The 144,179-nt window shown below is 32.8% G+C and overlaps 1 pseudogene; it reads right to left on the bottom strand.

The window, feature by feature from the left end:
* Positions 1 to 57,668: 57,668 nt before the first annotated feature.
* Positions 57,669 to 124,673, bottom strand: LOC143074117 (polypeptide N-acetylgalactosaminyltransferase 1-like; annotated as a pseudogene).
* Positions 124,674 to 144,179: the final 19,506 nt, after the last annotated feature.

Genomic DNA, 144,179 nt, shown 5'->3' with positions numbered 1-144,179 from the left:
ATTATTGTTATTTAATATCGTGACATAAGAAAGGTTGTATTTTCAATAATCATTATTTTGATTTTACATACAGACAATTATTGAAAATCAATTCACCACAACATATTCATTAAAACAAAGCAAAAGAGTAGCGGAAGGTACCAGAGGGATAATCAAACACAAGGTGAAAGGGAAATGACAGTACCAAGGCAAAAGTCCTAAAATTACCAACATCAAATTGTTTACCACATACAACATAGAAGCTAAAGACCGAGTGATTAACATGGAAATACCTCGTTCAGTAACACAATACAGCGTGACGAACTATAAATAGGATTGATCAGACTTTTTGTATGTTATTGTGGTTTGAAAGGAAAACGAAAGAAGATTTGTTTTCGGAAAACACAACTTAAATATCCCTCAACAGACTAATAACATGGCAGGTAAATAAATTATTCTGAAGGTTTATACATGTATCTTTAACATCATTACAAGGAGCTTGAGAAAGGTTTAAACTTATGATAGCATTATCACATATAAAAAAGAGATATGCAAACAAAACATGCAAAATATGAAACAAAATGAGAATGCCATAGAACAAAATGAAAGATAATCATTACAAAAAGACAGACTGTCTACAAACCGCAAAATAGAAAAAAACAAAACAAATGAGTAAGCCGCAGGGATATATGAGTACACTGCACATGATCATAAAAAGATTGCTTAAGTTGTCATTATCTGTAGACTTGGTTAAGTGGCATCTTCTTTGAATAATAAAACAAAAAGTACTACACAATACAAATATAAGGAAACAAAGGTATATATGCACAGACACTGGAATACGATTTAAATCTTCATGTTAATGAAAAATCACATGGGTAGAGAGGATCAAGTCGTCAATAAAGAAATATACCGAGCGTGTAACAATTAATCTTTCTCTCTTTGTTTTTGGTTGGTTCATTTCAAGGCAGTTATTTGTTATCAAACGTACCAGGCGAATTATATAATACACCAGATGTGAGGTTCGTTTTCAGTAACCAAGATAATTTCCTTTTTCAAATCCGTGATTGCTTAGGCTTATTGTCGATTGTGCTATTATTTTCATGAATATTTTTTTCTCTCTTTCCTTTACGTGGCAAGATAATCCGTAACGCGAGGGGACATCCATCGAAATTACGTAAAAAAAATCCCACAAAACGGTCCCCCCCTTTGCATGTATCTAGTATCTAGCCTAGCTTTCTACTTTGTATTTTGTAATATGTTATTTGCAGTTTTATTTGGTTTTCTTCGTCTTTTGCAATTACAATGTGACTTTTTTTCGACTTATTTTGAAGGTTGAAAGTTTGAATGTTCATTTGAATGATTGTCTCTTTTAATTACACCAAACAACTGATCTTTGTTCTTTTTCAATGACAAATAATCACCGATGAATACTATCATGCTCCGCTGTATATACTTACTTTTGTATACGGATTATATATCTTCCAATGGATACGATGTTCCCCAGATTGCATTTCCTATCATGATTTCTTTGATAGAGAGTTGCTGCTCACCAGAAAGCTATTAAACAAAACGTTCTAAATGATGAAGTTGAAATCATTCCTTCTTATAAAGTTATGGACGCCATCACGAGATAGTTAACCGTTATGAAATATCCGTTTCACAGATGATGTTTGATATATGTCGTAACTACAATCTGTTGCCGTTCTTGAATGTGACCCACTGAATTAGACTGGCATCAAGCTTTCTTTTATAGAGTTTTGGTAAAAAATAAAATCCCTGAATCGAAGAAAGGATAGTAATCAAATGCATTATAATTTTTGTTTAAATCATGTAATTTTTTTGTATGTTTTTCAAAGTTAATAAAGATAGTTATTGTCTTATTTTGTAAAATAACGAAATAGAGAATGCCTCTTATTTATTCAATTAATCAGCACTGTTATACACATGACTAAAATCAGCTAAATTCTCCGTCTATCACTATTATATTGACAACGATGTGTGAACACAACAAATAAACATAATTGGTGAGAATCTCAAAAATGGGTACAGCAGACGACACTTTGTTAACCCTAAATCACCATGAAAGAAGGACAAATGCTAAGAAAGAAAAACGAAAAGGCATATAGACAAAGCATATTTGAGAAAAAAAATAAGAGACAAAATACAAAACAATTGCCATAGCATATAATAATACAAAGATGGGATGTCGTTGTCATGTCAAATAGATAATATCAAAACTTACCTAAACAATAAAAGTGTTACTTTAAAGACACATTAAAGTTAACTTCTTTTAAATGATAAACAACGTCAGTTCCTAGACAAGAAATATCAAGACCGTATTTTTGAAGTAAATACCGAAAAATTATAAACCTGGTCTTTTTATTATCCGTTAATTTTTGTTTTGGAGAAAGGTCGAAACGTGCATTGACCTAACCCTGGTTTATTTCCTTTCTGCTCAGACTCTGATGACGTTTTACAAAGTTTATAGAATCAATGTGCAATCTTTCAAGCCCATGTCCTATCTCATACAATTGTATTTATATGATTATTTGTTTTCCCTTTTTGTTTTCATATTTACCTTTTTACTTTCGATTTTCTATATTTCAGACAGTGAAAATCCAAACACTTCAATAGCACTTTATCATTATCTGTGTCAAGATATAGTAGGAACAGAAGATCATGTTAAACAACTCCGTACCATGAACGCTGTCAGGGACAATTTACACGGTGACAAGGATGTAACAATTATAACAAGTGGTAGCTTTGGGGAAGGACTTGAGATGCGAGGCAGTGACTTAGATATGATGGTGGTACACAAGGAGATCGACGTTTGTGAAGAATTAAAATCACGTTATCATCCCAAAAAAACACATTTGTTAATGGAAAGAGACGATGTGAAACCTTGTTATACTCTGTTGAGACTAGTATATAGTCTGGAAGGCATAAGAGACTGTGGTGAGCATTATGGTAAACAATATCTTTCAAGTGCATTGTTTAAACAATTTTTAGTTAATGAGGAACTTGACATAATTCATGGTCCGTGTTTTTCAGACAAAGAAGGAAAAGTTGACATTGCAGCTTGTTTACATTGTAAAACGTGGATATCACCTGCAATTCAGTGGGTATCAAGATCAAGTAACTCATGGCCGAGTCATAAAGTCAAACAAAGTATTATAGATCACGGAGTACTTTTAGTACCAATTGGAGCTAAGGGATCACTAAAAGAAAATCTAGAATGGCGAGTATCTTTTTCAGTCGGAGAAAAACTTCTAATTAATACATTTACACACACTCAATTACTTTGCTATGCTCTCTTGAAAATAATTCTAAAAGATGTAATATCTATTCATTCCGAATGTAAAGATTTACTCTGTTCTTATTTCCTTAAAACTATTATGTTTTGGATATCTGAAGAACTGCCACAATCCATATGGAAACCTGGTAATCTTATACCCTGTTTTATGCGATGTTTCAGAAGGCTGGTTTATTGTGTTGAACATTCAGTTTGTCTGCATTACTTCATTCCAGAGAACAACATGTTTGAGAACAAAATAGAGGGTCGCAGTCGTGAAATACTTTTAGAAAAACTATCTACGTTGTATAGCAATGGATGGCAATGCGCCTTATTTTCAGATCAAATGTTTAAATTTCATGTATCAATGTGGAATTGTCAACTCGAACCTCATATATTATACGTAGATGATGTTAACAAAATACTAAACTCAACGGTTACGAATTGGAACAAAACACGCTTAAAAACTCAATCTGTGCAAAAGACGGTCGAGAATGGAATATATCAGACCTTGCGCTGTCAGCAACCTTCAATAAAAGATGTATATAAATACTTTATTTCAATGTGTTCTAGTGGTCTTGCACAGTGTATATCACTGGACAGTATACTCAGTAACAATAAAAACCTATACAAACAGTACAAATCCTGTCTTAGTACTCTGCTACAGAATGTGTATCATGACGCTGTGTCTGGATGGTTATTGCTAGCATCACTTTTCTATAAGACAAAACAATATAGTAAAGCTTTATACGTTATCAGGTATTCCATATCGAAATGTACTCCAGAGAAATTGTGCCACTACTCGACTATGTCAGATGACCAATTGTTAAAATTTAATTCCTGGCAGAAGACGAGTTTTGTTAATCTGGAAAAATTAATGCTTGTAGATGATATACTTTTTGAAAGTGATTCTTTGTTAGCACCAGATGAACTTCAAATGGTAGATTCAATTTCGGATATTACATCGACGTTTCCATCTACAGCGTATGCATATTTCCTTGAATTTCTTTGTCATTATCATCTAAAATATGTTAGACAATGTCAAGATTCCCTTCAAAGTTTAAAACTTGTTATAGAAGAAAATTATCTAATAACTTCGCTAAAAGCAGAATCTTACATTTTGTTGGGAATTGCTTTACAGTTATTAGGTCATGATGAATCCGCATAATAAACATTCTTACAAACAGTTGATAATCACAATAATTATGATAATCTACAGTAAACATATTTTTGTTAAAAAGTTAATTGTGCACTCAGATGAACTGCCGATTACTAATGTTTCATCATTTTGTTTTCTACGAGAGAAGTTCAAATTTTAGAAATGGATTCAATATTTATTGACGACATGGACTGCACACGTTTCAATTGAATAAGAAAGCAATATCAAATATTTTGTGTGTGTGTGTGTGTGTGTTACTGGCATCAGTTTAATTCACTCTATATTGACTGCACGAGTTTCAATTGAATAGGAAAACCATATAAAATTTTGTTTTTGTATGTGCAACTGGCATTAGTTTAATTCACTCTATCTATTGTCAATGTTCTGTCTTTTCCTGACGTAATATATAGATATAAAAAAGAATAGAAACCTGGAATGTATCAAAGAGACCCGACAAAAAAGTAAACAGCCAAGGTCTTCAATGGTTTTTATAACAGATAGTAAATTCCGCTTCCGTAGGACTTTGACTGGCCCCTACACACTTATATTCGCTAGTCAAGTTAAAACAGACTTAAGCCTAACCTACGAAACATATAAATGAACCAAAATTTGAACACAAAATGCGGTTGTGTTAAACATGTTTTGTGAGCTCTCAGCGTCCCTACTCCTCTAATGTTATTGCGTTACATTTATGATCCAACATTTTGTTAATACCAGTATTTGTCTCTATCCGTATATGACGTCTTTCCATTAATCAATAGGATGTGTAGTGATTGAAATTTTAGTCTTTGAACTATATTTGTATTATGTATTTGTGGAGCAAATAAAAATAAAAAGATGTGGTACGATTGCCAATGAGACCATAATAAATTCAATTACACAGTTGTAAACAAGTATACCTATTGGTGACCTTCTGCTGTTGACTGTCCTATGGTCGGGATGTTGTCTCTTTGACACATTCCCCATTTCATTTCTCAATATTATAGACATCTATACAGCCTTAAACAAACAAAAAACTAGTACCGTATGTATAGGCAGCATTAAGCTCAATGTCAGTAATAACGAGTATTATCATATGTATACTGCAATTCTTAAGTTATTTGTTAGTTGTTTGTTCTGTGTTTCGTGTGAATCTGATGAGTTAAGCCTTATTCGTAGTTTTTTCTTATATTTTTGCTTCTACACTACTGTCCATAGAAGTACAAGGATTGGGTGACCACACAAATTTGTAATCGTACCTGTATGTGACTGTCCCAAGTCAGAGACATTGTTATTCAGTGGTTGTCCTTTTTTTGTTTATCATCTGTGTTGTTTTAACATAGAATTGACCGTTAATCGTCTGTTTTGAATTGTTTTACATTTTTAATTTCGGGGACTTTACAACTTTCTATGCGATATCTTTATTCTCTTAAAAGGTCCGATCACCTCATTCTAACTTCTACATCATGTGGTCACTGGTTAAAAGATGTCACTGGCATTCATACATAAATATTATTTTTCTGTGTATCAATATATGTCGTATACTGGAATAAGGTATACATGAAAGGGTTGATTACAGCTACAAAATAAAGAAATATGTTAATTACATGATATTAGGTATATCATTTATATGTTGGCAGATATATATACATGAATTTGCTAAATAGTTGAATTTGTTCAATAAAAGAATGATGTCATACCTAAATTGCAGTCGGAGATTTTGTTGTCTTTGCAAATTCACAATGGAATCATATATTTCAAGAATCCTGGTCTTTTTGTGTGAATGCAGACCAGTTTTGTGTTTCATATTGTTTCGATACTGAGGTCTAATCACTAGAAGCCCGATTTCAGTCTGAAACGGCCATTTTGGTCTGATCACATCTTGATTGACTGGATTTACCACTAGAGAAATTCGTCCAGATATTTCAGATCGTTTAGTCGCCGTTCAGATCGATAGCCTCATCAGGTAAATCAGTTCGTTAAGGCGTATCAAGACGGAAAAGACTGAATCATCTAGCGGGTTGTTTAGACCCGTTAAGACCGTGTCAGACCAAAACAGACCATGGATACAAAGTTACGTCAAGATGTTGTCAGACCGTGTCCAGTCGTGTTCAGATTTTAATCATTTGGACACAAAACGAGTGAAACTTTCCCATTGTTTATCAGGGGTTGCTCCCCTTTTAAAAATAAAATAAAAGTTAGAAAGAAGACGGTTTATGTTAACTGAAAGTCTACCACGTCCCTTTAATCATGTTAATTAAATAAAAAAAAATATTCAATTTGAATTCTTACTACATCCTATTTAACATGTTTTGTATATATTTTAAAAAATAGCTCAAAGTCATACTGCTGAACAAACCGCCGCGAAATGACTAAAAAAAATTCAACAGATTGCCGAAATAACATTTATTTATTGAATGTAAGCACCTGAACCTTTATATTAAAGGTTTACAAGTGATTACAATACATGTTTTTGCAATTACAGACTGTCGTGGGTGGTGAAAAATTTGTCATGTTGACGCAATAGATCATTTTCACACCCGTATTAAATAATTACGGATGTCGGCCGTGAACACACAGGCACTTGTCTCAGAAAATAAATTTCCTATATACCTTATCATAATAAGGTATATAGGAATTTTTTTTTTCTGAGACAAGTGCCAAAAAATTTCCTATATACCTTATTATAATAAGGTATATAGGATTTTTTTTTCTGAGACAAGTGCCTGTGCGTGAACACTTGAAAACGCGTGATCTTAATAATTATGTTTAATTAAATTTAAGATGTAACATTTTTTAATATTGTAAATGAATGCATTCATTTAACTTTTAATGTTGGCTATATAAATTGCATTTGAGTGAGGCAGGGGAAAATATATATATATAACTAGAATCTATGTCTTTTCTCGTTTTCCGTTTACTGTCACATGTGCCATTGTCCGTTCATTTTTGCCAGACTCGTGCGTTTGACTTTCCATCTGATTCTTTATTTTTCACTTAGTCTATAATTCGAGAGCCTTTTATAAAAAAAATATTACACACCAGAAGACTTTGTTAAAAGATAAAGTTTGAATGTTATAGCAGAAAAAGGCCAGTGTACCTGAAGTACATTTGAAGACCAGGTTATATATATTACATGAATACAGCATAATAAAGCTGGTTTAATTTGAATTACTATCCATTAGGGACATTTTCTGACGATAATTAATCAAATCTGACAAGTTTGACTAAAAACGGAAAATAAGCCCGTAAACGATTTAACGTTACCGTACCCTCTTTACTTGTCACATGTCGGCATCTTCAAATGGCAAATTTATTTTACACAAATTCGTTGACATGCCATGATGGTAGATGGACACTACAGCACAATATAAGCTGAGCTGGAAATTACAATTGGTGAGTAGAAATAAATAATATTTTAAAACATGCCTATCAGACATGAGAATAATCATTGATCCGGCCAAGAGTTTGAAGGAAAGATGTTTACATTTGTTACATTTGTGCATACAGGTATGAATTGACTTTCTAATACACCACATTCTTGTACAGTAACTTGTTCAAAGGCAAAGTAAGAATTTGGGCTTGTAAAAAAAATTATTCCTGTGATTGGACCCCCCCCCCTTTTTGGAAGATCAATGCATGATTTGAAAAAGGTACATATAAACTATGGTTTAAATCCTCCCTTTTAAAAAGGGCTGGATACACACCTGTTTATTGCCTAAACCATTGTGTGTATTCACAATGGTTTGGTTGGGGGGAGGGGGGCCTATTACCAGATCTAACCCCCTGATGGAGTAACCCTAGTCCAAATAATTATGACGTCTGGCAAGGCTATTTTATTTTTTTTCTGAGACGCCTTCCTAGGACGTTGTAGGAAGGCGTCCCAGAAAAAAATTTAAATAGCCTTGCCAAACGTCATAATTATTTGGACTAGAGTAACCCTACATATTCATATTTATTGTATGTTTAATAATGTATTGATAACTGTCACGTCCTAAAATTTGCATGAAATATCTGTCACTGGATTTTTTATAACTCATAACCAACCAATCTTCACATGTATGTTACAATGATGATGCACCTATTTATATAGCCACTGGTGGGTGATGTACAATAATTATAATTTATCACATATTTGTTATGAATACCTTCAAGGCTTGGGTTTGCATATGCAATAACCTCTAAATTGCCGGGGGCAAAAAAAAAGAGTATATTGATATTGTGCCCTGATTCCAAATGATGTGACAGCATTGCGTCCTTAAAGACAATTTTTTACACTTTTGTGATAAGAAATTTAAGATAATTTTCCAGGCATGTTTCATTAAATTGCAGGCGCGGATCCAGAGGGGGGTTCCAGGGGTTGGAACCCTTTCTCTTTTTGAGGATCAATGCATTTGAATTGGGACATGTAATTGGAACCCCCCTTTGTCCTGGTTTTCAAAATGGCTGGACTCTCCCCTGAATTGTTATCAATGATTTGTTTTGCTCTAAATTTTGTAGAACTTAAATATAACATGTTATAATCTATGCATACCATTGCTTTGTCATGTATGTAGTAATATTCTACAAATTCTATTTTGAAATAAAAAAGTATTATTAAAAGAATTTGTTGAATTATTATTACTACAAATATCACAAATCAAATACATGTAGTTACTGTAAATTCAGAAATTATTGCTTGCAAATTATTGCGAATTTTTCATTTTAGACTTAAATGCGATTTTAATTTTTACGATTTTGTGAAAAATCCTGTTTAATTCATATAAAATATCATAAAATGTGCATTTAAGTTATTGCGTTTACAACTCAGTCGCATTTTTCGCAATAATAAAAACCTCACATTAATTTCTGAATTGACAGTAGTATATAAAATAGTATTAATGCTATTGACTTATTTAATTTTATACATGTTATAGAAGTCGCATGTAATACAAGTTATAAATACTTAATTCTTAATGTAAATTTTTTTTGTAGATAAGATATCACATTGGTTTGAGCATGATTCCCAGCAAGATTATGAAGGGGCATATATATCATATATACATAGGAAATATATAGTGTCACTAAATTACTCTCATACGGTACCTCACCTCTGTAGCTGTAAATTGCGAAACGGTGGATTCATTCATAATTTTGAGTTACTTATTGCAATTGGAAATAATGTTGATAAAGCTAACAGCATTATGCCATGATGTTGATGGGATGTTCTGATTGGACAAAAAGGAAATTGTGAATTGAACAAATAGCAAACTTGAAATTCATAGGAAAAAAAGTAGGAAATTGGAATAATGAAAATTCATAGTTTCAGTGATTATCTTACAATCATCATGATCATTGTCAATACTACAAGTGCATCATCATGATCATATATATCTGAATTCACCTTGGATAATTATACATTTAAAATAAGAATTTGGATATAATAAGAATTTCTGTGCTGGCGTTGCTACTGTTGGCTTCATGTACCACCAGCTGGGAGTGTTAAACCTTTTTGACCTTTCGTGAGGGTCTGTCACGGTCCGTCACAATTGGTTAGTGTCATATATGCATGATTATGGAAGTTTCACCAACCTAGACAAGCTTTACAGCCCTGGCACGGTTGTTGGTTGCACTTAGAGTCAAATGACAGCTTGCTGTATACATTTGTAGTTCAAATAGTCTGAATGAATCTACATGTATGGTGACAATCTTCTAAATTACTGTTCATTCTGAAACTGGCATTTTATACTAGTACATGTAGTAGTCGAACATATTAAACAATACATGTACTTCAAAGTATCAATTTATTTTGTCTCGCCTTACATGAAAGTCATGAAAGTTGGTTGTATATATGCAAGAAATATGTATTACAGTCTTGGGGTGATGATGTAAGCTATTTTTAATAGAGCTTTAAATTTATAAAAGCTAAAAGAGCTGGTTCAGGGAATGAGTGTAAAATATACTGTTACATTTTATTACATGTAATTGGATACATTTTATTGTATATGAGTACCTTGCAAGGTCTACTTGTCTATCAGGTTAGGTTGACCTGACGTTAATTTTATTTCATGGATAATCTAAGTGATTTAGGTTATTTCAGTTTAATACAATGTTAACATGGTTAGGTTTGTTTCTCAGATACTTCGTAATGAAATTAGAGACTGGAAATGGGGAATGTGCCAATAAGACAACAACCTTACTACAGAGCAGACAACAGCAGAAGGTCATCAATGTTTGAATTGTTTCTCAGAAGCTGTAAGCTACATTGAACATGTTGGAAACAAACATAACTTTTGTTTTGCCTAAGGAGATATGGTATCAGGGGTGAATCCAGCCATTTAAAAAAGGGGGGGTTCCCAACCCAAGACAAAAGGGGGGGTTCCAACTATATGTCCCCATTCCATGATCGTCCAAAAAAGGGGGGTTCCAACCCCCTGAACCCTCCCCCTGGATCCACCACTGGGTATGAATTTTGATGAGACGACTTGCATTACTTAAACTATAAACCATGTAGACCAAGTGATTTTCTTTTTAGTCACTATATAATAGGTCACTGCACACCCTTCAGCAAAGACCAAAAACTTAAACTTCATGATGAGCACCCTATAAATGGCTCTGCTTGGAAAGAGCTAGGCTTCTAACAGAGTTAATGTAAAAAATTCAGACGAGAACCCAACAGTGATGACAACTTGATTTATACTAGTATACATGAGCTACAAACAAACAAATATGTGTTAAACAGCAATCAACTAAAACACTACAGACAAAAAATTAAGGGAAGACTATTTAAATATAAAAAAAGAAGATGTGGTATGATTGCCAATGAGACAACTCTCCACAAAAGACCAAAATGACACAAACATTAACAATTATAGGTCACCGTACAGCTTTCAACAATGAGCAAAGCCCATACCGCCTAGTCAGCTATAAAAGGCCCTGATAACTATAAGAAAAAGTAAAACGATTCAAACGAGAAAACTGACGGCCTTATTTATGAAAATAAATGAACAAAAACAAATATGTAACCAAGGATTTGTATAGTGTCTCACTATACAAATCCTTGATGTAACACAAAAACAAACGACAACCACTTAATAACAGGCTCCTGACTTGGGTTTATTTACTTTAATGTAAAGTAAATAAAATTAACTAATGTCTTGTACAAGTATTACCCTGACGTTCCGTGAAAATTGTTTTCAAAAATCTAATTTGTCCATAATTCTTTTATGTAATAAACTTATTTAAATAAATTCAGACCTTCACCTGTCTGATCACCAGCATGGCTAAAGGTATTACTCCCAGATGTATTGGCAGGTGACACCTCCAGGTATTCAAGCGATTTCCTGTCGGACTTGCAAGTTCATGCATCATTTCACTTCTGTCAGTGTACACGACCGAAAACTTGAATCTTTCCATTTTAAACTTTCAGGTGCATAGGTAATCATTTGATAATATACATCTCTGTCCTGCGTGTCCGATAGTGATACACTAGTCATTACTGTTTATAAATAACATTTCTGGTGTAAAGAATATTATTCATAAAAATTTAAATAATTCCAAAAAAGAGATTTGATAAAATAAAAATTTGCTTACACATTTTTTCCAATGGTAAATTTGGGGAAATGTAAGTACTCGTTGTCAAAAGTAAAGGCCAGTTTGAAACATACAAGAAAAATTGATTTAACAAAAATATATATATACGCACTTAACGACCATTCTTTTATACGCCTTGATAGAAAGTTACGGAACTCTACATAGTTGCAATTTAAAATTATATACATTTTTACATTGAACACAAGAAAGAAATAAAATTGAGAATGGAAATGGGGAATGTATCGAAGAGGAAGCGGAAGGTCACCAACAGGTCTTCAATGCAATGTAACGAGAAATTCCCGCTCCTGGAGGTGTCCTTTAGCTGGCCCCTAAACAAATATATACAAGTTCAGTGATAATGAACACCATACTAATTTCCAAATTGTACACAAGAAACTAAAATTTAATAATACAAGACTAACAAAGACCAGAGGCTTCGGACTTGGGACAGGCGCAAAAAATGCGGCGGGGTTAAACATGTTTATGAGATCTCAACCCTCCCCCTATACCTCTAGCCAATGTAGTAAAGTAAACGCATAACAATACGTACATTTAAAATTCATTCAATTCAAGAAAAGTCCGAGTCTGATGTCAGAAGATGTAACCAAAGAAAATAAGCAAAATGACAATTAAACATAAATAAACATGCAATTTGCCCCCTCCCTTTTTGGGAAAAAAATTGGTTGCTTATATAGGGAATCACTGAACCGTGACTGGAGCGGTCCCTCTCTTAGGTCAGTCAGTGGGCCATCACTTACGAAAATTCCTGGGTCCGCCACTGAGCATGTTATCATGGGATGTCGATGGACTATTGTATACCAAAAGAAGAAGAAGAGAACCAATTTGAATTAAAAACAGGTCGATATTTAACCTGCTCTGGTTCGTCGAAGTAATGGACAAAGTAAAATCACAGATTTCTATTTAAATAAAATTGTTCTCGAACAAAGGAAGGAATTCGTCATCACAATTGTTGGGTATAATGTATTATAATGTGAACATCGTTCTGAAGTACTGTATGCCAAATTTTCTGTTCCAACATGCACGTTATATATATGCTACTGGACGTCCCAAGAGAATTTTCTGTTCCGACATGCATGTTACCAAGAGATGTGAATATTTTCTTGGAAAAGTATTCAGTAACAAAGTTTCAAATTAATATCGGGATTTATTTTCTTTCTTGATATATTCAGTAACAGCAAAAAGAATAACTTGACTGCTTGTCCGCTAAATTGGGCTGTTCTTGCCAGATAAAAGACTTATAGTTATATAACTCGAAAAACTTTTAATTTGTATTTTTTTTTTTTATTTATTTTCATCACTAGATAGCTGAAATTTATTGGGAAACTTGCATTTCGGACATATTCTTTGCTTCTTAGCTCGAATTAAAGAGTGTTATAAACTTTTTCAAATGTTGAATACGCAACCAACAAATGGAAGTTTTTAACGATCTTGACTGGCTATACAGCCCTTGCACGGTCGGCCCTGGCTTGCGCCTTTTTTGGCATTAAATAATTTAATATGTTTACCATGTGGTAATTTAAATAATTTAGAACGATGAGAAAGTTTAATAAAAACAAAAATTTAAAAAGCAAAAATTTGGATAAATAAATGAATAAAAAAAGTAAAAAATTTAAGATTAAGTAAATAATAAAATAATAAAAGAATATAATACGCAACCAAATCTCCAAGTATTATTTATGTTTCTGGTAAAGGCGTTTGATTGGGTATTAGTTTGAGGTAGGCGTGTTTTCGGAAACATTCCTCCAATCAGACCTATTTGACATACATGTGTGCGCTGATGCGTGTACACTGGCTATTGTAACGGCACGTGTGACTGTCTCATATCGAAATCTGTCGAGCGTGACCAATGTTTATTGTAGAATTTTTTGTCATGTGGTCAAATTATTTGACATACAAGTTTTAAATTTGCATTTTGAAAGATTATTTTCGGAAGTTGTCCCGTATATACTATTCTAAAGTGTTAGAGAAAAAAAAACAAGACTTTAAAGGAAAGATACATATCAACGGAGAATATAACCTGAGAAAACTATACTAGTCTACTAGCATAATAGTCAAAGATATAAAACATGTATTATATGGCTCTGATATTAAATTTAACGTGTTCTGGAAAATTTTGACAAAATATAATTGCACGAATTTTTAATCGATCGCTGACCTTAAATTCTAGAAGTGACTTGTGACTGTTATAAACATGCAGAGACAATTCTATGCATTATGGTTTAAGTTTACAATGAACACACTATAGTTATACCAGAGACATGTCTCTGGTTATACATTTTCCTTTTAAATATCAAATAGACAATCACCTTTCGGATAGACTTGCTTTTTCTTTCTTTTCGTAAAAATTATCATTCGTCCATTTAGAGACATAAATTACAAGTTATATATGTCTCTGGTTTATTATATTAGATTACTTCAAAAATGCTTCAAAATACCAGGGACGTATATAGAGGGATAGGTAACTTCTAAACAATCCTTGTTGCGATAAAAAATATGTAGAGAATCATTGTAGAAACCACACTGTACACCTTAAAACTTTAAAAGTTGTTGATGGATTTTAATGAAATAAAGATTTTCTTAAACTTAAATGATTCCTACATAGATAGAGTTAATTTGGTTGATAATGTTCATGTCCTTCATGTAATTTGAATTATTTAAGAAAGTAGGGTAATTATTTTTGGGGCATTATTCTACATTTTGGGTGAAAAACACAATAAAACGTAGTTCAACTGTTCAGCTAAAAACTTAAAAAGTTCTTGATTGATCTATTTTAAGTCCTTGAAAATACTATGAGCCTGTATTGGGGTCCCAACCGATCACACACAAAAAAGGGGCGAGTTCCAACTATATGTCCCCGTTCAAATGCATTGATCGTCTTATAAGTTTATGACTCAACGGTTTCCTCCAACAATATGGTTTGATAAATTTCTTTCGAAGTTCATTACTTTTCACATACTAAAATAAAATGATATTCATCTTCAATTACTTGTTTATCACACATAATACAAAATCTCGGATATGTCTCAATATTATAAAATCGACAAGTTTCTATATTCAAACAGTGAGTAGATATATGCGGTATTTACAAATGAATGGTTTTATAAATATAATTTACAGCATGATCTTAATAAAATTGTTGGGGTCAAATACATCTATGCAACATACATTTAGGCGAGTCTTCAAAAAATAGTACATTTCACTATTAAAGCTACCGTTTAATCTATCTTTGAATTCAAATTAAAACAAATTCACTTTTTTTACACCCTGATGTAACCGTATTTTTAAAGTGTTGTCATCCGTATCAATAAATTGTTTAATAAAATTGAAGTGCATGAGTATTATTAACGTCTAGGATAAGTGTGAGATTTCTCTGTTGATGGGAATAAACAAAATTTAGCTGAATTTGTATTATTTAAATTAATGAAAAGGCAAGCTAGTGTGTGTTTGAAATGATATTGTTGAAATGGATTTATAGCATGAAAAATGTGTGTAACTGATTTTACGTTGACTTGGACTGCGAATTTGAAAATAATATATTTGTGAAATCACATTCTACAAGATGACATATTTTGTAAGTACGTTTAATATACTCTATAACCTTTCATTCTAATTATAGTATCTTTGAAATGCATTTTATAGCGGACTATGCGGTATGGGCTTTGCTCATTGTTGACGGCCGTACGGTGACATATAGTTGTTAATGTCTGTGTAATTTTGGTTTCTTTTGGACAGTTGTCTCATTCGCAATCATACCACATCTTCTCTTTTATATTTATATAGCTATTACTTGCAACTGCCACATGTACATGTTCTAGACTCGTGTCGCTGAAAGAGGTCTCCTTTCAAGTTTGAAAATAGGTGGAAAAAAGCCACACTCACTTATAAGATATATACATGCTCTCAGTCTGACTGTTGCATTTTGAACAAACGAGTGAAAGTCCAGCGCCATGTAGAACAAAATAGTTTCAACATTCATTTATCATTATCATGATCTTGACCTGCATGGATATATGCATTTAACTTGCAACTGTACGGTTAAACAAACCGGTTATTGATGGCTGCACAAAAATCTTTAACCTCAGACAAAACATGAAATTAACTGTTCAGGAAAAACGAAGTTCATCTAGTAGTAAAATACGGAAAAATGAAAATAAATATATGCAAAATTTTCCCCTGGATACTGTGTTTTGGACATAAAGAAGCCAATGTCCCAATTTCCCGAAATTCCATTATGTTTGACAACGATTTTGATGTAAAACAAAACTTTAACCACAGACTGAACCTAAATGCTGAATTAGTCGGCGTGAATGCTGACGACGGAACCTTTATTTTTTACCAATTAATTAAATGAAATTGCGCCATATTTACCTGTAAATATTTTTTTACCTATAGCAAAAGAAAAGCAAATGGTATGTTGTCAGAGCTACCTTAAAAAAATAATAAATCCAGAGCTCTTCAAAATTGAAGAAGAAAACTAAGAAAAGAAAGATTTAAAATATGTGCGTCAGTAAATGTATATAGAGAGAAGAAAACTTCACCGGCTCAACTTAAATTCCAGCCGAATTTCACTGAATAGTGGATGCTATTGGTGTTGTTACAAACAAAGATGATGACTTTGTATTGTGTAACGATCCAGAAAGCGGGATCATTTTATTAGGATGCAAAGCTAATTTAAAATTTAAAATTTCTGTGTACAATTTCAGAGGAAGTTTTTGCTGGTATCTATAAAATTTGTCCAAAATATTTCAAACAACTTTATACTATACATGCATGGCTTCAAGATAGGACATTATATATGTGTCTATTCTCAACTACAAATACCAGCCTTTAGTTCAATGATGTACAGAGACATTTTAAGGTGTAACTGTGTATATTTATACAAGTGAACGTTTTAATTCAGCATACTTTTTGTTATTAAAATTTAGTTTAAACAATATTTTATTCAAATAAATTGAATTGGATTGGGCAACAGGCATAGCCTATGTAAGCCCTCTCCACAAAACAAGGTACACTAGTCTATATTACATTCAAACAAAGCAACACATGCACAAACATAAAGACAAAACAGAATAAATTTTTCAAAAATACCTCTTAGCTGACTGGAATGATGTTTCAAATAGTTAGCTCAGATCAAAAGTATGACTATTTTCAAAATGCTTCAAATGTAAACTCAGAAAAATTAATAAAAAATATACTATGAAAAAAAAAGATTAAGTTCTATAAACTCCAACATTGATTTAGAGGTCTCATATTAAACTAAATGGTCTCCAGTCAGCTATCTAAAATAATAAATTTAATAACTCATTTTTAAAACAACATGTTTGATATCATGTACTTATTTTTACTAAATTTTTGCACCTGAAGAAAAACGACAGCGAGTAGTAACCATATTGATACATTAAAGAATTATAATAATATAAAAAGAATTTAGAATGTTAATAATAAAAGAAAGAAAAAAAAAAACAGATTTAAGAAATTAAAGATATACAAATTGAATATATGAATGATATAGAAATAAAGGTGCATTTAGTAGCTTTTTAGCTTTAATAATATTAATTTCAATGTACTGTCATCATTTCATTATAACTTTTGTTTCAATATTAATTATTTTTCTGCTGATTCAGGTCTAAGAGCTTAATATAATACAAAATACAGACATACAAAGTAAAAGTTAATTTGGTTTTGGACTATAAAATACATTTCATTATACAAATCTCTCTGAATTTTTTATATATTCATGAACAACCTTAACTATCTGCACATTGTCTTCAATACTCAAAGATTGATCACCAAATAGTATCAAGTTTAAATCAATATCAACTCCATAAGCAGACAGTTTATCAAGGAGTGTGATCCTATTAATAGTGTATGATGGACAATCAAAAAAATAATGTTGGTTGTCTTCACATTTATATAAACATTTAGAACAGGAAGGTTCTTCTGTCAAAAAATTATGAAACAAGTGAGAATTTAAATAACTTGCATCGTTTCGTAATTGACAATGAATAATATTAAATTTTCTTATACCTGAACAAAAATATTTAGGAGGAATTGTTATTAAAATGACTTTAACTCCGCCAGTCGGTAAACTGCCGATCCCGAGCCCGGATAAAGAAGGAGGGAAGTCAATCATTTAGTTATTTTATATAAATAAAAAAAAATTGGCGCAATTAGATGATTGTTTTATTAGCGCAAATGATACCTATAGTTTTGAAAATTAAGTGATTAAGTGGCGGCAAAGAAGTATTGGCGCAATTAAGTTGTGGCGCAAATGAGTTACTTTTTGGCACAAATAGATATCGCCCGAAATAATAGCTTAAACCCTTTCAAACTATTCTATTAATCTCTCCATGCCATAATAGGTTATGATTAGCCCTCGGGGAAAAACAGTCAAATGAATGGATAATTATTACAAGTACGTGTATTCCCGACAAACAATGACAATTACCAAATTCGTTCATTACGTGTAAATGAATGCATTTTGTAAAAACATTAAATCTGTATTTATATAACTGTACAAATCACCCATGCAGAAACATATATACACATGGAAAAAAGTATTGCAACACCTTAATTTTTTAAAACATGAAAAATTAGTCTCTTATTTTGGATGGAATATGATAAAATATTTGTAAAATAATATTGAAACGTAGTTAATGATAACATTGGCTTTAAATCGAACAAAAAATGTATGAAAAAAAAGGTTTTTTCGAACTAAAATTTTTATAACAAAATGAAGTGTTTTTTGTACAAAAAAATGCATTTTACAAGTTTTACTGTAGACGAACTTTACAATGTCAGACATTTCAAAATTAATCTTTAAAAGATTGTTCACATCATGGTTGGTCGTTATACGCCAACGAATTAGTACTTTGAGCGCAGCTTCCATTCAATACGACGAAAGCAAGCGATCCATGGTAAAAAAGACATTTAAAGGGCACATATTTATCTTTCGTCTGACAGCACGTATCAGCGGGTTATCGTGAATTATATAAACATATAAAAAAAAAAATAACATTATTTTTTTAAGACAAAACAGAGAAAAGAACTGATAAGTGCGGGTATTCCATGCGCCTTGCCTCCTTTATGTTTCGATATTTTAGAAATTTTAAAATTATTCTTCTATCTATTATAACACGTGAAAACTACACCGGTGGGTTCCATATATGTCTTCAACTTACAGCTGGTCCTGAAAATGCATGAAATATTTGCCACTGGACTTTTAACAACCAACAATCAATCACACTACAACTTAAAGTATATATAGTAGTGAAATACAAAATGAATATTATAATGATACAATTAGCAAAATAAATAGAATACAAATACACACTACTTTATTTAACTGACATAATTTAAAGGAATACTCTGTAAACTATATAAGTAGAGAAGCGAAAAGTTTCTTTTGAATACTTAACAAACTTCCGAACAGTTCATGTTTTTTTGCTCAATTTAAAATCTTGAAAACATAAGCATGTATATTAAAAGCTGACGATCAGACATCACTAATACGTGTATACACAAATTCATTAATTCTTTATTAACGTTTAGCCCTACGGCACCTTTCTATTAAGAATGATGATGAGAGTAATTGTAATATATAATAGGCATGTACTTTCTTACGTTACGGATCATTGATTTTGTTACCTGTTGACCCGGTTGATTACTAGCACGTGCCATCGAACTCAACCATTTTAACTAAAATAGATTTTGTTTAAGTTAACGCCATATGTATACTAAGTACAGTATACCTATCATATGGATTAGAAAATGCATATTATACGGTGATACTTTAACACTGTCCCGACAGAGACTGAATGAATGCAGTATGATGATCAGGTTTCGGGATCCGAGAAGTCTTTTTTCGAATTTCCGGATGTCGGGAATATTTTTTTCCAACTTAAATAGAGTAAATCTCACTAAATTAATACACATGCAAACAAAAAGCAACAGCTTCAACGGTTAACTAGGACATATATCAACAGAAAACGAATTAAAGCAAATGTCATACATAAAACCAAAATATGCATGTGTTAATTTGCCTCCGGTGCATTTCTGTGGATCCTTAACTTTTTTAGGTTACGTTTAGGATTTTCCGTTACTAATCTTCAAATACGAAAAACATTTTCACCGGTGTTCACAACATTTTAAGGTTTATGGCACACATTCTGGTGTGTATACAATTAACATACGTCCTTGCATTTAATTACCAATATACATTTATATAAACTAACATTTATTAAAAAAATAAACAACATATAAAGACGAATAATTTATTAGTTCCTCAACAAAACAAGAAAAGAAATAAAGAATCAACAGAAGATTTAATTTTTCTTTGTAATTAATCAAAATAATACTTCAAACAAATCCTAATATAAAAAAAACCATATATACAAATTAATCTAAAATGCATTATCGAGTAGAAGGGGCGCAACTCGTGTTATCAAACCGGTATACTAAACGGATCTAAACAGGGCCTGAACATGTTGAACGTAATTTTGTATCAATGGTCTGTTTTGGTCTGACACGGTCTTAACGGGTCTAAACAACCCGCTAGACGATTCAGTCTTTTCCGTCTTGATACGCCTTAACGAACTGATTTACCTGATGAGGCTATCGATCTGAACGGCGACTAAACGATCTGAAATATCTGGACGAATTTCTCTAGCGGTAAATCCAGTCAATCAAGATGTGATCAGACCAAAATGGCCGTTTCAGACTGAAATCGGGCTTCTAGTGTATGGAGTGAGTCGTGGATGATATTACGGCACTCATTCCAATTAATAATTGACGGGGGACGATATTTAGGTCATTTACTGAGGCATGATTTTAACTCTTGGTCTTGAACGATGTTAAGATCTCCTGTTATAACATGGGAAATGGGTCCATAGATATATTCGGAATTACTGCAATTACATGAAGTAGGTGTAATTTCAGTGATATTAACATCTTTACACAATTGACTATAATTAAACACAAATTTCCGGGTACATTTCTTGTAAATATAACAAATAAGAAAGTATATAAAGCACGAAGCTGTTGTAAAAACACCAGACTATCAATTGTTGAGATATGACACACGTAAACAATTCGTCTTAAGTGTCAAGGTGCAAATCTTCAGACAGTCTTTATCGATTTTATCGGTCTTTAAAATATATTGTTTTTATTATTGTTTAAAGATTCTCAATTTCTCAATTTCAAACGGTAATTTTATTATAGTCGGTACAAACATTTTGTTAATCAACATTTAATAGTATTGCTTTTCAACTATGAACATGTATGGTCCTACATTCTGTCAATACCTTTATTATTTTCAAGTTTGTTTCTGACTGTTAATGAAGTTGATTCCGTTAATCCGTAGGATATGTACTGATTGATATTTTTGTCTTTGATATATGCATTTTATTTAAGTTGTGTAAATAAAAAGATATGGAGATGTGGTATAATTGTTAACAAGGCCAATATCCAATAAAGTTAAAATGAAGAGGATGTAAAAAAACTCATCATAGATTCCAGGAATAAATTTTGTATTTACGCCAGACGAGTGTTCGTCTACAAAAGACTCATCAGTGAATATCGAATCCAAAAAAATGTAAAAAAGACTAAATAAAGTACGAGGTTGGCGATCGTCTACCAACTGGAGAGACGTGTTTTTTTTCCGTTCACAAGACATGTAGTAGTCACTTTTAATTGCAACATATTTATAACGTCCTGAAGTGAAGTTATATTATTGTTACTTTCTAAAGACATAAAGATAGTGAACTGAATAATTGAATAATTATGTCAACTGCCTTAAATGATCTCCATTGAGTTGCCATAGATGTCATTATACCTCCATCGGATATGAATTAAAAAAAAAGCAAAATTGTGGGTGTCTTGAAACAAGAAAAAACTGCTCACCCGTCTGGATTACCTGAGTTCACCCACAGTTTTAACGGTTTCTGTTATTCGTTGATGTGTGTACATTTTAGTCTTTTGTTTTATATGTTGGTTTTCTGTGTCTCTGCCGTTGTTGATGTTATTTGTTTGTTCTTTAGCGAATTGTTTATGATAAAGATGATGTATGGAGTGCCAATGAGACAACTATACATCAAAGGCACAATGTATATAAATAACAGTTATAGGTGAAAGTAAGGCCTTCAATACGGAGCCTTCGCCCACACCAAACAGCCAACTCTAAAAGACCCCAAAATTTATAATGAAAACAAGAAAACAAGAAAACCAAAGGTCTAATCTATATACACAACGAGAACCACATAAGAACCACACTAAGAAATGACAATTCTGAACAAAATGATCTCGACATAACATGTTAAGACAGACATTGGAGCTTGGCAAACCAAACGCCGGAAAAATACAACACAATGGCTGCTTCTTACAACGAAAATGCCATGATTTTTTTTTTTTATTTGTTACAAAAATCGACATTATTTTCTGAATAACTTTGATAAGAAATCTGTGTCGAAACATTTAAAAAAAATCGCGATTCGTCGTTGACTAAAAGGGTCTGGTGATCGCTGTATCCATTCCTTTTTTTAAGTTAACAACAACAATAACCAGGGCGGGAAATAGTCACTTTCAATTTTCCAGATGCTGGAACTAGGAATAATTAATAAAAAAAATATTCTCGTTTAAAAAAAAATGTGCGGGTTAATCCTTCGAACAAACAATTAAATTCGCTTGACCTTAGTTGTGTTGATGTAAAAAGGAGGAGATGGGGTTTGATTTCCAACGAGACTACTATCCACGAAAGTTCAAATAAAGTAGATATAGGTAATTATTATCAATTGTACAGCCTTCAACAATGAGAAATCCCATACGGAATATATGTCATTATGCTTTGAACTAAACTTCAGTAATAAAGAGTACTCTCATATATGTCCTTTTGTGAATTATTTCTGTGTTTTGTTTCGATCTAATCCGTAAAGCCTTTTTCAAGGTTTATCCTTATATTGTGCTGTTAAAAGACTCTCCTATGTTATGTAAGAGTTGGGCGCCCGCATACATGCTAAATCTCACCACCCTATTTGTGGAACTGTCCCAAGTCATGAGCCCTGTTATTCTGATATTGTCCTTTATTCTGTGTATCATCAATCAGACTGTTACTTATATGGTTTCAATTGTTTTACATTTCTCATTTTGGGGCACTTATTGTTTAATATGCAATACTTGGTGTTCTCAAGGCCTTGTGGTAACCTAAAGGTAATACCTTCTAAGTGGTATCTGGTGGTAAAATGTCTCACAAACAATCCCTTTCCAAAGTCACTTTTTTCAATCAAGATATATCGGTTGCTGAAAAAAGGTGATACAGGATGGAGGTGTATGTTACTACAAATTGAAGTATCAGGGAATTATATAATATTAAGCAATTTATATGTTTATCAATATCAATATATATATAGATTTAAATATATTTCTGATTAAATTCAAGTTCCTTTTTATTTCTCTTTACTTTCAAGGTTCTTTCGTATGCTACAATTAAAACATTCGAACTTTGTTCCAAACTGTTCCGGGTTTTGGAAGGAAAGAACGAACAAATACGAACGCATTTTGGGCCTTAATAAATGTCTTTCTTTCTTAAATGAATGTAATTCAGAACAATAAAACATATCAATGAAAGACCCGAATAACAAATGATTACCTTGATGAGATTTCACCTTTTCAATTGAATGATAATGATCTGTTCTAATCGTTATTCCATAACCTCTTAATTGGTCCTTATTCGTTGGTGCACGACCATGATTAATGATGTAAACGAAACACTCAGAATACTGTATTTACACAGATAATGTACGCATATGCCTACTCAGTTCTCAATACTTGTCGTGACGAAAAATACTTCCACATGCTCCAAAACATCATCAAAAGCAATATTGAGCAACAAAATATACAAACACACTAACGCTTTTAAATATTTTTTTTTTATTCGAGCGTCACTGGTGAAACTTTTGTGATCTAATAAATTGATCAAAAATACAAAAAATGAATTTAATATTTGCGCCAGATGCGCATTTTGTCTACCACGTGCATGTGGCGCAAATTCAAAATTTCGATTCTGGCATCTACGATGAGTTTATTATTTTTTAACAAAGAAAATACATTAACGTCCAAAAATTTTGAAAATTCAGACAAAGTACTTTTCAATGCATTAACCTATGCATTAATCCAGTTTGAAGACGCTGTATTGTGTAACACTATAAAACATTGAGATATATGATTGTCAATAAAACAATTATTCACCAAAGTTCAAACTATTTAAACAAGTTGAATGAACTGCAATCTTAAGCCGCCAGCAATGAGAAAACCCCATGCTGTTCAGTCTGCTACGTCGGAAAATATTCGAGTAGTTTTTTGTATATTATTTGTTCGTCACATCTTTCGAATTACATAGAGTCGAGCATTCGTATATTTGGAACCACTAAATGTGTCTGCCCGCCAATCGCCAATTAAGATTGTTCACATCATGCATTTTCACTGAATGAATGGCAATAATTTATTTTGAATTATTTTGAATTTATTGAACCATAAAATTAATTATTGACTCTTCACATTTGACATAATCCCCTCTCAGATTATTCAATGTTAAGAGTCAAAAATTAATTTTATGGTTCAATAAATTCAAAATAGATAATAGCCATTCATAAAATGCAGATAACAATTATATTTTACATAAATTAACAACAATGCATAGTTAGGAGCAAACCAAACTAGTTAAATTAACGGTTTTTAATTACATCTCACAGTAAAAGTCTCGTAACTATTTGATGACAACATTGACAAAGAAGTTTCCTCGTTCAATTTTAAAATGCATATGCATTTGTTAAAGCAAATTTAAGTTATCTAATGAGGTGTTGACAGTCGAACAAACGTACGGACAGCAACCGGACTAACACAACCATTATGCGCATATCTTTATGACGGAGATATTTTATGTGGTAATTAACCGATGTTAAGGATAACCATAGGATGCTTCTAACCTGTTTATTTGTATTTTAGGAACATGTTGTGTTTATACTGAGGTCTGATGTTAACATGAATAAACTATCATTATTTTTATGTGTATAATAATACAAAAATATATATTTTTTCAAGGACGGGATCATCTCGTTAAGTACTAGTAAGACTAGTAACAAGATACAGAGTGACGAACTATAAATGGCTTTGGATCAGACTTTTTGACCTACAATTTACTACCTGGTATTGCGTGTATGTTTTTGTGGTTTTAAAGGAAAACGAAAGAAGATTTGTTTTCGGAAAACACATTACCCTTATATATCCCTCAGCAGACTAAAATCATGGCAGGTAAATAATAACTCTGAAGGCTTATATCTTTTACATCCTCATAAGTGGATTGAGAAAGGTTTTAATTTGTGATAGCATTATCACATATTATACGAAAGAGACAAAACATGCAACATATGAAACGAAATAAGAATACCATGGAGGAAAAGGAGATTACATACAAACAGGCTGTTTACAAACCGCAACATAGAATTTAAACAAAAACCAGAGGAGTAAGCCGCAACGGAAATATGAGTACACTGCACATTAAACTTAAGTTTGCTTAATTCATCATTATCTGTAAACATTGTAAAGTGGCAACTTCTTTGAATAATAAAACAAAAAGTCCAACACAATACAAAATGAAGGGAAATAAAGTAAAATATGTACAGACAGTGGAATACGATTTAAATTGTCATGTTTATGAAAAATCACATGGGTAGAGAGTTTCAAGTAGTCAATAAAGGAATATACCGAGTGTATCAAATTTTTGTCTTATTTTTTGTTTCATTTCAAAGCAGTAAATAGTTATCAAATTTACCAGGCTTATAATTTAATACGTCAGATGCGCGGTTCGTTTTCAGTAACTAACATAATTTCCTTTTTTAATCTATAATATTGCTAAGGCTTACTTTCTATGCTTTTCAAAGTAACTGTTAATAAAGATATTTATTGTCATATTTTGTAAAAAACGAAATAGATACTGCCTCTTATTTATTCAATTAATCGGCACTGTCATACACATTACTAAACTCAGCTGAATTCTCCGTCTATCACTATTATATTGACAACGATGTGTGAACACAACAAATAAACATAATTGGGGAGAATGTCAAAAATGGGTACAGCAGTCAACACTTTGTTAACCCTAAATCCCCATGAAACAAGGACAAATGCTAAGAAAGAAAAACGAAAAGGCATATAGACAAATCATATTTAAGAAAAAAATAAGAGACAAAATACAAAACAGTTGCCATAGCATACAATAATACAAAGATGGGATGTCGTTGTCATGTCAAATAGATAATATCAAAACTTACCTAAACAATAAAAGTGTTACTTTAAAGACACATTAAAGATAACTTTTTTTAAATGATAAACAACGTCAGTTCCTAGACAAAAAATATCAAGACCGTATTTTTGAAGTAAATACTGAAAAATTATAAACCTGGTCTTTTTGTTATCCGTTAATTTTTGTTTTGGAGAAATGTCGAGACGTTCATTGACATAATCCTGGTTTATTTCCTTTCTGCTCAGACTCTGATGACGTTTTACAAAGTTTATAGAATCAATGTGCAATCTTTCAAGCCCATGTCTTATAATCATACAATTGTATTTATATGATTATTTGGTTTCCCTTTTTTGTTTTTATATTTCCCTTTTTACTTTCGATTTTTCTGTATTTCAGACAGTAAAAATCCAAACACATCAATAGCACTGTACCATTATCTGTGTCAAAATATAGTAGGAACCGAAAATCATGTTAAACAACTCAGGACAATGAACGCTGTCAGGGACAATTTACACAGTGACAAGGATGTAGCAATTATAACAAGTGGGAGCTTTGGGGAAGGACTTTAGATGCGAGGCAGTGACTTAGATGAAATGTTGGTACACAAGGGGGTAGACGTTTGTGAAGAATTAAAATCCAGTTATCACCCGAAAAAAACACATTTGTAAATAGAAAGAGACGATGTAAAACCTTGTTATACTCTGTTGAGACCAGTATATGATAGAATTCCTGAAGTTGTGATAGCCTGTGATGAACATAATGGTAAACCATATCTTTCAAGTGCATTGTTTAAACAAAGTTTATTACCTGATAAACTTGAAATAATTCATGGTCCGTGTTTTTCAGATAAGGAAGGAGAACTTGACATTGCAATGTGTTTACATTGTAAAACGTGGATATCACCTGCAATTCAGTGGGTATCAAGATCAAGTAACTCATGGCCGAGTCATGAAGTCAAACAAAGTATTATAGATCATGGAGTACTTTTTGTACCAATTGGAGCTAAGGGATCACAAAAAGAAAATCTAGAATGGCGAGTTTCTTTTTCAGTCGGAGAAAAATTTCTAATTAATACATTTGCACACACTCAATTACTGTGCTATGCTCTCTTAAAAATTATTTTGAAAGATGTAATAGCTATAAATTCCGAATGTAAAGATTTACTCTGTTCTTATTTCCTAAAAACTATTATGTTTTGGATATCTGAAGAACTTCCACAATCTATATGGAAACCTGGCAATCTTATACCTTGTTTTATGAGATGTTTCAGACGGCTGGTTTATTGTGTTGAACACTCAGTTTGTTTGCATTACTTCATTCCAGAGAATAACCTGTTTGAGAACAAAATAGAGGGTCGCGGTCGTGAAATACTTTTAGACAAACTATCTACGCTGTATAGCTATGGATGGCAATGCACCTTATTTTTAGATCAACTATCTGACTTTCATGTATCAATGTGGAATGTTCAACTCGAACCTTATATATTATACGTAGATGAAGTTAACAAAATACTGAACTCAAACTTACGAATGTGCACAATACACGCTTTAAAACTAAATCTGTACAAAAGACGTTCGAGAATGGAATATGTCAGACCTTGCGCTGTCAGCAACCTTCAATAAAAGATGTATATAAATACTTTATTTCAATGTGTTCTTGTGGACTTGCACAACGTATATCACTGGACAGTACACTCAATGATAATAAGAACCTTTACAAACAGTACAAATCCTGTCTTAGTACCCTGCTACAGAATGTGTATCATGACGCTGTGTCTGGATGGTTACTGCTAGCATCGCTTTTCTATAAAACAAAACAATATAGTAAAGCTTTATACGTTATCAGGTATTCCACATCGAAATGTACTCCAGAAAAATTGTGCCGCTATTCGACTATATCAGATGACCAATTGTTCATGTTGTTAAACTTTAATTCCTGCCAGAAGACGAGTTTTGTTAATCTGGAAAAAATAATGCTTGTAGATGATATATGTTTCAAAAGTGATTCTTGGCTAGTACCAGATGAACTTCAATCAAATTTGAAAACTTTAGATTTGTTTCTAGCCAAAGCATATGCTTGTTTCCTTGAATTTCTTTGTCAGTATGATCTTAATAATGCCAGACAATGCCAGAATGCCATTCAATAGTTAAAACTAGTTATAGAAAAAAAGTATTTAATAACTAGGATTAAAGCGAAGAAATACTACACTTTGTTGAAAATTGCTTTAAAGTTATTAGGTCATAATGAATCCGCATAATTATCATTCTTACAACCAGTTGAAAATCGCAATAATCATGATAATCTACAGTGAAGATATTTTTGTTAAAGAGTAAATTGTGCACTTTGATGAATTGCTGATTACTGATATTTCATCATTTTGTTTTCTACGAGACAAGTTCAAATTTTAAAAATGGATTCAATACTTATTGTAAAACTAATATGCATATTATGTATGACGACATGGATTGTCCGAGTTTCAATTGAATAGGAAAGCCATATCAAATCGTGTTGTGTGTGTGTTACTGGCATTAGTTTAATGCACTCTATATGGACTGCACGAGTTTCAATTGAATAGGAAAGCCATATCAATTTTTTTTTTGTGTGTGTGTTACTGTCGTTAGTTTAATTCACTCTATATGGACTGCACGAGTTTCAATTGAATATGCGTTTCACAGATGATGTTGGATATATGTCGTAACTACAATACGTTGCCGTTTCTCGGATGTAATAATATGAGTTACACGATGGATGCCACATGTGGAGCAGTATCTGCTTAACATTCTGGAGACCCTGGATTTACCCAAAGTTTCTGGTGGGGTTAGTGTTGTTTAGATTCTTCTATGCTGAGATTTGTTTACTATTAATTGTCTGGTTGTTTAGACAGAGCGTGGTCAGTTTATTTTCGATTTATGAGTTTGAATGTCCCTCTGGTGTCAAGCTTTCTTTTATTGATTTGATTTGAGTTTTGGTAAAAAAAAAAGATGGCCAGAATTGAAGAAAAAAAGTAATCAAATGCATTATAATTTTTATTTTTGACTGATTGGATCATGTAATTTTTTTATTATGTTTTACAAAATTAAATAAAATTATTTATTGTCTTATTTTGTAAAATAACGAAATAGATACTGCCTCTTATCTATGCAATTAATCAGCAATGTTACACACATGAGTTAAATCAGCTGAATTCTCCGTCTATCACAATAATATTGACAACGATGTGTGAACAACACAAATAGACATAATTGGTAAGAATGTCAAAAATGGGTACATCAGTCAACATTGTGTTGTACTCTTAGTCACCATAAAAACCAAAACATATGGCAATAAAGAAAAATGAAAAGGCATATAGACAAAGCATATATGTAACAACAAGAGTCAAAATATAAAACATTTACCATAGCACATCAATACAAAGACGGGATGTCGTTTCCAAGTCGAATGGATTGTATCAAAACTTGCACAAACAGTAAAAGTATTACTTTTTACAGACACATCAGATATAACTTTTAATTAAATGATACACAAAGTCAGTTCGTAGATAAAATACACTCAAATATTTTGAAGTACAAACTAAAAATTATAAACAATGTGCTATCGTTCAAACTAATGTCCTATAATCATACAAAGTAAAATCACAAAAATATTGAACTTAGAGAAAAATCAATTCGGTAAATCCATAATCACATGTCAAAATCAAATAACAAAACACATCAAAACCGAATGGACAAGGACTGTCATATTCCTGACTTGGTACAGGCAATGTATTTATATAATTATTTGTTTTCTTTTTTGTTTTCATATTTACCTTTTTACCTTCGATTATCAATATTTGCAGACAGTAAAAACCCTAACCTATCAATTGCACTGTATCGTTATCTGTGTCAAAATATCGTAGGAACAGAAGATCATGTTAAACACATCAGGACAATGAACGCTGCCAGGGATAATTTACAAAGTAACAAGTTTAGAACACTTATAACAAGTGGTAGCTTTGGTGAAGGACTTGAGATGCTAGGCAGTGACTTCGATACAATGATGGTACAAAAGGTGTTTGATGTTTGTGAAGAATTAGAATCCCGTTATCACCCCCCAAAAATACATTTGTTAATAGAAAGAGACGATGTGAAACCTTGTTATACTCTGTTGAGGCTAGTATATAGTAGAAGTTCGGAAGTTATGCGAGCCTGTGCTGAACATAATGGTAAACAATATGTTTCCAGTGCATTGTATAAACAACGTTTATTAGATGATGAAACTGATATAATTCACGGTCCGTGTTTATCAGACGAAGATGGAGATATAGACTTTGCTCATTGTTTACATTGTAAAACGTGGATATCTCCTGCAGAACAGTGGATAACAAGATCAAGTTACTCTTGGCCGAGTGATGGTGTCAAACAAAGTATTATAAAACATGGAGTTCTGTTTGTACCAATCGGAGTTAAGGGATCACCAACAGAGGATGTAGAATGGCGAGTATCGTTTTCAGTTGGGGAAAAATTTCTAATTAATACATTTACACACACTCAATTACTGTGCTATGTTCTCTTGAAAATAATTTTAAAAGATGTGATAGCTCTTTATTCTGAATATACAGATTTACTCTGTTCTTATTTCCTGAAAACAATTATGTTTTGGATATCTGAAGAACTTCCACTTTCCATATGGAAACCTAATAATCTTATACCTTGTTTCATGAGATGTTATGAACGGCTAATTTATTGTGTTGAACACTCAGTTTGTTTACATTACTTAATTCCGGAGAATAACATGTTTGAGAACAGAATAGACGGTCGCAGTCGTGAAATACTTTTAGACAAACTATATACGTTGTATAGCTATGGATGGCAATGTGCCTTATTTTCGGATCAATTATCTAACTTTCATGTAGAAATGTGGAATTTCAAACCCGAACCTTATATATTATACTTAAATGATGTTAAAAAAATACTAAACTCAACGTTAATGGTTATTGAAAATGTAAACTTTAAAACTTTATCTGTGGAAAAGGTGTTTGAGAATTGAAGATATCAGATCATGTGGTGTCAGCAACCTGCAATAACAGCCGCAAATAAATACTGTATGTCAATGTTTTCTAGTGGCCTTGCACAGTAGAGTCAGTAATAATACAATCAGTATAAATCCTGTCTTACTACCTTGCTACAGAATGTGTATCATGACGCTGTATCTGGATGGCTGATGTTAGCATCGTTTTTCTATAAGACAAAACAACACAGTAAAGCACTATACATCATCAGGTATTCTATATCGAAATGTACTCCTGAAATAATGTGCCGCCATATGACTGTTTCGGATTACAAATGGTTATATCTGAATTCGTTCCCCAGGAAGAATTTTGTTAACCTGGCAAAAATCATACTTGTAGATGATATATGTTTAAATAGTAATTCTTTGTTAGCACCAGATGAACTTCAAATATATTTGGTAGATTCAATTACGGATATTACATCGACGTTTCCATCTACCGCGTATGCTTATTTCCTTGAATTTCTTTGCCATTATCATCTCAATTATGATAGACAATGTCAAGATTCCCTTCAACGTTTAAAACTTGTTATAGAAGAAAATTATCTAATAACTTCGCTAAACATGCTAGAAGCAAAATCTTTTTTGTTCGAAATTGCTTTACAGTTATTAGGTCACGATGAATCCGCACGACAAGCAACCCTATGATATGATAATTGGTCAGTTTAAATGATTGCCAAACAAACGATTCCAATCTCCAGTAAAAAGACTATTGCAAAGGAAATAAGTGTGAAATATGTGAATTCATAGGAACTACTAAAATTGGGTTGTTTAATTTTTTTATACTACGAATTATGAACAACAAATGAGAGTTTTTAACGACCTTGACTGGCTATACAGCCCTTGCACGGTCGAATTATTAAAATGGGGTGCAAATATTTATAAAGTAAGACCATGAAGACTACGTGTGACCCAACGACTGCATGTAATAAACTTTGAATAGAGGTTTTCAAATTTGCTACATGTCAAATTCTGTTGGTACGTAACTGTTTTGGAGGTTTCATAATATTATCAATTTCAGCATGATAAAATCTAAGAAACCAAAGTGTGCATCGCAAAATATAGTTTTTCTTTTATTTAATAAAGATTTCACCGTTTCTTGAACACTGTTTGTTATTTTATGCATGTTATATAAATATTTAGTTGGTGCACCAGTGGCGGATCCAGAACTTTTTATAAGGAGGTGCCCGCTGACTGACCAAGAGGGGGGAGGGGGGTGGTCCAGTCACGCTTCATTGATTCCCTATATAAGCAACCAAAGGAGAAGGTCCAGTAAGACCCCTTTTTGGCCCCAAAATATAATAGTTTTAAAAAATTGTAAACCTTTAGTTATTTTTTGGAAAGTAGAATGCTTCTGCTACATAAATATGGGCAGTTTTTGACAACACAATGCACATATATATCGGGTTTTATCATCATTAAATCATGCTAAATTACTGAAATCTTCACAATTTTAGCATTTCATAATTTGACAAAAAACATCTGAAAAGTGACATTTTTGGGAATATTTGACAGATTTATCATATTTAAGCTTGTATAGCGTTTTAAATTATTAAATTAGTTAAAATATTTCACATTAACGAATTGAATCAACTGAAATAGACACTTAAGTGTTTGGAAAGTGTTCAAAATCTTTCGTTTGATGAAACTGAAATTTGAGGACAAAATCGGCCCTATAGGACCTACTCCTTTTTTCCCTTTTTACCCCCTGGATCCGCCTATGCATGTTAAGCCCCTCCGCATTTTAGCTGTCCCAGGTCAGGAGCCTATGGCCTTTAAAAGTCTTGTATAATTTTTGATTTTAGTTTCTGGTGTATAATTATGAGTTTAGTATGACGTCCATTATCACTGAACTAGTGGTATATTTGTATAGGGGCCAGCTGAAGGACTCCTTCGGGCGAGAGTTTCTGCATTGAAGACCAATTGGTGGCCTTCGACTGTTGTCTGCTCCATGGTCGGGTTGTTCTCTCTGACACATTTCCCATTTTATTGGTTGTTATCAGGGGAGAATGTCACAAATATAAAATCTACATCGTTTCGGAGTCATCGATAACGATACCACATCTCCTTATTTCTGGTACATATATGTCATATTAAAGCCCCTGCAACTGAAAGTTTGGGGCATGATATTTTTATCCCTGTCCGTCCCATTATGGATGTACAGTTATTCTTGATAACTACTCCTTGTTTGTATGCTAGGAAGTTTTCACTTTGTTGACTGTTATTACATATATAAGGGATGTGGTCAGGGTTTTAATTTTTATTGATATTTGCTCTTTTGGTAAATAATTGAACTTTTTGGAGTATGAGAGGTGCATTTGTTTCTGGATAACTCAATAGACATATGTGCTCCGATGGTAAAATCCACATCTGCATTTGAATCGTTTGTGTCTCCAAGACACAAAAATACAGTAGAAAGTCTTTCATTGACTTTGTTATAATACATTTACTTCAGAGTGCATCACTTTGTCTAGTTTTATTGATTTCCATCCTTCATGTTTAGATGTCTTACATATAAAAAAGAAGATGTGGTATGATTGCCAATGAGACAACTGTCACAAAAGACCAAAATGACACATACATTAACAACTATAGGTCACCGTACGGCCTTCAACAACGAGCAAAGTTTATACTGCATAATCAGCTGTAAAAGGCCCTGATATTACAATGTAAAACAATTACTTGTTTGACCACTGAATCAAGTTATGTGAACATATTCAGTCTGTTTTTGTAGCCTTGTGTTGCTCATTGTTTAGATACTGCATTGTTGTCTGAAATAGTTTTAAACTGTTTTTGATGCCCATGTTCTTACCTTTCTTGGCTTGAAAAACATAACCCTTCTGGTCTGTAAGTTCCAGAGTACCTAATATCAGTGAGTTTGGATGCAATCAAGATTACTCAACAATTATGTTCAAGTTATATGATTTTTCTGCTGGAATACATATTTTCTTGTTTTTAGACATTTTTCATTTCAAAATTAAGTGGGCTGTCCCATTTCTGCACTCATTCCCGTCACACAACAACTATTTTTTTGCTATTGATTTCATTGATTTGTGTAATGTGTAATATGAATCCCTCCCTTTTAAGAGTCCATTATATTTATGTTTCTTGCATACTATTTGTGTGTGTTCAAATGTCTTACATATTAAAATGAACTTATTCTTGGAAACTTAAAAGGAGATAATCAGTACAGTTATATTTTTGAATAAATTAAGAATGTGTCTATGGGACACAGATGATGCCCCCGCTTACATTTTATGTTCAGTCTTGTCGTTTATTGATGATCAGGTTCCTAAGTGTTTTTTGTTTCAAGTTTTTTATATAGATTAGACTGTTTGTTTTCCACGTAAGAATGGTTTTACACTGGTAATTTCTGGGGTCCTTTATAGCTTGCTATTCGGTATGAGTCAAGGCTCCGCGTTGGATAGGGAACTTTTACCTATAATGTTTTACTTTTGTAAATTGTTACTTGGACGGAGAGTTGTCTCAGTGGCACTCATACCACATCTTCTCATTTCTAAGGAAGATGTGAACAACAGAACATATACTCTTACAATAGTGGGAATGAAAACGGCTTATGCTTTTTTTTTCAAGCACAACACAGCATTTCAGTACGTTTTGAATTCTGGTTCCTGAGGTAATTTTCAAACATGTCAAATATACACAAGGATCATTTAGAGGAGAAGGTTCAGTACGAGTCCTTTTTGGCCCCAAAATATAGCAGTTTTAGAAAATTGTGAAAATGTAATCTTTTAGCTATATTTTGAAAAGTATAAATAAATATGAGCTGTTTTTTGACAATCATCCTAATAATGCCAGACAATGCCAAGATGCCGTTCAATGTTTAAATCTAGTTGAAGAAGAACATTTTTTAATACCTAGGTTTAAAGCGAAGCAATCCTACACTTTGTTGGAAATTGCATTACAGTTATTAGGTCATTATGAATCCGCATAATAAGCATTCTTGCAATCAGTTGATAACCACAATAATCATGACAATCTACAGAAAAGATATGTTTTTTAAGATTAAATTGTGCACTTAGATGAACTGCCGATTACTGATGTGTCACCATTTTGTTTTCTACGAGACAAGTTAAAATTTTAGAAATGAATTCAATATTTATTGTAAAACTAATCTGCATATTTTATATGTCGACATGGACTGCACACGTTTCAATTGAATAGGAAGGCCATATCAAATCTTTATTTGTCTGTGTTTTACTGGCATAAGTTTAATTCACTCTATATATGACTGAACGAGTTTCAATTTAATAGGAAAGCCATATCAAATCTTTTTTTGTCTCTGTGATACTGGCATTAGTTTAATTCACATTATGTATTGTCAATGTTTTGTCTTTTCCTGACGTAATATATAGATATAAATAAGAATGGAAACCAGGAATGTATCAAAGAGACCCGACCACAGAGTAAACAACAGCCAAGGTCTTTAATGGGTGTTCATTACAGATAGTAAATTCCGCATCCATAGGCGGACTTTAACTGGCCCCTACACACTTATGTTTGCTAGTCAAGCAAAAATGGACATAAGGCTATAACATATACATGAACCAAAATTTGAACACAAAATACGGTTGTGTTATACATTTGTGAGCTCTCAAACTCCCTACTCCACTAATGTTATTGCTTTACATTTATGATCCAACATTTTGTCGATACCTGTTTTTGTGTCTGCCTGTTTATGACTTCTTTTCATTAATCAATAGGATCTGTAGAGATTGATATTTAAGTATATTTGTGTATTTTAGATATATATTTGTGTAATGTATTTGTTGTGAAAATAAAAATAAGGAGATGTGGTACGATTGCCAATGAGACAATAATAAATTCAATTACAGGGGTTGTTAGCAAGTACAGACATCTAAACAGCCTTCAACAATATAACAAAGTATTACCGTATAGGCAGCCTTAAGCTAATTGTCCGTAACAACGAGTATTTTCATATGTATACTGTAAGTCTTACGTTATTTGTTAGTTGTTTGTTCTGTGTTTTGTGTGGATTTGATGAGTCAAGCCTTATTCGTAGTTTTTTTCTGCTACACTACTGTCCAAGGAAGTACAAGGGTTGGGTGCTCACACAAATTTTTAATCATACCTGTATATGACTATCCCAAGTCAGAGACCTTGTTATTCAGTGGTTGTCCTTTTTTGGTTTATCATCTGTGTTGTTTTAACATAAATTTGAGCGTTAATCATCTGTTTTGGTTTGTTCACATTTCTAATTTCGGGGACTTTACAGCTTTCTATGCGATATGTTCATTTTCTTAAACAGTCCAACCATTACCTTCTACATCATGTGATCTCTGGTTGAAAGATGTCACTGGCAATCATAGATAAATAGTATTTTTCTGTGTATCAATATATGTCGTAAACTTGAAAAAGGTATGCATCAAATGAGGGTTGGTTACAGCTACAAAATAAAGAAATATGGTAATTACGTGATATTAGATATATCATTTATATGTTTGCCGATATATATATATACATGAATTTGCTAAATAGTTAAATTTGTTTAATAAAAGAATAATGTCATACTTAGATTGCAGTCGGAGTTTGTATTGTCTTTGCAAACTCACAATGGTATCATATATTGCATGGATCCTGGTCTTTTTGTGTGAATGCAGACCAGTTTTGTTTTTAACAAAAAAGTGCCTACGATCAAATATGTTTTTTTTCTAAGGTCTAACTAATATATAAATGTTATCACATTGCAAATGTTCAATCAAAGTACTTTTAATGCATAAAAACAAACTATTTAATAAGTTCATGATAATGTATTAAGTCAAGCTATCAAAATAAAGAGATGTGTGCATGCCAATAGACAACTATTTGACTATGCGGTATGCGTGGTATGGGCTTTGCTCATTGTTGAATGCCTAACGGTGACCTATAGTGTTTAATGTCTGTGGCATTTGGTCTCTTGTGAGGAGGTGTCTAATTAGCAATCGTACCACATCTTGTTTTTGTTTATAGCTAGGAGCAAACCAATCTAGTTATACTTACTTTTGTGTTAACATCTCAAAGTAAAAATCTCGTAAATGTATGATGACAACATCAATTATTTTCCAAATTGAAAAGGAGTTTTCTGTATTCAATCTTAAAATGCATAAGCATTGATAAAAGCAAATTCAAGTAATCAAAGTGTTGATAGAACTGACAACAGCTGGACTATATATACCCTTATACGTATATCTTTATGACGGAGATATTTTATGCGGTAATTAACCGATGTCATGGATAACCATAGGGGGATTCTTGGCTTTTGATTTTTATTTTAGGAACATGTTGTGTGGTTTTGAGGACTAATGGTAACATAACTAAATTCTCATTATTTTTTTGCTTATAATAATTAAAAATACAGTTTATATAATTTAAGGACGGGATCATCTCGTTCAGTAACAAAATACTGCGTGACGAACTATAAATAGGATTGATCAGACTTTTAAATCTAAAATTACTACCTGATATTGCGTGTATGTTATTGGGGGTTTAAAGGAAAACGAAAGACGATTTGTTTTCGGAAAACCCATTACACAACTTATATATCCCTCAACAGACTAATAAAATGGCAGGTAAATAAATAATTCTGAAGTTTTGTATCTTTTACATCCTTACAAGTAACTTGAGAAAGGTTTTAATTATGATAGCATTATCACATATACGAAAGAGATATGCAAACAAAACATGCAAAATATGAAATGAAATGAGAATACCATATAACAAAATGAAAAATAATCATTACAAAAAGACAGACTGCCTACAAACTGCAACATAGAAATAAAAAAATTAGTGAGACGCACGGACATATGAGTACACTGCACATAAACTTAAAAAGTTTGCTTAATTTATCATTATCTGTATCATTATCTGTATGCATGGTAAAGTGGCCTCTACTTTGCATAATAAAACAAAAAGTACAACACATTACAAAATGTACAGGAATAAAGTTACCTATGTACAGACAGTGGACTACGATTTAAACTGGCATGTTAATGAAAAATCACATGGCGAAGGGCATAGAGGGTCAAATAGTTAACTTAGGAATATACCGAGCATGTAACAATCAATCTTTCTCTCATTTTTGTTTCATTTCAAGGCAGTTAATAGTTATCAAATGAACCAGGCTTATAATTTAATACGCCAGATGCGCAGTTCGTTTTCAGTAGCCTAGATTTTTTCTTTTTTTAAATCCATGATAAGGCTTTTTTTCTATTTCGATAGGTTCAATTATTTTCATGAATATTTTTTCTCTCTTTCCTTTACGTGGCAAATTAGTTCGTAACGCGAGGGGACAGAAATTTGAACATCCATCGAAATACCGTAAAAAAAATCCAACAAAACGGTTTTCCCCCCTTTGCATGTATCTAGTTTCTAGCCTAGCTTTCTATTTTATGTTTTGTAATTTTTTGTTTGCAACCTTATTTGGTTTTCTTCGTCTTTTGTAATTACAGTGTGAATTTAGTTCGACTTATTTTGAATGTTGAAAGTTAGAATGTTCATTTGTATGATTGTCCCTTTTGATTACACCAAACAATTGATCTTTGTTCTTTCAAAAGCCGATGACTACTATCACGCTCCGCTGTATACCTACTCCTACATACGTAGTATATATTTTCCAATAGATACGATATTCCCGGGCTTGCATTTCCTATCATGATTTCCTTGATAGAGAATTGCTCACAAGAAAGCTATTAGAAAAAAGTTCTAAATGATAAAGTTGAAATTATTTCTTCTTATTTTTTTTTATGGACGCCTTCACGCGATGGTTAATCGTTATGGAATATCCGTTTCACAGATGTTGTTGGATGTGTTTCCTATGTCGTAACTGTACTCCTTTTCCTTTTCTCGAATGTGACTTCCTGAGTTAGACTGATTACCGTGTTTTTAGTAATATGAGAAACACGAAGGTTACCACATGTGAAGCAGAATCTGTTTACCCTCCGAAGCACCCCATGTTTACGGTGGGGTTTGTGTTGATTATATTTTAGTTTTCTATGTTGAGTTTTATTAACTATTATTTGTCTGGGTTTTTTTAAACATAGCGTAGTTAGTTTATTTTCGATTAATGAGTTTGAATGTCCCTCTGGTATCAAGCTTTCTTTTATTGATTGAGTTCTGGTTAAAAAAGTTGGCCTGAATTGATGAATGGATAGTTATCAAATGCAATATAATTTGTGTTTTCGATCAATTTTTTTCCCCCCCAAAATTTAATAAAAATATTTATTGTCTTATTTTGCAAAAAGAAAAACGAACTAGATACTGCCTTTTAACTATTCATTTAATATGCACTTTATTACACATGACTAAAATCAGCTGCATTCTCCGTCTATCATCGTAATATTGACAACGATGTGTGATCAAAACAAAGAGACCTAATTGGTATGAATGTTAAAAAGGGGTTCAGCTGTCAACACTCAATGTGCAATCTTTCAAACTCATGTCCTATAATAATATAAATTTATTCATATGATTAATATCATTGTTTTGTTTTTCATATTTATCTTTTTACATTCCATATTCTATATTTCAGACAGTATAAATACAAACACATCAATAGCACTTTATCGTTATCTGTGCCAAAATATAGTAGGAACAAAAGATCATGTTAAATACATCCGATCTGTGAACGCTGTCAGGGACAATTTACTATGTGACCAGGATGAATCATTTATAACAAGTGGTAGCTTTGGGGAAGGGCTTGAGATGCGAGGCAGTGACTTAGATGTAATGGTGGTACAAAAGTGGTTTGACGTATGTGAAGAATTAAAATCCCTTCATCATGACCCCACCAAAATACATTTGTTAATGGAAAGAGACGATGTGAAACCTTGTTATACTCTGTTGAGACTAGTATATAGTAGAAGTTCGAAAGATATGAGAGACTGTGATGAACATAATGGTAAACAATATCTGTCAAGTGCATTATATTTACAAAGTTTGGTTAATGATAAACATGAAATTCATGGTCCGTGTCTTTCAAACAAAGAAGGAGAAATGGACTTTGCAGCTTGTTTACATTGTAAAACGTGGATAGCACCTGCAATTCAGTGGGTATCAAGATCAAGTAACTCATGGCCGAGTCATGAAGTCAAACAAAGTATTATAGATCACGGAGTACTTTTTGTACCGATCGGAGCTAAGGGATCACAAAAAGAAAATCTGGAATGGCGAGTATCTTTTTCAGTCGGGGAAAAATTTCTTATTAATACATTTACACACACTCAATTACTACGCTATGCCCTCTTAAAAATTATATTAAAAGATGTAATAGCTACGTATTCGGAATGTAAAGATTTACTCTGTTCTTATTTTCTGAAAACTATTATGTTTTGGATATCTGAAGAACTGCCACACTCCATATGGAAACCTTGTAAACTTATACCTTGTTTTATGAGATGTTATGAACGGCTTATTTATTGTGTTGAACATTCAGTTTGTTTGCATTACTTCATTCCGGAGAATAACCTGTTTGAGAACAAAATAGAGGGTCGCAGTCGCGAAATACTTTTAGATAAACTATATACGTTGTATAGCTATGGATGGCGTTGCGTCTTATTTTCAGATCAACTATCTAACTTTCATGTATTGATGTTGAATCCCCACATCCAACCACATACATTATGTTTTAGTGATACTGAAAAAATGTTAAGGTCAACTACAACATCTATGAAACATTGTTCTTGCCTCAAAACTAGTTCTATAAACAATGAATCGAAAGTCAAGAATGGAATATTACAGATGGCGTTACGTGAGCAATCGTCATTCAAAGATGTATATAAATATTACATGTCAGTATATTCTAGCGGACATGGGCAACACCTATCACCGGACAGTGCAATGCGTAATAATAAATACAAATACAAACAGTACAAATCCTGTCTTAGTACCTTGCTACAGAGTGTGTATCATGACGCTGTTTCTGGATGGCTGATGGTAGCATCGCTTTTCTTTAAGACAAAACAATACAGGAAAGCTTTATACATTACCGAGTACTCTATATCGAAATGTACTCCGGAAAAAGTGTGCTACTGTTCGACTTTATCGGATTACCAATGGTCAACTCTGAATTCATTCCAGAAAAAGAGTTTTTGTCAACTGGAGAAAATAATGTTTGTTGATAATATACATTTCACGAGAAGTTCTTTGTTAATACCAGACGAACTTCAGATGAGCGATTTAATTCCAGATGTTATGCGTATTTTTCCATCTACTGCTTATGCTTATTTCATTAAATTTTTGTGTCATTATCATCTTAGTAATGTCAGACAATGTCAGGATTCCCTGCAGAGTTTACAATTAGTAATAGAAGAAAATTATTTCATTTCTAACCCTTTGTTTAAAGCTAACTCCTACACTTTGTTAGGAAATGCTTTACAGTTTTTTGGTCGAAAAGAATCCGCAAGACGAGCATTCGTACACTCTAAAGAATTATTATTACCTCAGGAGTACACAGATGCAGTATTTGTTGATAGGCGCATGTAAAAGAATTTAGTGTGACATATGTGCAGCTAAATGAACTGCCAGGATTGTGTTGTTGGAATGCTATGTTTTTGCTTACGAGTCAAAGTTCAATTAAAGTATTAGTGCGATATGTAATAATAAAATATGACATTCAGTTATTTCATTTTAACTAAATATATAACTAAAAAAAAATTTCTGTTGCCGGCATTAGTTGGATTAAGGTCAGTTAGTCAATTTCACAAACTGTTAATTTTAAGCGAACGAATATAAGTTTATTGCATAAAGCTTTCAAAATGTTAGGCCGTCACATAATGCAGCATTTACAGTTATTGATCTTCAACTTTGTACTTGTTTGGCTTTCTTACTATTTTAATCTGAGCGTCACTGGTGAGTCTTGTGTATATTAAATTATAACCCTGGTACCTTTGATATCTATAAGCATGTCGAAATTTACTATTGTATTGTTTATTTGTGCATTTTTCTATTCTGAAAATTCTTGCATTTATTTGTACTGTAGTCCTGGCATGTAATGATGTCATTTAAGTGTTATATTTGACATTGCCATCAAAGCGCGATGTTTGAGTAGCAACAAAACCAGGTTCAACCCACCATTTTATCTCAAAGTTACATGTACCAAGTAAGAAAAATGGCAGTTGGTATCTTATATTTCGTTTATATGTGTGTTGCATAGTCTTTTTTTGTTGCATTTCAGTTTTCTGTTGTTTCGTTGTTGTCCTTTATGGTTGAGTTTATTCGGTTTAGTTTGTATTCCAGAATTGTTCTCTCTTAATCTACAGATGACTTTCGAATAACAGTATAATACTGTTGCCCTTATTGGCTTTTGTAAAGTAAAGCACGAAGCACAAATACCAGACTTTTAATGGTTGAGATATGACACACTTAAACAATTAGTTCAAAGTATCAAGGTGCAAATCTTCAGGTAGGTAAAGGCGGGATAGTTTCTCATGCAAAAATAAACGAGTTGTTACACATATGAGATTATAGGAATTATTTGACAATGGTATAGTCTTATAAATCATCATCATCATCGTCCATATGATAAATGTGTATAACTAGAAATTTTAATATACATGTAAGACCTGTATCTACAAAATGAAGAAACCCCGAGTTATATATTCGACAAGCATTCTCACGATATCTTGAAAAGTACAATTCCGGGTGATGTGTTAATAAAATTAACGATATCAATTTTCTTGCACTAGATGTGCATTTCGACAATACATATCTCTTCAGTGATGCTCGTGGCCAAAATATTTGAAATCCAAAGCTTATATAAAAGATGAAGAGCTATAATCCAAAAGGTCTAAAAAGTATAGCCAAATCCGTGAAAGGAATCAGAGCTTTGCATGAGGGAGATACATTCCTTAATTTATAATAATTTCCAATATTTTGTAACAGCAAATCTGTTAAATGTGACATCAATGCATTCACTATTCAAACACAACGCAAATCATGATGTTTGTGCATTTAGTTGATAAAGAAATAAGAAAAGACTTTCACGGGGTCCGGTGATTTTATCGGTCTATTCATTATATTTTTTCTTATTATTGTTTAAAGATTCTCAATTTCTCAATTTCAAACGGCAATATATATTCGGTACAAACATTTTGTTAATAAAAAAATAAAGTATTGCTTTTCCGCTATGAACATATATGGTCCTACATTCTGTCAATACCTTTCTATTTCGCAAGTCCCTGACTGTGAATGACGTCTTTTCTGTTAGTCCGTAGGATATACATGTACTGAATGATATTTTGGTCTTAGATCTATGACTTCGGTATTAGTTGTTTAAATAAAAAGATATTGAGATGTGGTATTATTGTTAACAAGGCCAATTTCAGCTAAAGTTCAAATGAAGAGGATGTAAATAAACTCATCATAGATTCCAAGATTAAATTTTGCATTTACGCAAAACGCGCGTTTTGTCTACCGAAAACTCATCAGTGACGCTCGAACCCCAAACAGTTAAAAAGATCAAACAAAGTACGAGGTTAAAGAGCATTAAGAACCAACATTTCTAAAAGTAAGCCAAATATAGGTAAGGTAATATATTCATGAGGTAGAAAGTTGTATTTGTTGGGGGGGGGGGGGGGGGGTTGCTTATATATTCTTTTAGTTTTCTATGTTGTGTAATGTGTACCATTATTTGTCTGTTTGTCTTTTTCGTTTTTAGCCTTGGCATTGTCAGTTTGCTTTCAATTAATGAGTTTGACTGTCGCTCTGGCATCTTGCGTCCCTGTTTTAGATCTATACAGGACGTCTTGAATTACAAAATGTATTTTTTTCAGTGTTTTGTTTCGATATGATCAGTTCAAACTTTTTCATGTTTGTTCTTAAGTAATGCTGTTACACTACTGTTCCATGTTTAATCTCACCACCCTCTTTATGTGACTGTCCCAAATCAGCAACCTTGATATTCGAAATCATCTGTGAAAAGGACATTACATAAAGTGTGAATGGGAGGGGGTAAAAACCTAAATTATAGTTAAATTTGCCAAATTTTAATGCAAAGCTCAAAATGTAAAGGCGGGCGGTTTTTTTTTGTCGACACAATGACATAGATTCTGACAACATTGATCAAAACAAGATGGTCTGAATAACATTAACGGTACCAATTTTCCCGCACCGGATGCGCATTTCGACAATTCCTGTTTTGTCAGTGATGCTCGTGGCCAAATATTTGAAACCCAAAGCTTATTTAAAGGTTTAAAGGATGATGAGCTATAATCCAAAAGGTCCAAAAAGTATAGCCAAATCCGTAAAAGGAATCAGAGAATTGCATGAGGGAGATGCATTCCTTAATTTATAACAATTTCTAAAATTTTGTTACAACAAATTTTAATGACACAAACAAAAACATATTTTCATGCCAGTAATGAAGTACTGGCTACTGTGCTGGTGATACCATCGGGGACTTACAGTCCACCAGCAGAGGCATCGACACAGTGGTAGTAATAACATAAACCGTACCTATTTTCCTGCACTAGATGCGCATTTCGACAATACATATCTCTTCAGTAATGCTCGACTTGATGTACCACTTGTACTTAATCATTTCTTGAATCTATCAACTGCTGAAGTGTAGTTTTTTCCTTGTTCACATAGACTTGTAGTGCCCACTTTTAATTGCAACATATTCATGACGTTGTGTAGTGAAGTTGTATTATTATTACTTTCTGAGGACATAAAATGTTGAACTGAATAATTGATTAATTATTTCAACTGCATTAAATGGGTTGTCATAGATGTCATTATACCTCCATGGGACATGAATTAAACATATTCAACTTTAAAAAAAAAAAAGGGCGGGCGGATTCTTAGCTGTGTTACTAGTATTATAAATAAATAAGAAGATGGGATTTGATTTCCAACGAGACTGAGTTCCACGAAAATTCAAATGAAGTGGACGTATGTAATTATCATCAATTATACAGCCTTTAACGATGAGAAAATCCCATACGGAATAGTCAGCATTATGCTTTGAACAAAAATTCGGTAATAGTGAGTACTCTCATTAATGTCCTTCTGTGTTTTGTTTCGATCTGATTCGTTAAGCCTTTTTCATGGCTTATCCGTATGTTGTGCTGTTACACTACTGTCAAATGTTATGTAAGGGTTGGGCGGTCACATAAATGTTAAATTTCACCACCCTATTTGTTTGACTGTCCTAAATCAGGAATCTTGTTATTTTGAGATTGTCTTTTTTCTGTTTATCATCTCTGTTTTTTTTAATAAATCAAGCTGTTAGTTATCTGGTTTGAATTATTTTATATTTCTCATTTCGGGGTCCTTCATAGCTTAATATGCAGTATTGGTGTTGCTCTAGGCCTAACGGTAACCTGCAGCTACAAACTTCTAAGTAGTCTCTAATGGTAAGTTGTTTCACAAACAATCATACCAAAGCTTCTTTTTTAAATTAAGATATATCGATTACTGGGAAAAGGTGATAAGTGATGGAGGTGTTTGTAACTGCAAATTAAAAAATCAGGGAATTATATGATATTGAATGTACAATTCATATGTTTATCAATATCTCTATATATAACTTTAAATGTGTGTGTATGTCACATATTTGAATCAATAAAAAACAAAAATGTCATATTAAGATTTAAGTATTTGTTTTCCTTTCTTTGCAATTTACAGTTGATATACTGCCACCTGGGATGGTGTTCTTTTTGCGTTAATGCAGACCAGTTTTGCTTTTGAATAAAATTACCTGCAAATAAAATCTATTTACACATACGTTCCAAGAATATCAGTGTTGTTTATAAAAATCAAACTTATTTCTCGTAAAAATTCAAGTTCTATATCCCTTTACTTTCAAGGTTTTTTCGTATGGCACAGTTGAAACATCCGAACTTTGTTCCAAAAGTGCAGTCAAGGTTTTTATTTAGTGACTATACAAAATTGTAATGGATCAAAATGCTCAATATCATATTTTATTTTGCTATTAAATTTTTTTCTTTCTCAAGCGTCACTGGTGAATCTTTTGTAGACTAATAAAATCATCATATATACCAGGATTAAAATTGTATATTTACGCCAGATGCGCGTTTCGTCTACAACGCACGACTGGCGCAAATACAAAATTTTTATCCTGGCTTCTACGATGAGTATATTCATATACAAGTGCAGATACGTTCAAAAATTTGAAAAGTTCAGACAAAGTACTTTTCGATGCATAAGCCCAAGCATTAATCAAGTTTGATGATGCTGTATTGTGTAACACTTTAAAATATGGAGATATATGATTGCAATAAAACAAATATTCACCAAAGTTCAAACTATTTAAACAAGTTTAAGGAAAGCAGTTAACTGCAAACTAAAGGCCGTCAGCAATGGAAAAAAAAAACATATCGTAGTCTGCTACTTTATAAAAAAAAACTCGAGTAGTTCATTTGTACATGTTGTAAATTGTATTGTTTGTCACATCTTTCGAATAACATAGTGACCAGCATACGTATATTTTGAATAATTTTAAACATGTCTGGATGCCAATTAAGATTGTTCACATCATGCACTTTCACTGAATTAATCCCACATATGTTTACGTCTGTTTGCATTTTGGATCGATTTAACATGTCTACACCCATGTTAACGTGTTGGCACCATCCAACAAGTCCACACCCGTGTTGTATCGATATAACAGACGAATAGCCATGTCAATAACAGATCAGAAACAAATGGAAATCAAAACGAACATCCTTTTATTAATCTGAACAACAATGCATAGATAAGTAAGGCATACATAAGGCCTTACATAAATAATATCATCTTTGTTGGTTTTTTTAAAATAAATCCGACAATTAGTTTTCTCGTTTAAATTGATTCATCATTTTGGGGCATTTTATATCTGTCTATTCTTATGGGCTTTGCTCATTGTTGAATGCCTAACGGTGACCTGCAGTTGTTAATTTCTGTGTCATTTGGTCTCTTGTGGAGAGATGTCTAACTAGCAATCGTACCACATCTTCTTTTTTTATACCTAGGAGCAAACCAATCTAGTTATACGTCTCAAAGTAAAAATCTCGTAACTGTTCAATTATTTTCAATATTGAAAATGTGTTTTCTGAATTCTATCTTTAAATGCATAAGCATTGATAAAAGCAAATTCAAGTAATTCTACAAAGTGTTGACAGACAAAGCAACGAACTGAAAACAGCTGGACTATATATACTCTTATACGTATATTTTTATGACGAAGACATTGTATGTGGTAATTAACCGATATTATGGGTAACCATAGGATGCTTCTTGCCTTTGATTTGTTTTTTAGCAACATGTTGTCTCGATACTGTGGTCTAATGGTAACATAACTTAATTTTCATTATTTGTTTGTGAATAATAGTAAAAAAAAGTTTATATTATATTTCAAGGACGAGATCACCTCGTTCAGTAACAAAATACAGCGTGACGAACTATAAATAGGATTGATCAGACTTTTTAACCTTCAATTTACTACCTGGTTTGCATGTATACTATATATTGTAGTTTTTAAAGGAAAACGAAAGAAGATTTGTTTTCGGAAAACATAGTACACATCTAATATATCCTAACAGACTAAAAACATGGCAGGTAAATAATAACTCTGAACTTCCAATATGATGTAATGGTATAGAAAAACCTTGCAGCTGAGTAACTAGTGACAAAAACATGCTACATTTAAGAAAAATGACTGTAAAGATTTTACCTATATCGGCCGTCGCCATATTGGGATAATCTTAATTGCAGTTACGATTATCTCTTCAATACCAGTGAAGTTAGTTGGTTGAGAACGTTTTTATTTTATATAGCATTATCACACATTCGAAAAGGATATGTGAATGGAACATGCAACATTACATAAAACGAAACTACAATGTAGAATACCATGAACGAAAAAGAACGAATTACAAAAAGACAGATGGTCTACAATCCGCAACATAGAAAAATAAATAAAGTCAATTTAGTGAGGTACATGGAAATGTGAATACACTGCACATAACAATTAAAATTAAAAAGTTTGCTTAATTTATCATTATCTGTAGACATGGTGTGTGTTTTGTAATTTGTTATTTACAATTTTATTTGGCTTTTTTCGTCTTTCGTAATTACAGTGTGCAGTTATTTCGACTTATTTTGAATGTTGAAAGTTTGAATGTTCATTTGAATGATTGTCTCTTTTAATTACACCAAACAACTGATTTTTTTTTTTTCAATGACAAATAATCACCTGTGACTACTATCACGCATCGCTGTATATACTTACTCCTGCATATGGATTATATATATATCTTCCAATGGATACGAATATTCCCGGGATTGCATTTCCTATCATGATATCCTTGATAGAGAGTTGCTGCTCACCAGAAAGCTATAAAAAAAAAGTTCTAAATGATGAAGTTGAAATTCTCCCTTCTCATTTTTTTATGGACGCGATCCATCACGAGTTAGTTAATAGTTATGAAATATATCCGTTTCACAGATGTTGTTTGATGTGTTTCTTATGTCGTAACTATAATCCGTTTCCTTTTCTCGAATGTGACCCACTGAATTAGACTGATTACCGTGTTTTAGTAATATGAGTAACACGACGGTAGCCACACGTGAAGCAGAATCTGCTTACCCTTCCGAAGCACCGGAATTTACCACATGTTTTAGGTGGGGGTTTGTGTTGCTTATATTTTAGTTTTCTATGAGAGTTTTATTAACCATTATTTGTCAGTTTTTTAAGACATAGCGTTGTCAGTTTATTTTCGATCTATAAGTTTGGATGTCCCTCTGGTATCAAGCTTTCTTTTATTGATTGAGTTCTGGTTAAAAAATATTTGGCCTGAATTGAAGAATGGATAGTTATCAAATGCAATATAATTTTTTTTGTTTTCGATTGATTAAAACATGTACTTTTTTTTTTAAATTTCAAAATGAAATAAAAATATTTATTTTATATGCACTTCATTACATATGACTAAAACCATCTGAATTCTCCATCTATTATCGTTATATTGACAACGATGTATGATCAAAACAAAGAAACTTAATTGGTATGATTGTCAAAAAGGGGTTCAGCAGTCAACACGCAATGTGCAATCTTTCAAACTCATGTCCTATAATCATATAATGTATTCATATAATTATAAGTATTTTTTTGTTTTTCATATTTACCTTTTACAATCCATTTTCTGTATTTCAGACAGTAAAAATCCAAGTACATCAATAGCACTGTATCGGTATCTTTGTCAGAATATAGTAGGAACAGAAGATTATGTTAAACAAATCAGATTGACGAACGCTGTCAGGGACAATTTACAAAGTAACAAGTATTTAACATTTATAACAAGTGGTAGCTTTGGGGAAGGACTTGAGATGCGAGGCAGTGACTTAGATGAAATGATGGTACACAAGTGGGTTGACGTTTGTGAAGAATTAAAATCCAGTTATCACCCCAAAAAAACACATTTGTTAATGGAAAGAGACGATGTGAAACCTTGTTATACTCTGTTGAGACTAGTATATAGTAGAAGTTCGGAAGTTATGAGAAACTGTGGTGAGCATTATGGTAAACAATATCTTTCAAGTGCATTGTTTAAACAAAGTTTAGTTCATGATGATCCACTTGACATAATTCATGGTCCGTGTTTTTCAGACAAAGAAGGAAAATTTGACATTGCAGCTTGTTTACATTGTAAAACGTGGATATCACCTGCAATTCAGTGGGTATCAAGATCAAGTAACTCATGGCCGAGTCATAAAGTCAAACAAAGTATTATAGATCACGGAGTACTTTTAGTACCAATTGGAGCTAAGGGATCACTAAAAGAAAATCTAGAATGGCGAGTATCTTTTTCAGTCGGAGAAAAACTTCTAATTAATACATTTACACACACTCAATTACTTTGCTATGCTCTCTTGAAAATAATTCTAAAAGATGTAATAGCTATTCATTCCGAATGTAAAGATTTACTCTGTTCTTATTTCCTTAAAACTATTATGTTGTGGATATCTGAAGAACTGACACAATCCATATGGAAACCTTGTAATCTTATACCTTGTTTTATGCGATGTTTCAGAAGACTGCTTTATTGTGTTGAACACTCAGTTTGTTTGCATTACTTCATTCCTGAGAATAACCTGTTTGAGAACAAAATAGAGGGTCGCAGTCGTGAAATACTTTTAGAAAAACTATCTACGTTGTATAGCTATGGATGGCAATGCGCCTTATTTTCAGATCAAATGTTTAAATTTCATGTAACATTGTGGAATTGCCAACTCGAACCTCATATATTTTACGTAGATGATGTTAACAAAATACTAAACTCAGAGGTTACAAATTGGAACAAAACACGCTTAAAAACTCAATCTGTGCAAAAGACGGTCGAGAATGGAATATATCAGACCTTGCGCTGTCAGCAACCTTCAATAAAAGATGTATATAAATACTTTATGTCAATGTGTGCTAGTGAATTTGCACAGCGTATATCACTGGACAGTACACTCAGTAATAATAGATACCGATACAAACAGTACAAATCCTGTCTTAGTACCCTGCTGCAGAATGTGTATCATGACGCTGTGTCTGGATGGTTACTACTAGCATCACTTTTCTATAAGACAAAACAATATAGTAAAGCTTTATACGTTATCAGGTATTCCATATCGAAATGTACTCCTGAAAAATTGTGCCAGTATTCTACTATATCAGATGACCAATTGTTCATGTTGTTAAACCTTAATTCCTGCCAAAAGACGAGTTGTGGTAATCTGGAAAAATTTATGTTTGTAGATGATATACATTTCACAAGTGATTCTTTATTAGCACCAGATGAACTTCAATCATATTTAAAAAGTTTACATTTGTTACCAGCTACCGCATATGCTTATTTCCTTGAATTTCTTTGTCAGTATCATCTTAATAACGCCAGAAAATGTCAGGATGCCGTTCAAGGTTTAAAACTAGTTGTAGAAGAAAAATATTTAATAACTATATATAACACCGAATCATACGCTTTGTTGGAAATTGCTTTACAGTTATTTGGAAACAATGAATCCGCATAACAAACATTCTAACAACTACACTAATTATAAAAATCTACTATGGAACGCCACAGCTGTCTTATGTGGAACTCTGATATAACTTTATGTTGTTTTATCATTTCTTAATAATAGTTTGTCTTTATTTGATATGGTTTGATATTACCCAATGATGTTTTAATATAACTCAATATGGAATAGTCATTACTAAACGATATTTCGATATTACACGATATGGTTTCGTATTGACTTGAAATAGTTTTGTCATTACTCAATATGGTTTTGTCATTACTCAATAAGGTTTTGTCATTACTCAATATGGTTTTGTCATTACTCGATGTTGTTTCACCATTATGTATTATGTGTATGTGACTTAACGTTATGTAGTTGTTTCATTACATGATGTGATTTTGTAAATTCGTAATGATGATATGCCTTTTCTTTATATAGAGAATAATACATGGCAAAATCCGTATCATATGTCGTATCATCCCGAGACATCAATATCAGCCCAAGGGCCTTTAGGCCCGAGGGATGATATTGGTCGAGGGTGATACGGCATGTGATACGGATTTTGCCTTGTATTATACGCTTTATCATATATTTCAACAGAAGAGTATTATATTATATGAACTGTTTTCTGATCCATAACACTAGGTTACCTTCAGTTCTACTTTTATCTTGTTTCAAAGGCCTTTAAAGAACTGATCAATTACTTATCCGAAGCACCTTACAATTTGCGTGCTGTTGTTTTAAAAAATATATTTTGTTTATTATTGTATTTATTTTTGTGTTTTGTACTTTTATAGTTGCATTTAGTGTGCCAAAAATATGAAACCTTGACGTTCGTGACGTCACATACAATATAGAAAAATTGACGTTGGTGACGTCACATACCAAACAATGACGTCATTAAAAAAAATGACCTATTTTAAGGAAAATTTTTCTTGAGCAAAAAAAATAAAACTGACTTTATGTATAAAAAACCCCCAAAAAACTGATTTTATGTATAAAAAAAAAAAAAAAAAAGTAGGGGTGTGATAAAGGGTAGGGGTGCGATAAAGGGTATGCGATAAAGGGTAGGGGTGTGATGAAGGGTATGCTATAAAGGGTGCGCATCAAAGTTGCGCGATATGGATTAAACAGCAGGCTATTTATCACATATGCAAAACTACTGTATTTACTTCTTAACATATGACAAATGGTTTTAAAATTACGTAATCATGTTTCAAAATTTGACCATTTTTCATTACTTGATGTATTTGTTTCATAATTTGATGTGGTCTTTTCATTCTTTGATGTGGTCCTGTCATTCTTGGATTTGGTAATACCATAACTTGATGAGGTTAAACCACGTGACCTATTCGGAAAACATTGTTCTATTTTTAGATAGATTTCCATGTTATATGTGCCTCAAATGCAATTGGCCATCCATGATCTAGTCAATTTTTAAATTAAAGTTCGGGTTACTGTTTAAGTTAAACTGGGAGTAAGTTTTCGAATGAAAGTCATACTTATAATCAAAGTTCGAGTTAGAATGGATTTTTGAGTTGGACTTCGAGTTTGAGTCACATTTAAAGGCAAAGTTCTAGTAACAACTTTGTATTTGAGTCACTTCTTAGGGTAAAGTTTGAGAAAGACTCGAATATAAGTCGTATTTAGATTTATTAAGACTTCAAGTTGAAATTCGAGTTATTTTATATGTCTTTTTGAATTTGTAATTAAGTTTTTCTTTAGCGGTACAAGGGCTTTTGCTCGGGCTTCAGAAAAGAGGGATCCGGGATATGCGTACTAAATAACCAATGTCGCAGAATACAAAACGGAACATAGGAGTTGAAATATAGTAAGATGTGGTGGGATTGCCAATGAGAAAAATATCCACCAGAGTTTAAATGCAGTGTATGTAAGAAATCATATAAAGGCAACCGTACAGCCTTCAACACTACAGGAACAAGGAACAGAGCTTGATTAACAGATAATGTTTCCCGTTGTTTTTTTAAATAGTAATTAGGTCCGAAATATTGTACTGTCGGTACGAAACTTTCTCTGATTGCGATATTTATAGGACTGGTTTGATATTTGATCACAATAATTTATCTGAAAATTTTATATTTTTATATTTGTTATATGAATTCAATAGTGCAGGCACTATAAATCCAAACATATTAATAACATTGTATGGTTATCTATGTCAAAATATAGTAGGAACAGAACATTACGTAAAACAAATCTGATATATGAACCCTGTCAGGTACAATATAGCAAGTAACAGTGATGAAACAATTATAACAAGGGGTAGCGTTGAGGAAGTACTTGAGATGCGAGGCAGGGACTTAGATATAATGATTGCATATACACATTTAGAGGTTTTTAAAGATTTGAACACCCATTTAAGGTGGTATGGGTGTCTTCCTCCATCTTGGATTGTAAAAAAAACAGAGAATCAAAGGTCCAGATTTTCCATCAAGTTAGCAAAATTTGATGCAGGAATGCAGATGTTTAATTTAAATGTTCATTTATAAGAACCAATTTATAAGAATATAACTTATAAATATTATTTTTTTTTGCAAATGTTAATCATTTTTGGGTGTTTTAAAAAAAAATAAAAAAAATGCATTTTAAGGGGAGGTAACTCTAAAACGGTGCATTTTCTGAAGGATTCTACATGGAATTTTCCTATTTTATATTTTAGCCGGAAAAAACGTACGGTGACACTATCTTTTCTTTTGATATTCTCAAAGCAGTGTCTGAAAACTATCTTTTCCTGAAGTATTTAACAATTCTATCATTTTGTTAAGCTTCTAATCACAAAATAGTGTTTTTTTCCTGCATAATCCATACAAAATGTGTCATTTTGTCTCGTCGTGTAGCTTTGGAAAATGCGCGGTGACCTATCATTTTTATTATATTTTTCAACATATATCAACTACGTTTTGGCAAAGTTTGAACAAATTCTATTAATTTTATTTTAGACTCCCATACCACCTTAAATCCCAAAATGGTAATGGAAATTGACTATGTAAAACCTTGTTATATAGATATAGGAAGATGTGGTGTGAGTGCCAATGAGACAACTCTCCATACAAATAACAATTTAAAAAGTAAACCATTATAGGTTAAAGTACGGCCTTCAACACGGAGCCTTAGCTCACACCGAACAACAAGCTACAAAGGGCCCCAAAATTACTAGTGTAAAACCATTCAAACGGGAAAACCAACGGTCTAATCTATATAAACAAAACGAGAAACGAGAAACACGTATATATTACATAAACAAACGACAACTACTGTACATCAGATTCCTGACTTAGGACAGGTGCAAACATTTGCAGCGGGATTAAACGTTTTAATGGATCCAAACCTTCTCCCTTTTTCTGAAACAATAGCATAACATCACAACAAAGAAAAACATACGATAAAATATCAATTGGCAGACTTAACTCAATCAAAAAACGTATGATTAAACAATGAACGAATAAATTTGATCTGCGATATCTGAATACAAATGCACAGTTAATTAAATATTAGAGACAAACATTCATGACCAAAAAGCTAACAAACAAATTCAAAAACAGGACATGACTGAGAAATATTTAACCAATCAATGTTCACTTTAGAAAAAAACCGGTTTTTTTATAATCTTGAAGTTTATACAAATGTTGTAAGAATAAGTGAAGATATTACAAATAATCAAAGCTGGTGTACAGACAAGATCCGTATAAATAAAAAATGACAAAAAAGCATTATAAACAGTATCAACAGGTCGAATTAACAAGAAAATACGATTTGAGAGTACTCGCAGTTACTGACAGCTAGTTAAAAGCCAAAACCAATTAATAATAAAAAATCATGCATCAGAGACTAAAATCGACTAAAACACATCACAGGGATTTAGTATTTTAACGTCATTAATAGTCAAAGAAGACATGACTTGTGCAATGCCAAAAATAAATGTATCGACAGGTAGTAGTACTCTGGTTAGACTTGAATATAGCAGCATTCCGGAAGATTTTAACTACTGTGAAGAGCAGAGTGTTAAACAATATTTGTTAAGTGCATTGCAGAAACAATTGGTTTTGAATGATGACATTAAGACTATTCATGGTCCGTGTATATCAGACAAAGATGGACAATTTGACTATTTGCTATTTGTAAAACGTGCATTTCAGTGGATAACAAGATCAAGTAACTCGTGGCCGAGTCATGATGTCAAACAAAGTATTCTAAATCATGGAGTACCTTTTGTACCGATCGGAGTAGTTAAAGGATCACAAAACGAAGATATGGAACGGCGAGTATCTTTTTCAGTTGGGGAAAAACTTCTGATTAATACCTTTACACACACTCGATTAGTTTGCTATGTTCTATTTAAAATTATTTTGAAAGATGTAATATCTCCTTATTCCGAATGTAAAGATTTACTCTGTTCATATTTCCCCAAAAGAGTAAGTTTGCAGATATTTGAAGAACTGCCACAATTCATATGGAAACCTGATAATATTATACCTTGTTTCATGAGATGTAATAAACGGCTTATGTATTGTGTTCAGCACTCAGTTTGTTCGCATTACTTCATTCCAGAGAATAACATGTGTGAGAACAAAATAGAGGGTCGTGCACGTAAAATACCTTTGAAAAAACTAAATACACTTTTCTACCTCAGGTATAGATTACCTTAGCTGTCTTTGGCAAAACTTTTAGGAATTGGTTCTCAATGCTCTTCAACTTCGTTCTTTATTTTGCCTTTTTAACTTTTTTGGATCCGAGCGTCACTGATGAGTCTTTTGTACACAAAACGCGCGTCTGGCGTATATACTAAATTTAGTCCTGGTATATATGATGAGTTTATTTGTATAGCTATGGATGTTTTCTGTTTTCAGATCAAATATCTAACGTTTGTGTATCAATGTGGAATTTCTACATCGAACCACATACTGTATATGCAGATGACGTTAAGAAAATACTAAACTCAAGTTTTTTTTTTTTTTTTTTCAAATAATAACTTTACATCTCGTTCTATAGACATGGAATCGATGCTCAACAATTGATTATTACAGACCGTGTTGTGTCAGCAATCTTCAATAAAAGACATTTTCGCAACTTATATCACTGGAAAGTACAAAGAATAATAATAGATACCGATACAAACAGTACAAATCCTGTCTTAGTACCTTGCGACAGAATGTGTATCTTGACGCTGTAACGAGATGGCTGATGGTAGCATCGCTTTTCTATCAGACAGAACAATACAGTGAAGTTTTATACATCGTAAGGTATTCTATATCGAAATGTACTCCAGAAAAGATTGTGCCACTTCATGACTATGTTGGATTACCATTTCAGAAGAAGAATTTTGTTCATTTTGAAAAAATAATGCTAGCAGATATGATATACATTTCATGAGAAATTCTTGTTTAACACCCAGTTAACTTCAAATGGTAGATTATATTTCGAATTAATCACTTTGGTTTCCATCTACTGCGTATGCTGATGTCCTCGATTTACTTTATCACTATCATCTCAATAATGTCAGACAATGTCAGGATTCCCTTTAAGGTTCACAACTGGTTAAAGAAGAAAATTATTTAACTTATTGGTTAAAAGAAAAACCACACACTTTGTTGGGAGAAGCTTAACAGTTATTAGGTGTCAACGAATCCGCACTACAAGCATCCTTACATCTGTTGAAGTATTCCTATTCCAAGCATTGAGATCACTTACAATGCAAATTTCTATAATACTTACGATTCCGCGGGGGATTATTCCTGTAAACAAAATTAACCATCTCTGACTTTCGAACTCGTTCGAGACATTGTTAAAATAAACCTTTGATATGAATTACAAAGCCATCATTCGAGCGAGAAATGGACGATTACAAAGTAAATTTCCATGTGATTGATATTATTAAGCGGTATATATCATTTAAAAATAATTCATCGGCATTGATTTGCAAGCTTGCCTAACACATTGTTAAACATTTGACAAGAATTGCACTTACGAGAGCGCTTACAAGATCGGAAAGACGCGCGCCCGTTATTTATATGTCCACATAGCGTTACACGGGGACAATAAATACAAGGTTCAGTTTCATCATAGAATACAAAAGATCACAGTTGCTAGATAAATTCTGATACTTGATACATACAAACTTGAAGTGATGTTTGATTGTCATGAATTATGAATGAACAACTATCTTGATTTTTTTTTATAAAATGTTAATGTTACATAAATAATATATGCATAGATCAAAAACAGACAAAAACAAGTAAGACAAATAACTGTTAAAAGTAGACAACACTGTTAATTGGAGACTATCAATAATTATAATGGTTAAACTGCCAATTTTGTGTGACCACCTGGTTGTTACATGCTCGCATTATTGGACCTTGACCATCATGATCTAGACACAATCCACTTTTGATATGTTTGAGATATCCACTCTGAAAAAAAAAGTAGGATGTATAGCTTTATAATGTGTACTCTAAAAATATTCAAATTTAAAAAGAATGACAGTTCGACATAATGAGTATTTTGATTGTTTATTTTTTTTTTAAATTCGATGCCAGCGAACAATTCGTCCTAATGATACCCCTCTTTCCCGCTGTACTAAAATATTCAGTAAACACGAAGCAAATACGCGATGGATGTAAAAACGCCATGCACAATCCCAGTCAGACAAAATATCACAATCGGGAACAGGATACTATCGCCAAACCCCAGAAAAGGACTACAGTTCTATCTAAAGGGCCTAGACCGTAATAACATGTCGCTTGTGCACGAGTCCATACACCGAAACATCGTATCGGTCACGTGATGGTGTCAAATCAGTATAACCACTCCTTTCTTCAAAGATAGGCATACAAATTGAGATACAAATATAAGGACAGGTTGAGCTCTACGTCATGTACATAACACATCACATTCTTTGTATGTCTGTCCTAAGCCAGAAACATGTAGTCCAGGGGTTGTCGCTTGTTGCCGTTTGTCATAATTTTTCCGTTTTATTCGTTAAGCTTAAATAATGCTTATAGTTGTATATGATACATAACCGTATTAACAATCGTATAAACCCGGTAATTCTAAAGAGTGTATGGTGACCTTTTCCGAGTACATCTACGTCATTCGGTCTCTACTGGATAGTTGTCTAATCAGCAATCATACTTTTATATTTAACATTTGCTCATAAACACACAAGTTTGGCATTTTCGTCTTATACAACAAAGAAACTAGTTAATTCATGTTTATACTATACAATTTAAGGCCTTGTAATCATCGTCATTTCGGGAAATGTATAAATAGGACGTTTCTAAATTACGTATTTAGTTAGTCCTGTTAATTACAAACAAGGTAAAGCAAGTGATGCATACCATGTAGGTAATTTTTTATCTATTTTTTGCACCTCATTTTTCTCTATTCCTTACATTTTTGTCCATTATTCTCTATTCGGTAAACCCCATCCACACCCTCATGCATCAAATATAATGCCAGAATGACAAAGTAGAGCAAAAGGCATGAACAAGTTCAATGTAATGATCAAACTATATATTTCTTTGTCATTTTGGTCTCCTGTGGAGAGTTGTCTCATCGGCAATCATACCACATCTTCTCATTTTTAGATATAACCTTCAGCCTGATAGGTGTCTCGAGCTCTGGAAACCAGGCAAATCATGATTATACATATAGCACAGTCTTTTATCATTAAAACACAAACCTTTTTATGGTCCCATTTATCACGAGGACCTATGATACAGCCTTCTAATACCGGTCTAGTACCTTCATGCATTTCTTTCACAACCACACACTGTAAAGTTGTTCGAAGTAGCTTCTCTTTGGTCCATGAAAAACCCTTAATTTAAAGAGGAGGACGTGTTAAATATAACTCAATGAAACAGTAACCTAACGGCAAAAAAAAAATAACTCAGGAGGTCAATGTATGGGTTTAAACAATAGGAAAGGGTCTTATATGTCAAGTGTTAACAATTTTCTCACTTGACATATAAGTAAAAAATATGTATATCCCGTAGCCATATGTGACACATAATATATAGATATTCCATAAATGTCAATCAAACGGACGGCGTCCGTGATTAACCACAATCAACTCAAATGGTATTTCACGACACGTATAAGAATTTGAGAATAAATAGTCATTCAATAAATATGTAATTATCAATGACGGATAAAACTGAGAATATTTTTATATGCCGATTTTGTTTTTCTGGAGGGAGTGTTCAAAATTAAATTGAACTTTTTCTCTGCAAGCACGCACAACTAATGGCAAGGAACATTCATTAAAGAAAGTTATCTAACTTCACTTTTCTGTTAAAACATCTCATATATAACATGGTGGGATGCACACTGTTGAGACATTTGTAGTACAAATGTATTTTCAAATTCTTATAAGCATTATTTGTATCGTATCCCAGTCTATGTTCGATGGTCTGATGGAGGTCAGCCTATGTTCGATGGTCTGAATGGCATTGTTTGCATTGTATCCCAGCCCATGTTCGATAGTCTGAATGGCATTATTTGCATCGTATCCCAGCCTATGTTCGATGGTCTGAATGGCATTATTTGCATCGTATCCCAGCCTATGTTCGATGGTCTGAATGGCACTGTTTGTATCGTATCCCAGCCTATGTTCGATGGTCTGAATGGCATTGTTTGCATCGTATCCCAGCCTATGTTCGATAGTCTGAATGGCATTATTTGCATCGTATCCCAGCCTATGTTCGATGGTCTGAATGGAGGTCCTTCATTTCTGTATTCTTGGACTATAAGGGAGCTACCATTTGATTTTAAGGGGGGGCTAGGATGAAAAACTTTGTCCTGCATTTTTTTTAGCTGTAATCTCTGTCCTGTCGTTTTATTTTTCACTCTGTTCGGTCCTGCCTTCTTTTTTTTTTAGTTTATCCTGAATTTTTTTTACCTAAATTGTCGTCATGACTCATCTTGACTTTTTTTTTGCTAAAAACTCCTCACCCCCCCCCCCCCTCACCCCTAAAAATCAAATGGTAGCTCCCTAAGTCATTTTCTCTTTTCTTTATATTTGTTGCCAATCATTCTCTATTCTTTTTATTTTAGCATCCAATTATTCTCTATATTCTTAATGTTATTGTCCTATTTTCCTCTATTCGTTATAGTTCATGTCTGTAATTCTCTATTCTATAAAACCCATTCAGAACTTCATATAAGTTGTTTTTTTTTTTTTATCTGGTATTGTCAAATCAAAACGTTAAGAAAACATTACATTGGAACCAAATTATTGATAACCTGCATTTACTGCATATAATAGTTTGTTCTGATAAAACACGATTCAGGAATATCTTTGCAAGTTAAAGGATGAATTAGGAAAATATCAACATGATTACCTGAGTTTCCAGTTTGTAATGACATATTTCCAGATAAAGTGCTTCTGGTGCTGGATATAGATAACTATGATTGTCTAAACATTGATTGTTTTGTATATTCCGTGCCTACAAAAGAAGTAAGTGACACTAACTAATTATAGTTATATATCTATTTAAACAAAAACATTAATATGGGCGTCAAGTTGGTTACCTATTCCCTATTCCCTATTCGTTACCTATTCCCTATTCCCTATTCGTTACCTATTCGTTACCTATTCCCTATTCCCTATTCGTTGCCTATTCGTTACCTATTCCCTATTCCCTATTCGTTGCCTATTCGTTACCTATTCCCTATTCCCTATTCGTTGCCTATTCGTTACCTATTCCCTATTCCCTATTCGTTGCCTATTCGTTACCTATTCCCTATTCCCTATTCGTTGCCTATTCGTTACCTATTCCCTATTCCCTATTCGTTACCTATTCGTTACCTATTCGTTACTTATTTGATTTTTAATATCCTTCCCCTTTTTATTATGGCATGGAATCGTTTAATATGGCTGCCGTTACCATGGGAACGGCACAATTTTGAAAAAAATCAATTTTTGGTTTTTGGTGAACTGTTTGGATATGCTTCAACTCAGAATCATCATATTTTAAAACAATGTAGGTGCCCACTATATACAGGTGTTGGATGATTTTGGCGATCATTGGAACTATTATGTTGCTATGGAAACTACACCAAAATTTTCAAAATTCTCCAAATGCTCAAAACTTCATAAAACTTCACAGTAATGATGAGCAACATTGGTAGATGTGACATTTCGAGTTGGAATTTCCATAAAAGGTCTTGTTACTATGGAAACAATGCAAAAAGGTCCTAAATTTAAGAAATAAGAATTTTCAGCAAACTGGATGAAACTTTACAGGAATGGTAACTGGCATAAGTAAAGTTGGATTTTGCAGTTGGAATTGTCAAAATGGCCGCCGTAACCATGGAAACAGGAAAAATATCAAAAATTTAAAAATTTTCATTTGTGCCCGTGTCTCTGGTGGTAAAAATGTGTTCTTAGAGATGACAATACCCTAGTAGCCCGCATGTACCCGTTCCAGCGCTCGGTTAATACCCTGTTACCTATTCGTTACCTATTCGTTACTTATTCACTTAAATAAAACGTTTGTTGTACGTTGCACCTTTTAGAATGGAATTTTCAAATGTGTCCGTGTCTCAGGTGATAAAAATGTGTTCTTAGAGATGAAAATACCCTATTAGCACGCATGTACCCGTTCCAGCGCTCGGTTAATACCCTGTTACCTATTCGTTACCTTTTCGTTACCTATTCACTTATGATACGTTTGTTGTACGTTGCACCTTTTAGAAAAGGATTTTCTATTAAATTCATATCTCTAGTGGTAATAATGTGTTCTTATAGATGAAATACCCCTATTACCGCGTATGTACCCGTTCCAGCGCTCGGTAAATACCCTTTTACCTATTCGTTACCTATTCGTTACCTATTCACTTATAGTACGTTTGTTGTACGTTGCACCTTTTAGAAAAGAATTTTCAATTGTGTCCGTGTCTCTGGTGGTAAAAATGTGTTCTTAGAAATGAAAATACCCTATTAGCACGCATGTACCCGTCCCAGCGCTCGGTTAATACCCTGTTACCTATTCGTTACCTATTCGTTACCTATTCGTTACCTATTCACTTATGATACGTTTGTTGTATGTTGCACCTTTGAGAAAAGGATTTTCTATTAAATTCACATCTCTAGTGGTAATAATGTGTTCTTATAGATGAAATACCCCTATTACCGCGTATATACCCATTCCAGCGATCAGTAAATACCCTGTTACCTATTCGTTACCTATTCGTTACCTATTCACTTATAGTACGTTTGTTGTACGTAGGATTTTCAATTAAATTCAAATCTCTAGTGGTAATAATGTGTTCTTAGAGATGTACCCGTTCTAGCGCACGGTAAATAACCTGTTACATATTCGTTACCTTTTCACTTATAATACGTTTGTTATACGTTGCACCTTTAAGAAAAGAATTTCTAGCGCTCGGATAATACCCTGTTACTTATTCGTTCCTTATTCGCTTTTAATGCGCAGGGGTATACGCTGCACCTTAAGATAAATCGTTTTTTAATTGTGTTCATGTCGATAGTGGTAACAATGTGTTCTTAGAGATGAAACAACCCTATTAGCGCGCATGTAACCGTTCCAGCGCTCGGTTAATACCCTGTTACCTATTCGTTACCTATTCACTTATAATCTGTTTGTTGTACGTTGCACCTTTTAGAAAAGGATTTTTAATTGTCTCCATGTCTTTTGTGATAACAATGTGTTCTTAGAGATGACATTACCCTATTACCGCGCATGTACCCGTTTCAGCGCTCGGTTAATACCCTGTTACCTATTCGCTTATAGAACGTTTGTTGTACGTTGCACCTTTTAGAAAAGGATTTTCAATTAAATTCATATCTTTGGTGGTAATAATGTGTTCTTATAGATGAAATACACCTATTAGCGCGTATGTATCCGTTCCAGCGCTCAGGTAATACCCGGTTACTTATTCGTTCCTTATTTGCTTTTTATGCACGAGGTATACGTTGCACCTTGAAATAAATCGTTTTCTAATTGTGTTCATGTCTCTGGTGGTAACAATGTGTTCTTAGAGATGAAATGACCCTATTAGAGCGCATGAACCCGTTCCAGCGCTCTTTTAATACCCTGTTACCTATTCACTTACAACACGTTTGTTGTACGTTGCACATTTTAGAAAAGGATTTTTAATTGTGTTCATGTCTCTGGTGGTAACAATCTGTTCTTAGAGATGAAATGACCCTATTAGCGCGCATGTACCTGTTCGAGCGCTCGGTTAATATCCTGTGACCTTTTCGTTACCTTTTCGTTCCATATTCACTTATAATACGTTTGTTGTACATTGCACCTTTTAAAAAATGATTTTCAATTGTGTCCACGTCTCTGGTGGTAACAATGTGTTCTTAGAGATGAAATAACCCATTAGCGCACATGTACCTGTTCTAGCGCTCGGTTAATTCTCTACTACCTATTCGTTACCTATTCACTTATAGTACGTTTGTTGTACGTTGCGCCTTTTAGAAAAGGATTTTCAATTAAATTCATATCGCTGGTGGTAATAATGTGTTCTTATAGATTAAATACCCTTATTAGAGTGCATGTACCCATTCCAGCGCTCAATTAATACCCTGTTACCTATTTGTTACCTATTCGTTACCTATTAACGTATAATACGTTTGTTGTATATTGCAACTTTTAGAAAAGGATTTTCAATTGTGTCCACGTCTCTGGTGGTAACAATGTGTTTTTAGAGATGAAATGATCCTATTGGCGAGCATGTACCCGTTCTAGCGCTCGGTCGAAACCCTGTTACCTATTCGTTACCTATTCGCTTATAATACATTTTTTTATACGTTGCACCTGTTAGAAAATGATTTTCAATTGTGTTCATGTCTCTGGTGGTAACAATGTGTTCTTAGAGATGAAATAACCCTATTAGCGCGCATGTACTCGTTCCAGCGCTCGGTTAATACCCTGTTACCTATTCGTTACCTATTCGTTACTTATTCACTTATATACATGAGCTCTAATAGGGTAATTTTATCTCTAAGAACACATTGTTACCACCAGAGACATGAACACAATTAAAAAACGATTTATTTCAAGGTTCAACGTATACCTCGTGCATTAAAAGCAAATAAGGAACGAATAAGTAACAGGGTATTATCAGAGCGCTGGAACGAGAACATATGCTCTAATAGGGGTATTTCATCTCTAAGAACACATTGTTACTACCAGAGACATGGGCACAATTGAAAATCCTTTTTTAAAAGGTGCAACGTACAACACACGTATTAAAAGCGAATAAGTAACGAATAGGTAACGAATAGGTAACAGGGTATTTACTGAGCGCTTGAACGGGTACATGCACGCTAATAGGGTAATTTCATCTCTAAGAACACATTGTTACCACAAGAGACATGTAGATAATTAAAAATCCTTTTCTAAAAGGTGCAACGTACAACAAACGTATTATAAGTGAATAGGTAACGAATAGGTAGTGAATAGGTAACGAATAGGTAACAGGGTATTAACCGAGCGCTGGAACGGGTTCATGCGCTCTTATAGGGTCATTTCATCTCTAAGAGCTCATTGTTACCACCAGAGACACGAACACAATTAAAAAACGATTCATTTCAAGGTTCAACGTATACCTCGTGCATTAAAATCAAATAAGGAACGAATAAGTAACAGGGTATTATCCAAGCGCTGGAAGGGGAACATGCCCGCTAATAGGGTAATTACATCTCTTAGAACACATTGCTAACACCAGAGATATGAACTAAATTAGAAATTATTTTCTAAAAGATGCAACGTACAACAAACGTATTAAAAGCGAATAAGTATCGAATAGGTAACAGGGTATTAACCGAGCGCTTGAACGGGTACATACGCGCTAATAGGGTCATTCAATCTTAAAGAACACATTGTTACCACCAGAGACCCGGACACAATTGAAAATCCTTTTCTAAAAGGTGCATTGTACAACAAACGTATTATAAGTGAATAGGTAACGAATAGGTAACGAATAGGTAACAGGGTATTTACTGAACGCTGGAACGGTTACATGCGCGCTTATAGGATAATTTCATCTCTAAGAACACATTGTTACCACAAGAGACATGGAGACAATTAAAAATCCTTTTCTTAAAGGTGCAATGACAGCAAACGTATTATAAGTGAATAGGTAACGAATAGGTAACGAATAGGTAACAAGGTATTAACCGAGCTCTGGAACGGGTTCATGCGCTCTTATAGGGTCATTTCATCTCTAAGAACACATTGTTACCATTAGGGAGACATGAACACAATTATAAAAAGATGTATTTGAAGGTGCACCGTATACCCCGCGCATTAAAAGCGAATAAGTAACGAATAGGTATCAGGTTATTTACCAAGCGCTGGAACGGGTACATGCGCTCTAATAGGGTAATTTCATCTCTAAGAACACATTGTTACCACCAGAGACATGGGCACAATTGAAAATCCTTTTTTAAAAGGTGCAACGTACAACAAACGTATTAAAAGCGAATAAGTAACGAATAGGTAACAGGGTATTAACCGAGCGCTTGAACGGGTACGTGCACGCTAATAGGGTCATGTCATCTCTAAGAACACATTGTTACCACCAGAGACATGGGCACAATTGAAAATCCTTTTTTAAAAGGTGCAACGTACAACAAACGTATTAAAAGCGAATAAGTAACGAATAGGTAACGAATAGGTAACAGGGTATTAACCGAGCGCTTGAACGGGTACATGCGCGCTAATAGGGTCATGTCATCTCTAAGAACACATTGTTACCACCAGAGACACTGACACAATTGAAAATCCTTTTCTAAAAGGTGCAACGTACAACAAACGTATTATAAGTGAATAGGTAACGAATAGGTTAACAGGGTATTTACTGAGCGCTGGAACGGGTACATGCGCGCTAATAGTGTAATTTCATCTCTAAGAACATATTGTTACCACAAGAGACTTGGAGACAATAAAAAATCCTTTTCTTAAAGGTGCAACGTACAACAAACGTATTATAAGTGAATAGGTAACGATTAGGTAACGAATATGTAACATGGTATTAACCGAGCGCTGGAACGGGTCCATGCGCTCTAATAGGGTCATCTCATCTCTAAGAACACATTGTTACCACCAGAGATATGAACACAATTAAAAAACGATTCATTTCAAGGTTCAACGTATACCTCGTGCATTAAAATCAAATAAGGAACGAATAAGTAACAGGCCAGGGTATTATCCAAGCGCTGGAAGGGGAACATGCGCGCTAATAGGGTAATTTCATCTCCTCGAACACATTGCTAACACCAGAGATATGAACTAAATTAGAAATTATTTTCTAAAAGATGCAACGTACAACAAACGTATTAAAAGCGAATAAGTAACGAATAGGTAACAGGGTATTAACCGAGCGCTTGAACGGGTACATACGCGCTAATAGGGTCATTCAATCTTTAAGAACACATTGTTACCACCAGAGACCCGGACACAATTGAAAATCCTTTTCTAAAAGGTGCATTGTACAACAAACGTATTATAAGTGAATAGGTAACGAATAGGTAACGAATAGGTAACGAATAGGTAACAGGGTATTTACTGAACGCTGGAACGGTTACATGCGCGCTTATAGGGTAATTTCATCTCTAAGAACACATTGTTACCACAAGAGACATGGAGACAATTAAAAATCCTTTTCTTAAAGGTGCAATGACAGCAAACGTATTATAAGTGAATAGGTAACGAATAGGTAACAAGGTATTAACCGAGCTCTGGAACGGGTTCATGCGCTCTTATAGGGTCATTTCATCTCTAAGAACACATTGTTACCATTAGGGAGACATGAACACAATTATAAAAAGATGTATTTGAAGGTGCACCGTATACGCCGCGCATTAAAAGCGAATAAGTAACGAATAGGTATCAGGTTATTTACCAAGCGCTGGAACGGGTACATGCGCTCTAATAGGGTAATTTCATCTCTAAGAACACATTGTTACCACCAGAGACATGGGCACAATTGAAAATCCTTTTTTAAAAGGTGCAACGTACAACAAATGTATTAAAAGCGAATAAGTAACGAATAGGTAACAGGGTATTAACCGAGCGCTTGAACGGGTACGTGCACGCTAATAGGGTCATGTCATCTCTAAGAACACATTGTTACCACCAGAGACATGGGCACAATTGAAAATCCTTTTTTAAAAGGTGCAACGTACAACAAACGTATTAAAAGCGAATAAGTAACGAATAGGTAACGAATAGGTAACAGGGTATTAACCGAGCGCTTGAACGGGTACATGCGCGCTAATAGGGTCATGTCATCTCTAAGAACACATTGTTACCACCAGAGACACTGACACAATTGAAAATCCTTTTCTAAAAGGTGCAACGTACAACAAACGTATTATAAGTGAATAGGTAACGATTAGGTAACGAATAGGTAACATGGTATTAACCGAGCGCTGGAACGGGTCCATGCGCTCTAATAGGGTCATCTCATCTCTAAGAACACATTGTTACCACCAGAGATATGAACACAATTAAAAAACGATTTATTTCAAGGTGCAACGTATACCTCGTGCATTAAAAGCAAATAAGGAACGAATAAGTAACAGGGTATTATCCGAGCGCTGGAACGAGTACATATGTGCTTATAGAGGTATTTCATCTATAAGAACACATTATTACCACCAGAGATATGAACTTAATTGAAAATTCTTTTCTAAAAGGTGCAACGTACAGCAAACTTTTTAAAAGCGAATAAGTAACGAATAGTTAACAGGGTATTTTCCGTGCGCTGGAACGGATACAAATGCACTTATAGAGTTATATCACCTCTGAGAGCCCAAATCTTCCACCAGAGACAACAAAACAATTGAAAATGATGTTTTAAAAGGTGCAACGTAAGATACTCGTATTATAAGCGAATTATTAGTGAGTGATCGAACGAATTAAACAAGGTAATAGCATGCTCCGAAACGATGTACACCCTGCTTACATGTTTAACTCCACCACATTATGTTAGTATGTGCCTGTCCCTAGACAGGAGCCTGAAATTAAGTAGTTATTGTTTGTTTTTGTGTAACATATTTCCGTTTATTTTTTTGTATATGAAATACGGCGGTCAATTTTGTTGTTTGAATTGCATGAGGTTGTCATGCCTGGGCCTCTTATAGGTGACTACACGGTTTGGGCTATGCTTATTGTTGAAGGTCGTACAGGAAACTATAGTTGATAATTTATGTGTCATTTTGGTCTAATGTGGAGTGTTGTCTCATTGGCAATCATACCACATCTTCTTTTTTTATGCAAGCGCTTACACGGTGATTTCATCCCGTCGAACCAAGGTCCATCTTCAAACATACGGACATAAAGCAGTTAAAAGGTAGAACGTATAATAAACAAGTAAGGAACAAATGCGTATCGAACATGAAGTAAAAGGATCGGTTGAGCACAAACACATATAAATAGGTCATAAAAAGATCATTTTACCTCAACAAATTTAGAACTATTACCATATGTAAGAGTATTAACAACTAGATTTGTAATTGCTAGCAATAACGGATGGCACCCTTCCCCCTTTTACCAGGTGAGCGGCAGCCATTTTGACAATTCCAAAGTCAAAGAGAGCATTTACAGATGTCTAGTAAAATTTTTGCAAAGTTTCATTAAGTTTGAACATTTTGAAATGTTTGATATTTTTGCTGTTTCCATGGTTACGGCGGCCATTTTGAAAATTATAACTTCAAAATCCAACTCTGCCTATGCCAGTTACCATTCCTGTAAAGTTTCATCCAGTTTACTCAAAATTCTTATTTTTAAAATTTAGGACCTTTTTGCATTGTTTCCATGGTAACAAGACCTATTTTGGAAATTCCAACTCCAAATGCCACATCTACCATTGTTGCTCATCATTACTGTGAAGTTTCATGAAGTTTTGAGCATTTTGAGAATTTAGAAAATTTTGGTGTAGTTTCCATGGCAACATAGTAGTTCCAATGATCGCCAAAGTCATCCAACACCTGTATATAGTGGGCACCTACATTGTTTTAAAATATAATGATTCTGAGTTGAAGCATATCCAAACAGTTCACCAAAAACCAAAAACAGATTTTTTTTACAATTGTGCCGTTTCCATGGCAGCCATATTAAACTTTTCCATGCCATAATTAAAAAGGGGGAAGGATATGAAAAATCAAATAAGTAACGAATAGGTAACGAATAGGGAATAGGGAATAGGTAACGAATAGGGAATAGGGAATAGGTAACGAATAGGGAATAGGGAATAGGTAACGAATAGGCAACGAATAGGGAATAGGGAATAGGTAACGAATAGGCAACGAATAGGGAATAGGGAATAGGTAACGAATAGGTACCGAATAGGGAATAGGGAATAGGTAACGAATAGGGAATAGGGAATAGGTAACCAACTTGACGCCCATAACATTAATAACATAGTACACTACGCCATACAAATGTTTTGGTTTTTTTTTAATTTCAATTTGAAAATATGAATCAGATCATATTATAACTAATGTAATGTTTTTGACTTTTTTGTTTTACAAAATTTAATTTATTTTCTAAGAAGAACGAAAATATTTAAGGTAGATGGGGTGTCTAAATTATAGTCCATACATTTTTTTTAATAATTTGCCAAAATGTAGTTTTTATAATGTTTTTTTAAAAATAATGATAAAAAGAATGGGTTATCGTGCTTATTTTCACGCTACACGGTGTTCAAAATTGACAGATATTTTGGCCACGAGCATCACTGAAGAGACATGTATTGTCGAAATGCGCATCTGGTGCAAGAAAATTGGTACCGTTAACTTTATTCGACCATAAGTGCCTTTTTGGTGATAGAGGCAACATATATAACACAAGTCCAAATTTTTTTATGAGCGATGAAGGGCTGACAAAACAAAAAAGGACCAAAAGTAAACTACAACCCGGTCATGGAATCTAATCTATTCATAAGGGAGAAACATTCCTTGAATATCGCCCTGAACATTCATGAAATATTTGCCACTGAACGTTAAAACCCAACAATCAATCAATTAATTTATAATGATTTCGGAATTTTATAATATTCGGCAAATTTGAATAGAACAATACAGGTATTTTCATGCTTGGTTAGACAAGTGCACTACATTTTGTTTGTTTGGTTTTTTTTGGGGGGGAGGGGTTGCGTTCATCAATCTTTTCTGTGTAATGGTTTGCTGTTTTCGTTTGTCTTTTAATTTTTGTGTCATTGTGTCATTGCAAAAGATTCGTATTTCTTTCTGAAGTGTTCTGATTGTTTAAAAAATTGTCTGCCATCTGGCCAATACTTACTGATCCCCAAGCAAAAACATTATCATCAAAGATGAATAATTCCGGCCAGATAGTTGTCAAAAACCAAGTAAAATTTTTACACTGTAATTTCTCCTTCAGCTTGAATCGTTCTGATAAATCCCCAGCGTCAATAGTCTAGCGATAAATAAAGAAATACTTAAGGTCAAGATACTGTAAACGGGCTGTGAATGCACAGATTTTGGCTCGTTTACAGAAATTCATGTATCAACATATTTTTTGTAAGAAAAATCCATATATGGACTTGAAATTGGAGATTTGATGATTTTCGACAAATTTAAGAACGTTTTACGCCGATTTTATGTGCTTTCTATACAAATGTTCACCAATTTTGAAAGAATTCAATTAGTTATATTTCAGAGAATAAAAACAATAATTGCATATTGTTTTCGATTTTCAGTTACAGTTCAACGAGCCGACTTTGTATGCAAAGTTTTACCAAAATGTGCGGCAAAGCTCATTTACTATTCCTTGACCTTAAAGAATACAAAAAAATCAATAAAAATGGAAGAAAGAAGTTTCATAATAAACGCAACATTTCGTGTTTCACCGAGCAATGTTAAGTAAGGACTGATTTTACCTTAACAGAATGCAGTATGTCTAATTTCAACATTAGCCTCTTTTTTGTGTTGTAAAACACAATGTAATATCTTTGTATGTAGATAAGAGTAAATAAAATAATTCTAATGTGAATCGTTGATGTTTAGATCGTACATTGATTTTGTAAAAATTTTGTGGATCTGTAATTTTACCGTCAACTTAATATACGAATTATAGAAATATGTGTGCACGATAAGTTAACTATATAGCTGCAATAGTTTAAACTATATCATACCGCCATTTCTGGGTAACTATCATAAACAAATCGTCTGTGTTTTGGTTCCATCCACACTTCTACTGCCCGTTTATAATTGTAAACCTCGACATACCTTCTACCACCGGGAAAACTGTATGGCTGTGAACGTGGTATGTGTCCTATATGAGAGCAGGGAATGTGAATAAGACGCCCACCACACATCCAGACCTTAGTTAAAAACCAGAATGAAATTTAAAAAAAAGGTAAAGACAATAATTAAATTTAACAGATGTAAAAAAAAATATTGCTACAGTAATTGTATTTAAATATTGATCAGAATAAAAAGAAATGTATCTAATGCGTAAATGAGACGGCAATTCATCAACATGATACAACAAAAAATGCACGGGGGAATGGAACGCCACAGCAGCCTTATGATAAGAATAACCATGTCATTAAGGTTAGAGATATATCATGAAGAAAATGTTCTATACTATAAATACATTTGACTAAAATACTATGTCAATTCGCTATATCACTAAGATACATTTATATACTATAAAGACATTTGACTATAATACTCTGTCAATTCGTTATATCACTAAGATACATTTACATACTATAAAGACATTTGACTATAATACTATTATAGGGTTGTAAAAGCGTTGACCATGCGTACATTTTTAGAATTGTACTTCGGTCAACGCTTTTACACCCCAATAAATTTACAAAAGGAAGCATTCAATTCTTTAATAGGCGAGGATAATTGACGAACTTTTCCGGTGAAGGACATAACTCGAAAGTGGTCTATGATATCGGCATGAATTGTCATAATCATGGAAGTTATTGATATATGTGTGTCATAAAGATGATATGGTATACATTTTCATTATTCAAAATATATGAAAAGTGTGAGGTATTGGATATTTCAGCTTCTCGTCCATACCACAAAAGGAGTTAGTTCCCCCTTTCCCGCGGTGAGCATATAACGATGTATGTCGTCCAAAACTACTTTTAATAAATATGGTCTAGATGTCACTCAGACAGCATAACAACTAATTTCTGTTCAATTGTTAAAGTCATGTTGTCTTGTAAAGATTAAATAGTTCATGTATATATATACAATTTACATTAATAAGTACATACCCTCCAAGACATTTCCAGATTTTCACCACCCCATATATACATGTCTTCATCGTAAGTACCTATCTCACCAAAAAAGTTACTGTCCACGGCATACGCAGCACCAACCATTACCGTACCACTGAAATATCAAAATCAGAAAACAATTGTAAATAAAGGATAATGGTTTTACTCCTGGTGTTTTAATAATGCGATAAACTAAGAATTGGAATTTAGGGGGAGGGGCGCAGGGACAGGAAGATTTATGACTCGTATGAACTGAAAATAAACAATTTTGTTCAAGACAATATGAAAAAGAATATGCTGCCTACAGCAACGCCGAAATTAATTGTGTACAGAATTGGGATAATGAAATAAGCCGTGCGAAATTATTAAGCCGGCCTGGAAAAAGAAAAAGAAAAAAATGAATGATCTGTCTGTTATCAAAAATCATACAGTCGTCCCTTAACTTCATACCAAAGAATGTACTTTTGATGTATTTATATGGAATAACAACACTGGCACGATACCGCTGCAGGTTGGTTTGGCAATCATTTTGAGGGTCAATTTTGTCATATAGCTTTTCAACTGTTTCGGTTCTTATACATCCTTGGCTTTCTTATATTCAACTTCGAGCGTTCATGATTAAGAGAAAATTCAGAAAAGCCCTATGAACGCATGAAATTTATAAAGTGTTATTTTCAATATTATTTTCAATTTCAGATATAGTTCTAGTTTTATTCTAATAATACTTGTTATGTTTCTTATTATTGAATATTAACATACGGTCTTGCGTCTTCCTCTGTAGCTCCAATCTGATCTTTTCTGAAGAAAGTTTCAAAAAACCCAAGTTTCCATTCAAACCCATAGCGAGGCAAATGACTCTCGTAGAAATAATATTCAAAGTTTTCTGTATTTACATAGTCAAGTACTGCCATAGCTATTGTTTTTCTGTCCCTTTTAACCTCTGTAAGCAAGGGTTGTAACCTGAAAGTCAATCAATACACTTTTAAGGTGGTACCTTACACTACAGGGAGATAACTCTGTAAAATCAGCTAAATGATTTAATTACGTTATGTTGTTAAGGGTTATTATTCTTCTCAATGATAAAAAATAGTGTATGTCAAATTGCTATATAACCAGTGTACTTTTTTCGGACAAAACGATTGGTTCATTTTTTTTTATATTCTAATATTTTTGTTATAGGGTCAAAGTAAATACTTTGGCAAAATTTTATGAAAATTAAACGAGCCAAATTATTTTTAGGGAAAGTGTTGGGTACCACCTTAAGCACAAAATAAGCATTCTTCCTAACTGAAAATAAAACATTGACTACATTTATAAGCATTCAGATTTATTAGATTATACATGTAGTCGTGGTGGATAACGTGTCATTATTTTATAATCATATTTCACTACCAGTAAATGTAACAATACGTCCTTGGGTAGTTGAAGAGCCTCTGAACTATAGTTCCCATGTACGTTGATATTGACTAAGTGTTTTATTATTATTGAGGTATAGCAAGTAGAGGTGTACTTTAGACTAAAAAAAGGACAAGGGTTAAAAAAATAATCAATTTTGTTCTATGTGTGTAATCACAAATTACCAATCATTCCAGTTTCGTACTGTATATATTGTTTTTTACAATAATGTTACTCATTCTTAAATCCTAGAAATATCTAAAACGAAAGATCTATGTCATATTTATAAACTAAGCAAACATTTCATTTAATACAAATACATGACCAATACACTAAGGAAGCAACACTTTCACTGACATTTCTTCTCTTGTAAAATTACTGATTGGAGATTTGCAGCTATGAAATTAAACTCTTAAACCGTACCCCCATTTCAAAGCATTAACCTAAACAGTACTTCAAACCATCTAATCTCACAGCGATAACTTAAACGATACTACACACCAGCAAATATCATAGCGTTAACTTAAACGGTACTGCACACCACACAAGCTTACAGCGTTAACTTTAACGGTACTTCACATCACATACTCTCACACATCCTAACTTAAAGGGTACTACCCTAAATAAGACCAAAATCAATTTCATTGCCAGTTTTACGTTGTTGCCTGACGAAGAATGCTTTACTTCTGGGATTATAAGGCAGGTGAATAACAGTAAAAAGGAACGCTTCTTTTGCTTTGAAGGTAGTTTAGGGTCAGGCGATTTTAAAAGTTTCCAAACCGATGTTTGTATAAGTACGTCAAACCATGAGCCGACTTAGTTTATTACCACCATGTTTAATATTAGATTTCATGTAAATGTCTAGCGACTGACATGACTATCATTTTATCAATTATGGATTTTTGACGAGGTCTATACGTTATATATGGACCTGTTCATATTATAATGACTGAGGTCCATATATACAGTCTTGACTGAGTGAAAGACCTTAATTTATATATTACATATGTAAATAGTGTAAGTTTAATATAATATATTGACTAGATGTTACTATTTTTGGAAATAATATTGACTTCATGATACTATTTTAAGTAACACGGAGTCAATATCATTTCTAAAAATAGTAACGTCGAGTCAATATGTCAAAATAGTGAAAGAATACAAAATATATATTGGAAAAAACGTTACCAAATAACCCAGTGAGAAACAAGAAAAATAAAATCATATGTGATACCAGTCTATATTGACTTCCATGTGACTGTCATTCACCGTTATAGTAAAGCTAGTAATATACCAGTCAATATTAAATATGGTGTAGCATTCTCCTGTTTTCATTGGATATAACGATCACGCGTTTCAAAGGTTATTTTATGTATCCGAAGCCTTGTCTCTATTTTTAAGTATATTGACGCTATGTTTCTAGTTATAGGTATATTGACGGTCAATATAAAACATCTTGCTAAATTTAGAGTTATGACGGCATGACGTCTCACATAACAACCATGGAGGAAGCACCGCAGCACACGAAAAGAAAATGTGTTTATCAGAATGAAATATCAAGAATTTTATGTCTAATGCAGTCGCTAAGGATACAAGAAAGCTAACGCAACAAGCTATGAAGTTATTCAAAGAATATTGATATTTTCAATAACATGTTATAATTCTTGCAAAATACAATTCAAAAGTACACAGAAAGAACATTGAACGCCATTTTCCAAATACATTATTTACATATGTAATATATAAATTAAGGACTTTCACTCAGTAAATACGTTATATATGGACCTGTTAGATTATATTGACACTCGGACTTCGTCCTCGGTCAATATAATCTGAGCAGGTCCATATATAACGCAATGACCTGTCAAAGTCCATAATCGATAAGTATTTCATATCGGTTAATAATTAGCTTCTTTTATTGGATAAAAAGGGGCCATATGCCATTCTTTATTCTTTAGTATTGAATTCCATCGGTCATTAACAGAACAAAACGGACCAGAAAACCGGTCGTTAACGGACTTGTACATGTTAATGACCGGTAGGGCGTGGTTTCTCTGTTAATGACCGGTTGGGCGTGGTTTCTCTGTTTAGAGAGATGTCCCTTAAATAAAAAAATTCCCTGTTTTCAGTTTTATATTTAAGTTGTTGAATTGTTTACCATATGTTTTCGTAAATTATAAAATTAAAGAAAACAATTATATATTGTATTCATATACTGAAAAATTGCACATAAATGAATGGCAGTGACTTATAGCTACATGTATTACTACGACTGGTATTCACTCTTCACTATAGAAAACGTTCAATAACTCGAGTTTGCTTTAAACATTTTTAATTGGTGAGAAGTTGTACAAAACATGGTTCCTCAATGTAATAAACTGTAGAACAGTCCATATATCACGATAATGACCAGTTTTTCAATAACTATTATGTAAATATTGACTTCCATGTGACTGTCTTTCACCGTTATAGTAAAGCTAGTAATATACCAGTCAATATTGACTTCCATGTGACTGTCTTTCACCTTTATAGTAAAGATAGTAATATTGTGACGAAAATTATTCAGTTACCTTAATTGTGTTTAGGGGTTCTTAGTTTATCTATCAGGAAGTCGGCAAATGTTTAAATCCTTTCACTTTCGTTTCTTATTGAAGTACGTTAATTACGGTTGTAATGCGGAAAACGATTTCCGAAGTTTTGGTACTGGTTCCGATCCTATCTAGTTCAAAAGTAAGTGCTTGATATTAAATTACTATTTGCGTTATATTAAAACGTAACAGTCATACGGAATATATTCATTTCTGTTTAGAGATTATATGCATTTTGGTTAGAGATTATTCTAGTATATAAGTAGAGATTCTCGCAACGTTAAACAGTTCGATCGCCAGAGACCCCAGAGTTAAGACTTAAGAAAAGGTAATTATAATTATTTCTGAATAAGAAGTAGCTTACAAAGGACTTTTGGTTAAACTTTTATAAGCAAGAGCCAATTGTACTATCTGAAGAAGGTGGTGACATATTTTCCTGTGGTATATAATTAAGGTGACAACGTGATACTGTCCCTTTGGACCAGCGACACCATGGCCCTGAACAAGGAACAGGGGCGCACTGGAAACCATATTTCCATATTACCTTTGAATCAAAGAACTAAGGTACTGTAAGGAAAATGGGTTATAGTCATAAATCAATTTTTGGAGTAAAGTTAAGTCACGGCTCCAATTAAGTGTCCCTTGTGTTGTACTCCATTGTAAGATTAAGGTTTTCATTTTGTTTACTTACAGGAAGTAATCTTTTGTTACTTGTTGTTAGGCTTTTATATCTGAGGTTGAATTAGTTTAGGAAACACGTTACCATTTGTAAGGGTTAGCCAACGATACACAAGAAATCCAGGGAAGTAACCCTGGTACGGATCTACGGGTACACAAAGTACCATCTGGCGTGTAGGACCCCCTGCATGTTACAATATAGCAGTTTATATTGACCTACATGTGACTGTTTCACACCGTTATAGTAAAGCTAGTAACATACCAGTCTATATTGACTTCCATTTGACTGTCAAAGAACACAGCAACTTGTCCAGTTGAGGCTCGCCATCCGTTTACTCGAGACGTACCTGCGCCTACACGTTTTAGGATTACGTACAATCTTTATCATATCTTTAGGAAAATTGTCATTGATATACTCGTCTAGTGGCTTTTTCAGTTCAACTGCAATAAATCATAATGTTAAATAGTTTTTCAGCATATCTATTATTCTAGAATTACAATGAAACAGCAAACAAACGTTATTCCGCATGTCTATTAATCTAGAATTACAATGAAACAGCAAACAAACGTTATTCCGCATGTCTATTAATCTAGAACTACAATGAAACAGCAAACAAACGTTATTTTGCATGTCTATTAATCTAGAATTATAATGAAACAGCAAACAAACGTTATTCCGCATGTCTATTAATCTAGAATTACAATGAAACAGCAAACAAACGTTATTCCGCATGTCTATTAATCTAGAATTACAATGAAACAGCAAACAAACGTTATTCCGCATGTCTATTCCTCTAGAATTACAATGAAACAGCAAACAAACGTTATTCCACATGTCTATTAATCTAGAATTACAATGAAACAGCAAACAAACGTTATTCCGCATGTCTATTAATCTAGAATTACAATGAAACAGCAAACAAACGTTATTCCGCATGTCTATTAATCTAGAACTACAATGAAACAGCAAACAAACGTTATTTCGCATGTCTATTAATCTAGAATTATAATGAAACAGCAAACAAACGTTATTCCGCATGTCTATTAATCTAGAATTACAATGAAACAGCAAACAAACGTTATTCCGCATGTCTATTAATCTAGAATTACAATGAAACAGCAAACAAACGTTATTCCGCATGTCTATTAATCTAGAATTACAATGAAACAGCAAACAAACGTTATTCCGCATGTCTATTAATCTAGAATTACAATGAAACAGCAAACAAACGTTATTCCACATGTCTATTAATCTAGAATTACAATGAAACAGCAAACAAACGTTATTCCGCATGTCTATTAATCTAGAATTACAATGAAACAACAAACAAACGCAATCGACAATCCTCGGGTGAGTCCGTTACTCTTCTATTTATATGAAAGGAACGGAATCGGATGCGTTGTGACGAATGCAAACAAATTACACAAAGAAAAGACTATGTGCAGATCAACATATTATATTGGATATTATATTAACCCAATCGAGACCCAGTCATAGCAAAGACCTCAAAAATTCAATTGACCCTTGCAACAATCCTTTATGATATTTTTGTCGATGTGTAACTTGCCGATTTGACTGTTATTCTAACCAAAAAGTAACCTACTCATTTGACTATTGTCGTCAACTAATATAATTTCTTGAAGTAAATGTCTAGGAGTTCTGTTAATTATGCTGTATACAGTTCGAATTAAAACCGATGGCCATTCGTCATAAAATGGAATAATGACACTTGTAGTTGGGAGATCATGTGCGTAGGTCCGGTATTTGCACCTGAAAATATAGAAAATAAAATCTTAAATTTTTACAAATACTTCCAAAATAGTTTCGAAAAACAAAGGAAATGGGGTATCCACCCATGACACAAAATCAGTACATGCACAACAACAACAATAAAACAAACAAACAAAACAAAACAAACAAACAAACAAACGAACGAAAAACCACACACATAAGCAAAGAAACCACCCAATCCTATACCTTTTAGCTTATAATATAAGAAATTTATTAGGTTTTTTAGCCTTCTTATATAACTAACAAATTAAGACCGTGGGACCATACGGTCTAACAAATGTCTTATAGAAGCAATAATAAGTGTCATAATCCGTACTTCCCCAGCATAACTGTAAGACGTTACCGCATCCGTTTTAACTTTTATATGGTTTTATAAGGGAAGCTTAAACTGGACCCCTGTTGTGTTCACTTATCGCTACACTGACCTTCGGTGCAAAGCTATAGATGGAACGGCGGACCAGTTTAAGGGAAGCTGAGCAAGCCTCTCGCCATTATCACGAAGACCAGTAATGACAGTATATTGACAGGAAAAAAACAGATAAATAGTGAATACAGTTATAAATTATATAAATTATACTATAAATTAGAATTCAGTCGACAATAACACCTTGATGATCGAGATTGCTTAGTCTGCATAGTGGGGATATAGTTTCGTGAAATCGGTAAAAAGCTCGAGCAACGTGCAAGGATTTGTATAGTTACTAACTATACAAATTCTTGCGTTCTGTGTATTTTTTTTTTGTGGACCAATAGGCTAATAGTCCCTTATATGTGAGAGCTCGCTGCCCTTCGAAAATTGGTACTGATTCTCGTTACTGATACCCTTTACAAATGGTGTACTCTTAAACTTCCGATTGTAGAGAGATATGATATTGTTTTATTGTACATGACTTATGGCATTGGATCTGTCAGCTGTCATGCATGTTGTTGAAGGAAGTTTGGGGTTATCAATTAACCAATTTTAAGCATTGTACAAATATACGTCCCCCATTCAAATGCATTGATCATCAAAAGGGGGGGGGGGGAGATTCCAACCTCTGGATCCACCACTGGTACATATGTATATTCATGATATCTTTTAAGATTGTATTATTAATAAGGGTAATTTAGGCTACACACCTGAGTATATGATACCAGAAGTCCATTACTAGAGGAAGTCTGCAAGCTGTGTTATATATATAGTTCGTGGGTAGTGAAGTAAGGCGTCAAAGAAAAAATTATAATAGCCTTTCAAGACGTTATAATTATTTGGACTAGTCCGCAGGCAATCAGGTCACAATGTCTCCGCCTATTCTCAGTGGAAATCACTGTACAACAATATAATAAGAAGATGTGGTATGATTGCCAATGAGACAACTATCCACGAAAGACCAAAAATGACACAGAAATTAACAACTATAGGTCACCGAATGGCCTTCAACAATGAACAAAGCCCATACCGCATAGTCAGCTATAAAAGGCCCTGATAAGACAATGTAAAATAATTCAAAAGAGAAAACAAAAGGCCTTATTTATGTTAAAAAATGAAAGAAAAAAACAAATATGTAAAACATAAACAAACGACAACCACTGAATTACAGGCTCCTGACTTGGGACAGACAAATACATTAAAAATTCGTAAGGGTTCCGCGGAACCCAGTGTCTCGCCTACTCTTGCTGTTAATCCCAGGCTCAACAAAAATGAGGAAAAAAATCAATAAAATTATTCCTGTTGATACTATCTTTTGATCTTAAAAAGCTTCTGTCCAGGTTTGGTAAAAATCCAAGATAGTTTATGAATCTAATAAATGTTTTAAAACTTTAACTGCAGACTGTATGTAATGTTAACTGGAAGAAAAACTAAGTCCATAAAATACAGAAACACAGGTACAAAATTTTAACAAAATTTCCTTCTCGATACTAGCTTTTGATCATAAAAAAGCTTCTGTCCAAGGTTGGTACAAATCCAAAATGGTATAGGAAAGAAGAAAGTTATTAAAAAAATTCAAACTTTAACTACAAAGTGCATGTGTTGTTTCCTGGCAGAAAATCTAAGTCCATTTAAAAGTAAAATACTGAAAAAATTGAAATTTATTTTTAAAAAATTTACCCTCTGGATACTATCTTATGATCATAAACAAGCTTCTGTCCAAGTTTGGTAGTAATCAAGTATAGTTTAAGAAAGTTATTTAAATTTCAAAAACTTTAACCACAGAGTGAATGTAATTTTTCCCGGCAGAAAAACTAAGTCCATTTATAAGTAAAATACGGAAAAAATGGAAATTTATTTTTAAAAAATTTACTTCTGGATACAATCTTATGATCATAAACAAGCTTCTGTCCAAGTTTGGTACAAACCCAGGATAGTTTACGAAAGTTATTCAAATTTTAAAAACTTTAACCACAGAGTGAATGTAATGTTTACCGGCAGAAAAACTAAGTCCATTTATAAGTAAAATACTGAAAAAATGGAATTTTATTTTTACAAAATTCACTTCTGGATACTATCTTATGATCATAAACCAGCTTCTGTCCAAGTTTGGTAGAAATCCAGTATAGTTTAAGAAAGTTATTAAAATTTTAAAAACTTTAACCACAGAGTGAATATTTGTGGACGCCGACGACGACGCCGACGCCGACGGAAAGTAGGATCGCTATGTCTCGCTTCTTCGACTTAAGTCGAAGGCTCGACAATAATGTGGCGGGGTTAAACATGTGTAGATTTTGGATTATATCTGAAAACTAAGGCATTAAGAGCAAATCTGTCATGGCCTAAAATTTTTGATTAGCTTTACATCTATGTATCTGAAATTTTCAGACAAACCTGTCAACTGATTGTTGGGTTGCTGCCAATATATTAGTACAATGTATTAGATTTTAGGGAACATTTTCAATTGTTGGTTATTTTCTTGACTATTATTATAGATAACGATTGTGCACAGCAAAAATGTTCAGCAAAGTAAGATCTACAAATAAGTCAATTATGTATAAATGACCAAATTTATCCCTTAACCCTTTCCTCCATGGATTTTTTTTTCTTACATACTTGATTCGCATAGGATTTTTTCAATAAAAAAAAATCATCAGGTTTAAAGTATTAATGCTCTGTGAAAATGAACATTTCATCAATGAAATTCAAATCAGATATTCTCATGAATATCCTTTTCATATTGGATACATTTTTTTTCAAGTCTGATGCAGACATTTTGTAGTCAAAGTGTTTCATCTGAGGTCCTACACAGGTGTCACAAGGCGTCATTATGGAGTAAAGGGGGTGGCGTCAAAAAGCGTCATTATGGAGGAATGGGTTAAGGAGTTATTGGCCTTTAAAGGCAATTTTAAACAATTTGTTTATTATGTTTTTGAGCTTTGAAAAATGTTCTTCCCTGAAACTACTGAACAAGTTGCAGGCAAACTTATTCAAAATGATCCTTATTGTTTTATTTTGTGTTTCGTAAAAAAAACTATGGCCACCATGGCTAAAAATTAAATAGAACATAGGTAAAAATGCAGTTTTTGTCTTATACTTATAAAAACTGAAGCATTAAGAGCAAATAAGATTTATCAACCCTGAAATTTTCAGATGAATGGAACAACCCATTTTTGTGTTGCTGCCACTACATTTATAAAGTGAATTTTGGAAAAATTGCTGTTTTTGGTTATTTTCTAGATTATTATTTATATAGATAAAGACTGTAAACAGCAAATATGTTCAGCAAAGTTAAAAGACCAAAACTTTCAATTGACCACTTTAAGGAGTTATTTCCCTTTAAAGACAATTTTGCACAATTTGTTCATCATAATATAAAATAGAAGATGTGGTATAATTTCCAATGTGACAGCTCTTCTCAAAAGATCAAATGACACAGAAATAAACAACTATAGGTCACTGTACAGCCTTCAACATTGAGCAAACCCAATACTACATAAAATTGAGAATGGAAATGGGGAATGTGTCAAAGAGACAACAACCCGACCATAAAAAAAAAAAAAAACAGCAGAAAATAACCAACAGGTCTTCAATGTAGCGAGAAATCCCCACACCCGGATTCGTCCTTCAGCTGGCCCCTAAACAAATATATACTAGTTCAGTGATAATAAACGCTAGTATATAGTCAGCTATAAAAGGCCCAGAAATGTCAAATGTAAAACAATTCACACGAGAAAACTAACGGCCTAATTAATTTACAAGTAAATGAACATATAACAAATATGTAACACAGCAACAAACAACAGCTACTGAATTGCAGGCTCCTGACTTGGGAAAGGCACATACATACATAATGTGACAGTGTTAAACATGTTAGCTGGATCCCAACCCTCTCTAACATGGAACAGTGGTGCAATAGTACAACATTGAAACGAATTATAAAAATCAGTTGAAAAAGGCTTTAAAAACTCATCAGATGGATACAAATAGAAGTATATCTAACAAAAACAGAGTGAAAGTGGCTGGGCACTTATACATCCAAACAACAAAAAGACCATTAGTACAGATCTGTGAGTACTCTCAGTTACTGACAGCTAGTTCAAAGCCAATAACACTTATTGCGAAGCCTATCATAGTTTTCCACAGATTCACCTGCAAGTTACCTGTCGATTTAAACTTTTGTAAGTTCTATTGTCCCATTAAACAAATACAACAGGTATTGTTCTCTGTTTAGTTTATTCAATGGGACCTTTAAATTTCTTGCAAGAGAAATCTATCACTCACTGATTAATTTACCTGAACAAAAAATTGAACTGTCAATGATGGAAATACATGTACAAATAAGTAATTATTAAACTGCATGTGATGTTGTATTTATTCAATCAATAAGACATTTTCAATTTGTCTGATATAAACACTGATTTAAAAATTAAAAGTTGATTTCTGATGATCAATTTTCAACATTTTACCTATTAAAATTTGCTATTTTTTATAGTCTGTTCACAAATAAAAACTTAAAATGATAATGTTTAAATAAAGGTCTTCATAAATGTATTCTTTATAACTGAAGAACCATGAAAAACATGCAGATTCTTTGAAACATAATAGCATGCAGTACTTAAAAAAAATCAGAAATAAACTTTTTATAATTAAATCAGTGCTTAATTTATATTATATTATAAAGTTATATTGAACAGATGGAAAATATATTACTGATACTGAATAAATATTGTATCACATGCAGTTTAGGTGAGTTTATACATGTATTTCAATCAACAAAGAAGATATTTTTTTGGTCAGGCAAATTAATCAATGAGTGATAGATTTCTCCCAGAAGAAATTTAAATGTCCAAGTGAATAAACTACACAGAGAACAATTTTAAAACCTATTGTATTGATTCAATGGGACAGGTAAACTTGCAAAAGTTTAAATACCTTGGTAAAGAGCAGACGACTCTGGAAAACTTTCATTTGGTTCGCTATAATAAAAAAAATCATGCATCTAAAACATCAACATCAAATGGATTTAGTGTAAAGACGTCATAAACAGTCAGAGAAAAACATGACCTTGTGCAATGCCAAGATACGGGTATCAATTAACAGATTGTAAAATCCATGAATGTTTGTATGTATATAACAAAAATGTTAGTTTGCTTTTAGTTTACTGATAACAAAATCAATATTAATACCAAATTTCAACCAAACTTGAGGTGAATTATAATTAGGGTATCTCCAATAAAGTTTATGTTTTATTTTCTGTTTTCCCGAAAAACATGACCACCTTGGCTAAAAATAGAATATAGGGTAGAATGCAGTTTTTGGCTAAATAATTAGTTATTTCAAAAACTAAAGCATTTAGAGCAAATCAGAATAATTATTTATTTCAAAAACTAAAGCATTTAGAGCAAATGAGAGAAGGAGTTAGGTCAAGGTCTACCTGCCCTGAAATTATCATCAGGGTAACAGAAATTTAGGCTATTGCCCCTTATATATTCATTAGAATCTGTCATTTAAGTAGTGTTTTATAAGCATCAGCTTTTAATTTGCACTTTTCCAATTCAATGGACCATGTTTTATCTTTATACATGTTCGATGTGACTGTGACATTGTGGGCTTATTAATTCAAGATGGGCTAAACTTAAATTATCTAGACCCAGAACTGCAAAAAAAAATATTGCAACATGTCATTTTCAATAGCTTTTTTCCCTACTGAGGAAGTCCTGTCTGTAAAGTATGATGAATTCATGTCTGTTTTTTTTATTTTTAGATAAAATGCCTTTGGTTAGGAAAAGAGGCAGACATTATGCCCATGTTACATATGAAAGAGGTAAAAGGAAATTAAAGAAAGGTGTTCAGGTCATCATAAATAATTAAACAGGATACAAAACCTACATCTGGACTCCAGCTTGCTTCCAAATTTTCAGGAAATGACCTTAATTCAGATCCTCCTTGTTCAAGTTCATTGCTTGGTACAGAATATTGCCATAAAATATTGGATGTGAAATACCTGAAAGTATAAGATGTCTACATGTTGATCTTTAATTACGAATGATGTCCTTGTTCAATGATAACATTTTGTAAATGTTTTGACTTGTTTGTGATATCAAGAACTTTGGTGTAACAATTTTCAGTAATTCAGAGATTAAAATTTCTTTCATTAAAATCAAATGTATTGTTACAATACATGTACATGTACTAGTATACAGGAGCACATCGAACAAGTTGAGATATATGTATAAACACCATAAGGTGTTGACAGATTGTTTCTGACTGTTTCTTATTTATTTCTTGAATAAATTCCAGTAGTACATTGTGTACTAATATTGCTTTTTTCAAAGATAATATTGTAATGATTTGGGTAAAAAATCCCTCTAAACTATTGAAAGTTAGATAACTATTCACATACATGAAAATGTTTATTTTTTAGGTACAGATGCCCTTAAAGTTTTTGATGAAGTAAAGAGCAAGATACTGTCCCATCTGGCAGCAATACTGTATGACACTGTATGACCAATTCACAGACAATTTGACAAAGAATAACAATAGAACACCAACAATTCACATATGAGACGATGTTTTATGGTAAACCACATACTGTGTAGGATTTAATATTGTCTCCCATGAAATGATGTCCACAGGACTTTATTTCATAGTAAATACATGGACAAAATTTACTTATTTAAATGTGTCCTGGACACAATTTCCTATGAATATATGTCCTCATGAATGAAAAATGCTATGAACATGGACATTATTTAATACTATAATTTTGTACAGGTGGACACTATTTTCAGGACATTATGTCCATCAGGACATTTTTTTGGTATGATCAAAATATTAAATGATGTCTATTGCCTTGTTATTACTAGACATTTTTTAACCAATAATTGCGAACTTTAATACATTGTAACCTTGACAGAGAGTTGTCTCATTGGCACTCATAATTATCTTTGTTGCTGAAAAATGCTGTATACTTAGGGGACAGCATTCCATGGCAATGGACAGTGTTTAATACCAAAATTCTATAATTTCTATTGCCTTCTTCTCATAATAAATATAGTAAAGTTCTTCACATTTGATGTTATACTTTACACTCTTCTTCCTTTTTGTTCTTCTTTCATTGTCATTATCGTTAGCTTGGTATTTCTTAAAACTTTAAGTTCTCTCTATTCACTTCCATCCTTATTTTTTTGTTAACATTTGTATATTAATCAATGTCAATCAATCCTTTGGATTTTTATTAATATTCAAGTGTAATAAAACTTGTTAATGACCTTTGTATTACTTCCCTTGGAGGTCACAATTTAATAGCCACTTCTATGACAACTTGTCCTGTAGGTGGACACTATTTCATAACTTTTGCAGTAAAAATCTGTCCACTTGAGGGACAATATTTCATGGCAATGGACATTATTAAATACCAAAAATCTATGAAAAATTGTCCACATGGACACTTTTTCACAGGACACTTTTATGTCTTACAACTGTACAGAAATTATTTAAATAATTTGAAATAAAGATATTAAGCAAAACGTTTAAAACTTTGTCGGGCTTAAAATGACACAGAATTAACAACTATATGTCACCGTAAGCCTTCAACAAAGAACAAAACCAACACCACATAGGCAGCTATAAAAATCCTCAAAACAAAAAATGTAAAACAATTCATACGAGAAAAATAATGGCTTAATTTATGTAAAAAAAATATATGTAACACAGTCACAGCAGCAAAAATCCACTACAGGTTCCTGACCTGTGACAGGCACATTTGATTGTGAAGGGTTAAACTAGTTTGAAGGCACTAACCCTTCCCCTAACCTGGAAAAGTGGTTAAACAATACAACATAATAACACAGTTGAAAAAAAATTAACTCAGCTCATGGATACAAATAGAAATACATCTATCAAAAAACAGAAAGTTGACATGGATGGGTACTTGTACATCCCAACAAAAAAATAGAAAAAAACCTGCCTAATTAATGTACAAAAAAATGAGTGAAAAACAAATGTTTACAGTTACTGACAGCTAGTTAGTTCAAAGCCAATAACAACTTATAAAAAGAATCATGCATCTTAGACTGATTTGTCAATCAATACACATGCACCATCTAATGGATTTAGTGAACAGGTGTCATAAACAGAGAAAAACAAAAACTTATGCAATGCCAAGATACAGGTATTGACAGATTGTAAGATCCATAAATCTGTATTTATTATTAGGTATATAACTATAGTTCGATTTTCATTAAATAATAACAAATCAATATTATTTCCAATAAAAACAAAATTCAAAGAACTTATTACAGTTTTGATTTGGTAATTGTTTAAATGAGTTTATTTAAAGGATCAATAAGTTTACCTGCCGGATCATTTCTAAATTTCTGGGCTCTGAAAACAACATATGATCAACATATACATTTGTACTCATATTTGGTTTTTTTTCATATGATACAGACTTTATACATGTACAGGAACTTCTAAAGAGGTTTGAAAAGATAGAGATGTGGCATGATTACCAATGTGACAACTAGTCACAATTGATTTGGGTAGAAGGGACAATAAGTAATGCCTTCAACCATGAGTAGTAAAAGACTAAATTAGAAAAAGTAATGGCTAAATTAATGATAGAATAAATAGAAAAACAATTTTAATGGAAACAAACCACTGAATATTAGTCTCCTGGTTCCAGATTTGAGACAAAACATACACATTTTAATTGATTTAACTTGTGAGCACTTAACCAAGAAATATTAACACTGTAACAAGAAATCTCCCCTTTGGCTTACATTCTTGCATAGAGTTTCCCATTGGAAACTGACTTATTTAATTCAAGAAATCCACATTTATTACTTTTAATTTTTCTCTTTATTTATCAACTTTAATTAATTTGCTATCATGTTGTTGTTTCTTTGTTATTTTTAGGTGAATGGTTATAGTAATTTAGACAAGCAAAATATGCATTAAAGACTGTCAGTGTTGCTTGGATTTTCTCCATATGGTAATATCTATAATAAGTGTTAAATTCATACAAATGTTTTCATTGTCTATATGTGTTGGCTGATAGATGAATCATTTCAGTTAAGCTCATCTGACCCAAAGGGTCAAGTGAGCTTTTCACATCACTTGAAGTCTGTCGTAATTGTCTGGTTACTTTTACAAAAATCTAATCTGAAACTACTGAGCCAAATATAACCAAACTGGTATACAATCATCATTCGGATATCTTGTCCAAGGACCTGGCATGCCAACCATCATAGTTGCCATGCATGGTTAAAAATAGAACAGAAGGGCAAATTCAGGTTATGTTTATTGTCTTAAAAATGGTAGAGAAATTTTGAAAATTGCAGTAATATTTAGGAGACATTTCACTTCAAGATTGATTTTAACCATTTCATTTCAAATTTTATTTATTACACTTTTAGTGTTACTTTATGATATTGTACAAAAATCAACCAAAAAAAAACAATTTGTTTTGGCCCCAGATGACTTTTAAAATGTTTATATCATTGAAAATGCTCCAAATTATCTCCCCTTGGTGAAAAAATGTCATTAAAAAAAAAACCAAACTGAAATAATTTTTAACTCATCGGTGACCTTTATTTTTTATTATTGTTTTCAAATGAACTGTACTTATACTAAACTATTGAAAAATTTAAGCGATTTCTGTTATTTCTTTCTTTTTTTCTTTTGATTTTACCTTTTTTTCTCCTATTAGTTCAACAGAAAAAAAGTACCTTAACAGAAATACATGCTTCTTTCAAATGCAGATTATGAGCTTAAATAAACGGGAACCCCATATTTTTATTTAAATTTTCTTTTAAGATTAGGATAAAGTTTATTTATAGAAAAGAATAGCGAAATCCTATATTTAAAAAAAAAATTGATTCAGACCTGCGAGCCCCCTTTATATTATAATAAAAGCTATAATAGAAGAGAAGCGAAAGGTACCAAAGAAAAATTTAAAAGACCAACAGACAACCAATATTGCATAAAACATGTTACACTAAAGCTGACCCTATTAAAAAAAGGAGGTGATCTAGAAGGGTAGGCAGATCCTGCTCCACATATGACACCTGTATAGATGTAATGAAAATTTAAATATGAAAAACGGTCTAGTTTCTGGTGTCAAAATTTATGAAACTTGAAACTGTATTAAATGTTTCTCTTTGTTTGGGACAGAATTAGGTATGTGTTTATGTGAATCACTAACTTATGCAAGACAGGTCCTACACCTGACAACCTCACATTTTTGTCGAGCCTTCGACTTTAGTCCAAAATGCAAGACTAAGCGATCCTTCTTTCAAGCGTCGGCGGCGGCGTCCACAAAAATTCACTCTGTGGTTTAAGAAAGTTATTAAATTTTCATTCTTAAACTATACTGGATTTCTACCAAACTTGGACAGAAGCTTGTTTATGATCATAAGATAGTATCCATAAAGAAATTTAGTAAAATTAAAATTCTATTTTTTCTGTATTTTATTTATAAATGGTTTGCAAAAATAAAATTCCATTTATTCTGTTTTTTACCTATAAATGGACTTAGTTTTTCTGCGGGGAAACATTACATTCACTCTGTGGTTAAAGTTTTTGAAATTTTAATAACTTTCTTTAACTATCCTGGGTTTGTACCAGTGTATCTGTATTTTACTTATAAATGGACTTAGTTTTTCTTCCAGTTAACATTACATACAGTCTGCAGTTACAGTTTTTGAAACATTTATTCGATTCATAAACTATCCTGAAATTTTTACCAAACTTGGACAATAGCTTCTTACAATCAAAAGATAGTATCAAGAGGAATATTTTTTTTCCTCATTTTTGTTGAGCCTGGGAGTTACAGCAAAAGTAGGCGAGACACTGGGTTCCGCGGAACCCTTACACATTTTTTTAGTTTCTTTGTTCATTTCATAAGTATAAGGACACCATGAAACTAAATATCAAACAAAGTAAAAAATATCTTGTCATCTGGTCACCGCGATATAGCCTTTCTGTGCTAATATGGCGTAAAGCAACAAACAATCAAGCTTGTCATCCGGTGGGTTTTTGGTGCATCACATATAATATCTGTTATCCCTTTTAAAAGCAAGTTTCTAACCTTGACAATATTCTTCTTCACAAAATAAATTAAAAACTACAGCAATCAAAAAATATTTTTGAAATTTTACAGATTTTTAAATTCCTACTTTGACAAATATATTCTAAGTCTTGTACGAGACAACACTATTTTTAACATTTGACCTTTGTTTTTAATTTTGTTGAAGCATAACATTTTAATTATCACATATATCCTGAAATTGTAATACAATGATATCATACATATTAAAGTTTTATTTTGATATGAAAGTATAATGCATAATACAACCACCCACATATTTTTTTTCTTAAATACATAATTTTTTTTAATAACCTTCCCTGGAGGGGGCATAATATTTTCTGGAACAGCCTTTATATGTTTTCTTGGGGGACGGGACATAGTATTTTCTAGAGCAGCCCTTTATGTTTTTATATAAAAAAAAATCTATTTCAAGTTGATATTAAAACACAAAAAACCCTGTGATAGAATCTATATTACTCCAATCCAGGTTTTACCCTTGTTCTATGTGTATGGTACAGACAAACGTATCAAAAAGAAAAGATGTGGTGTTAAGTTTGCCAATGAGACAATTCTCCACCAGAGACCTAATGATGTAGATGTTAATGATAAACCACACATTGAAATGTCTACCTGTTTATTCTGGATAGACATGAAATTTCATTATTGGAACGAAAACAAATGTTAAGTTAAGTATGACGTCCATTATCACTGAACTAGTAAATATTTTTGTTTAAGAAACAGCTATTAAGAGCACGCTTCAGGTTGTGGGATTTTCTTGTTGTATTGAAGTTCCATTGGTGGCCTTTGGCTGCTTTCTGCTCTTTGGTCAGGTTGCTGTTTCTTTATAAAAATCCCCATTTTCAATTTTACGTTTTACTATCTGTAGGTAACATTATTTTTGTATACTCTTCATAGATAAGTTTTTGCAAATTTAACTTTCTATTGCAGATGGATTCTATAGTCAGAGGGGAGATGTGAAAAAATCTTTATTAAAGTCAAGTTACATTAAATGGGCTATGTCACAGATTTCAGTCAAATTTTGCATGTATAGAACTCTGGCTCTAGTGGAAACCGAAAAAGTTATGCATTTATCTCATTTATCATTTGAAATATTTACTGATTGAAATCTTTCAATATGAGTGAACATTTGTATAGAAAGCCCTTAAAATCAACAATCATCCAAAATCTGTCTTAAAATTCATCAAATCTCTAATTCTTCTCCATAGATTTGTTTTTTAAAACTATATGACGTTGATACATAAATTTCAGTTTTGATGTTGCAAAACAAATATAAATAAGGTCACGGAACAAAAAACAAATATCGGTATGTAACACATAAACAAATGACAGCCACTGAATTACAGGCACCTGACTTGGGACAAGCAACTACAAAGAGAATGTGAAGGGGTTAAACATGTTAGCAGAATTCAAACCCTCCCCTAATCTGGGACAGTGGTATAATAGTCCATTTACTGTTCCTTGACCTTAAATTAGATTGATAATTCAAATTGAAAACTCAATTTTAGCACTGACCTTAAAATAGATTGATAATTCAAATTGAAAAACTCAATTTTAGCACTTAACAGGTTGTTTTGCATTTTATTTATTAAAAATGTTATAATAGCCATGAAACAATGATTTTATTTTCAGGTCATTTAAGAAGAAAATTGATAGAGGAAAGATACAGATATGCAAGAATTTAATATTTGAAATGCACTTAATATTTCTTTTGTATATGACCATTAAATTTTGGCAGTCATTGTTATCTCTGCTATACAAACAAATATATCTTGTAAAATTTATTCATAAGAGGAAGCTTTAATAACAAATATCTAACCACATTAGATATTGTTTATGCCCCAACTACAATAGTAGAGGGGCATTATGTTTTCTGGTCTATGTGTCCATTCGTCCGCCCCTTTGTCCGTCTGTCCCTCTCCAGGTTAAAGTTTTTGGTCAAGGTATTTTTTGATAAAGTTGAAGTGAAATCAACTTAGAACACATATTCCCTATGATATTATCTTTCTAACTTTAATGCCAAATTAGATTTTTGATCCCATTTCACTGTCCACTGAACATAAAATAATAGTGTGAGTGGGGCATCCTTGTACTTAATGGACACATTCATGTTTGCCAATTTTTTAATTAGTCTAAAACAAATCTAATTTTTTTTATTCTGTTGGATTCAAAAGATTTTGTCATTTGTGATAATTATTTATTTTGAAGTCTGAGAACATTTCATACAAATTTCAAATTCTAAATAAGACATCTAATATACAGCACATACTCCATCATAAATTGTGTTAATGATAATGTTGACTATATATCATTTTTATTAAAGAAAAAAAATAATGTATCGCTTATTATGTGTATTCCTATGACTATCCATACTCTTGACTTACTTAATATTCATGTGTTTACATTAATTACATATATTTAAGTAAAACATTTCAATGTATGTCTTCGTAACAATATCACACGTATGAAATGTTTTTTTGTTTTTTTTTTAGCTGTATATTCTCTGTGAGGGTTATTCCATTAAAATGTATCAGGGAGGGAAGTTAAATTATTGAACTTGGGTCATGGGTCTTAATTATACCCCTGCTTTCCGTTTAAAAAAAAGGGGGGTATACTGTTTTACCTCTGTCTGTCAGTCCGTCCGTCCTTCTGTCCCATGAATATTTTTCGTCGCATTTTTCTCAGGAACTACAATACAAGGATTTCTGAAATTTAATTTCAGGGTTTATATAAGTCAGCTATACCGTGTGATGCGTTTTCAGATTGATCACTTGACAATTTCCTGTTTACCGAACACTTGTATGATTTGACACATGATAGCCAAGTTGAAAATTTTCGTCACATTTTTCTCAGGAACTACAATACAAGGATTTCTGAAATTTGGTTTCAGTGTTTATCTAAGTCAGCTATACCGTGTGATGCGTTTTCATATTGATCACTTGACAACTTCCTGTTTACCAAACACTTGTATGATTTTACACATGATAGCCAAGTTGAAAATTTTCGTCACATTTTTCTCAAGAATTACAATACAAGGATTTCTGAAATTTGGTTTCAGGATTTATATAAGTCAGCTATACCGTGTGATGCGTTTTCAGATTCATCACTCGACAACTTCCTGTTTACCAAACACTTGCATATTTTAACACTATTTATATTATCCACTTGTGACGGGAATATCATCAGTGAGCAGTAGCTCGCATTTTCACTAGTTCAGTTTGCATCTTTTATCATAATGTAGAATTATCTAAAATATTGTTCTTAATTGTAGGGATATTTTGATAGTCCCTACCTACTCTCAGTTCAATGGAAAAGCCCTCACAAACTTTCTTTGCTTTTTATCATAGATGCAATAAGAACATTAACTGAATGATTTATTATTTGTAATGTTTGTGACTCATGTTGTTTGAAATGACATTGAATGAAATAAAGTTTGTACCAAAAAATATTATTACTACTTTGAACCCAGAATTATATGCAAGTTATTAGGCTCTTAGTTAGACAGTCAAAGGGGACTATAGGTTTGCACACTTTTTGTCTGTGTATCATATTAAGTTGGTGTATTAAATGATTACAAATCAGTCTGATAGCTACATGAACTTGACCACATATTTTTTTCTGGGACGTTGTAAGCAGCAAGTCAACAGTATTTGATGTATGGATGTATGGAATGATTATTCCATTACAGGCAGGCTGTACATTATGGTTTACCTGACATTGACCTCTTTTTTTTATGGTTTTATTGGTCAATGATTAATTTTCATACTAGCCAGCAATTCAGTTTCTCAGATGTTATCAACTTTCAGATCTGGTGTGTGGAACTATTGTTTGTTGTAAATGACCTTGATCAAACAGAGATCGTGGATTTAAGCAAGTATTGATAATCTGACCTTCAAAAATGAACAATGGTTACAAAGAAACAACTCTCCAACAAATCATGCATTTAAGCAATTATGGGTAATCTGACCTTCAACAATAAACAATTGTTACAATAAGACAACCGTCCAACAGTGATCATGAATTTAAGCAACTATTGGTAATCTGACCTTCAACAATAAACAATCGTTACAATAAGAAAACTCTCCAACAGAGATCATGAATTTAAGAAATTAAGGGTAATCTGACCTTCAACAATAAACAATCGTTACAATAAGACAACTCTCCAACAGTGATCATGGATTTAAGAAATTAAGGGTAATCTGACCTTCAACAATAAACAATCGTTACAATAAGACAACTCTCCAATAGTGATCATGGATTTAAGCAATAATGGGTAATCTGACCTTCAGCAATGAACAATCGTTTTTACAATAAGACAACCCATTGAATAACTCTGTTTAATTGTTGTATGCATGTTATATAAGGTATATATCCACCAAATAATTATGTTTCATTGGTGTATGCTATATACAAATCGACTAACGTTGTCTCATTGGTGTACGAACAATGTAGAAGTTTTAGACCCATCGAATAACTGTCTCATTGGTGTTTTACCGTTGTATAGGATTTAAACCCATGGACTAGCTTTGTCTCATTGGTGAATAAACATAAATAGGGTAAATATCCATCGAATTACTCTGTCTCATTGATGTATGACAGTTGTTTAAGGTATATATCAACCGGCTCATTATGTTTCATTGGTGTATGAACATTGTATAGGGTATATACCCATCGGATAACTTTGTCTTATTGGTGAATGAACGTTTTATAGGGTCCATAACCATCGAAAAATGAATGAACGTTATATAGGGTCCATACTCATCGAATAAATTCTGTCTCATTAGTGTATAAACGTTATATAGGGTCCATACCCATCGAATAACTCTGTCTCATTAATGCATGAACGTTATATAGGGTTCATACCCATCGAAAAACTCTGTCTCTTTAGTGTATCAACGTTATATAGGGGTCATACCCATCGAATAACTCTGTCTCATCAATGTATGAACGTTATATAGGTTCATACCAATCGAATAACTCTGTCTCATTAGTGTATGAACGTTATATAGGGTTAATACCCATCGAATAACTCTGTCTCATTAGTGTATGAACGTTATATAGGGTCCATACCCATCGAAAAACTTTGTATCATTAGTGTATGAACTTTATATAGGGTTCATACCCATCGAATAACTCTGTCTCATCAGTGTATGAACGTTATATAGGGTCCATACCCATCGAAAAACTCTGTATCAATAGTGTATGCACGTTATATAGGGTTCATTCCCATCGAAAAACTCTGTATCAATAGTGTATGAACGTTATATAGGGTTCATACCCATCGAAAAACTCTGTATCAATAGTGTATGAACGTTATATAGGGTTCATTCCCATCGAAAAACTCTGTCTCATTAGTGTGTGCACGTTATATAGGGTTCATACCCATCGAATAACTCTGTCTCGTCAGTGTATGAACATGATATAGGGTCCATACCCATCGAAACACTTTGTATCATTAGTGTATGAACGTTTTATAGGGTTCATACCCATCGAAAAACTCTGTCTCATCAGTGTGTGCACGTTATATAGGGTTCATACCCATCGAATACCTCTGTCTCATCAGTGTATGAACGGTATACTAGTATAGGGTTCATACCCATCGAAAAACTCTGTCTTATTAGTGTATGAACGTTATATCGGGTCAATACCCATCGAAAAACTCTGTCTTATTAGTGTATAAACGTTATATAGGGTCCATACCCATCGAAAAACTTTCTATCATTAGTGTATGAACGTTTTATAGCCGGGTCCATTTCCATCGACAAAATCTGTCATATCAGTGTATGAACATTATATATGGTTCATACCCATCGAAAAACTCTGTCTCATCAGTGATTGAACATTATATAGGGGTCATACCCATCGCAAAACTTTGTATCGTTAGTGTATGAACTTTATATAGGGTTCATACCCATCGAAAAACTCTTTCTCATTAGTGTGTGCACGTTATATAGGGTTCATACCCATCGAAAAACTCTTTCTCTATAGTGTGTGCACGTTATATAGGGTTCATACCCATCGAATAACTCTGTTTCATTAGTGTATGAACGTTATATAGGGTTCATACCCATCGAAAAACTCTGTCTCATTAGTGTGTGCACGTTATATAGGGTCAATACCCATCGAATAACTCTGTCTCATCAGTGTATGAACGTTATATAGGGTCCATACCTATCGACAAAATCTGTCTAATTAGTGTACAAACGTTATGCAGGGTCCATACCCATCGAAAAACTTTGTATCATTAGTGTATGAACGTTTTATAGGGTCCATATCCATCGACAAAATCTGTCATATCAGTGTATGAACATTATATATGGTTCATATCCATCGAAAAACTCTGTCTCACCAGTGTTTGAATGTTATATAGGGTCCATACCCATCGAAAAACTTTGTATCATTAGTATATGAACGTTATATAGGATTCATACCCATCGACAACATCTGTCTCATTAGTGTGTGCACGTTATATAGGGTCAATACCCATCGAATAACTCTGTCTCATCAGTGTATGAACGTTATATCGGGTCAATACCCATCGAAAAACTCTGTCTTATTAGTGTATAAACGTTATATAGGGTTAATACCCATCGAATAACTCTGTCTCATTAATGTATGAACGTTATATAGGTTCATACCTATCGAAAAACTTTGTATCATTAGTGTATGAACGTTTTATAGGGTTCATACCCATCGATAAAATCTGTCTCATCAGTGTATGACCGTTATATAGGGTTCATACCCATCAAATAACTCTGTCTCATCAGTGATTGAACATTATATAGGGGTCATACCCATCGCAAAACTCTGTCTCACCAGTGTATGAACGTTATATAGGGTCCATACCCATCGAAAAACTTTGTATCATTAGTGTATGAACGTTTAATAGGGTTCATACCCATCGACAAAATCTGTCTCATCAGTGATTGAACATTATATATGGTTCATACCCATCGAAAAACTCTGTCTCACCAGTGTATGAACGTTAAATAGGGTCCATACCCATCGAAAAACTTTGTATCATTAGTGTATGAACGTTTTATAGGGTTCATACCCATCGACAAAATCTGTCTCATCAGTGTATGACCGTTATATAGGGTTCATACCCATCAAATAACTCTGTCTCATCAGTGATTGAACATTATATAGGGGTCATACACATCGCAAAATTTTTATCATTAGTGTATGAACTTTATATAGGGTTCATACCAATCGAAAAACTCTTTCTCTATAGTGTGTGCACGTTATATAGGGTTCATACCCAACGCATAACTTTGTTTCATTAGTGTATGAACGTTAAATAGGGATCATACCCATCGAAAAACTCTGTCTAATTAGTGTATGCACGTTATATAGGGTCGATACCCATCGAATAACTCTGTCTCATCAGTGTATGAACGTTATATAGCGGTCATACCCATCGAAAAACTCTGTCTTATTAGTGTATGAACGTTATATAGGGTTCATACCCATCGAATAACTCTGTCTCATCAGTGTATGACCGTTATATAGGGTCCATACCTATCATGTGTGAACGTTGTTATAGTGTTTATGTATTTTGTATAACTGTGTCTCATTGGTTGTTTTTTTATCGTTGTAGGGTCTACATATCCATCTTATAACCCTGTCTCATGTTTGTTTTACGTCCAGTGACAAATATTTCATTCATGTTCAGGACGAGATCATATTATCGATTAATACAATAGTTAGGTTATTCAACCGCTAGTCTCTGTCCGTTCAATAAACGATTTAAATCCAGTGGCAAATATTCCAATCCTGCATATAAACTGTGTTTAAGAACCATTATGTATACATCTATGAACCACAGGCAATACTTACAGAATGTATATGAGAACCACAGAGTAAACTTACAGACTGTATCTAAGAACCACAGACAATACTTACAGACTATATCTAAGAACCACAGACAATACATACAGACTGTACCTAATAACCATAGACTATACTTACAGACTGTATCTAAGAACCACAGACAATACTTACAGACTACATATAAGAACCACAGACAATACATTCAGACTGTACCCAAGAACCATAGACTATACTTACAGACTGTATCTAAGAACCACAGACAATACATACAGACTGTACCTAAGAACCACAGACAATGCTTACAGACTGTATCTAAGGACCACATACAATACTTACAGACTACATCTAAGAACCACATACAATACATACAGAGGGTACCTTTGAACCACAGACAATGCTTACAGACTATATCTCAGAACCATGCACAGTACTTAAAGACTATATCTAAGAACCAGACTATACTTACAGACTGTACCTAAGAACCACATACAATACTTACAGACTACATCTAAGAACCACATACAATACATACAGAGGGTACCTTAGAACCACAGACAAGGCTTACAGACTATATCTCAGAACCATGCACAGTACTTACAGACTATATCTAAGAACCAGACTATACTTACAGACTGTATCTCAGAACCATAGACTTACAGACTGTACATAAGAACCACAGACAATACTTACAGACTACATCCAAGAACCACATACAATGCTTAGACTATATCTAAGAACCATGAACTATACTTACAGACTGTATCTTAGAACCACAGACTATACTTACAGACTGTACCTAAGAACCACAGACAATACTTACAGACTACATCCAAGAACCACAGACAATGCTTAGACTATATCTAAGAACCATGGACTATACTTACAGACTGTATCTTAGAATCACAGTTTATACTTACAGACTGTATCTAAGGACCACATACAATACTTACAGACTATATCTAAGAACCACATACAATACATACAGAGGGTACCTTAGAACCAAAGACAATGCTTACAGACTATATCTCAGAACCATGCACAGTACTTACAGACTATATCTAAGAACCAGACTATACTTACAGACTGTACCTAAGAACCACATACAATACTTACAGACTACATCTAAAAACCACATACAATACATACAGAGGGTACCTTAGAACCACAGACAATGCTTACAGACTATATCTCAGAACCATGCACAGTACTTACAGACTATATCTAAGAACCAGACTATACTTACAGACTGTATCTCAGAACCATAGACTTACAGACTGTACATAAGAACCACAGACAATACTTACAGACTACATCCAAGAACCACATACAATGCTTAGACTATATCTAAGAACCATGAACTATACTTACAGACTGTATCTTAGAACCACAGACTATACTTACAGACTGTACCTAAGAACCACAGACAATGCTTACAGACTGTATATAAGAACCATAGACTATACTTACAGACTGTATCTAATTACCACAGACAATACATACAGACTGTACCTAAGAACCACAGACAATGCTTACAGACTGTATCTAAGGACCACATACAATACTTACAGACTATATCTAAGAACCACATACAATACATACAGAGGGTACCTTAGAACCAAAGACAATGCTTACAGACTATATCTCAGAACCATGCACAGTACTTACAGACTATATCTAAGAACCAGACTATACTTACAGACTGTACCTAAGAACCACATACAATACTTACAGACTACATCTAAAAACCACATACAATACATACAGAGGGTACCTTAGAACCACAGACAATGCTTACAGACTATATCTCAGAACCATGCACAGTACTTACAGACTATATCTAAGAACCAGACTATACTTACAGACTGTATCTCAGAACCATAGACTTACAGACTGTACATAAGAACCACAGACAATACTTACAGACTACATCCAAGAACCACAGACAATGCTTAGACTATATCTAAGAACCATGGACTATACTTACAGACTGTATCTTAGAATCACAGTTTATACTTACAGACTGTACCTAAGAACCACAGACAATGCTTACAGACTGTATCTAAGAACCATAGACTATACTTACAGACTGTATCTAAGAAACCACAGACAATACATACAGACTGTACCTAAGAACCACAGACAATGCTTACAGACTGTATCTAAGGACCACATACAATACTTACAGACTACATCTAAGAACCACATACAATACATACAGAGGGTACCTTAGAACCACAGACAATGCTTACAGACTATATCTCAGAACCATGCACAGTACTTACAGACTATATCTAAGAACCAGACTATACTTACAGACTGTACCTAAGAACCACATACAATACTTATAGACTACAACTTAGAACCACATACAATACATACAGAGGGTACCTTAGAACCACAGACAATGCTTACAGACTATATCTCAGAACCATGCACAGTACTTACAGACTAAATCTAAGAACCAGACTATACTTACAGACTGAATCTCAGAACCATAGACTTACAGACTGTACATAAGAACCACAGACAATACTTATAGACTACATCCAAGAACCACAGACAATGCTTAGACTATATCTAAGAACCATGGACTATACTTACAGACTGTACCTAAGAACCACAGACAATGCTTACAGACTGTATCTAAGGACCACATACAATACTTACAGACTACATCTAAGAACCACATACAATACATACAGAGGGTACCTTTGAACCACAGACAATGCTTACAGACTATATCTCAGAACCATGCACAGTACTTAAAGACTATATCTAAGAACCAGACTATACTTACAGACTGTACCTAAGAACCACATACAATACTTACAGACTACATCTAAGAACCACATACAATACATACAGAGGGTACCTTAGAACCACAGACAAGGCTTACAGACTATATCTCAGAACCATGCACAGTACTTACAGACTATATCTAAGAACCAGACTATACTTACAGACTGTATCTCAGAACCATAGACTTACAGACTGTACATAAGAACCACAGACAATACTTACAGACTACATCCAAGAACCACATACAATGCTTAGACTATATCTAAGAACCATGAACTATACTTACAGACTGTATCTTAGAACCACAGACTATACTTACAGACTGTACCTAAGAACCACAGACAATGCTTACAGACTGTATATAAGAACCATAGACTATACTTACAGACTGTATCTAAGTACCACAGACAATACATACAGACTGTACCTAAGAACCACAGACAATGCTTACAGACTGTATCTAAGGACCACATACAATACTTACAGACTATATCTAAGAACCACATACAATACATACAGAGGGTACCTTAGAACCAAAGACAATGCTTACAGACTATATCTCAGAACCATGCACAGTACTTACAGACTATATCTAAGAACCAGACTATACTTACAGACTGTACCTAAGAACCACATACAATACTTACAGACTACATCTAAAAACCACATACAATACATACAGAGGGTACCTTAGAACCACAGACAATGCTTACAGACTATATCTCAGAACCATGCACAGTACTTACAGACTATATCTAAGAACCAGACTATACTTACAGACTGTATCTCAGAACCATAGACTTACAGACTGTACATAAGAACCACAGACAATACTTACAGACTACATCCAAGAACCACAGACAATGCTTAGACTATATCTAAGAACCATGGACTATACTTACAGACTGTATCTTAGAATCACAGTTTATACTTACAGACTGTACCTAAGAACCACAGACAATGCTTACAGACTGTATCTAAGAACCATAGACTATACTTACAGACTGTATCTAAGAAACCACAGACAATACATACAGACTGTACCTAAGAACCACAGACAATGCTTACAGACTGTATCTAAGGACCACATACAATACTTACAGACTACATCTAAGAACCACATACAATACATACAGAGGGTACCTTAGAACCACAGACAATGCTTACAGACTATATCTCAGAACCATGCACAGTACTTACAGACTATATCTAAGAACCAGACTATACTTACAGACTGTACCTAAGAACCACATACAATACTTATAGACTACAACTTAGAACCACATACAATACATACAGAGGGTACCTTAGAACCACAGACAATGCTTATAGACTATATCTCAGAACCATGCACAGTACTTACAGACTAAATCTAAGAACCAGACTATACTTACAGACTGTATCTCAGAACCATAGACTTACAGACTGTACATAAGAACCACAGACAATACTTATAGACTACATCCAAGAACCACAGACAATGCTTAGACTATATCTAAGAACCATGGACTATACTTACAGACTGTACCTTAGAACCACAGACTATACTTACAGACTGTACCTAAGAACCACAGACAATGCTTACAGACTGTAGCTAAGAACCATAGACTATACTTACAGACTGTACCTAAGGACCACATACAATACTTACAGACTACATCTAAGAACCACATACAATACATACAGAGGGTACCTTAGAACCACAGACAATGCTTACAGACTATACCTAAGAACCACAGACAATGCTTACAGACTATATATCAGAACCAAAGTCTTTACTTACAGACTGTATCTAAGAACAATACACAGTACTTACAGACTACATCTAAGAACCACAGACAATAAAAACAGACTATTTAAGAACCACAGATAATATGTACAGACTGTATATAAGAACCATAGACTATACGTACAGACTGTATCTAAGAAACCACAGACAATACATACAGACTGTACCTAAGAACCACAGACAATGCTTACAGACTGTATCTAAGGACCACATACAATACTTACAGACTACATCTAAGAACCACATACAATACATACAGAGGGTACCTTAGAACCACAGACAATGCTTACAGACTATATCTCAGAACCATGCACAGTACTTACAGACTATATCTAAGAACCAGACTATACTTACAGACTGTACCTAAGAACCACATACAATACTTATAGACTACAACTTAGAACCACATACAATACATACAGAGGGTACCTTAGAACCACAGACAATGCTTATAGACTATATCTCAGAACCATGCACAGTACTTACAGACTAAATCTAAGAACCAGACTATACTTACAGACTGTATCTCAGAACCATAGACTTACAGACTGTACATAAGAACCACAGACAATACTTATAGACTACATCCAAGAACCACAGACAATGCTTAGACTATATCTAAGAACCATGGACTATACTTACAGACTGTACCTTAGAACCACAGACTATACTTACAGACTGTACCTAAGAACCACAGACAATGCTTACAGACTGTAGCTAAGAACCATAGACTATACTTACAGACTGTACCTAAGGACCACATACAATACTTACAGACTACATCTAAGAACCACATACAATACATACAGAGGGTACCTTAGAACCACAGACAATGCTTACAGACTATACCTAAGAACCACAGACAATGCTTACAGACTATATATCAGAACCAAAGTCTTTACTTACAGACTGTATCTAAGAACAATACACAGTACTTACAGACTACATCTAAGAACCACAGACAATAAAAACAGACTATTTAAGAACCACAGATAATATGTACAGACTGTATATAAGAACCATAGACTATACGTACAGACTGTACCTAAGAACCACAGAAAATACTTACAGATTACATCAAAGAACCTCAGACAATACTTACAGACTATATATAAGAACTGCAGACAGTACCTACAGACTGTTTCTAGAAATCTCATTTGCCTTATATATTTTAACATCTAAAGTTAACTAATTGTCTTATGTTCATGCCTTAAATATTTCATTATCTATATTTTACTAATGGTCTATGTACATTTGTCTTACATTGTCCATCTTTAACTAACCATTGATTTTATGAGTTTTATAGATTAAGGTTTCACTGCAAGTATCACAGACAATTCACATTTCAGATAAATTCTGACCGACATTCATGAATCATGAAAATTAGACCAAGGTTAGATGAAACCTGCCAGACTGATACATGTATGTACCCCTTTCAATCATTACATATACAACATATAGTTGACCTACTACTTCCAGTATTTTAGAAATGGAACTAATCACACAACTTTCAACATAAAATGAGGTAAAGGTCAGAAAAAAACCTGTATAACTGAAATGTATACATAGCCAGGAATCAATATACCAAATATAGTTATCCATCCTATTATTCATAGTATATACTAAATTTAAATGACAAACATATAAGCAGATGCTGAACCATTAAAATGAGGTTGAGAACATGGACATGGACATGGACATTTAAAGGAGCACTAGCTACGATATATATAAAAAAATAAAGTATGATTTTTTTTAGATTAATCATTAATTAGATTTGAATAATGAAATAATAATTTGCTTTTAGCAATCAATTTGCTTTAATTTTGTTGAAATAAGCGATTATACATAATTTTTGACTGATTCACTTGCAAGTGAATACGTCATCATCATTCTAACCGGTATTCATGTGAACTTCAATTTAACACCCTAGCTAGAGACTGACAACGCATGCATTGTACGTGAACTGGTTATTTAAAGAAAAAAAAGGTCAACAATGAAAGTGAAACTACGGTAAATCATTTGATTACCAATTCGATCCACATAAATCATTCTTATACGGTTAAAAACAATGAGAAACTTATATTTCTAATCTATAAATTCAAATCAAACAGACCTATAAAAATCCAATTGCACGTGCTGGTTTAACCTATTCATATCTTTATTTGTGTTTACATCGCTTATATGGTCATCTGAGGTCAAATCGATAGTTAATTAGATGGCATCTGGATTTAAAAACACTCGAAACGAACCTACATATCATCTACCCCATGCTCTGTAAACTGTTTATTTTAAACGTTTGATATATTGGATAAGTGTTTTACATTGTTATTAATCAAATATGAGAATTTGAGTCAAATTGGTGACCATGAATTTGACAGCTAGTGCCCCTTTAACAGAGAAAAAAATCTTAAAATATGGTATCTGCAGCATCCAAGTCTTCTAACTTTTGAGATATAAAATTTATATTTCAGAAAAATTATCCTGTAACATGAAAAATTTATGGTCATTTATCATAATTTAAAACCATTACATATTGCTTGGAATGTATCTAATAACCACAGAAACAGCATACACACTGTATGTTTGAATATTGGAAAATACATTCAGACAAGATCTTTGAAAAAGACATAACATACTGACGATATCTAAGAATCACAGACAATTCATACATGTATACATGTAGATCATTTCTAAGAAACCCATATAATTCACACAGATTGTATCCTGATCTAGTTTTACTTGGTGGGAATAGTAAAGTTATCATTTAATAATAAAATCATTTCACATATGCTAAGTCTAATTCAGGCATTTTATTACACTCAATTGAGTCAATTCTTTGTGTAAACAGGAAATGTGACTTTGATTATGACAGTATAATCCTGTTGAAGCAATTGTCTCTCTCGTTTTCTTTCTTTTCCTCCATTATTTTCTTTAAGATGCAAATTATATTTAAAAGCCATATCAATTATTGGAACAGGTTTCCTTTTTGAAGAAGACGTTTCTAAGTTGAAAAACTTGTGGCTAATCCATTTGTAATATTTGAACAATAAAATACTAGCTTTTCTTTTAATATACATATTGGATAAAATCAAATCAATCAAAACAAGTTTAATTATTTTTTTTTTTTTATTATCATAAAACTTTCAATTTTTCCTATTTGCATACAGTTAATATATTTTTCATGCATAACATTAAAGTATATAACAAAATAGACAAACATGTAACCAATTAAATCATATATAAAAAGAGGTCGAAAATGTGGTTTGGAGAGATTTTTTTTTATAGAAAGTCTAATTCAATTGACATTTTTAGAAACATTCTATTCTATTATAGAGCAAACAAATTTATTATCAATTGATAAATTGTGACTTTTGGACTTTCTGTCTTGTAATTCTTTTGACTTATTTAAACTTTTAGAAACATTCTATTCTATTATAGAGCAAACAAATTTATTATCAATTGATAAATTGTGACTTTTGGACTTTCTGTCTTGTAATTCTTTTGACTTTTTCAACACATAATGTCAACAATCAATTAGCATAACATGTGAATAGTCAATTCCAGTTTAAATATTCATTATATTTGAAGTAAAATTATTTGTTAACTCATCATAATCATTATGTCTGTCTTTCTGTATTCCCAACATTTAACACTTGCTTTGTTAGGTATAATAAAACAGATGATAAAGCATCCTCTATGCAATGAAGAAAGTTCCCAATGAAAACTGAGATTTAGAGCATACCTGAATTTTACCAGAAGAATCACTGGAGTGATACTTTCCAAAGTAGTTTTGTATGGAGTCTTCATACATATTTTTTTCTTTTGAAATTCATATTTAATGTGTGCCAAGATTATTTAATCTTTATCTAGAGAGGCATCCATTGTTGACAGGCCTTATGGAAAATATATTTTACAAAACTAAATATAATTGGAGGGGGGGGAGAATAATACTACACATATCAAAGAATCAAGAAGTTAAATACACAGTTCATAACTACAAGGTATTCAAGTATGACATCTTAATATTATAAAATACAAAACCCAAAGAAAGTAACCTTACTAAAAACTTAAAATAGTTGTCAATGCTACTCAAGTAGGAAAAGGTATAAAAAAAACGTCTCAAACGTATTTAAAAATGAGTAAAACGTAATTACAAAACAGATATATCAGAAAAATACAATTCCTGAATTTAACATTAGTCTATCATAGTGATAAAATATAAAACAAAAACTCAAAACTAAGTGCAATAATAGTCTTCTCTGTTCTTTAAAATTGTTGACACTTATATGGCAAGCTCTAAGAAGTCTTCATAAACCTAAAATAAAATGACTTTCATGTAAAATTCACAAAATCTGGTTTAATTTTTGAAATAAACCTTTTGAAAGAAAAAAAAAGTTTGAACTATTTATATTACATTTCCACAAGATGACTGGCTTTCCCAGTGATATATCAAACTCAAGTTGGTATGGTGTCTTTTTCTAATCTTCTGGTTTGGACATGTCGCAAAAAATACCCTTTTTTTGGTTTAAAAATATTTTACCAAATATAATTTATTAAACGACTGGAAAATCTTTGGCTTGCAAGGTAGATCCAACTATCAAAACATTTAAGTGTAATCAAGCATATTTAAATTTAATTAAAAAAATACCCTTTTATAATAAAGGGCAGATAATTACATTGATTTGATAGGACAATTTGTGTTTAGTTCTAATGGACAGACAGACTGACAGGGTGAGATCTATATTCACCTCAAAAACTCAATAAGTTGGATACAGACACGATTATATCAAGGCAAGAGGTTTAAAACAATAATCTTCAATAAATTTAGTATACAGTACAATGTAACAATTATATCAGAATTATTTATTTTTGATTTTGTATCTGGAAAATTAAAACTATACCAGTAAAGTCTCTTCTTGTTTTGAAATTTAATGGAAACCAAACTAAAAAATACTGTGAGAAGGCAGTTAAGGTAGATTTTTTGTTCATGTCCATTTTGTATTGATCAAATGTTTTATTAATCCCAGGGAAACTGTTTGGAGCAGCATATCCAGTCTGCCTTACTTCACCAGAGTACTAAGCAGATTTTCCATTGGTCAATAAAACATTAAATCTCCATGAAAATATGTAAAAAAAAAAAGTAAAAATACAAAAATACTGAACTCCGAGGAAAATTCAAAAAGGAAAATCAAAAATCAAAAGGCAAAATCAAAAGTCCAAACACATCAAACGAAATGATAACAACTGTCATATTCCTGACTTGGTACAGGCATTTTCTAATGTAGAAAATGGTGGATTGAACCTGGTTTTATAGCTAGCTTAACTTCTCACTTGTATGACAGTCACAAGATGAATTGAAACATTTTCCAATATGCCTTAATAAAATGGATTTTAATGAAGTTGTTATATGCATGTCTCATATTGAAAGTTTTTTATCAGATCAAATAATCCTAGATAAATTTCAGTTTTAAAAAATATTTTTTTGGGGTGATTGATACCATTGTAGGTCCTGGATTTCTTTCAATATCACCATACAGCAACTGATCCCTTTAATCTTCACTGTTGTTAGGGTAGATGTTCTTTTGGTTAAAATACTACTCACAACTTCATTACACTCTGAAACAATATACACATAGATATATATTTATATCAATAGATAAAGAAAAGAGATAAAGAGTTTTAAGTTGCAATCTTTAACTTGATTGACTTTTTCAGATCTTTTTTTTTTTAAAACTTAAGTTTGCTTTAACAAGTTAAAAGTACATAAAGAGTGGATGATGAACTGCAATAATTTATATAATATAACATGCACTTCAATCACCATGTTTGAGATTTTTTTTATAGGTCCGGTAAGGGCCGATTTTGGCCTCAAATTTCAGGTTCATCTGACGAAAGATTTTAACCACTTTTTAAAAACTATTTCATTTGAATTAATAGTTTTTGTGAAAGATTCGAACTGATTTAGTCATTAAAAACGTTCCAATTCAAGCTCAAATATGAAAAATCTACCAAATATGCTGAAAAATGTCACCTTTTCAGATGTTTTTTGTCAAAAATGAAAGTGGCCGCATCCGTGTTCATCCTCAACCTTTATATATGTTTTGTATTATCATAAAATACAACTTACATTTTTATATAAAGGATGAACACGAATGCGGCCACTTTCGCTTTACATGAAAACCGTCTAAAATTTGACTAAAATGCTAGAATTGTTAAGATTTCAGTGGTGCTAGTACCTGATGTATGTGCATTGTATTGTCAAGAACAGCCAGTATTTATGTTGCAGATGCATTCTACTGTCCAATAAATAACTGAAAGTTAACATTTCAACAATTTTGTAAAACTGCTATAGTTCGGGGCCAAAAAGGGGTCTTAAACTATCAACAAATTTTGTTTGTGCAAATGTGAATAATTCCTCTAACTGAATTTAAAATATAAGTCTGTTGTCAGATTGAAAATGATGACATTTTGTTTTAAAAAAATATTGTTATTTACCAGGGCTTCCAAAAAATATTTGAGCCAGCCGGACATTTTGTGTCTTATACCATGTATACAGATCTCTTAAGACTATGTAACAAAAGACAACCATGGTAATCAGTTGGCCATCATATAACCAATGATTGACAATTAAAAAAAAAAACAGATATCAAACTTTACTTTGAAATAAATTCAATGTTCTGGCGTAAAGTGCTAAACTGACAGTTCATCATTTGAAGTGAGCAACATCAGTGTACTGAATTCTGCCTTTATTTGTGCAAAATAACATTATCAAAAACTATATTTTCATTTTGAAAAACATATTTTGGTAATACATGTACCAGATGTTGACTTGACAATGATAAAACATGGACCAGATATGGATACGTAAAATCCATGTGCATTTATATAGCACGATTGAGTAAAAGTAGCTCTTTCCACATTATTTCATCATCAAAATACTAGAAATGAAAGTTAGATAAACGTATCAATGATAATTTTAATAGCATTTTTGATGAGCATTGATAGATTATTAAATTTCCCACCTGCACACATACTGACAAGATCAAACGTTGTTTTAATGACCTTTTAATTTTTTTTATCAAATCATATTTATAAAACATTTACTAACATATTTCTAATAACTTTAATCTTTTTGAAAAAAGAAATTAGATGTAAACAGCTGACATGTAGGAACTTCCAAATGTTTTGGTGAATTGTATTAATATGACCGTCTCTTAAGAAAGCTGAAAAGTAGATGAAGGTATCATGCTTATCCCAGACATACAATGTCTGGACAAATTTCATGTGTAAGGAATATATGACCGTTTTAGAAGCCATGTTATTTATTGTTTCCAATTAAAAAAAAATGTTAACTTGTTATTATACACTACCAAATGCTCTATGTGTATCAATCTCGTCACAGAAACTTCTCTCTTCCTCAACAGCAATTTCTTTATTCCGTATCTAATAAAAAGAAAATCGTATTGAATTAACCACCCACTCTACATAATTTTTTTATATGATGTATTGAAAACAAATGAATTAAATGCTTGTTGAAAACTGTATGTATTTTTGTTCCACAGTTCAAATTCACGTTAGGAGAATAAAGATCCAAATTTTCATTCTTTTGATCAAAATGTTTTTGTAATTTTCTTAAACTGCAAATATAGGCAAGTACATTGGGTGCAACAAACTACCTGTGGGATAGTTTTAATCCGTAAATGGAAGGTCATGGACTTAGAACCAACCTAAATTTGAACCCCTGTATTCTAGTGTATATCAATTTTCCTTAAGTTCAAATTTAAATAACACCATTCAGCAGAATTAAATCCATATTAATCAAAGATGTTCACTAGTCAAGTTTTTAAATTTTGTCAGATTTTGTAATTCCTCTATAGTTCTATCCAATTGAAGACAAAAATGCAACATTCATTTTTCTTTTCAGAATCTTTAACATTCTGGAAAGAAGTCATTTGTACAAATTTTGAATTCTTGTAATTTTAGCTTCCTAGCATTTTGTAATTATTATAGTGTTTGGAAAGTAAGACTTGTCAATGATTAAGATATCGAAATTCAAGAGATAATTTTCCCCACAAATTTTCATTAGCCTATATCTCATGATATATCTCAAACAAACAAAAAAAGCACAAACAAGACAGTAATTAATTGTTTTTTGCTCTTTTGTTCTTAATTAATCACATATCAATATTTACCAGTTTGATGAAAAGCTTGATATTTTGAAAAGGAGATGAAAACATCCTATAAGTAATTTACCATATTTTCAAATGGTGTGATGAATTCTGAATGTGTATATATATAACTAACCCGAAATGTAGAATATCTGACTGTCTGAATGTTGCCTACAAAAAAAAATGAAGGCATAAGCATATAAATTCTTATTTATTTTTTGCTCATAAGAATAAAAAATGCACATTGAAGACCTATTGGTGGCCTTGGGCTGTTTTCTTCTCTTTGGTTGGGTTGTTGTCTCGTTGACACATTACCCCTTTCCATTCTTTATTGTAAGTTGATCATTCAATAAATGTGATAGGCCTTAGAAAATTAAATCTATTTTTTCATGTTTGTAGCTAGCTGTTGTCTGTTTCTCACATTAAGAAATATGTCTTGCATTACACTGCATATATAGTTAAATAAATGCATTCAAGATACATTGTAATGGAGTCTAAATATATTCTTTATGTGATTTTGGAAGCAACACTATTAATGGATGGAAATGCAGAGATCTGATATTTATGCAGTTCAATATATATATATTCATATATATCAGCCATATACAACAATACCTGATAAATACTATGTAAACCTTTGTTTGTTAGGATGACAGCCACATCCTCAGTGAACTCAAACACTAGATCACTCATCTATACCCTGTTTCTAAAAAATAAATAATGCAATGTATCAAATATGAGATGAAGGTACTAAAACATTCAACAGTTTTAAACTAAAAGATAAGGAATTACAGTAGTTGTACAATTATTAAGTAATTTTGTTGGTAGTTATTTTTTTACGGCTCATGTGTAAGTGAGTCTTCTTCAAAATTATATCAATGTATTATCATGTGATGTAAAATATATATGTTGTGTCCAAAAGTAATTTATGAACAGGAGTTTCTTCTCCACGGCGATCACTGCTTTATTATATAGAGAGTCTCCATCGGCGAGAAAATTACTGTCCTATCCCCAAGTACTCTTATTAAATTAAAGTCTTAGATGACTAACAAGTTTGTCTGACGACTGAAACCATATCCGTACGCCTTTATTTTTCGTTTTTCTCCTAAATAACCCAAACTGAATGAAAAAGAATAGATGACAAATGCCACTATGCATAATACCTATAGAACACAGAGGCATGAGGATTAATTTATTGTGGAAGGAAGAGAAGCTACACATAGAATGAGGTCTTCTCGTTTAATAGTATAGACTATAGATGCCAACTCAAACCTTTTTGTATTTTTTTCTGGAGAAGCCCTTTGTAAATTTTATTACAAATAAAATAATTCATAATGGAGCGAAAGAAAAGATAAACACATAAAGAGTAATGCATCAATGACCAACCCTGATATTTATAAGTTAAGAATTAAGAATAAAGTTTGAATTTTCGCGGATTAGTTATTTAACATTCAATATTTAGGAATCAAAATACAGCATTTCTTTTTTCATCAAAGATTATATAAGCACTTTATTTTCGAAAAATGTATAGACGTTCAAACATTTGCCATGCATGAAGCTGGTGTAAAACGAATTTATGGTATAATATCATTTGTAGTCATACTATTCAAAATAATATGAAAACTGTTTTTTCTTTCTTTTTTCTACCAATCTCATCTGAAGGCACTCTGTCAATGTGAATTTGTTCCACCTAACAGAAGTTCCAGTTGAAACTTTATTATAAACAATGTCATAATACCTGTACCTGTTGGAACAAATATTTGATACTATTTATTCCGTTAGAAACACCTACTGTAATATAGGGTTATTGCATGAATATTGGGGAATATTGTCCCGAGTAGAATTTTATATTGCACAAGCTTGTGAGTGCAATATATGATCTACGAGGGACAATATTCCCCAATATTCATGCAATAACCTTTTTATTGTATAGCAATATAATATTTGAAAGTAAATATTGGTTTGAACTGAGTTTTTGTCTTTGATGACGTCATGAATTTTGAAGATTTATTGCACTAGTGCAATAATGGAATTTATTGCACGCTAACTTTTGGTTACTTTCTGTGGGAAATATTATATTGCTATACAATAATAGTTCTTCTTGTGGAAATAATATTCCAGAATAGTTTTACCATTGGGAACTTATATTCTGTAACAACACTCCTCCTTTTGGCAGGGGCTCCCATTGATTTCTTCATTTCTATACACTGTAAACAAAATTCCAATAAAATGAATTTTATTAACCAATAACAAAAATATGATATATTTTATTTTTAAGATATAATTATTCATTCATGTGATATGTGGGGAAAACTATTTTTATATTTTTTGGGTGTATCTCTTTAACATTTTTGAAGGATGATTGCTTATAGAATTGTATACAGTATTGTTGATTCGATCATCTTTATGTTGTTCATCTGAGTCTGAGTGTCATGTAATAAAAATGTAATCTCTACACAAAGTATGTTTATTATCCATAGAAACAGATAGCCTTTTGAAATACTGAGGATGGCTTGTAATTTAATTATCATCATGATCATTAAATTCATAGACAACACTGTGAGTGTCATTTTAAACTTAAAGAGAGATAGTAACTAAAACTATAACACTTATATGTAAAAGACCTCTTCTGCTGCAAATTTCATTAAGAGTGGTCTTTTTGGGGCAGCTGTAGAGGCAATATTTGTTCTGGCAATTTGCAAGTTTATTTTATTTGTCTACATGATTAATTTTCTTATGCTTGATTTGTTCAGAACAGTATACTCTACAGTGTATCCCGTTTTATTTTAGAAAAATGAACAATGTCACTCTCATGAAAGAATTTTATGTGTGCATGACTTTCCAACATACATGTATATGGCCTCTTATAAATAATTATCACATAACTTTTTCAAATTCTGCAATCAAAATACCGGGACCCTTCCTGATGCAATGTATTTAACTAAGTTTGGGTACATCTATGCTTTGTTTATTAAATGTAAAGTAAATGTAAAAATTTTGATTACAAAATCAGACGCCACAACCATTTTAAGATTCACTCACTGTATATATATTATATATATATGACTGTATATATAATTCTTAAGAAATTAGAGAAAAATGTTATTTTTGTTACTTGCAATTGGTCTTTCATATCTTGCCCTTCATAACTCGACTATCCTAACTCGCCTATACACCTCGCTGATAAGGAGCCCTATGTTTTACTGTGTAATGTCATCAATTTCAGCAGATCTAAGGGGTTGCACTTGCAAAAATTACAGATGGATGATATAGGGATTTCTATGTATCTCCCAAAACTTTGTTTGTAGGGTCTAGGGGATATAAAAAAAAGTCACATTCAACTGGAATATATTCCATTCATTCTTATAATAATAGACATCATTTTCATACCTTTATATCAAAGGTGGTCTCAGTTTGGTCTCCTGTTACATGCATAGCAAGTCTCACCACTTCAGCATAGGTCATCTTTGATTAAGTTTTAGCCCCAGGTATGCACAGTATTCTAACAGGGTCTTCCATCATTAACATTGGTACAACTTGCTTCAGGTTGGAATATCCTCAAATTAAAATGCTTTTCAACCTTTTCTGAAGTTTGTAAATCATATATATAAATAAATATAATCCTTAAAAAAAAGTTTTTTAGATCCACCATAGATTTGGATATTTTTCCATTTTATAATAATGGAGCATAAATAATTGTAACTCAAGACCAGAAACAGTGAAAAAAGTCAAATTTGAACTTAATCTGTGTTTTGTTGTAATAAGCAGTGTATAAGTTTTATAACATTTGTTGAGACAAATTAAAGTTAGAGACTAGAAAAGAGGTTTAGCAATTGGTGCGAGGACACAGTTATTGTTCTTTGATGTTCCTTGTCCACATATATATATTCCCTAGTGTGAACAGTGTATTACTTGCCAATTTTTTTCATACCCTTTTCTAATTTATTTCTTGACATTTTATGCATGAAATATTAAGTAAGGGGATGAAATTACATGATAAAAAATTTGGGTGCTGAATTTTTATGTTAAGTAGTGATTTGGTCCAGTGGAAAAGGGAAAAAATTAGTATGTCTGAAGCTGTCAAACTGAATTTTAGACACCCTTAACACAGAATTGTCAATATTTTTAGTTAGAGAGCTGGTATAAGTTTCTTTAATTTTGCTTTATTTGTCCCAATAGTAGTACACTACACTGTAAAATCTTTTTGAGATTGAACAAGTGCGATTTTTTTTAATTTGAATGTACAATGTATTGTCTAAAAGAAAATGCACTACGAAATAACTCTTCTCTGGCCTAAGAGATGAAATCAGTAAATGTAGATTCTGTACTTTGGCAACTTTCCTGAATGGTTTACTGGTCTCAATAAAAGTAAAGGATTTAAATCTGTGTTTGATAGAAATTCTGTCATTTTACGGCTAAATAAGCAGTTTAAAGCAGTTTCCATGTTTATGGGTTACAGGCATGCTGACTTTTTATTTGAAGGCTTTTTATGTTTTGATATTTGTGTTTCTGTGCTCAATTCAAATTCTATTACCCATTAGGTGAACTCCGAATCTAGAGAAAAGTAGATTATCACAGAAAAATGTGCAAAATATGTTTTATTCATGGCCCTGGTTAAACGGCCTGTTTCATGTACATTGTATGTGAAATGTGAAGAGCTTTGTACATAAAATCTGTAGTCCATCATAAATATTTCACTAAATCTATAAAAAAGCAGTCTTCTTTAGAATAGTTAGTGGTTCAAATATATATGCCAATTTAGACTAAAACTGCATGCAAGTTTTCCTTGAAAAGTGAAAAAAAAACTGTGCATTAGACCATGCTGTCTGCAAAAAAAGTTGAATGCAAGAGTATTTGTGCAATTAGACTTCTTGTATCATAACATCCTAGCATAGAAATGAACAAAAAATAAAAAATTTCAATTTCTCATAGCTTCTGTATGAATTTTTATATGTATTAAAATATGTGCTACCGCCTAAATCGACTCTAAATAATCTTTAATCTTACATTTTATACTCATAATCATGTGGAATGCTTTTTGTAACTTTTCTTTACATTTAAAGTACATTTAATACATATGGAAGAATAATTTATGGTAAAAAAACTTCAAAAACTTGAAATTGGGTGAAAAAATTGCATGTTTATGTGACAACAGTAAAAGTTAGAGACCACTTTTACCAGCAGGCAGCTGCAGTGGTCTGGGAACAATGTATTTTAATAGGAAATGAATCTGATAGACTCTTCAGTATAATGTTGACAAAATCTTGGACTCCACGGTCCACGAGACTTCCAAGACTTGGAGATTAATGGATTTTGGTGGCGTATTCTTATAGAAAAAAATGTTGGAACTGCTGAGGCTATACATTGACCACATAATTCTAAAGTTTTATCATAAAATTAATTAGATATATTTTGTCATATAAAATGTCCAAAATAAGTGTGATTTATAAAAAGTTCTATAATGTTTTTGAATTTGGACTGCAATCAGCGCCGTTTTTTAATTACCCTGTTTGCATTCTGTGATAAAATGAATGTGATAATAACAAATTTAAAGTGACATACTATAAGTTTGATACGCTGGCATCACTAGTTTGAAAGACATTTTATTGATATTATCGGAAATAATTAAGATAATACATGTAATAGTGAATATGTTTTTTAACACATGTTTGGTACCGTATTGTATCTTTATTACCTATGTATGGAACGACAATAAAATCACTGATTATCAGCTACAATTAGTTAGTGTCTAGTCCCGCCAATATATATGTATTTTTATGGGATGCATAAAAAAGTAATATTTATATTTATTTATTCATTCTGTCTTTGGATTCAGGTTCCAGATATTTTTTAAAATTCTATCCATTTATATGAGAGGGGGTAGAAGGGGTCCTGATCCTAAAATCCCGGGCTAAAATATACCTCATCCCGAGATCCCGGGCTTAAAAACACGAAATCCTGAGGTCCCGAAATTCGAAAAAAGGAATTCCCCGATCCTGAAAGGGTCAATCCCAAAATCCTGAGGTTAAAAACACCCGATCCCGGAGTCCTGATAAAGGTCCTATCCCCCCTCTTATACATATGGTTTGATTGGTGATTAATTCAGTGGTAAAAAAAATCACAAAATTCATGAATAGACTAAAAAAATACAAAATTGTGGCAAAATATTTTTTATAGACCAGATCACGGCACTTGTTTCTATCCATGCGAAGACCCACTATCAAATGGTATATTTACGTAAATATATTTGACAGTGGGTCTTCCCATGGATAGAAACAAGTGCCTGTGGACCAGATACATAACCCAAGACGGAATTTGCCACTAAATACTGACCTCTATAGAGAAACGATTCAGTTCTTAAACTTCTTCTGTAGTGAAAAATCTAGTGCTCTAGCAGGTCCGTGGTGATTTTAGTTGACAAGCCGAAGTCCCTGTAGTTTAATTTAATCTATTAATTCTAGAACTGAATTTGCTTACTTTTTTATGTAACAATTTTTAAAAATATTGCAATCTTGCAATAGGTACTACATATCTGCATGTTTATATATTTTAACAGCGTATATTACCATTTCCTGATCCTGATCCTAAGGTCAATAATTGACACTACTGTTCTCTGTGTGCTATCTTCCTCCTCTTATGGTACACCGTTGCTCGAGGTAATATCTCGAGCAACATTTCAAAAGAGAGAAAAAAAGAAACTTTTTTTCGTTTTTGTATTCATGTGTATACCTTTGCTACCTCAAACGTAGAGAGCTCAAATAAAAATATAAAATGGAGTCAAAAGCGGAATAATTCCGGAGTACACCTTTTCAATGAAAATCTCTATGTACACGTTGGCGTTTATGTACGTTGTTTTTTACTTTTGCAAGCACATCATACACCGTTCAAGTTTATGTTCGCTTGATGTCTTCAATGAAATTGAAGGATACGGCGTTGCAAACAACACTGATGTAAAACCCGGAGTACATCGGGAAAACTTGTGTCGTTTACTGAACATTTCTAAAAATGATTTCATTACCCTCAATATAATTTCCAGCTGATTACTATGACCAATCTGAATGTCATCTGAATGTCATCTGGATATTTCTGTTTTGTTTCATGGACTTATAAAAATAAATAAGATCTTTGAAAATAATTTTCTGTAACAAAGATGGCGAAGATAGCAATGATGTCAGGAGGATCAATAATGATCAGCGATTGGTTTATTTTTTTTAAATTTGTAATCAGTACTAAAAGATTTTGTTAGACCGTACTTGCTAGACTTCAAAGCACTATGGTATTATATGTTAACGTTAGCGATTGGTTGATCGCACTGTTAAGTTTTTGTTAACGATATTATCAGAAATTTGTTAGACCGCACGGTCTCACGGTCTTACTTTGTTAGTTATATAAGAAGACTAAAAAACCTAATATATTTCTTATATTAAAAGATAAAAAGTATAGGATGGGGTGAAGAAACAGCGCTTTTATTTCGATGGTGCAGATGGTTGTTACTGCTGAGAAATGGGAAGTGATAATTCAAAAATGGAAATCATCATGTTTGTCATAGATTCTAATTTGAAGACGTCCATCTGTGTCAATATTAAAGATCAAAATATAAAGCAGACCTTCTAGTTTTTTTTATTATCCTTAATTTTACTGAAATATGCGTTTTTGACCAATGACAGGACATCACCAATATATCTGAAAGTGAAAATTATAATAAAAAAAAATCAAGATGTTTATTTTGTCTTTTAAGAAGGTTTTGTATGACGTTCAGTTCACATGAGTACAAAAACAAGTTGGCCAGAAAGGTGCACAATTAGGACCAATTGGATTATCTACTGTTGATATATCAATCCATCAAACTCAACACATAATTATGTTGTCGATCAAGTTGAATAGTGAAAACTATCCATTTAGTTATAAAAAACATGTGCATATCTTTTTTTAAATTGAAGTTCCTTATGATTTTAACTGATACAATAGGTAAGTTGTATCAGAATATATCTGACCCTGTCAGGTTTTCTGCGGAATTGAAGAAGTTTGCCTGTCGAGGGTAAAAACCAGAAGCCTCATGAATCGCTCTATCGTTCACATTTTGATACCATTTTTTGGCGGATTCGTGATTTGTGGCAATAAGACTGATTATTTTACTTCACTATTGTTTTAAGATGCAGAACATGATTGATAAAGAAATACATTAATGATGATCTGAATGGGATGGGGGGGGGGGGGAGGGGCCTTTCTATATTCTTAAAACTTTTCCCCGTTATTCTCTATTCTTTTATTTTGGGTCCATTTTTCTCTATTCCTTATGATTTTTGCCCTTTATTCTCTTTTCTGTAAATACCCATCCACATTTCCGTTCATTTAAACACGCTGCATTTCTTTGCAGCTATCCTAAGTCAGGAACCTGATGTTCAGTGCTTGTCGTTTGTTGATGTGGTCCATGAGTGTTTCTCGTTTCTCGTTTTTTAACCGGATTTTTGTGACAAAAATGTCGGTTATTGATTTGAGGATGCTCGGCGGGCGGCAATCAAATGTTGTCCGTGCATTAACTCACGAACCGTTCAACCAAAGCTTTTAAAATTTTAACATGTTGTTACCGACAACTAAATGAAGGTCAAGTTCAAAAATGGCGATTTTGACTTTTACCGTTCAGGAGTAATGGTTCTTGAAATATTGAAAAATGGCTGTTCCAGTCGTGTCCGTGCATTTACGCATGAACTGTTCTACCAAAGCTTCCCAAATTTTAATATGTTGTTACTGATGACTAAATGGAGGTCAAGTTCAATAATGACGATTTTGACTTTTACCGTTCAGGAGTTATTGTTCTTGAAAGATCGTTAAATGGTGTTTCCATTCACATTGTTGCATTTACTCACGAACGATTCAACCTAAGCTTTTCAAATTTTAATATGTTGATACTGATGACAAAATAGAGGTCAAATTTGATATTGACGATTTTCACTTTCACCAATCATCAGTTGTGGTTCTTGTGATATTGCCAGGACACAAATGAATGCTAATAAATTCGGTTTGCCGTCGTTGTGACAGCCTCTTGTTATATAGATTATACTGTTGGTTTTTCCCGTTTGAATGGTTTTACACTAGTCATTTTAAAAGCAAATTTACAGATCTAACATTGTTGGGTTGATGTTTAGACGAGTTGTATATACATTATGTACACAGCCATGTATCACCATCATTGATGGCGATCCGATGGATACATCTGTTGTAGGGTTGTCACTGACTCAGACGTACTTATGAATATAATTATTTTCTGTGACTGTATCTTACATTAATTTGTAGGATCATTTACTATAGATAATTTAGCTGATCTGTAACAATAACATCTTCATGCCTTATATATCATGTACTGTAGTACGCCGCTAGATTAAAACTGACGTGGAAAGGTAACACATGCCCAGCGGAAGCTCTTTTTTTGAGAGCCCAGGTGGTCGTGTGGTCTAGGGACGGCTGCAGTGCAGGCGATTTGGTGTCACGATATCACAGTAGCATGAGTTCGAATCCCGGCGAAGGAAGAACCAAAAATTTGCGAAAGCAAATTTACAGATCTAACATTGTTGGGTTGATGTTTAGACTAGTTATACGAGTAACGATACATGTACACAATAAATAAATTATATAAACGCCTAAAAAAGTGTACACAACAACTCCAAATACAAAAAAAGGTAACTATAAATGTAATTATTTATAAATATTTCGGATAACAGATATCCTTCGTCAGTCAGATTCTGATGTGAAATGAATCATCTTTGAGTCTCGTTAGATTAAACTTTTACTAAATCTTGAATTATATACAATAAAAAAAGTCAAACCGAACATCAGTAAAGACGCTTGCACCATTCTAAAAAAATGTTAACATGACATAGGTTATATGGTTTATTACAACAGAGAGCTCATATATATGCTTTAAATACAAATAATAATGTGCGATTTGAACTAGCACAATTCTAAAACTGTATCGGGAACGACAATTATGATGGAATAACATGTATACGCATGATAACGTCTGTAAAATTACCAAATAGACAGCACTGAACGATCTAAATATTTGAAATTGAGAGTAAAGTAGTTACAACAGAGTCTGAATATTTAAACATCGTGAACAAACGGCCGTAAAAATGTAATAATATTTTTTTACTAAGTATAACTAGAAGAACGTGGCTAGGTACTTATACATCCCTCAAAAAATTAAGCAATTTAAATTGGTATCTTCAACAAATGTATTTAACAAATGAAAAAGGTTAAGAAAAAGAAACAGAGACTGTAATAATAAGTAATATAACCTGAATGTGAAGCACTACACGGAGTCGAACTACATCTTTTCATTTATCCCATTTGGTGCCAAAGTTGTTAATTTTCGTATCCAAAATCGAAATATATAAAAAATAAGTAGCATGAATCCCGGCGAGGGAAGAACCAAAAATTTGCGAAAGCAAATTTACAGATCTAACATTGTTGGGTTGATGTTTAGACGAGTTGTATATACATTATGTACACAGTAATTTTTATATCTATATACTCGTAACGATCCAGCGCCCTCGTGCGGAAAATCGTTGACTACTATACAGACGTTTTATATATATATATATATATAAGTACGTCTGAGTCAGTGACAACCCTACAACAGATGTATCCATCGGATCGCCATATATATACAGACATACTTATGAATATAATTATTTTCTGTGACCGTATCTTACATTAATTTGTAGGATCCTTTACATGAAAATACGGATTTTTTGTGGTATTAAAATTTGCTGTTACAAAATATTAGAAATTATTTTAAATTAAGGAATGTATCTCCCTCATGCAAAGCTCTGATTCCTTTCACTGATTTGGCTATACTGTTTGGACCTTTTGGATTATAGCTCTTCATCTTTTATATAAGCTTTGAATTTCAAATATTTTGGCCACGAGCATCACTGAAGAGACATGTATTGTCGAAATGCGCATCTGGTGCAAGAGAATTTGTACCGTTAATTTTATTACTATAGATAATTTAGCTGATCTGTAACATGTATTGTAGTACGCCGCTAGATTAACACTGACGTGGAAAGGTAACACATGGCCGCTAGATTAACACTGACGAGGAAAGGTAACACATGGCCAGCGAAAGCTCTTTTTTGTGAGAGCCCAGGTGGTCGTGTGTACTAGCGGGACGGCTGCAGTGCAGGCGATTTGGTGTCACGATATCACAGTAGCATGGGTTCGAATCCCGGCGAGGGAAAAACCAAATATTTGCAAAAGCAAATTTACAGATCTAACATTGTTGAGTTGATGTTTAGACCAGTTGTATATATATATATATATATATATATATATATACGAGTCTAAATTGAAAACTACGTTCAAACCTATGACTGCGTTGGATAAAAACCGCAATTTTTATACGTGTGCATGTCAAACAAATTTCGTTGTAGAAGGGTCTAAAAACAGCACAAACAACATTTTCCATAAGACCAAAAGAGTGAAAAAGTATATTTAAACAAAACGCATTTGACTAACAGGTCGAACAACTGATGTTCTTTAACCCTGCTGACTGCCATTGGCGATTGCCAAATAAAATTGATCACAAGATGTAACAAAATGGATTCTCATATAAATTTAGTACGTCACAGAAAGAAAAAAAATTTGTTAACTTGTGGACAGGATGTTGTGCCACAAACATTCGGTGTCAATATTTCTTTAGTAGACCATATCCGGATTTCGACAATAAATGTCTCTTCAGTGATGTTAGGGATCGAAACGGTATTTGGAAGGCCATATAAAAAGTACCCTCATTTTTAGAGAAAGTAACCTCATTTTTAGATTAACTCTTGAATTTTAAGAGTCAATATATAGGATGAACGGATCATATAAACCGGAGGGAAAATATGATACATGCCCAAACAAAAAATATAAACGAGTCTAAATTGAAAACTACGTTCAAACCTATGACTGCGTTGGATAAAAACCGCAATTTTTATACGTGTGCATGTCAAACAAATTTCGTTGTAGAAGGGTCTAAAAACAGCACAAACAACATTTTCCAAAAGACCAAAAGAGTGAAAAAGTATATTTAAACAAAACGCATTTGACTAACAGGTCGAAAAACTGATGTTCTTTAACCCTGCTGACTGCCATTGGCGATTGCCAAATAAAATTGATCACAAGATGTAACAAAATGGATTCTCATATAAATTTAATACGTCACAGAAAGAAAAAAATTTTGTTAACTTGTGGACAGGATGTTGTGCCACAAACATTTTGTGTCAATATTTCTTTAGTAGACCATATCCGGATTTCGACAATAAATGTCTCTTCAGTGATGTTAGGGATCGAAACGGTATTTGGAAGGCCATATAAAAAGTACCCTCATTTTTAGAGAAAGTACCCTCATTTTTAGATTAACTCTTGAATTTTAAGAGTCAATATATAGGATGAACGGATCATATAAACCGGAGGGAAAATATGATACATGCCCAAACAAAAAATATAAACCAGTCTAAATTGAAAACTACGTTCAAACCTATGACTGCGTTGGATAAAAACCGCAATTTTTATACGTGTGCATGTCAAACAAATTTCGTTGTAGAAGGGTCTAAAAACAGCACAAACAAAATTTTCCAAAAGATATATATATATATATAAACGAGTCTAAATTGAAAACTACGTTCAAACCTATGACTGCGTTGGTATAGCCATTCTTAAAATTTGAGGAATTTGTAAGATTGAAAGATTGTTCGAAAATTGCTTTTGAAATAATGTATCTTAATCTCCACCATGGCCTTGATATACATAATTAATACCATCATCTACTTTTTTTTAAATTTATAATATGTGGATTACGCTATTTTTTAGATTTCCCTCATGATTATCAACAAATATAATAGGTAGGTACTGTGAAAGAGTCCATACAGGATGAAGATCGGAGATGGCGACAATCTATCAGTACGAGTCATTGGATTTAACGTCCCTTATCTGACATGACGTGGCTGCGAACGTGTATATCCAGCACAGCAAAACGGACGCACCACTTTGGAAAGGGTTTCACTGACGGCCAGAAAAAGAACAAAGAACAAGAAGGACCATATTTCTATTCACCAGTCACATTGGGGGATTTCCCTAATCAATTAAGTCTTACCTTGGAGGTCTTGAATCCGGAACGAGTCTATTCAAAGGAATCAAATCACTAGCTAGAATATTAATTCTGTATTTAGGTAACAACTCCTTTACTTTTTTCTTTTCTTAACCGACAAACGTAATCCCTCGCCCGTTTTCTCCGTTATTCATATGATCATTACTTCCATATTTATCTATTAGAATATTTCCCGTTTCAATATCCCTAGATTTCCTAAATTCTTCAGCAGATATTAGAACCTTTTTAATTTTTTCTTTATTTGAATTCTGATTCGAAGAATAATAGTTTTGAATAAACTCTGATTTCGTTATGGTACGTAAATCTTGCTCTCTCAAGTTCAATTCCATTTTGAAAAACAAAAATAAACATATTACAACTGTCAACGAAATTATACAAATTCCTACAGCACGACCTTTTAATTTCATTTTAGAACTGTTTGCGAATCTTTAAATTGAAACTTTTAAAAGTAGTGTTTTGATAGTTATAATGAAACTTAATGTTAATCGTTTGTTATATTTGGCAAGCTGTCACTCGATTTCTATCGGTACAAAAATAAAACAAAGTGAAACAAATTTACAGAATCAATGTAGAATTAAAAAAAGTAAGAAGTATAATTTAATATTTTGACGACATCAATACGTTAACTTAAGATATTAAATAAAACAGACTTTGATGTGTTTTTATTTGAAAAGCTGTTATTAATTTCTGTGTTATTTGGTCTCTTGTGGAGCGTTGTTTGATTTGAAATTATACCCCATCTTCTTATTTTATATATATAAAAGCAGGGGCCGATTCAGTAGTTTCGATTGGGTGGTGGGACGCGTACAAGTACTGTGGATTCATTTATTTTCGTGTGTATCAATTTTCGGGGTTTGAGGAAAACTTACATATTCGTGGATATTTAATTTCGTGGTTTGGGCAAAGTCTCCACTCATTCCTTTACAAAATTTGTATTTCGTTGAACATTTGAATTCGTGCTTCTCCTGTACAAACGAAATCCACGAAAATTTGTATCCAACGAATATTAATGAATCCACAGTACATTATTTCACGTTTGGAATCAATCTAAAGCATTCGATCGCTAATTGCACAATTAGAATTCTGTGGTTAAGAAAATCAAATAAAATAGTCTAATATTAAAATAGTAACACGTTAATTGTTAAAACAAAGGTTAATCCTTAATCACGATAAATCGTTAAATAAAGGGTTGTCATAATTATAGCAACAACACTTTGTCAAATTACTAGATCTTCTCGAAGGACAATCCAACAGCATTTATTATAAACTGTTAAATCTGACATATTTTAACTAAGTAATATCAGTACATTTCCCCCAGTTTTATTAATGGTCCTTGTATATCTTAAAGATACAATACTGAAAGTAACTTTTCAAAAAAATAAATAAGATAACGTATGTTGAGAGCTGTATAGCAAATCATTTAGCAAATGTATTTGCCCACATCTTTTTCTTCTCATTTACCTATTTGTCTGTATTGTTTTTGCAGACCGATGTCACACGAGACAGGGGTCACTGGACGTTTGTGCTTTTTTAACTGTAACAAGATAGAACATTTGCGCTCCAAACATTACGGGAACAGCTAATATTCCCCCTAATCTAAAGCGCTTCGATCAAAAATTATTGCCGTCTTTGTCCTATTCGAATAGAAATAGTTCTTAAATTTCTATTTATTTTACCACGGGTGGACCTTTAAGTTAACCTGTATAAAGCATCAGAAAATATTCATATTTAGGTCATGTAAAGAACCTGTCCATCTAAATAACACAGGTGGTATGCGAAACTATAGGATAAATCGTACACGGACATCTAAGAAACCAGAAAAATAAACGAAGAAGAGCGAACTAGAACATCTTCACAAGAATAAGGTTATCGGAGGAACCAGAGCGTGACAAGAAGCAGATCATGGCAGATATAGATTATGGCGGAAAGCAGATCATGGCAGGAAGCAGATCTTGTATAGAACCTTGCTTTCTTAACCAGAAAATATATAGGACTAGAGCATGTGTTGGAACAGAACATCTAAGGAATCAGAACATCTAACGAACAAAGACAAAACACAACATTCACAATTAATATCACACGAAGAGCTAGACCATGTGAAGAACACTAGAACGTCCATTAAAATAAGATCATGAAATCAACCAGATCAAGTGATGAATCATACCAAATACAGAATGAGATCATGAAAATAAAACATATCATGTAAACCACCAGTACATTTAGAGAACCAGAGCATGCGACGAACAATGTTTTCGAAAGAAGATCATATAATGAACCAGACTGAATGAAAGATGCAGACCATGTTAGCTGAAAATAACAATATATCAATTGTGTGCGTTCGAAGCGCTATTCTGGATATATTTCCATGAGGAACGCTCAAAGCCAAATAAAAATGAAAGCATGATGTAAAGAACTAGGTCATGTAAAACACGAGATAATCTAAAGAACAGAATCAACTTATTCCTATGAAGAAAAGGATCTTGTAACCAACCAGGTCATCAAAGAGTCTGAACATATAACGAACTATAAGGTCATGTATTTATCTGACTGTTCAAGACGTCTTTGCACTAAATCCATTTGATGTTGGATGTGTACTGATTGAAATTTTAGTCTTAAATACATGATTTTATTATTAGTTGTTATTGGCCTTGAACTAGCCGTCAGTAACTGCGAGTACTCTCAGATATGTTCTGAGTGCCGTTTTTGTTCAGAGGGATGAGGGATGAATATATACCCTGCCATGTCTTGGTTGTGTTTTTGTTTAATTTTTTCTTTGTATAGATCTGATGAATTTATCCTTTTTCAACACATTTTTATAGTTGGTTCTTATGTTGTGCTGTTACACCACTGTTCTAGGATAGGGTTGGATTGAGCACTCTCAAACATGCTTAACCCCGCCACATTCTGTATGTGCCTGACCCTGTCAAACGCCTGTAGTTCAGTGGTTGTCGTTGGTTTTTGTCTGTCATATTTTATTGGTAAACTATTTTGTTATAAATTAGGACGTTAGTTTTCTCAATTGAATTGTGTTATATTTTTCTGTTCGGGGCCTTACAGCCTAGCCGACCATACGGTATTGGGGTTTCACATTGTAAAAGGCCGTACGGTTGCCTATCATTACTTCCAACAACTTCATTTGAACTTTGGTTGATAATTGCCTCATTGGCAATCCTACCACATCTCCTTATTGTTATATAGATCATGCAAAGAACACGATCATCTGAAGAACTAGGTCATTTTTAAATCAAAGTGATTTTAAGAAACAAAATCATCTCAATCAGAGCATCAAGATAATCTTAGTAACAATAGTCATCTAAATTGCAGAAGTTTTTAGCAAACCAGACATATAAATAATCAGTTCATCCAAAGAACCACATCATATATTGAACTATAATATTTTTAGTGCGAAGTAGGTAATTGGATTGAGTCACACTCTTCCTATATGTTCATCAATTAGTTTTCTCGAATAAAGAGAAGGTGATATTTAATAATAATCAATGTCTTGGCTTGCCTGTTATGAAATGAAAAGAAATGTCAACAAGATTTATAAAAATCATAAATTTTGCTATAGTTAAAACATCAATAGAGTATTTAATATTTAGTACCACATACGCAAGAAAAACTCAGGTTGAATAAGATAGATCAGAAGATAAAGACTGCACTAACATTTTTGTTAAGAAACCAATAATTGTGTCTTTAAACCTTTAATTGTAGGACTTTATTTTTACGATAAACTTCCTGTTTTGAATTTTGCTATTAGATTATGGATTTTAGTAAACATTAACATCATCAGATTGATGTTATTTTCGTCGATCTATGACCGAACATTTTATTTATTTGCGTAGCTCTATTTTATTAACAAATTAACATATGACAACTTTAAATGTCGAAAGCAAGGGCTGGATTAGGTAGTTTATCTTCCTCTTTCCGATATAATCAATAAGTTTTACGAATGATTGATTTTAAAACATTATATTTGTATTAACAATCAAATTTCGAAAAACAACAAATCTCTTCCAAAGTTAATTGCATTGCATTAAACGAATGTTATTTAGTTGACATTCTCTGATTTGTTATGTGAAAGTAACACAAAGTTTCCCAGGAGTGTCTTTTTGATAAATCTGTAAATTATTTGATGGATTACTTGTTCAAGCCAATATCTCAACAGTACGTAATCTTTTAAATAAGAAGTTATTTGAAAAAAAAATAAAACCTCGATAAGACTTGAAACTTTTCGATTTAGACTTTCTTGAAGTTGTTGAAATAAAATGAACTATTCAGACTACATTCATTCACTAGTTATTGTATTGTGTACAAACACTACATGTATAATGTAGAACCACATCGTTCATGATAAACAATGTAAACGGAGGAGCTGTAAATCTACCCTGAAGAGGAATTTACTAACGAATTTATTTCGATGTCCCCTTCTCGCTAGTTGGTACAAATTGTTTGCATCGATGGTATCGGTGACAGAACAGACAATACACAAGTGCATATCCATGCAACTTTTATTGGATAGAGTACATTACCTAATTATCATCAGTTTCATTTTCAAAATTTGAAGACATAAATGAATAAAGAAACAACACATAATAATAAATTGAACAAATGAAATAAAGCTTAGGAAGCAAACTACATGCCCTATATTTTGTACCTCCAGTGTTATATTTATTGATGATTTCACCAGCAACATGTTACATCTATACACATCATAAACTTTAAACAATAGAAGAATCAGGTTTTTAAGTCAACTGTTAAAATTATTTTATAATATACGAACACATTGGTAATGGTATATATTGATGTAAAAATCCATTTATGCGGATTCGTGATTTGTGGCAATAAGATTAATTATTTTACTTCACTTTTTTTTTAGATGCAGAACATGATTGATAACGAAATACATTTATGAGGGTCTGGATGGGGGGCATTTCTTTATTCTTAAAGCTTTTTTCCCGTTATTCTCTATTCTTTTATTTTCGGGTCCATTTTTCTCTATTCCTTATAATTTTTGCCCTTTAGTTTCTATTCTGTAAATCCCCATCTACACTTCCATGCATTTAAACCCGCTGCATTTGTTTGCACCTGCCCTAAGTTAGGAACCTGATGTTTAGTGGTTGTCGTTTGTTGATGTGGTTCATAAGTGTTTCTCGTTTTTCGTTTTTTATATAATTTAGAACGTTAGTTTTCCCGTTTCAATAGTTTTACACTAGTCATTTTTGGGGCCCTCTATAGCTTTCTGTTCGGTGTGAGCCAAGACTCCGTGTTGAAGACCGTGCTTTGACCTATAGATGTTTACTTTTACAAATTGTGATTTGGATGGAGAGTTGTCTCATTTATTGTACTTTTTCAATTTTTGTTGTGTCTCGCTTCAAAAATAAGAAATGTCAGGACAATGAGCAGAACTTTAAGTTTGACATAATAAAGGAGTGATATATTGCTAGTTTTCCAAGTCTTTTTAAGACATTTAGTTGTCTGGATGCTTCTTTTAGCAGATGTTTGACATATGTGTGTTAAAATAAACGTCCCATAACTCTAGCATGGATGACGAAAATACGTTCAATATCGAAAAGGAACTTTCTTTGGGTCAATCATTATGTTACGTTACAATTCATGAGAATTAGTAAAGCACATTTGAGTTATCGTACGAAGATTTGACGGTCGGGTGGACGCAAAGCCAGACTTTGACGAAAGCTGGACTTTGGTATACCCTAATACGGGACGTCTTTGACGGCAAATGAAAACCTGATTATTTCTCTAGAATTAAAAAAAACACAATCTCAACCGGACTATAACATGGGATGTGACCTTGGTCATTGCCATCTATTTTGATATATTAGGAATGATGATCTAATGTCACTCTGTTAAATGAAGCGTATAAAGCAATGATAAGCAACATACGATTATTTCCATTGTTAAAATAGTCATATGCGATTGGGATTCCCTAGTAACAATTTCCTTTACAATGACGACAAAGGGAAATGACATCAGGAAACTGTGTACTTAATGACAATGACAATTTAAAACATATAAAGATACGAATATGAATACTACTTTGTATTGGGTTCATGTTACTAAAGTTTTTAAAGGGAAACAAAACCAGTGGTTTCTTCGGAAAACACATTACGCACTTATATTCTCCTTATCTGGCTAACACGATGGCAGGTAAGCAAGACTATTAAAAATTTTAACTTATATATGTAGGACTCAAATCCATGGTGGGTTCCAAATCTATGGCAGATTCCTAATCTGTGGTAAATGTGACGTCATGTCATCCCAAATCTTTGACAAGTTTTGTAAGTTCCTAATCTATGGCGGATTTATTTTGTTTCCAAATCTATGGCAAGTTTTGTGCAAATGGAAAACAATGCAGTACATTTTCGAACAATGACTTGTCTTAAGCAAGGGGAAAAATACGACAACGGGATGCATGTCTATAAACATTTGTGAAGTAAACATTCCATAATGGTCAACAACAAAAAATCATAAATGATAAATTCAATTGCCTTAATACATACTTCAGGATTAAACGATGTGTTCTGTGAAAAATAACGATTTGTCAGTGTGCATGGTACCTGTTTAACCAATTCATTAAACCAACTAATAAGACCTCTAACAAACAAATGAAAATGAAGTTTGAATTTTCAAATAATATTTATTTTAGCGATATCGTTAATACATCTTTTTTGTTTGATGACGATTCAAATCTTTGTATCCGGTAATTTTATATATCACATTATAAACTAAGTTACTTTGACAGCCGAAGACAGTAAACTACTGCTAATTAGACATAGAAAGATGTGGTATGAGTGCCAATGAGAGAACTCACCATCCAAGTTACAATTTATAAATGTAAACCAGTATAGGTTAAGGTACGGCCTGCAACACGGAGCCTTGGATCACAGCAAGCTAAACAGACCCCAAAAAATCCTAAAATTCTAAAATATGTGGTACTGAAAATAGCGGCGCCATAATACAGTACAGCACATTTGGTCCATCTTCGGGATAATAATTCACATCTTCCTTTTAACCACCTGCACATTTTTTTTATAGAAATATCTTCATCTTGAATGGTGTTCAAATCTATGGGTCCCGCCATCGTTAGCGGCGGCGAAGATGTAATATGGCGTTATTTTCAATTGTGACGTTATACGGTACCCTCTCCCCAAGATCTGCCATAGATTTGGAGTAACAAAAATCTGCCATAGGTTTGAGTTGTTTGGCGTTTGTAACGTCACATTTGCCATAGATTAGGAATCTGCCATAGATTTGGAACCCGCCATAGATTTGAGTCCTACATATATATATATCATTAAACAGCATTACACGTGGCACGAGACAATTTTATATTTCATTATTAGCATTATTTTGCCGTCACATCTATATTAAATAATTCAATTCAATTCATCGCAACATTATCAATGAATGTAGATTAAAGAGATATTCAGAATCACAAAATGAAAACTAATTGACATTACTATTTGGTAAACAAAAAATAACCAAAAATAGACGACTTATTATCCACATAATGGAAAACTAAGGCCATGGTGTTGTCTGTTTATTTTCGATTAATGAGTTTGACTGTCCCTCTGGTATCTTTCGTCCCTCAAAGTTTGGCAATTTTTTGCTCGTAATAAGGAAACTGTTTAAAAACACATCATTGTAAAACGAGTAAATTTTTTAAGTATTGTGATTCATGCAAACTTAAGTCAGTGTATGACATTGAAGAAATGGCTATTATCAACCCGACCACTACTCTGGAATCATTTTTAAGTAAAATCACAAAATGACTAAACTGCGAGGAAATTTCAAAACGGAAAGTCCGCAATCAAATGGCAAAATCAAATGACAAAACACATCAAACGAATGGACAACAACTGTCATATTCCTGAATTGGTACAGTGTATTGTGTATGAATTGCAACGAGTAGGGTAGTTTTCATTTAAACAATCCATGTAGACTCAAAGCAAAATTTATGATATTAACTGAAATCCAAAGTCACGTAACTCTGGAATGACAGCTCAGAAAATCTAAAGGGAGAGTCAAATTCAATTAAATTCAATTCGAAGCTTTATTTATAGTCAGCATGTTACATAATAAAAAAGACATAAGCTTTCTGAGCTTATATAACCGACAAATACATACATTTACATAATAATTATACATAATAACTAATATTAAAAAATAAAAGACATAGAACATACATTCCGTGCACATTTTGGCTGAACTCATTTAAATACTATATATTATATACATGCATGAGCACTCAGCTAAAAGCAACATAAAAACTAAGGTACAGTAATCTAAAATTATAAAAAGCTAAGCAAACAAACGCAAAAAACAGCGCTAATATGTTTCAAAGCTGTAGCATAAAACAAAATAAATACTAAGCTCATGCATTGCAATGACATGAGTTGCCATTCCATGAGTTTATTAGTTTCTTGAAATGGGTAAAAGATTTTCGGTTCCAAAGTGGTTTGGAAACTCATTCCATAGTTTGGCAGCGGATATCTGAAAGATTTCAAGCCAAACCTTATAGTTCTTACCGCAGGTATTTCAGCAAAAATTTTGGTATCTAAAAGAATATATGTTTTCTTTAATATTTATAAGATCATGGAGGTATATTGGATTTTCACGATTGACTGTTGTAAAAACCTCTATTGCCATGGTTGTTAGACGTCTTACTTTAAGTGATGGCATTTTTTATTTTAAAAGTAAGTCCTCATATGTGCTATTGTGATCCTGGTAATTGTAGCGAAGTGCTCTTTCTTGTACTTTTTTCAATTTTTGTTGTGTCGGCCTCGTTTCAAAAATGTCAGGACAATGGGCAGAACTTAAAGTTTGACATTATAAAGGAATGATATATTGCTAGTTTTTCAAGTTTGTTCATATAATTTCTAAGTCTTTTTAAGACATTTAGTTGTCTGGATGCTTCTTTCAGCGGATGTTTGATATATGTGTGTTGGAATTTAGTTCAAAGTCAATGATGATGTCTAAATGTTGCCTTCACTTGATTGGATGAAAACCAGTCTATCAGAGCCAAACTATTTTGTTCATGTGTTGAAAAAACTGTGTTTATATCTCTATTTGCATTAGGTAGTGTGTTGTCGTCAGCGTTATTGTAAAGTTAACTGTGTGTAGTAAAGTGTAACATATCAGTGCGAACAGCTTCCAATTGCTTTTGAGCATTTCCATATGCTCAAGTCAATAGGTGTTTCGGATAAGCGAGATTTCTGAAAAAAGAATGTTGGTAGGCGACACTTTTATATGTTGGACTCAACAGTAAAATTGCAGTAGTCATTGTGTTATCTGAGTTTGGACAAGAAGACAAGAAGAATTAATATTCGAATTATCACAGTTTAGATCCTGAATCGGACAGAAACTAATGTTATCCGAATTTGTATAGAATACATAATACTCATTATCAAGGACTTATAACTGTTCTTATCCGAATTCGGATAAGATAAAATATATGACCTCACAGAGTTTGGTATGCTATGACGATCCTTATCCGAATTCGGATAAGAAAAATGTATGACCTCATAGAGTTTGGTATGCAATGACGATCCTTATCCGAATTTGGATAAGAAAAATGTTTGACCTCACAGAGTTTGGTATGCTATGACGATCCTTATCCGAATTCGGATAAGAAAAATGTATGACCTCACAGAGTTTGGTATGCAATGACGATCCTTATCCGAATTCGGATAAGAAAAATGTATGACCTCACAGAGTTTGGTATACAATGACGATCCTTATCCGAATTCGGATAAGTATATCTATATTCAATATTAAATCTTCTTGGTGGTAACGAAAATGTTATTTTCGAAATGTCAAACACTGACATACCGGGAAAAGATGCATCATTCGACTATTTTATACGCTCGTCAAAATTTTAACGGGACGTATGTGGTAAACAAATTATAGCATACAAATGTCCGGCGTCCGTCTGTCTGGCTTAAACAAATCGCACCGTAACTTGGGAACAACTGATCCAAATTTCATGAAACTTGAGACAGTTGGTTTTTTTATGATGGCCAAACGATCTGTATACTTTTTGGTGAAAAGTCAGATTAAAACGTTTTGAGTTGAGGGACTCTGTAACTAAAACAGGGGTATGTTTTGTTCACATGTCGCACCGTATTTAAAAAACGATTTATGATTATTACTTAAAACTGTACACACTTCTTATTCATATTAATCTGAAGATCTGCATACTTTTTAGTTATAATTAAAAAATTCTTTTAGAGTTATTGAGTTTTTTGGTAAAAAAAAGATTTTTTTCCACATATCTCAGAAACTATTTATGATTATTGGATAAAACCTGACACACAAGACGACAGGCGTATCATGCGCTCATGGCATGGCAGTTAAATTATGCTTTAAACAGGTTTAACTTGAAAACGAGTACATATACCCCTCTTTTTAAATAGAAGTAGGTTTGATTACGACTGAAGATTATTTGTACCATTTTTTATGAAAAAGTAAATATTCAATTTTGTTTAAATCTGAAAATTTTTGTTAAAAATTAATCATTTCCAAAGAATTGTTGTTTATATGAAGAGTATATTTATTTAAAGAAGACTTTCATAATGTTAGGGTTTTTTTTGTACAAATTTCGCTTATGTTTATTTGGTGCAATAAAACAGTTAATCGTGTTTATCCAAAGGATAGATATGTTCAAAAAGCGGAATTTATAACAAATGTCTTAAATTTCCACCTCTTTTATCTCAAGTAGCACATGGAGGTTAATTTTTATTACATTTTTTAATTGTTTAAGTGAAAATAGCTTTTACCCAAAAATCATTATGGGTCGAAACTGTATCGTATGCCGTTTAGGGAACGAGAGATTCAAATTGTGTGTATGTATGTATGTATGTGTTTGTTTAGAAATGGTTTATGTTATAAAAAAAGCTGTAACAACATGTAGAAACGTACAATGCCATGACTAAAAAAGGACAAACAGACAAACAAAGCATAACATAGAACAATAAAGACTGCGCAATATGAATCCTACACACACACTGGGGAGGATATCAGTTGGTCCGGAAGGGTAAGCAGATCCTGCCTCACATGTGGCAATCGTCTTTTCAAAATGTTGTATATCTTAGTTATCTATGCTGTTATAATTTATCTAAAAGCAATCCTATATATTTATCATTGCTTGACTAGAACATGATCAGACTTTTTTTTACTCAATGATATAAATCTAGTGATGTGTGAGTTGAATGGAATGAACATGATATTTGTTAGGCAAATGACAACGGTCTTGTTAGGCAAATGACAACGGTCTACCATTCTCGACCGTTTACAATCACATAGTTTACCTATTAAAATACGTTGACTGTTTCATAGAAATAATTACCTTCCTTCACTTCTTTCTTCTCATAAACATATCATAACTAGTCGCATCGGTTAGGTGTAACGATCAAATCTGACGTCTCGTACTGCGCGAGTGTAGTACAGTCTAGATGTTAAAAAAACGCTGCAAAATTATTTGGAGCCGTCCTCATTGTTCCCTTTGATGATATGTTGGAAAGGAGTATTTCTGCTGTACTCTAACATACTCACATTTACCAATGAAAAATTCCAGTACTTTCTTCCAGGAATGCCGTTTTTCGAACAAACCGTAGCCTACATTAGTTTGCTTTCATATGCATGTACATGAAATATTTGCCACTGAACGTTAAACAAGCAACAATCAATCATCAACTAATTAAGATAAGGACATTAATGTATACTCTTTCATAATAAGGATGCTTGATATATATATAATATTTTTTATCTGATCGAAAAAAATCGTAAAAAGTACTGATATGTATAAAAAAAAATATCGTCTTATCTGAATTCGGATAACCACCAAGAAGATTTAATATTGAATATAGATATACTTATCCGAATTCGGATAAGGATCGTCATTGCATACCAAACTCTGTGAGGTCATACATTTTTCTTATCCGAATTCGGATAAGGATCGTCATTGCATACCAAACTCTGTGAGGTCATACATTTTTTTATCCGAATTCGGATAAGAATCGTCATAGCATACCAAACTCTTTGAGGTCATACATTTTTCTTATCCGAATTCGGATAAGGATCGTCATTGCATACCAAACTCTATGAGGTCATACATTTTTTCTTATCCGAATTCGGATAAGGATCGTCATAGCATACCATACTCTGTGAGGTCATACATTTTTCTTATCCGAATTCGGATAAGAACAGTTATAAGTCCTTGATAATGAGCATCTTTTTTTCTTTACAAATTCGGATAACATTAGTTTCTGTCCGATTCCCGATCTAAACTGTGATAATTCGAACATTAAGTCTTCTTGTCTTTTTGTCTTCTTGTCCAAACTCATATAACACAATGACTACTGCAATTTTACTGTTGAGTCCAACATATAAAAGTGTCGCCTACCAACATTCTTATTTCAGAAATCTCGCTTATCCGAAACACCTATTGACTTGAGCATATGGAAATGCTCAAAAGCAATTGGAAGCTGTTTGCGGTATTTAAGACAGTGATGCAAATGTATCAGCACACTCCTAAGCAAACATCTTCGGTAAACGTCCAATAACTATAGCTTGGATGACAAAAATACGTTCAATATCGAAAAGGAACTTTCTTCTGTCAATCATTATGTTACGTTACAATTCATACTAATACCATATATGCAGCATAAAGCTCATTGTCAGTAATAACGAGTATTCTCATGTGTATACTGTAATTTATTTGTTAGTAGTTTATTCTGTGTTTTGTGTGGATTTGATGAGTTAAGGAAGTACACCACTAATTCATGGTCCCATAGCTTTCTATGTTAAACTCCTCCGTTTCAAGCAGGCACACCTCTTTTATTTTGAGTTCAAATAAAGTGGCAATCATTGCATATAAGAAAGAACTGGTTCCCAGAACTTCGAATGTACCAAAACAGGTACTTCCGATCTGACAAAAAGGCAAAATGTACCCTCCTTTTTAAACTTCATGCCATTTTTTTATTATTCAAATTTATCAGTCAAAAATTGTTCTACAATGATTACCAGTCATGCAGCTTTTATTTGATACCAAAATTAATAAAATATTCTAAATATTTTGAAAGTTATGTCCATGCGTAGGAACTATTTTGTGTTAAATATGTACTCCTTTCTGGTATATGCTTTCTGGCCGGGCCCGAATTAGGGGTGTTACACCTATAACAGCACCAAACTTGCTATATTGAATTGAGCATTACTTTATTTCATTCTATGATATATTTCAAGCAATAAAAAACACATAAAGCTTTAATCCAAGTACTATTTTATTAATTTTAATCTCAAATTGGACTGGTAGTAACATATGGGTTATTCAAAGAAAACTGCATGTGTATATTACCATTGACCAATATCCTTTTTTTATTTTCAATATCATTGTTTTATTTATTAATTTCTATTAGGAAAGCTATGTGTTTACTATTAGTCATACTATTATCAGAGGTGTTTCATTAAATAAAAATATATTAGTCCAAACTTAAGACATAAATGAGAAATTATCCCCCCTTTTTTCTTGAAAGTGGAAAAAGGCTCTTTTTTTTGTATGAACCATAATTCTGTGGTAACACATAGATTAATAAGAGCAATTTATATATCCCTCAGCTAGATAACTTGCTAAACTGGTCCAAAATTGCATGTACAGTGATATTTTAGAATTCTTATATGAGTATATACCATTTGCCTAGATTGTAAAAGGCTACCATAAGAAAAACAAAAAAACTTGAAAAATCATAAGATTACTTTGACCAAGAGCTATTCTTTTCTATATACAAGTTATAAAATATATGTTTTATTGATTTCAATCAGAAAAAATGCAAAAATAAGAACTTGGAGTCAAGTCTTAACTGCATGCATGTTGTATGACCATAAAAGGCTAACATACTTAAGTATGCCAATTTAAGAGCTTAAATTTCCCATAAGCAGGACTGTTTACCCCAAAAAAGTTATTAGACATGATTACTTACATCATATTTGACTTATTTTCATTGGAATAGGTACAACTTCTAAAAATTGGATTTCTGGTGATTCTCTGTAATAGGAAGTACACCACTAATTCATGGTCCCATTGCTTTCTATGTTAAATTCCTCCGTTTCAAGCAGGCACACCTCTTTTATTTTGAGTTCAAATAAAGTGGCAATCATTGCATGTCAAAGCAACACCTTCTGGTGTCCTGTACTAAAAAAAACATATCTTACATTGCATATAAGAAAGAACTGGTTCCCAGAACTTCGGATGTACCAAAACAGGTACTTTCGATCTGACAAAAAGGCAAAATGTACCCTCCTTATTAAACTTCATGCCATTTTTTTATTATTCAAATTTATCAGTCAGAAATTGTTCTTCAATGATCACCAGTCATGCAGCTTTCATTTGATACCAAAATTAATAAAATATTCTAAATATTTTGAAAGTTATGTCCATGCGTAGGAACTATTTTGTGTTAAATATGTACTACTTTCTGGTATGTGCTTTCTGCCCGGCCCGAATTAGTGGTGTTACACCTTAAGCCTTATTCGTAGTTTGTTTTTGCTGCTACACTTGTCCAAGGAAATGCCAGGGTTGGGTGTCCACACAAATCCTTACTCATACATGTATGTGACTGTCACGAGTCTGATACTTAGTTATTTAGTGGTTGTCCTTTTTTTGTTTATCATCTTTGTTGTTTTAACCAAATTTGACCGTTAATCATCTGTTTTGAATTGTTTTACATTTCTAATTTCGGGGACTTTTCAGCTTTCTATGCGGTAGTTTTATTTTCTTATATATTCTTTATATTGTTCTTTACATAAATACACTGTATGTCGTCAACTGGGAAAAGATATACATGAAAGGGTTGATTAAAGCTACAAAATAGATAAATATGGTAATTACATGATATTAGGTATGTCATTTATATATGTTTGCCGATATACATTTGTATATACATGAATTTGCTAAATAGTTGAATTCGTTCAATTAAACAATAATGTCATACTTAGATTGCAGTCGGAGTTTTTATTATCTTTGCAAACTCACAATGGTATCATATATTGCATGGCTCCTGGTCTTCTTGTGTGAACGCAGACCAGTTTTGTGTCTAAGAAAAAAAGTGTCTACGATCAAATATGTTTTTTTCTATGGTCTAACTAATATATAAATGTTATCCAATTGTAAATGTTCAACCAAAGTACTTTTTATGCACACACACAAACCATTTAATAAGTTGATGATAATGTATTAAGTCAAGCTATAAAAATGAAGAGATGTATAATTACCAATATACAACTATCTGACTATGCGGTATGGGCTTTGCTCATTGTTGAATGCCTAACGGTGACCTATAGTTTTTAATGTCTGTGTCATTTGGTCTCTTGTGGAGAGGTGTCTAATTGACAATCATTACCACATCTTTTTTTTATAGCTAGGAGCAAACCAATCTAGTTATAGTTACGTTTTGTGTTAAAATCGCAAAGATAAAATTTGGTAAATGCTCGATTACAACATCAATTATTTGCAACATTGAAAAGGAGTTGTCTGCATTCAATATCAAAATGCATTAGCATTGATAAAAGCAAATTCAAGTAACCGTACAAAGTTTTGACAGACAAAGGAACGAACTGACAACAGCTGGGCTATATATACCCTTATACGCATATCTTTATGACGGAGATATTTTATGTGGTAATTAACCGATGTCATGGATAACCATAGAAGGATTTTTGGCTTTTGATTTGTATTTTAGGAACATGTTGTGTGGATACTGAGGTCTAATGGTAACATAACTAAATTTTCATTATTTGTTCATGTTGTTTGTTTATAATAATTAAAAACAAAATTATATAATTTATCAAGGATTGGATCATCTCGTTCAGTAACAAAGTACAGCTTGACGAACTATAAATAGGATTGATCAGACTTTTAAATCTAAAATTACTACCTGATATTACGTGTATGTTATAGTGGTTTTAAGGGAAAACGAAAGGAGATTTGTTTTCGGAAAATACATAACACAACTTATATATCCCTCAATAGACTAATAACATGGCAGGTAAATATATAATTCTGAAGGTTTTTATCTTTCACATCCTTACAAGTAGCTGGAAAAGGGTTTTAATTTATGATAGCATTATCACATATACGAAAGAGATATGCAAACAAAACATGCTTAATATGAAACGAAATGAGAATACCATAAAAGAAAAAGAAAGATAATCATTACAAACAGACAGACTGTCTACAAACCGCAACATAGAAAAAAAAAACGAGTAAGTCGCACGGAAATATGAGTACACTGCACATGAACTTAAAAATATTGCTTAATTTGTCATTATCTGTAGACATGGATAAGTGGCATCTTCTCTGAATAAAAAAAACCAAAAAGGACAACACAATACAAAATGTAGGAAAATAAAGGTAAATATGTACAAACACTGGAATACGATTTAAACTGTCATATTAATGAACAATCACATGGGTATAGCGGATCAAGTCGTCAATATCTCCTATCTATTCAATAAATCGGCACTTTTATACACATGTCAAAAATCACTTGAATTCTCCGTCTATCATTATTATATTGACAACGATGTGTGAACAAAACAAATAGACATAATTGATATGTATGTTAAAAATGAGTAGAGCAGTCAACATGGTGTTGTACTCTTAGTTACCATTAAAACAATGAAATATATCAATAAAGAAAAACGAAAAGGCATAAAGACAAAACATATTTAAAAAAAAACAAGAGACAAAATACAAAACATTTATCATAGCACAATACTACAGAGATGGGATGTCGTTTCCATGCCAAACGGATTATATCAAAACTTGTTTAAAAAGTAAAAGTACTTTACAGACACATTAAAGGTCACTTTAATTTAGATGATAGACAACGACAGTTCGTAGATTAGAAATATCAAGACCGTATTTTTGAAGTAAATACTGAAAAATTATAAAAGTGGTATTTTTTTCATCCGTTGATTTTTTTTTGGAGAAAGGTAATAACATTGGTTTATTTCCTTTGTCTGTTCAGACTCTGATAACGTTTTACAAAATTATAAAATCAATGTGCAATCTTTCACATGTCCTATTATCATACACATGTTCTTATATTATTATTTGTTTTCTTTTTTGTTTTCATATTTACCTTTTTACCTTCGATTTTTTATATTTCAGACAGTAAAAATCCAAACACATCAATAGCACTGTATCGTTATCTGTGTCAACATATAGTAGGAACAGAAGATCATGTTAAACAAGTCAGGACTATGAACGCTGTCAGGGACAATTTACCAAGTAACAAGGATTTAACAATTATAACAAGTGGTAGCTTTGGGGAAGGACTTGAGATGCGAGGCAGTGATTTAGATATAATGATGGTCTCACATACATTGTGTGAGGTTTGTGAAAATAGTAAAGCCTATTTAAACCCAGAACTGTCACATATGATAATTGAAAGAGACGATGTCAAACCTTGTTATGCTCATTTGAGACTAGGCCATTACATCAATCCGGACATTTTGAACTACTGTGAAGAACATAATGGTAAACAATATTTTTCAAGTGCATTGTATAAACAAGGTATGGTATCTGATGTTGCTAATATAGTTCATGGTCCGTGTATATCAGACACAGACGGAGATTTTGACTATGCTCCTAGTTTACATTGTAAAACATGGGTATCGCCTGCACTACAGTGGATAACAAGATCAAGTAACTTATGGCCGAGCAGTAGTATCAAACAAAGTATAATAAAACACGGAGTACTTTTTGTACCTATCGGAGTTAAGGGATCACCACCAGAGGATATAGAATGGCGAGTATCTTTTTCGGTTGGAGAAAAGCTTCTTATCAACACCTTTACACACACTCAATTACTGTGTTATGCTCTATTTAAAATTGTTTTGAAAGATGTAATTGCAACTTATTCCGAATGTAAAGATTTACTCTGTTCTTATTTCCTGAAAACAATTATGTTTTGGTTATCTGAAGAACTTCCACAATCCGTATGGAAACCTTATAATATGATACCTTGCTTTATGCGATGTTTCAGTAGGCTGGTTTATTGTGTTGAACATTCAGTTTGTTTGCATTACTTCATTCCAGAGAACAACATGTTTGAGGATAAAATAGAGGGCCGCAGTCGTAGAATACTTTTAGAAAAACTAAATATGTTATATAGTTATGGATGGCGATGCATCTTTTTTTCGGATCAAATATCTAACTTTTCTTTATCAATTTGGAATTTCCGCATCGAACCACACACTTTATATGTAGATGATTTACACAAAAAAATAAACTCAAGGTTTTTGATTTTTTTAAGGTTTTCCCTTGAAATATTTCCCAAATACAAGGAGACGAAATTTAAGAATGCAGTTTATCAGACTGTGCCGTTTCCGAAACATTCCACAAAAGACATGTATAAATACTTTATTTCTCTGTTTTCCAGTGAACTTGCACAGTTGATAGCGCTGGACAGTACATGCAGTAATAACAAATACAACTACAAACAGTACAAATCCTGTCTTAGTACCCTGCTACAGAATGTGTATCATGACGCTGTGTCTGGATGGCTGATGGTATCATCGTTTTTCTATAAGACGAAACAATACAGCAAAGCTTTATACATCATCAGATACTCCATATCGAAATGTACTCTTGATAAACTGTGTCACTTTTCGACCGTATCGGATTATCAATTGTTAAATCTTAAGTCATTTCAGAAGACGAGTTTTATTAATCTGGGAAAATTAATGCTTGTAGATAATATACGTTTCACGAGTGATTCTTCAGTAGCACCAGATGAACTTCAAATGGTAGATTCAAAGTTTCCAGCTATCGCGTATGCTTATTTCCTTGAATTTCTTTGTCAGTATCATCTTAATAACGACAAAAAATGTCAGGATGCCATTCAAGGTTTAAAACTGGTTATAGAAGAACAATATTTAATAACTTTATATAAAGCCAATTCATACGCTTTGTTGGAAATTGCTTTACAGTTATTTGGTAACAATGAATCCGCACAACAAACATTCTAACAACCACACTAATTATAACAATCTACAGTGAAGATATGTTCGTTAAAGAGTCAATTGTGCACTAAGATGAACTGCCGACTACTGGTGTTTCATCATTTTGTTTCCTACGAGACAAATTAAAAGTTTAAAAATGGGTTCAATATTCATTGTAAAACTAATCTGCATATTTATATGTCGACATGGACTGCACACGTTTCAATCGAATAGGAAGTCCATATCAAATCTTTTTTGAGTATGTTACTAGCATAAGTTTAATTCACTCTATGCATTGGCAATGTTCTGTCTTTTGCTGACGTAATATATAGATATGAATAAGAATGGAAACCGGGAATGTGTCAAAGAGACCCGACCACAGAGTAAACAACAGCCAAGGTCTTTAATGGGTGTTCATTACAGATAGTAAATTCCGCATCCCTAGGCGGACTTTAACTGGTCCCTACACACTTATGTACGCTAGTCAAGCAAAAACGGACGTAAGCCTAAACTCTGAAACATATAAAAGAACCAAAATTTGAACACAAAATGCGGTTGTGTTTTACACGTTTGTGAGCTCTCAACATCCATACTCCTCTAATATACTTGCTTTACATTTATGATCCAACATTTTATCGATACCTGTATTTGTCTCTGCCCGTTGATGACGTCTTTCCATTAATCAATAGGATGTTTAGTGATTGAAATCTTAGTCTTAGATATGTATTTGTTTTATTTATTTGTTGTGCAAATAAAAATAAGGAAATGTGGTACGATTTCCAATGCGACAATAATACATTCTATTACAGGGG

This window comes from Mytilus galloprovincialis, chromosome 5, assembly GCF_965363235.1.
Source record: "Mytilus galloprovincialis chromosome 5, xbMytGall1.hap1.1, whole genome shotgun sequence".
NCBI classification, from domain to species: Eukaryota; Metazoa; Mollusca; class Bivalvia; order Mytilida; family Mytilidae; genus Mytilus; species Mytilus galloprovincialis.
Note: the sequence above shows the minus strand (reverse complement) of the source record. Positions and strands in the feature narration are given on the sequence as shown.